At 39.3% G+C, this 137,874-nt stretch overlaps 1 protein-coding gene across 7 annotated transcripts; it reads left to right on the top strand.

Moving 5' to 3' along the window:
- Positions 51,928-121,577, top strand: RAB3IP (RAB3A interacting protein). 7 transcript variants are annotated; one of them, XR_001918056.1, is made up of 11 exons: positions 51,928-52,116; positions 83,999-84,274; positions 85,109-85,367; positions 100,078-100,173; positions 106,409-106,486; positions 107,327-107,530; positions 110,901-111,029; positions 112,482-112,594; positions 112,705-112,825; positions 116,919-117,018; positions 121,223-121,577. XR_001918056.1 is itself a non-coding variant. In XM_018047949.1 (11 exons), the coding sequence occupies exons 2-11, from the start codon at positions 84,024-84,026 to the stop codon at positions 121,303-121,305; spliced, it is 1,383 nt and encodes a 460-aa protein (XP_017903438.1). In that variant the 5' UTR covers positions 51,933-52,116; positions 83,999-84,023; the 3' UTR covers positions 121,306-121,577. The 7 variants fall into 7 exon arrangements, 4 of the variants coding, with proteins under 4 accessions (XP_017903441.1, XP_017903438.1, XP_017903439.1 ...); XR_001918057.1 differs by lacking the exon at positions 121,223-121,577 and adding an exon at positions 117,104-117,173 and having other exon boundaries at positions 51,929-52,116; positions 112,705-112,816; XR_001918055.1 differs by lacking the exon at positions 121,223-121,577 and adding an exon at positions 117,104-117,173 and having other exon boundaries at positions 51,929-52,116.

Below are 137,874 nucleotides of genomic sequence, written 5' to 3'. Positions count from 1 at the left end.
GAAACTGACGACACACTGATTCACTACATGTGCTATCCTTCCGTGGGGGCTTCCCTGGTGGCTCAGATGGTAAAGCCTCTGCCTGCAATGTGGAAGACTCAGGCTCGATCCCTGGGTTGGGATCCCTTGGAATAAGGGAATGGCTATCCACTCTGTATTTTTGCCTGGAGAATCCCATGGACAGAGGAGCCTGGAGGGCTACAGTCCATGGGGTTGCAAAGAATTGAACACAACTGAGCAATCAACACTTCTTTCACTTCATCTGTCTGTGGTCTGCTAGAAACATGTTTTAATTATTCAAAATGCCTTCTCTCAGGTTGATTATGCTTCTATACTTTCCTTCTGGAAAGAGAGTGTTCATCAGCATTCTTTAAATCATGAAATAAATAATTTCAGGGTCAATTCCTGGGAGTTTTCCAATCTTCTAAAGTAACATGTGCACTAAGCATTGTGCCTTAAGCTTAAATAAGATGACTGTAAAAAAAAAAAATGTGTTTTTGTGGAGAAAGATGTAGAAAAAAAGATGCTTACTTTAAAATTTAAAGTAAATACAATTGAAAAATTTCCTACTGTGTTCTCAAGTTTCATTTGCACTCGATTGGTTTCTTTAGCAAACTGTAAATATCTTAGAGCAAAAATAGAGCTGTAAGTGTCTGATTTCTTGCCCCCATCCCTGTACATAGCTCCAGCACAGAGTCCAGTGCATACTGGATTTTGAATATGTATCTGTCGTCTGATTATCACCTTGTCACTCTGATACTACTGTTAGTACATTTGGGGGAGTTTGTGAGCATTTTAAAAGCACAGCTACACTGCTGCACATTTTATATTTGGATTACTGGGAAAAGTGGTTGGATAGACCCGATGTTGCTTTCAAGGCTGATCGTCGTAGAATTTGAGCAAATCTAAACCCAAGTGCTTATGAAATAGAAACATTGGAGCTATTTTTTTATTTTTTTGAATCTCACTCTTGGGTGTCTTACTGGATATTTGGTGGCCCTGAAATGTGGCTTAATTCCCAGCAGTCATGACTGAATAACAGGGGAACTGGCCTCCTCTATGGACCACTGTTGGCTGGTCTTACTTTTAAGCAGGGGAAATTATCTTTCTAATCGGGCTGTTTTCAGGAATGACTAAATAACGGTTGAGTTAGCATTCTAAATGCAAATTAGTCAGTAATGACTGGATTGAATGAACAAACTCCCATTGTTGAGCCCTGAGTCTGGTGGCTGTTTCTAACAGGTACCAAGATGCCATTCAGAAATTAATTCATTAGAGGGGACCGACTCCTACAGCAAATTTCAAACATCTGGCAAACACCAAATTGCAAAGCTAACTATTCATATGACTTAATTTTTTTTTTTTTTTTGGTGTGGACCATTTTTAAAGTCTTTGTTGAGTTTTTTACAACATTGCTTCGGTTTTTTGTTTTGTTTTTTTTTGGCCATGAGGCATGTGGGATCTTAGCTTCCTAACAAGGAATTGAACTCTCACCCCTTGCATTGGAAGGTGAAGTCTTAACCACTGGACCACCAGGGAAGTCCCTATATGAATTTTTCAAGAAACTTTAAAGTTTCTTGTTTAAATAGGCATACTATTTTTCCCCCTCTGGATTCTAAAGTTAACATGTGTATTAAAAATAAAATATAAAACAACATATAAAGAACAGAGTGATACTCTATAATGCCTCCCTAGGGGAGTGGTAATCATTTAGTTATAAAGTTAATCTCTTTAGACTTTTGCAGAAGACACTTTAAATTCTCTAATAAATAGCAAACAATGTGGTAGACACTTTGTGATGTCAGGGCTCTATGAAATAATCATACTAGCCATATTTTCTTTTGACAGCAAGCATCAAGTTTTGCCATCCTGACCACTCTGGTTTTCAGCAGTCCTGATAAATACATTTGTCTTTAATTCCAGTAAACCTCTAGTGACAGGACAATTCATAAAAAAAGAATAACTGATCATTTCTAAGTGATGGAAATGCTGATGTTCATCCATAGATGTCAAGATAAATCATCCTTTATTCCTTAAGGGAACAAAACCCATAAAATTTAAATAGACCACGCCACTTCCTAAAAGGGAACCAGCTATTCATTTTCACTGATGTGAAAAATCTTTTACCAAATTTCTTTTGAGCACTGGGTTGAACATAGTCATATGTATGCGAAACTTTGCATTCAGATATTAACCAAAGGTTAGAAATGGTTGTATTTTGTAATTTTTTATTCTGACTCTAAGATTGTTGAGCATTATTAAATGGGGAATAAGTGAAGTGAAGTAAAGTGAAGTCGCTCAGTCGTGTCTGACTCTTTGCGACCCCATGGGCTGTAGTCTACCAAGATCCTCTGTCCATGGGATTTTCCAGGCAATAGTCCTGGAGTGGATTGCCATTTCCTTCTCCAGGGGATCTTCCCAACCCAGGGATTGAACCCGGGTCTCCTGCATTGTAGACAGACGCTTTACAGTCTGAGCCACCAAGGAATTAGTAAACATTCCTGAACAGGAAAAAGGTCTGACAAAAGTCTATGTTGCAGAAAGATGAGTCTATGAGATGAGAATGTGCTGGATTTGAGTGGGCAGGGACTAAGGAAGGGAATCAGTCTGGAAGTTATTATGGTTGTTCTAGTATTACCTGGGGTGGTGAGTGAGTGGAATGCACAGGAAGGATGGTGAGAGAGAGCCCAGAGCAAACTACAACCGGGGGAGAAAGAAAGGAGGGAGGTGGGGGGAGGGAGCGGAGGAGGAGGAAGAAGTCTGATATGACCCTTGCTTTGTCCTTTGAGCCCGTTTGCACATGAAGAACTGTTCAGGTGACACAGTTCTTTGCAGGGTGCCGTGTAATTTTGACATGTTTTATTTGATCTTGCAAATAGGAACATTTTATCAGAAAAAAAATGGTTGCAAAGTAAAATCACAAGTAGGAACTCATGTGTTTGTAAAAATCAAGTTATTGAATTAAATATAATTGGCTGAGCTTCAGTTTCTGTTACTGCCTCTGGCACTTATTCACTGTGCTATGTGCTGGATCTCTCTAGAAAAAGACAGCAGTTAGCACTAAAGTTGCAAGAAAAATTCATAGAGTAAACTTTCAATTGCAAATAGTCAGACATTACTGTTTCTGTCAGCAGAATACCTGGTTCAGTTGGTCTGAGAATCATTCACAGTGATATTTTTTCCCTAAAGATAAATTTTTATTGGCTTAGTGGAACTGTAAGTTTCTTGAGAACTTATGCCTTACTCTTTCTTGTTTTTTCCTTCCCTGTTTATTGGCTACCATGATGGATGCGATAGTTGTATAACAAATAGCTGACTGGGATAAACCGTGTGTCAATCCAGATGTATGGAGGTTTCTGATACATGGTCTTGGAGTGAACTCTGTCAAAAATCAAACTAAAGTGGATTTGATTTGTTTTTCTTTTCCAATTACTTTTTTTCTCTTTATTCCAGGGAAGAAATAGTGAACTCCGAAGATTCAAAAGATTTATTGAGTTTTATTACAGATGAAGGTCTAAACTCATAAGACTGGCTATTTGAGAAGTCATCATTACCTTCCTTACACAGAGTAATTGCCAACTCAACAGAACAGAAATGCATTAGTTCACATTCTGAAGGCCACAGTTTTTCTAATGGAAGGTATGGAAACTTTGTTCTATTTTAGGGATGAAAGCCTAGAGTCTAGAGAATTATTACTATAGTGCTTCAAGTGTATCCTGTACTCTATAATCAATGATATTTCTCAAATCAATGGTACTGCTTAGCTGAGGCACATTCCAGATGGCTAAAGAAAAAATTGCAACATAGGGCCAATTAAAAATCAGTTTAATTTTATAAGAAAAGGTATGCAAAGCCAAGTATAATGTTTATTCCAAACAGCTGTGAAATTCTGTTACTTCAGTACCTTAATGGTGGAAGATGGCCATTCTGGAAATTATATTACTGTGTAGATAAGGGGAAGACATAGGGCTTCCTAGGTGGCACAGTGGTAAAGAATCCGCTTGGCACTGATACTTCTCTTAAAGCAAGAGATGTGAGTTTGATCCCTGAGTTGGGATGATCCCTTGGAGTAGGCAATGGCAACTCCAGTATTCTTGTCTGAAAAATCCCATGGACAGAGGAGCCTGATGGGCCGTAGTTCGTAGGATTGAAAGAGTAGGAGGTGACTGAGTACATACTCACAAAGGGAAGATACAAATGGAAAAAAAATCTGCATGTGGATCCTAGAACAAGGATTTTTTCTGGATCTTTGAAATGGCAGATTGCATATTCTGAAGTCATTTTTAGTTTCTTAACACATACATGCGGTTGCTGCTGCTAAGTCGCGTCAGTCGTGTCCTACTCTCAGCGACCCCATAGATGGCAGCCTACCAGGCTCCCCTGTCCCTGGGATTTTTCAGGCAAGAGTACTGGAGTGGGTTGCCAGTGCCTTCCCTGAACACGTACATACTAGCTCCTTAGCAATGTTACTACTGAAAAGGGTCGTGGGTTTGGAGTAATACAGTGAAGGAGAAACTCAAACTTTTGCTTCATAAAATTTTGTACTTTTAGAACCACCTTCATATTTTCATATTTAATCATATGCAGTAAAACATCTTACATGATGCTTCTTCCAAGTTTATACCTCCAGCCTCGATTTTCACCCAACTCCAGAGCTAGTCTTGATAATTTCCTAAATATCTTGAGCCCAACATGCTCCAAACTGAACTCCTGGTCTTTCCCCTAAAACATGCTCCTCCTGCCACCTTTCATCTCAACTGGGGAAAATTCCTTTCTTCCAAAAGCCTTGGAGTTGTTCTCAGCTCTCCCCTTTCTCTCATATCACAGTCCAGTCTTTGAGCAAATCCTGTTGGCTCCACCTGCAGATCTGCTCAGAGTCTGTCAGCTCACTGTCTCATCTCCATCCCTGTCTCAGCTCCTCCCACCTCATCAGAGCCCCCTCATCTTTCTCCCAGCTTATTCTAACAGGAGGTTGCCCCGCTTCTCTACTTGCTCCCTCCAGTCTCCTCTGCCAAAAAGGTGGTGTGGAAGGCAAGCCAGGTGTGTCATGCCATTCTTCTGCTAAAACCCCTCACTGGCTTCTTTCATCTCTTAGAGTTAAAGCCCAAGTTATCTTTTTAAAAAATGTATTATTTATTTGTATACAGTAGTTCCTTGTTGGTTGTCTGTTTTAAATATAGAAGTGTATACATGTCAATCCCAAATGCCCAATCTATCCTGTCCCCCCAACACTTCCCCCCATAACCATAAGTTCATTTTCTAAGTCTGTGAGTCTATTTCTATTTTGTAAACAAGGTCATGTGCGTCATTATTTTTAGATTCCCGTGTATAAGTGATATCACATGACATTTGTCTTTCTCCATCTGACTTACTTCACTTAGTATGATAACCTCTAGGTCCACCCATGTTGTCGCAAATGGCATTTCATCCTTTTTAATGACTGAGTAATATTTCACCTCCGGATACGCCAGCAACAAAACGGCAACGAACAACATTCCACCGTATCTATGTACCGCATCTTCTTTATCGGTTCATCTGTCAGTGGACATTTGTGTATTTATTTATTTATTTAAGACAGTTTTGCATTTATTTCAAAAATTTTGCATACAAGGAGAGATGTTGATTCATTTAAATTAGTGAAAGAAAATTCTGCAGAGTACCCACTTCAACTACAATCCCAAGTACTTTTTTCCTTCTGTCATCACAATCATTTGAAAATTATAGAAGTCTCAGCACCAAAGTTTGCAAACTCAAGAAATAGAGCATTTTCAAGGCTACATGCTTTAAAAATAGAAACAAACATCCCTTTAAGCCACTTCATTTTACAGATACTACAGATGGACCAAATATATTATTCAGAATTGATTTTATGATAATAACGAACACATGTTGTGCCACAATGCTATCCCTGATAAGTTACTTTCTAATAATAAGAAATTGCTTTATACATAAATATGTTTAGAATTGGTTCTGCTGAACCTGCCAGAGGACACAAACTCTGTTCTTCCCCCATAGACTTGCATTGTTCAATAAGGTAACCATATGTGCATATTTAAATTTAAATTAAATTAAAAATGTGGTTAGTGGCTACCTTTTTTTCTGGCGTTTTTTGTTTATTTTTATTTATATTTATTTATTATTTTTTTTAATTTTTATTTTTACTTTATTTTGCTTTACAATACTGTATTGGTTTTGCCATACTTTGACATGAATCAGCCACGGGTGTACGTGAGTTCCCAATCCTGAACCCCTCTCCCACCTCCCACCCCATATCATCTCTCTGGATCATCCCCGTGCACCAGCCCCAAGCATCCTGTATCCTGTATCGAACATAGACTGGTGATTCGTTTCTTACATGATAGTATACATGTTTCAATGCCATTCTCCCAAATCATCCCACCATCTCCCTCTCCCACAGAGTCCAAAAGACTATTCTATACATCTGTGTCTCTTTTGCTGTCTCACATACATATATTTATTTGTTTATTTGTAGTTCCAGCTCGCAGGATCTTCCATCTTCATTGTAGCATGTCAGATTTTTAGCTGAAGCATGAGAACTCTTAGTTGGGGCATGTGGAATCTAGTTCCCTGACTAGGGATCGAACTCAGGCCTGCAGGATTGGGAGCACTGAGTCTTAGCCTTTGCACCACCAGGGAAGTCCCGTAATGAACATTTAGGTTGCTTCCATGTCTTGCCTACTATAAACAGTGTTTCAATGAACACCGGGATGCATGTATCCTTTTGAACGTTGTCCTTAAACAGTCCAAGGTCTGTCACAGTTTGCTCCCATTTCTTCTCATTTCCTCTTACTGTCACCTCTCCTGCGGACCCTCTCCAGCCACACTTGCCTCCTCTCCTTCCTTGAACACATCAGGTCCCATCTTAAAGCCTGCGCGATGGCTCATCTTTCTGCAGGTATCTGAGGGACTGTCACCCTCACCTTTCACGTCTTTGCTCAAACATCTTCTCAGTGAGCTGACTGCCCTACTTAAAGTTGCCTGCTGACTCTGCACACCTCCCTCCCCTTGGCACACCTGATCCCCCTTCTTACCCTGCCTGATTTTTGCCTTTTATCCACACCACTTATCTCCCTTGACTCTACCATATAATTCACACATTTATTGTGTTTATTGTTTATCTACCCCTACTAAACTGGAGATTTCATGACGGCACGAATCTCTCTGTTTTGTTTACTGAAGAAAACAAAATGCCACCAGGAATCCTATTTCATTTAATATTTTTTGAACGAATAAATTTTAAAAGACGCTAGACAGGATTCCACTTTTTCTCACAATTGTAAATATCATGAGATCGGTTTCCATGACTATTTTAAAAAATGTTTTAATTGAAGTATAATTAATTCACAGTGTTGTGTTAGTTTCTGATGTATAATCAAGTGGCTCAGTTTTATTTCCCACTATGTTTTATTACAGGATATTGAATATAGTTCCTTGTGGTATACAGTATGGTTGTCTATTTTATATACAACCTGTTTTTACCTGCTAATCCCAAGCTCCTAATTTATCCCTTTCCCACTCCTTTTCCGCTTTGGTAACTATTAGTTTGTTTTCTATATCTATGAGCCTGTTTCTGTTTTGTAAATAAGTTCATTTGTATCATACTGTAGACTCCATATATAAGTGATATCATGTGGTATTTATCCTATTATTTCTGACTGACTTCACGTAATATGATAATCTCTAGGTCCATCCATGTTGCTTCAAATGGCATTATTTCATTCTTTTTAATGGATGAGTAATATTCCATTGAATATATATATACCCATGGCAACCCACTCCAGCATTCTTGTCTGGAAAATCCCATGGACGGAGGAGCCTGATAGGCTACAGTCCATGGGGTTGCAAAGAGTCGGACACGACTGAGCGAATTCACTTCACTTCATATCTTCTTTATCCATTCATCTGTCGATGGACATTTAGGTTGCTTCCATGTCTTGCCTACTCTAAATAACACTGCTTTGAACATTGGGGCGCATGTATTTTTCAGTTTATTAAAGAAACTCCATACTGTTTTTCATAGTGGCTATGCCAATTTACATTCCCACAGAAGTGTAAGAGGGCTCCTTTTTGTTCACACCCTGTCCAGCATTTACTCTTTGTTGATTTTTAAATGATGGCCATTCTGCTCAGTGTGCCTTCCCTCATGGCTCAGTGGTAAAGAATCTGCCTGCCAATGCAGGACCCACAAGAGACACAGGTTCAATCCCTGCATTGGGAAGATCCCCTGGAGGAGGACATGGCAACCCACTTGAGTATTCTTGCCTGGATAATCCTATGGACAGAGGAGCCTGGTGGGCTACAGTCCATGGGGCCACAGAGTCAGACACGACTGAGTGACCAAGCATACACGCACATTCTGCTTGGTTTGAGGTGACACCTTATTGTCGTTCAGTTTCCATTTTTCTAATAATTAGCAATGTTGAGCATTTTTTCATTTTCCTGTTGGCCATCTGTATGTCTTCTTTGTAGAAATATCTATTCAATTCTTCTGCCCATTTTTTGATTAGTTAGTTTTTCTTGTTGTTATGCAGTTGTTCCAGCTGTTTGTATATTTTGAAAACAAATATTTTCTCCCAGTCCATAGGTTGCCATGATTCTTTGTTAACTGCTTTAGATCCAGTACCCAGAAAAGTGTCTGCCGTCTAGTAGGCACTCAATAAATATTTGTGGAGTAAATAAGTGAACATATATTTTTTATTCAGATATTTAGATCATATTTTTCATATACATGGTTTTTATAGAGTTTTTTTAAAAGATAGTTTTTCCTGCAGAGGTATAGGCTTTACAGTACTCCAGAAAGCTAAAGTCAGATATCATTCAGGACCCCTGAGAACTGACTTCGCATTCTCTGTACTGTGGAATGCTACCTCTCTGCATTCCTGTCTCCTGAGTTTCTGTATCCTTAGCCAACTAATCACAGAGTATGGGTGTCAATGGTGTCTTCCAGGCAACCCATCTGGAACAGTGCCTCTCAGCTTCTTTTTTCCAAACTGACCTCAAGGAGATTCAGTTGAAAATACCACCGCACATTAAAGAGCTATAAGGGTAGAGGCAGCAATAAATTGATTCCTTTACTTCTTTTGACTACTTCGTAGCATCATTTGGTCCAGGCATGGACTGAATGCTCACTTGGCTAGTGGCAAATGCATTGAACACCCCTTAAGATAACACTAGAATGAAAGGATGACTACAGTGAGTGTTCTCTGGTGATAATCTAGGTGGTGGTGACGTCATTCTTGTGGCTCTTGAGGTTCTTGATCTTGAAGGCCTTTCTGGACTGGGAGGTATGATTCTTGGTAAAGATTAAACTGCAGAAGTCCCTTAGTAGAATTTTAATGACTAAATCCCAATGGCAGAGTAATAGTATATGAGAGATGTGGCTATTCAGATCCACTGTTAAAGTGGTATCTCAGAACTCATTCCGATATATTTCAATATTTCTGTGACTTGAAAATTGAAGTAAACTGAGAATTGAGTGTATCTTCTCTTTTTACTCCTTACCACTCCTACATACCCTGATAATTTTGGAATGATTCATGATTCTTCTAATCCTGTTTTTCACACAGAGTGAAAATTAAATTAAATTAAAAACACAAAAATGAGTTGCATAAAAGCATACTCAGGACTCAGCTTCTACTAGACCTCATGGAATTCTATAAAAATGTAAATCCTAACCTTAGGGAAATGAGGTATGTTTGTGTGCTAACAAGACTATTTTCCCTTAGCATAGAATTATCTTATAAGACAAGATTGACTGGAAAATCACATGGACAGAGGAGCCTGGCAGGCTGCAGTCCATAGGGTTGCAAAGAGTTGGACATGACTGAGCAAATGAGCGTGCACACAAGATTATCTTTAAAAAGTAACTTTTATACAAGTTTTCTTTTTCTCATGATAAACAGTTAGCTGAGTTTTTTCTTCCTCTTGAGCTTCAATCCTTGTATTTATCATTAAACTATTTAAGAGAAACAGTATTGTTCCTTGCTAACTTCATTCATGTCTAACAAAAATACATTCAAACTTACCTTTTGAGCCAGCAATCCCATTTCCACATGAAGTATGAAGAATCTACCCTAAGGAATGCCTCTAGTAATATGAAAATACATACGTACCAAGTTATTGAATGCAGAATTCTTTTTATATGAAAAATGTTGGAAAAAACCTAAATGCCCATGTTTAGGCAACTGGTTGAATATACTATGGTAATTCACAAAATTCACCTACTGTGCAGGTGCAAAAAGAATATGAACAATCTTTGCGAATTGATATGAAATGATTTCCAGCATGTACTGGGTGAAAAAAAAAAACATATCTATAGCAAATTAAGCACCTGGAACATCATTAGTCATTAGTCATTAGGAAAATGCAAATCAAAACCACAATGAGATACCACATTACACCCACTAGGGCGAGTATAATTTAAAAACAAACACACACAATAACAAATGCTGGTGAGCATGTGGAGAACGTAGAACCCTCATATGCTGCTGGTGGGATGTAAAGTGATGCAGCTGCTGTGGAAAATATTGTAGTGGTTCCTCAAAAAGTTAAAAATACCATGTAATCCAGAAATTCTACTCCTAGGCCTGTATTCTGACATATTAAATATATATTAAAGTACTTGTACATAAATATTCACAGCACCACTATTCACAATAGCCAAAAGATGATAACAGCCCAAATGTCCTCAACTGATGGACAGATAAAGAAAATGTGGTATATCTAAACAATGGAATATTATTCAGCCATAAAAAGAGATGAAATGCTGATATATGCTACAATGTGGATGGGCATAAAAATGTAACGCTGTGTGAAAGAAGCCAGATACCAAAGTTCACACATATTGTGATTCCATTTATAGTAAATATTCAGAATAGGTAAATCCATAGTGATGGAAAACAGATTAGTCATTGCAGGGGCTAGAGGGAGGGGAAAATGAGAAGTAACTTTTCAGTGGTATGGGGATTCCTTTCAGGGTGGTGGAAATGTCGTGGAATAAAAGAGAGATGGTGGTTTTATGACGTGTGAATATACTAAACACCAGTGAATTTCATGCTTTAAAATGATTTATGTCACCATTTCCTTCTCCAGAGGATCTTCCCAACCCAGAGATGGAACCCAGGTCTACCACATTTTAGGCAAACATTTTACCGTCTGAGCCACCAGGGAGGCCCTTCATATTATGTGAATTGTACCTAAATAACAACAACAAAAAAAGAGTTGCTATAGTGTGCCTCCTTTCATGGAAGACACAAGAAGAGGTAACAAAGTATAAAGTTAAAAATACCATATTTGTTCATTTGTGCAAAAGAAACATAAGAAGAGTTAAACCTAATGAGACTGGTTACTGAGGCATGGGATGGGAGTGCAGTGGAAAGAGTGAGGAAGTGGGAATGGGCTAGCAGGGGTGGGGGAGGGACATTTACCTGCTATTCTTTTTTATGAATGGCTCTCACGCTTAGAACCAAAATACCCCCAAAATAAATAATTAAAATCAACCAGAATGTGGGGGGAGCCCAAATTAGAATACAAAGAATAACAAATAGGTGCAATTATACTATGAATGAATATCATGACCATATGAAAGAAGTTGGGGAAAAATTAACTAAATTTGAAAAACAATATTTTGACCATACGATGTCAGATTAAAGACACAACTGTGCAAAAACATTAGACTCTGATTAGTAAAAACTTTTCCCTCAGCGGTATGGGTCAGGGGGCTTCCCTGGTAGCCTAGATGGTAAAGAATCTGCCTGCAATGCAAGAGGCTCAGGTTCGATCTGTGGGTTGGGAATATCCCTGGGAGGAGGGCATGGCAATCCACTCCAGTATTCTTGTCGGGAGAATTCTATGGACAGAGGAGCCTGGCAGGCTACAGTCCATGGGGTCACAAAGAGTCAGACAGGACTGAATGACTAACACATACAATGGGTCAGGAATTCTGAAACTACATGTATACTAGGACCAGACAAATAATTAATGGGCTTCTTGCAGAAATGATTGATTCCAAGGAAAATATAAGTTGAGCCTGGAGCATCTTATGGTGTCCAAAGGCCAGGAAGTACTAAAAAATTAGGAGGTATGTAAATATGATACAAGAAACAATTTGAAGGAACTCCTGATAAGATTATGGCCTTCAGGGGCAGGATACGAACAGCCCATGGTAACCAAGCAGGAAATCCAGGTGAACAAATGGTCCATTCTTACTCCCTTTCTGCTTTCCAAGCTCATGCCAGGGCCTCCCACTGGCTGCACTCAACCCAGAAGCTAGAAGTCAAGGGAGCCCAGTGATGAGGTTTGAGCATATCCACCTCTGGGACCAAGACCAGAGTGGAGAAGTTTGGAGAATGGGAGGAAAAAAGGACAAGTATTGAACTCAAAATCAGCTAGTCTATCCCTTTCATTTTAGAGATGAGAAAAATAAGCCTCAGTGAGGGAAAAGATTTATCCAAGGTCACAATAAAGGCAGTGTCATAGAGCCCAAATCCCTTTAGTCAGCATTCTGGAAGACCTAGGTTCTAGTCTTGACTTGGCCACTGCACTGAACTGCAGTTTCCATACCTATGAATAAATGAAGTAGACTAAAGCAATGGCCTTCAGGCTGGGCTACACATACCCCTGAGCACACATGAGTTTCCAGGAGGTAAGGGGTCATGGATAGTTTTAAGCGAATCATTCTCCAGACTCAGTTTCCTAATGTATATTCTCTCCTAAAATTATCTGCTTTCCCTTTCATAACTTCTTACTTGACAGAAGAAAAGTCTTCTCACCCATCTCAAATATTACTATGGTGCATTACTCCAGAATGTGAAAATCTGGGGTCACCAAATGTAGGAAAGTTTTGAAAATACATAGCTTTTGAGGCAGATTCCTATGACAGCAAACCAGAGAGGTTCAATGAAGACACACTGAAGGGGCAGCCCTAACTTTTGGCAAATGTAAGCCCTTAACTGCGCATGGTCTTTCCAAGAAGGGTTTGAATCTCATAAATGAATGTTTCACATTTGAAACATAAGGTTGAAAGTACATCATTGTCCACTAAAGAGGAAAGAAGGTTCTAGTCTGACTCAGATGATGAGAAGCTTGAGATTTTCCAGGAACTGGTCATGCCACATACTGGACTGACTGGCTCAGCCACATGTAATAATAGCAATTGCATAAAAATATGCAATTACCTCTGCCTCTTGCACATGTCATCTTGCACACGTCTTATTCCTGTACGGAGCTCTTACATCTTCACAGAAAAACCAGTTCACGGTGAGCTAGATGAAGATAGGACCTTCTAAGACCACTTGTCATTTTCTTTAAACTCTGCCTAAATTTGGACAGATTGCCTGGAGAAGGGCATGGCAATCCACTCCAGTAGTCTTGCTTGGAGAATCCCATGGACAGAGGAGCCTGGTGGGTTACAGTCCATGGGGTCACATAGAATTGGAACACGCAAACTTGGACATAGTAATTGCCACACAGCGTCAGCCTTACAATTTATCTTACTCTGCTGTCTACTTGGCACAGATCAGTGATCTTTTTGATGCCATCTTTAAGGTTAACAATTTCTGACTTTCTGTTAGTTGCCTATTGTGATTCTGTCTCTCTTACATTTCTCTAAATAAGCCCTCTAATTCCAGAAAACACTACTATTGTTAAGTAGACAATGTGCTCAATATAAAAATTCAAATAATTCAGAGTGTATAAAGAAGGACAAGAACATCCTAAGTTCCACTAATCAACAATATCTATTAACACTTGGTTTTCCAGAATCATTCTATGTCTCGATACACATGCTTTTTTTTTTTTTTTTTGGCTGCACCTTTGGCTTGTGAGATCTTAGTTCCCTGACCAGAGATTAATGAAAGCACCGAGTCCTAAATTCTGGACCACCAAGGAATTCCCCACGCATGCATATCATTTTTCAAAAGTGAGACCACATGATATGTGCTGTGTGGTAATCAACTCTTTACTGAACATACATGCTGCATATCACACATGTTTTATGTAGGTGCTTGACCCCCTTTATTGAAGTCCATTTAGATAGCTTCCAGTTTTCACTTTCAAACAATGCTGTGATGAACATCCTTGGGCATATTTCTTTTCATATTTCTACAAGTTGTTCTTTGCATTAACAATCTGTGTGTTTTAGATTGTAGATACCTTTGAGAATCTAACAAGAGCTGTGCATCACCTCCCTTGCAAAATGCACATTCATATACCTAATTTTGACTTTGATTTTGTGTGTGTGGTGCATAGACATGTCCTCTGAAGTCCATGCCTGGCCTTGCTAAGGCTCCATGGACCCCAAATTAAGAATACCTACTTAAGGGTTAATTCTAAGATGTGTATTTTTAATAGCTTTTATTTATTTTTTTTGATTTTTTTTTTAAATTTTAAAATCTTTAATTCTTACATGCGTTCCCAAACATGAACCCCCCTCCCCCCTCCCTCCCCACAACATCTCTCTGGGTCATCTCCATGCACCAGCCCCAAGCATGCTGCACCCTACGTCAGACATGGACTGGCGATTCAATTCTTACATGATAGTATACATGTTAGAATTCCCATTCTCCCAAATCATCCCACCCTCTCCCTCTCCCTCTCCCTCTGAGTCCAAAAGTCCATTATACACATCTGTGTCTTTTTTCCTGTCTTGTATACAGGGTCGTCATTGCCATCTTCCTAAATTCCATATATATGTGTTAGTATACTGTATTGGTGTTTTTCTTTCTGGCTTACTTCACTCTGTATAATCGGCTCCAGTTTCATCCATCTCATCAGAACTGATTCAAATGAATTCTTTTTAACGGCTGAGTAATACTCCATTGTGTATATGTACCACAGCTTTCTTATCCATTCATCTGCTGATGGACATCTAGGTTGTTTCCATGTCCTGGCTATTATTAATAGCTTTTAAATTTATTTATATTAATGTATCACACACCGTGCAAAGTACTTGTATGTCCCTCTGTCTCTTTTAACTGGGTTTGCTCTCCAGTCTGTGTCCAATTCTGGAGGTTTGGAGACATTATAAATAATCAGATCACATAAATTTCCATTGACTTCCATATAGACTGAAGGGATTTGGAGCACAAACCAATGCATTTCACCTTATTTTGTAGGCTTTAAAAAGTCTCATAAATAATAATGTTTCAAAGGGGAAAATGTATTTGAGCATTTGATTCCTTTATTTAACAAATAAATATTGAGTAGCAGTCATGCACCAAGCTTGGTGCTAGGAGCTAGGAGTGCAAAGATGCATAAGACTCCATCTCTGCCTTCAAGAAATTCACTGTCTAGATGGGGAGACAGACATACAGACAAGCCAGTCAGGCAGGGGGAGATTACATTCTGTATATGCATACGTGCTCAGTCGTGCCATACTCTTTGAACTCCATCACTATAGCCCACCAGGCTCCTCTGTCCATGGGATTTCCCAGGCAAGAATACTGGAGTGGGTAGCCACTTGCTTCTCCAGGGGATCTCCCTGACCCAAGGATCAAACCCACAACTCCTGCACTGCAGGCAGATTCTTTACTGCTGAGCCACTGGGGAAGGCCCATTCTACATATACAAAAGTGTGAGATAGTACAGACCCAGGGAATTTGGGGGGTCAGTGTTCAGAGGGTCTTGTCAGAGAAAAGATTCATCCTTTCTGAGGTGTATTAGCAAACCTGATCCCTTCCCATGGCCCATTCTCCATCCCCATCCCTCTGAATCTTTTCCCCTTCTTTCCACCCAATATTTATTTCACTTTTCAGGGAGGCTCAATACTAATTTGAAACTCAGGGAGCTCCAGGATGGCTGAAATGAATCTAGGAGGCTAAACTATACAAGAAATACTCAGGTCACATCCAGGCTGTTCGATAACAACATTCACTTCTGCAAATCTGCAAACATAGATGTCCTAGTGATTAAACCACGCCACAGATGAAAAATGGGAGAAACCCCAGGTCAAGTTTATATATATAGATAAGTCAATTGCTTGCAGTCCAGTAGAGTGTGTACTTATGGTAAACACAAAGCAACAGGCTACCTAAGAGGCTTATTTTTGTAATTTTCTCCATACATTATACCTCTCAGCTCAGACTTAACAGTTCAGTACTCTTAGAAATAAACTATTTCGTTTATCTTCTCCACAGCCCACGGATCTCTTTGACAGCCTGCTTTTCTTTTGAGATAGGCGAAATTTACCTGTCTGTTGGCTTTCATACCACTTTAGTCCTCTATCTGTGTCCATTCCCCTTGTTTTCCCTCATGTCTGTATTTTCCATTTTTCCTTGCTGACTACCATCTCCTTTTTCTCTAGGCATCTCACATGTGGATTGCCACTCACTGACAAATCATTCAAGGTCTCCATATTTGCAGCCATCTCCAATCCCTGCCTGCTTGTCCCCCTGAGTCAGGCTGGAGTTCCTAGGACCCAGTGGGAGACCATCCCTTGGTAAGGTCTTCCCCTACGTTTGGGAAGTAGGAGAAAGAAGACAAGAGTAACTGTTTTCCTTAATGTTGTATTTCCTAAGGACAGCACTCATAAAAATATTGAAGTTATATTGACTTTCCCTAGGGTTTTGGTGTATGGTTGTTCTCAGGATAAAGATTGATTTGTTAAAAAAAAAAAAAGTGTTTTCATTCAAAATGAAAGTGTATGTTGATGCACAAAATATGCATCTCATACATTTATTATTTACAAATATGAGTCATAGGCAACAGAAACGAAGCACTTAAGCCTATTGAGAACAGAGACAAGTGGTATTTAAACAGCACAAAGGAGGAGACCGTCAGCATCTGTCCACATCCCCGTCAGTCCTCTAAGGTTAGTGATGAGGATTTTTTTCTTTTTCTTCCAGAGCTTCATGGTAAAAAGAGAACTATTTAAAACTCTACAATATTTCTTGCCCACTCAATTCTGACAAAAAAGCTTTATATGCTAGTGTCTAATGTTACTTAATTTTGTTTCCGACGCAAAATATAACTTACTTCCCTTAACTGTTTGTATTTTGTTGATGTGGAAACACATTGTATTGTTTGTTTCCAAATCTGCTTCATCCATACAGTCAGGGATCCTTTTAAAATTTGAATAAAGCCTTACATTTTGCTTTCATAATTTGTGTAAAGTCTCTGTTTTCTTATCAGTAAAAAGGGGATCACAGTTGTCATGGGTCACAGGGTTATAATGAGTTTAAATGAGTTAATACATGTAACGACAGCAACAAGTATCATTACGCAAATATTTGCCATGTGCCAGGCAGACTTGAAGTGCTCTACATGTAATATGTCATCTACTCCTCCTTAAAACTCTGTGTGGCAATTACTGTTATCATCACCTTCCTATTTTTCATTTTTGTTTTTCAACATATGAGGAAATGGAGAGCACTGAGCATCTGAGTAATGTTCCCAGGCTGCAAGGTGGCAAATGGCAAAGCTGGGATTAAAACACAGACATGGGTTTCCGAGCCTGCACTCTTACTCACTGCGCTGTGCTACCTTTCATGTAAAACAGTGCCTAAGAGAATGAAGTTGAAGCAGGCAGGGCTTTTTACAAAAATTGAAACTGTGATGTAGAGCAAATGAGTACTTTTGTTACTGCTGCTCAATGTAGCCTGGCTAAGGAATCTCTAACACATCGTAGCTGCTATTTTAATAAATTTTGGGGGTCCTCTGCTTCCTCATTTTCCTGAATGCTTTTAAACATCTGACTTTAGGTAAAAGGCACTTTAATGGAAAGAACACGAGATTTTTGAATCAGAAAGGGTTTGACTCCTTACCAGCTGTGTGATCTTGAGCTGCTTACATGTCTGTCTGAACTCCTGTTTTCATATCTGTAAAGAGGACAATAACACCTGCTTCAGCTTCTACTATGGGAGACATAAAGGATTAAACGTTCAAGCACAGAGGAGGTCAGGAAACGAAGGAGACTATGAACACAGAGTACGGCACACTGAGCAGGGCCTCCTTGGCTCAGAGATTTGTCAGTTCTTGATGAGGATGGAAATTAATATCAACATCTCACTGAATTTCACAGTTTTGTTGCTTAAATGAAGTGAAGTGAAGTCACTCAGTCGTGTCCGACTCTTTGCGACCCCATGGACTGTAGCCTATCAGGCTCCTCCGTCCATGGGATTTTCCAGGCAAGAGTACTGGAGTGGGTTGCCATTTCCTTCTCCAGGGGATCTTCTCTACCCAGGGATCAAACCCGGGTCTCCCGCATTGTGGGCAGACGCTGTATCCGCTAAGCCACCAGGGAAGCCTCAATATGCTTAAATACTTATGTTTAAATTCTTCTCTGTAGAAAATTGTGTTATTCTCATTCCATAATCCATGTAATAATTCTTTTTAAAAAAATGTATTGAAGTATACTTGTGTTACAATGTTATGTTAGTTTCAGGGATATAGCAAAGCAAATCAGTTATACATATAATAATTCTTAGTGGATCTGTTACTTTTATTGTCTGAACATAAAGAACTTTTTAAGGTATGCTATACGTATTTCTAGTTTGTGATTTTAGTAAAAATTCTGGTGAGCAAATGATGCAACCAAACAATTCATAGGATAGAATATACAATTAGTTAGCCAGGATATGAGAGAGAGCTAAGCCTCTCTAGAAAAAAAAAAAAATACAAAGCAAAAAACATAGATTATGTTTTACATATAAAATTATTCTGTGCTGCTAAGGGTCATAATCATTGTTGAATATGGATAAAAATTTGTAAACTGGATAAAAACCTGATAGACAGCTTTTGTAATATGCAACAAGAATCTTAAATATGTTCATATGTTTTAAGATAATTTCAGTTTCTAGAATCTAGCTTCAAGAAATGACATGAAGTACAGAGAAAACTTTTAGTAGAAAGTTATGGCATTATTTATAAGATGAAGTTCAGTTCAATCACTCAGTCATGTCCAACTCTTTGTAACCCCATGGACAGTAGCATGCCAGGCTTCCCTGTCCATCACCATTTCCCGGAGCTTGCTCTAACTCATGTTCATCGAGTCTGTGATGCCATCCAACCATCTGATCGTCTGTCTTCCCCATCTCCTCCTGGCTTCAACCTTTCCCAGCATCAGGGTCTTTTCAAATGAGTCAGTTCTTCGCATCAGGTGGTGCTGCAGCTTCAGGATCTGTTCTTCCTTCTTCCAATGAATATTCAGGGTTGATTTTCTTCAGGATTGACTGGTTTTGATTTCCTTGCAGTCCAAGGGACTCTCAAGAGTCTTCTCCAACACCACAGTTCAAAACATCAATTCTTCGGTGCTCAGCTTTCCCTATAGTCCCACTCTCACATCCATACATGACTACAGGAAAAACCATAGCTTTGACTAGATGGACCTTTGTTGGCAAAGTAATGTCTTTGCTTTTTAATATGCTGCCTAGGTTGGTCATCGCTTTTCTTCCAAGAAGCAAGTGTCTTTTAATTTCATGGCAGCAGTCACCATCTGCAGTGAGTTTGGAGCCCAAGAAAATAAAGTCACTGTTTCCATTGTTTCCCCATCTATTTGCCATGAGGTGATGGGACCGGATGCCGTGGTCTTTGTTTTTTGAATGAAGAAGTAGTTGAGAAGTAGTTGAAAGAAGTAGTTGTAAACAACCTAAATGCCAGACAATCTGGGAATAGTTAAAGAAACAAGATGTTCTCCACATAGCAGTTTACTTACGTAAAGTTACGATTATATGGGCTTCGCTGGTGGCTCAGACCGTAAGGAATCTGCCTGCAATGCAGGAGACCCGGGTTTGATCCCTTGGTTGGGAAGATCTCCTGGAGAAGGGAATGGCTACCCACTCCAGTATTCTTGCCTGGATAATTCCATGGACAGAGGATTCTTGTGGGCTACAGTCTACAGGGTTGAAAAGAGTCAGATATGACTGAGTGACACACACACGGGCTTATAAGTAATTTATAATGACACCAGATACAAGGAATAATATTTAAGTGAAAGGCAGGGTACATTTTATATGTACTATGATTATAAATAAGTAAAAAAAGTTGTATAGATATAAATACTTGGAATTAAATATTCCAGAAGTAATAATAGTTACTTGAGAGGTGGTAATTGTGGGTGATTTGTTTTTCTGCTTTGAACTTGACTATATTAAAATTTTTTCACAATGAATGTATATTATTTTACAATATTAAAACACAAAACAAATTCTGTATGAGTAAGGATTTTGTTGCTAGGGTGGATCTGATCCAGGACTAGGCTTTGACAAGGCAGACTCCTAGTAGATATGATCCATATGATGCTGCTTCACAGCATCTGTTTGGGATTTAAATATTCTGCTGCAATGAACTGGATGGTCCTGATTACCACCCAGTAGGAAGATATTGTCAGTTCAGTTCAGTCGCTCAGTCATGTCTGACTCTTTGCGACCCCATGAATCGCCACATGCCAGGCCTCCCTGTCCATCACCAACTCCCGGAGTTCACTTATGATTCACGTCCATCGAGTCAGTGATGCCATCCAGCCATCTCATCCTCGGTCGTCCCCTTCTCCTCCTGCCCCCAATCCCTCCCAGCATCAGAGTCTTTTCCAATGAGTCAACTCTTCGCATGAGGTGGACAAAGTACTGGAGCTTCAGCTTTAGCATCATTCCTTCCAAAGAAATCGCAGGGCTGATTTCCTTCAGAATGGACTGGTTGGATCTCCTTGCAGTCCAAGGCACTCTAAACAGTCTTCTCCAACACCACAGTTCAAAAGCATCAATTCTTCGGTGCTCAGCCTTCTTCACAATCCAACTCTCACATCCATATTTGACTACTGGAAAAACCATAGCCTTGACTAGACGGACCTTAGTCGGCAAAGTAATGTCTCTGCTTTTGAATATACTGTCTAGGTTGATCATAACTTTTCTTCCAAGGAGTAAGTGTCTTTTAATTTCATGGCTGCGATCACCATCTGCAGTGATTTTGGAGCCCAAAAAAATAAAGTCTGACCCTGTTTCCACTGTTTCCCCATCTATTTCCCATGAAGTGATGGGACCAGATGCCATGATCTTCATTTTCTGAATGTTGAGCTTTAAGCCAACTTTTTCACTCTCCTCTTTCACTTTCATCAAGAGGCTTTTTAGTTCCTCTTCACTTTCTGCCATAAGGGTGGTGTCATCTGCACATCTGAGGTTATTGATATTTCTCCCAGCAATCTTGATTCCAGCTTGTGTTTCTTCCAGTCCAGCGTTTCTCATGAGGTACTCTGCATAGAAGTTAAATAAGCAGGGTGACAATAACAGCCTTGACATACTCCTTTTCCTATTTGGAACCAGTCTGTTGTTCCATGTCCAGTTCTAACTGTTGCTTCCTGACCTGCATACAGATTTCTCAAGAGGCAGGTCAGGTGGTCTGATATTCCCATCTCTTTCAGAATTTTCCACAGTTTATTGTGATCCACACAGTCAAAGGCTTTGGCATAGTCAATAAAGCAGAAATAGATGTTTTCTGGAATTCTCTTGCTTTTTCCATGATATAGCGGATGTTGGCAATTTGATCTCTGGTTCCTCTGCCTTTTCTAAAACCAGCTTGAACATCTGCAAGTTCACGGTTCATGTATTGCTGAAGCCTGGCTTGGAGAATTTTGAGCATGACTTTACTAGCATGTGAGATGAGTGCAATTGTGTGGTAGCTTGAGCATTCCTTGGCATTGCCTTTCTTTGGGATTGGAATGAAAACTGACCTTTTCCAGTCCTGTGGCCACTGCTGAGTTTCCCAAATTTGCTGGCATACTGAGTGCAGCACTTTCACAGCATCATCTTTCAGGATTTGAAAGAGCTCCACTGGAATTCCATCACCTCCACTAGCTTTGTTTGTAATGATGCTTTCTAAGGCCCACTTGACTTCACATTCCAAGATGTCTGGCTCTAGATGACTGATCACACCATCGTGATTATCTTGGTCATGAAGATCTTTTTTGTACAGTTCTTCTGTGTATTCTTGCCACCTCTTCTTAATATCTTCTGCTTCTGTTAGGTCCATACCATTTCTGTCCTTTATCAAGCCCATCTTTGCATGAAATGTTCCCTTGGTATCTCTAATTTTCTTGAAGAGATCTCTAGTCTTTCCCATTCTGTTGTTTTCCTCTATTTCTTTGCATTGATCGCTGAAGAAGGCTTTCTCATCTCTCCTTGCTATTCTTTGGAACTCTGCATTCAGATGCTTATATCTTTCCTTTTCTCCTTTGCCTTTCACTTCTCTTCTTTTCACAGCTACTTGTAAGGCCTCCGCAGACAGCCATTTTGCTTGTTTGCATTTCTTTTCCATGGGGATGGTCTTGATCCCTGTCTCCTGTACAATGCCATGAACCTCAGTCCATAGTTCATTAGGCACTCTATCTATCAGATCTAGGCCCTTAAATCGATTTCTCACTTCCACTGTATAGTCATAAGGGATTTGATTTAGGTCATACCTGAATGGTCTAGCGGTTTTCCCTACTTTCTTCAATTTGAGTCTGAATTTGGTAATAAGGAGTTCATGATCTGAGCCACAGTCAGTTCCTGGTCTTGTTTTTGTTGATTGTATAGAGCTTCTCTATCTTTGGCTGCAAAGAATATAATCAATCTGATTTCGGTGTTGACCATCTGGTGACCTCCATGTGTAGAGTCTTCTCTTGTGTTGTTGGAAGAGGGTGTTTGCTATGACCAGTGCATTTTCTTGGCAAAACTCTATTAGCCTTTGCCCTGCTTCATTCCGCATTCCAAGGCCAAATTTGCCTGTTACTCCAGGTGTTTCTTGACTTCCTACTTTTGCATTCCAGTCCCCTGTAATGAAAAGGACATCTTTTTAGGTGTTAGTTCTAAAAGGTCTTGTACGTCTTCATAGAACCGTTCAACTTCAGCTCCTTCAGCTTTACTGGTTGGGGCATAGACTTGGATTACCGTGAGATTGAATGGTTTGCCTTGGAGATGAACGAGATCATTCTGTCATTTTTGAAGCTATTATAAAAAATTTAAACTTTACAATCTTAAGTAAGAAGTGAGAAGGTGCATCATGAAAGGAGTATTTTTACATTTACAAAGAATTCACAAGTTTCCTTAACATGGAAATCCCATGAACAGAGGAGCTATAATCCATGGGGTTGCACATAGTCGGACATGACTGAGCACACTCATGCACTTGACTTGCTAGCTTTCCTATGCATCATACAGCATGCAGCTTCTCAGGAATATTTTCTTTTTTGTGTGACATAAAATACATTTATAGGTACTTGTATCTTTATCAGAAACAGACCAAGAAAGAAGAACAAATGTTAATTCAGTCAGTTGTTTTTTTTTTTAAGTTTTCTCCTTTTATTGGGAGGTGATGAATAGGGTCCTGTTCTACACAAGTGGTCCTGAGATAATTATTAATCTGTTGTGTCCTCTTTTTCTCTCCAAATTGCTCTGATCCATACAATAAGTTATATGGTCACTCCAGCAATATTGGATGTGGGGAGGAGGTAGGGAAGAATGATAATGTCTGGATGCTGATGCTTGGAGTGGAGGGGTGTGGGGCAGAGGGGCAGATGTTTCCTGGAGCCAGAAGCAGTACTCAAAGGGACAGAAAGGAGCCCAGTTGCCAATAAACACAGGCTGTGTTACTTAGTGTAACTACTCATATATCTGTTACTTGATACTGATTCTGACAGCATTACTTTTACCTGAAGGCAGAACAGAAAATCTGTCTAGTTGATTTAAGATAGCAAAGATATGTGCCTTAGAATTTTTCCCGTCACCCCACTCTGGTGCCTAGCATTTCTGCCATTAGAGTTGTGATGAAATGTTATCAAAATAAGTCAAATTTTCGTCTGGAGAGAACAGCATGAAGGAGTGTGAAAGCAGTAGGGGTAAGGGGTTGGAGATTCCCAAGCAACTCTGCTCTTCCCAGCTGAACGACCCTGGGCTCTGAGTCTCTCCAGGGTAGAAGGAGGGAAGTAAAACCTGCCCTGCCTATCTCTGGGGGTAACAGCATGAACCAAAGGGTGACCATACATGAAAATGCTCTGTTAATACAACAGCACTCTGCAAATATCAGAGACCCTTAGTATTATGAAGTTATTAAAATAAGGTAACACATGAGCTTGAGCTAATAGCACCGCTGTGGAATGCAGTGAGCATATTTGTGGGAAAAGACACAAATTCGGTAAATTTTCCTGGGTGGTTAGAAGGAGGAAAGAGAGAACTGAAGCAGGCTGGCTGATCATCGGAACCATCTGGAGAGTATTTTAGAAACAAAACGAAACAGCAATAGATTAGCAGGCTGTATCTCAAGACCTCCTGAGATACAGTGGACCAGACTCATCACCCTGAGTAGGTAGTTATGGAGGCCGCAGTGTGGAAGCTGCGAAGCATGGTGCAAAACAGGCCAGACAGTGGGGAGGAAACAGCAGAACCTTGCTGCTTTGACAAGTTTTTTCAGAGCTAGCCTTGCTAGGACATTAAGGACTAAAATGAATTTCTGAAATTTTTGGTTGCTGTCCCTCCCAACCCATCCCCTCCAATTCTGGAACATACACTCCACGTGGGTGGGGATTTTTGTCTCTTTGCCTCATTACTGAATCTCAAGCACTTAGAACATTTCCTGGCACATTGTACTAGGATAATAAAAATTGCATAAATGAATATCATTTGTCTGTGTCAACTGTTTTTCCCACCCATGTCTGTAATTTAAAGTTGGCTAAGTTTTGTTATTGCATTTTGGAAGCTGCTAAAGGCAAGGGTTGACAGACTGGGTTTAGGTGAGGGCCTTGATCTAGATCATGAAATGATAGCTCTTACTGGGTGATGACTGCTTCCACCACCCACCTTAACCCTTGGTTGGTGCCTTGTTGCATTCTGTTGACTTATCCTGTTTGTACTCTTCAAATACTATGATTACCCTGCCCAAAACAGAACTCTTTTACGAGCTGTTTTTAATTGGTTATATCTAGAAATAACATGGAAACAGGAGTGTGATCTTTTAATACTCACTGTGATTTGCTGCTATCCTTTATTGTTATTTTTTAACTTTTTTCTTATATTGGAATATAACCAACTAGCAATGTTGAGATGGTTTCTGGTGGACAGCAAAAGGACTCAGCCATACCTATACATGTATCCATTCTCCCCCAAACTCCCTTCCCATCCAGGCTGCCACATGACATTGAGCTGAGTTTATTGAGCAGAGTGCTATATAGCAGTCCTTGTTGTTTATCCATTTTAAATTTTGCTGCTATCATTTAGACAGAGCTATATGATATGATTTAAATAATGCAGTTTTTGTTATTGTTAACTTTACTGATAGGCTTAAGCTTTTTGGATGAGAAGTGATTGAGATTTTATTTTGTGTACCTTACCTTCTCTTTATTTTATAGCCTCCCACTGGATGTGTAATATGCAAACTACAGATTAAGATGAATGGGACTTGTTAGTTCAATTCAAGAAATGTTTGTTGACCTCCTACACTGTGTAGGTACCATGTTAGGAGCTGAGGACATGAAGGTAAAGAAGACAAATATTAACTCTTATGACACCATGTATTTCATGGTAATATGTATATTATTATATGTGTAAAGTCAGATACACACACACATGCATGCATATGTAAACAACCCCCCAGAATGGTTTTAAGGCAACCAACAGAATATCCAATTAAAAGTTTCTTAAACAGTGAGCACATTTATTATCTCACAAACCAAGAATTTTGAGGGTAGGAGTCTTCACTGTTGCTTAATACACAGCCTTCAAGATATCACGGCATTGGTCTTCTTTTCTGGACTTTTTTGGCTTGTCTCTCGTGTTCCCAAGGTGACAAGGGAACAACTGTGACACAGTTAAAAAATTTTAAGAATATTGTAAACTGATTTTGCCTGAGAAATACAATAATATATTGCCTGGAGTAAAGGAGTGAATCATGTGCTAGGCTTGGTAACATGGCATGACTTTATGGTACTGACTTATTGTTTAGATCAATATATAAAAGTAATACATGTTAAAAATGTAAGCATCAACAGCTAACCACTGCTTAATCTGAAGGGTCTCCTTCTCACATGCCTATGAATTTACAAGCAAAGGGTTATTTCTATGAAAGTCTGATACCTTCACTACAAATTTACATAGAGCCTTAATATCTAGTTTGCTTGTGGTTTTGGCCTGGGCCTTCTAGCCTGGAGAGGCAGAAGCAAGGGTTAACCTGTGTCCACTTTACTTGGCAAATGCACACTGAAGTGGGTGAAGGTGAGGAAACCACGGAAGTGGGGTAAGAAAGATGCAAAGCAATGTGATGTGGTGTGTCACTGCTCTGGCCACATTTCACAACAGGCCTGGCAGAGACATAGCAGGTGAGCAGAAGATATGCTGCAAAGGCTGCAAGAAGCAATCACACTTCAGAGTGGTCCGCTACAAGGAGCAAGGGGAGGGCATTGTTCTGTTCATATGCCTCCTGGCTCTCACTTTCCATTGGCCGAATTTCACCTCATATGGGACTGCGCGTGTGTGCATGCTAATTTTCTTTAGTTGTGTCTGACTCTGTGCAACTCTATGGACTGTGGCCCACCAGGCTCCTCTGTCCATGGGATTCTCCAGGCAAGAATAATGGAGTAGGTTGCCATGCCCTCCTCCAGGGGATCTTCCCGACCCAGGAATCGAACCCGCGTCTCTTATGTTCTCCTGCATTAGTAGGCAGGCTCTTTACCACTAGCACCACCTGGGAAGCCCCCATACTAGGGGTAACTCTCCATATTTTCAGCCCTTGGCAGCCACTCAGGAATAAAATTCCTTCATGTAACAGTCTGGTATTTCAAGCGATGACTTGATATCAATAGGATTCAGTGTATGGGAAGCAAGAGCTATGCAGGCCCAAGGTTTCATTGAACTCCAGCCGTCTCAGGGAGTTCAGTGAAGGCAATGGTCATGGTCAAGATGTAATAGAGGTGTTGAGGTTATCTTCAAATAAAAGAGACAGTAGAGGAAATCTGAGAAGGTGCACAGAGATTGCATCTAATACACTTGCTTTACAAAATGGAAATGTTGCCAAAAAAAAAAAATTGCAAAATTAGAATCATATACACATTGTTCTGATACCTGTTTTTTTTTTGTTTTGTTTTAAATAGCCATTTTCCCTTTCAGGATTTTGAGATCAAACTCATTCTTTTAAGCAGATGCCCAAGTTCCAGAGAGTGGATATGTCATGACTGATTTTGTCATTTCCGTATGTCCTGTGGATGGACGTTCAAGCTGTCCCAGTTTTCCACATTACAGTAATTTCCCTTAAGGAACATACACAGTCTTTCTGGAGGACAGGTCTAAAGTGCTAAAAATAATTTGAAAAGAAAGATCTTACTTGAAATCAGTCTCTACACTTGGCTGGAGCTTTACTGATCTCATCCTTCTGGCTGCATTATAGGTTCCATTGCATTTTGCAAAGGGCTTTGCTGTCCTGGGCTTATGGCCCTGACTGAAATCCACTGGCTTTTCAAATGGAGGTCTCAGTGCAGGTCAGTTCAGACGCTCAGTCATGTCTGACTCTTTGCGACCCCATGAATCTCAGCACGCCAGGCCTCCCTGTCCATCACCATCTCCCGGAGTTCACTCAGACTCACATCCATCGAGTCCGTGATGCCATCCAGCCATCTCATCCTGGATTGTCCCCTTCTCCCCCTGCCCCCAATCCCTCCCAGCATCAGAGTCTTCTCCAACGAGTCAACTCTTCTCATGAGGTGGCCAAAGTACTGGAGCTTCAGCTTTAGCATCATTCCTTCCAAAGAAATCCCAGGGTTGATCTCCTTCAGAATGGAGTGGTTGGATCTCCTTGCAGTCCAAGGGAACTTTAAGAGTCTTCTCCAACAACACAGTTCAAAAGCATCAATTCTTCGGCGCTCAGCCTTCTTCACAGTCCAACTGTCACATCCATACATGACCACTGGAAAAACCATAGCCTTGAGTAGGCGGACCTTAGTCGGCAAAGTAATGTCTCTGCTTTTGAATATGCCATCTAGGTTGGTCATCATTTTTCTTCCAAGGAATAAGTGTCTTTTAATTTCATGGCTGCAGTCACCATCTGCAGTGATTTTGGAGCCCAAAAAAATAAAGTCTGACACTGTTTCCACTGTTTCCCCATCTATTTCCCATGAAGTGATGGGACCATGTGCCATGATCTTCGTTTTCTGAATGTTGAGCTTTAAGCCAACTTTTTCACTCTTCTCTTTCACTTTCATCAAAAGGCTTTTTAGTTCCTCTTCACTTTCTGCCATAAGGGTGGTGTCATCTGCATATCTGAGGTTATTGATATTTCTCCCGGCAATCTTGATTCCACCTTGTGCTTCTTCCAGCCTAGCATTTCTCATGATGTACTCCGCATAGAAGTTAAATAAGCAGGGTGACAATATACAGCCTTGACATATTCCTTTTCCTATTTGGAAACAGTCTGTTGTTCCATGTCCAGTTCTAACTGTTGCTTCCTCACCTGCATACAGATTTCTCAAGAGGCAGGTCAGGTGGTCTGGTATTCCCAGCTCTTTCAGAATTTTCCACAGTTTATTGTGATCCACACAGTCAAAGGCTTTGGCATAGTCAATAAAGCAGAAATAGATGTTTTCCTGGAACTCTCTTGCTTTTTCCATGATCCAGCGGATGTTGGCAATTTGAACTCTGGTTCCTCTGCCTTTTCTAAAACCAGCTTGAACATCAGGGAGTTCACGGTTCACATATTGCTGAAGCCTGGCTTGGAGAATTTTGAGCATGACTTTACTAGCATGTGAGATGAGTGCAATTGTGCGGTAGTTTGAGCATTCTTTGTCATTGCCTTTCTTTGGGATTAGAATGAAAACTGACCTTTTCCAGTCCTGTGGCCACTGCTGAGTTTCCCAAACTTGCTGGCATATTGAGTGCAGCACTTTCACAGCATCATCTTTCAGGATTTGAAAGAGCTCCACTGGAATGCCATCACCTCCACTAGCTTTGTTTGTAGTGATGCTTTCTAAAGCCCACTTGACTTCACATTCCAAGATGTCTGGCTCTAGATTAGTGATCACATCATCATGATTATCTGGGTAGTGAAGATCTTTTTTGTACAGTTCTTCTGTGTATTCTTGCCACCTCTTCTTAATATCTTCTGCTTCTGTTAGGTCCATACCATTTCTGTCCTTTATCAAGCCCATCTTTGCATGAAATGTTCCCTTGGTATCTCTAATTTTATTGAAGAGATCTCTAGTCTTTCCCATTCTGTTGTTTTCCTCTATTTCTTTGCATTGATCGCTGAAGAAGTCTTTCTTATCTCTTCTTGCTATTTTTTGGAACTCTGCATTCAGATGCTTATATCTTTCCTTTTCTCCTTTGCTTTTTGCCTCTCTTCTTTTCACAGCTATTTGTAAGGCCTCCCCAGACAGCCATTTCGCAGGTCATTAGGTGCCCAATATGCTACTGGAGATCAGTGGAGAAATAACTCCAGAAAGAATGAAGGGATGGAGCCAAAGCAAAAACAATACCCATTTGTGGATGTGACTGGTGATAGAAGCAAGATCCGATGCTGTAAAGAGCAATATTGCATAGGAACCTGGAATGTCAGGTCCATGAATTAAGGCAAATTGGAAGTGGTCAAACAAGAGATGGCAAGGGTGAACGTCGACATTCTAGGAATCAGCGAACTAAAATGGACTGGAATGGGTGAATTTAACTCAGATGACCATTACATCAACTACTGCAGGCAGGAATCCCTCAGAAGAAATGGAGTAGCCATCATGGTCAACAAAAGAGTCTGAAATGCAGTACTTGGATGCAATCTCAAAAACGACAGAGTGATCTCTGTTCTTCTCCAAGGCAAACCATTCAATATCACAGTTATCCAAGTCTATGCCCCAACCAGTAAAGCTGAAGAAACTGAAGTTGAATGGTTTTATGAAGACCTACAAGATCTTTTAGAACTAACACCCAAAAAAGATGTCCTTTTCATTATAGGGGAGAGGAATGCAAAAGTAGGAAGTCAAACACCTGGAGTAACAGGCAAATTTGGCCTTGGAATGCGGAATGAAGCAGGGCAAAGACTAATAGAGTTTTGCCAAGAAAATGCACTGGTCATGGCAAACACCCTCTTCCAACAACACAAGAGAAGACTCTACACATGGACATCACCAGATGGTCAACACCGAAATCAGATTGATTATATTCTTTGCAGCCAAAGATGGAGAAGCTCTATATAGTCAGCGTAAACAAGACCAGGAACTGACTGTGGCTCAGATCATGAGCTCCTTATTACCAAATTCAGACTCAAATTGAAGAAAGTAGGGAAAACCGCTAGACCATTCAGGTATGACCTAAATCAAATCCCTTATGATTATACAATGGAAGTGAGAAATCGATTTAAGGGCCTAGATCTGATAGACAGAGTGCCTGATGAACTATGAACTGAGGTTCGTGACATTGTCCAGGAGACAGGGATCAAGACCATCCCCATGGAAATGGAGGTCTGCAACACTGACAAGGAACAATTCTCTCCAGGAGCTCCCTCCCCTGAGCGGAGATCACTTTCCATTTTTGCATATGCCCGAAGCCTTTCCATTTGAGTTACCTTGTCAGTGAATAAGTGTCTTGAATAAATACAAAAATGAAATTCTATGTATTCTGACTTTGCCCAGCCTGAGTTTCCCTACCTCTGTAATTTAGGCAGATAGAACTAGTCAGGCAGTGGCCTAGGGGTAAGAACTTGAGCAGGATACTGTGCATTTCCTGAGACTGGTCGGGCTCAGAGGTGGGGGCGGGGGGGGGGGTTTGAAGTGTTCATTAATAAGAAAAGTATCACCTCATGGGAAATTTTACATATCCTACATCAAAAACTACCTCTATTTTTTAGAGGAAAATTCTTTTACCTTATGGTTGTGGTTTTTTTTCCCTTAATCTTATTAATGCTTTGACATCTTGACAGGTTTGAAGGTAATGACCCCTATAGGAAGCAATAGGGACTCCATCTGCTTTTCCTCTTTTCTTGGGCAGCCTGTCTCGCTCCCTTCCCAGCCACTGCTCTGATCACTCTGGTACCCTTCCCCCACTTTCCTAAAACGGTTAACTAAGGCATTTCGGAAATCTGCAATTTTCTTGACTTAATAGATCCATTTTAAGAGTTAACTAACCCCATTAAAGCCTATTTATTGTATTACAGAACACAAAATATTCTTCCTTCTTCAGCTCTTTGGATTTCTTTCTCAGAAAATCTTAATAACAGACCTGCTGTAGAATAAAAATCAAAATATGCATGAAACCATGTAAAATACTGATCAGACCAAAAGGAAAGACAAAATCATTATTTTAAAATATTTATTATCTTTTTAAATTATGTATAGTTATTTATAATATGATATTAGTTTCTGGTATACAGCATACTGATTCAGTATTTTTATAGATTATATTCTATCAAAGGTTATTACACAGTAATGGCTATAATTCCTTGTGTTGTACAATATATCTTTGTGGTTTATCTATTTTATTCACAGTAGTTTATTTCTCTTAACCCCATACCCCTAATGTGCTTCTCCTCCCTTCCTTCTCCCCACTGGTAACCACTAGTTTGTTTTCTATATTCTGGGTCTGTTTCTGTTTTGTCAAATACATTTGTTTGTATTATTTTAATTTTTTAGATTCTACATGTTAAGTGATGTCGTTTTCTCTGTCTGACTTATTTCACTAAGCATAATGTTCTGTAGGTTCATTCACATTGCTACAAATGGCAGAATTTCATTCTTTTTTTATGGCTGAGTACTACTCCATTATATACATGTAACACACCTTCTTTATCGGTTCTGATGGACACTTGGGTTGATTCCATACCTTCCGTTCAGTTCCGTTCAGTTCAGTCGCTCAGTTGTGTCCGACTCTTTGTGACCCCATGAATTGCAGCACTCCAGGCCTCCCTGTCCATCACCAACTCCCGGAGTTCACTCAGACTCACGGCCATCAAGTGGGTGATGCCATCCAGCCACCTCATCCTCTGTTGTCCCCTTCTCCTCCTGCCCCCAATCCCTCCCAGCATCAGAGTCTTTTCCAATGAGTCAACTCTTCACATGAGGTGGCCAAAGTACTGGAGTTTCAGCTTTAGCATCATTCCTTCCAAAGAACACCCAGGGCTGATTTCCTTCAGAATGGACTGGTTGGATCTCCTTGCAGTCCAAGGGACTCTCAAGAGTCTTCTCCAACACCACAGTTCAAAAGCATCAATTCTTCGGCGCTCAGCTTTCTTCACAGTCCACTCTCACATCCATACATGACCACTGGAAAAACCATAGCCTTGACTAGACGGAGCTTTGCTGGCAAAGTAGCATCTATGCTATCAAGGTTGGCCATAACTTTTCTTCCAAGGAGTAAGCGTTTTTTAATTTCATGGCTGCAGTCACCATCTGCAGTGATTTTGGAGCCCCCCAAAAATAAAGTCTGACACTGTTTCCACTGTTGCCCCATCTATTTGCCACGAAGTGATAAGACCAGATGCCATGATCTTCATTTTCTGAATGCTGAGCTTTAAGCCAACTTTTTCACTCTCCTCTTTCACTTTCATCAAGAGGCTTTTTAGTTCCTCTTCACTTTCTGCCATAAGGGCGGTGTCATCTGCATATCTGAGGTTATTGATATTTCTCCTGGCAATCTTGATTCCAGATTGTGCTTCTTTCAGCAATACATGAATCGTGAACTTCCAGATGTTCAAGCTGGTTTTAGAAAAGGCAGAGGAACCAGAGATCAAATTGCAAACATCCGCTGGATCATGGAAAAAGCAAAAGAGTTCCAGAAAAACATCTATTTCTGCTTTCTTGACTATGCCAAAGCCTTTGACTGTGTGGATCACAATCAACTGTGGAAAATTCTGAAAGAGATGGGAATACCAGACCACCTGACCTGCCTCTTGAGAAACCTATATGCAGGTCAGGAAGCAACAGTTAGAACTGGACATGGAACAACAGACTGGTTCCAAATAGGAAAAGGAGTACATCAAGGCTGTATTCCATACCTTGACTATTGTCAAATAGTGTTGCAATTAACACTGAAGTGTTCCATCTTTTCAAATTAGTGTTTTCATTTGTTTTTTTTTTTTCCAGATATACACTCAGGAATAGAGTTGTTGGATCATATGGTAGTTCTACTTTAGTTTTGTTTTTTCCTCTCTTAATATTTATTTATTTGGCTGCATCAAGTGTTAGCGGTGGCATGCAGGATCTTTTGTTGTGACGCATGGGCTTCTCTCTACTTGTGGTGTGCAGATTCAGTAGTTGTAATACATGGGCTTATTTGCCCTGTGTCATGTGGATCTTAGTCCTCCAACCAGGGATCAAACCTGCTTTCCCTGTATTGGAAGGTGGGCCAGACATTGCTTTGCTACCAGAGAAGTCTCTACTTTTAGTTTTTCGAGGAATATCCATCCTATTTTCCATAGTGGTTGCATTAATTTACATTCCTATCAACAGTGTATAAGGGGTCCCTTTTCTCCACATCATAGCCAACATTTGTTATTTGTAAACTTTTTGATGATAGCCATTCTTACAGGTGTGAAGTAATGTCTCATTGCTGTTTTAATTTGTATTTCTCTAACAGTTGGTGATGTTGAATATCTTTCCACATGTCTGTTAACCTCTATATGTCTTCTTTGGAATACGTCTGTTCAAGTCTTTCGACCATTTTTTGATGGGCTTTTTTTAATTGTATAAACAGTTGTATGAACTGTTTACATATTAATATTTTGGATATTAACCCCTTGTTGGTCCTATCATTTGCAAATATTTTCTCCCATTCAGTAGGTTGTCTTTTCATTTTGTTGATGGTTTCCATTGATGTACAAAAGCTTTTAAGTTTAATTAGGTCCAATTTGTTTATTTTTGCTTTTACTTTTTTTTTTTTTTGTCTTAGGAGACAGATCCAAAACAATATTGTTATCATTTATGTCAGAGTGTTCTGCTTGTTTTCTTCTGGGAGTTTTACGGTTTGGGGTCTCACATTTAGGTCTTTAATCCAGTTTTAGTTTATTTTTGTATATTGTGTGAGGAAATGTTATTTTTACATTTTTATTTATTTTTAGCTGTGCTGGGTCTTCGCTGCTTTGCATGGGCTTACTCTAGTTGTGGTGAGTAGGCTACTCTTTGTCGTGGTGCACGGCCTTCTCATGGTGGTGGCTTCTCTTGTTGCGGAGCACAGGCTCTAGTCACACAGGCTTCAGTAGTTGCAGCAGAGCTTGTGGCTCGCAAGCTCTAGAGTGTGGCCGCAGCAGCTGTGGTGCGTGGGCTTAGTTGCTCTGCAGCATCTTTGTGGACCAGAGATCCAACCCATGTCTCCTGCATTGGCAAGCAGACTCTTATCAACTGCACTACCAAGGAAGTCCCCAAAAATGTTCTAATCTCCTTCTTTTACATGTAGGTGTCCAGCTTTCCCAGCAGTACTTATTGAAGAGACTGTCTTTTTTGCCAGTGTATATTCTTTCTCTGTTTATTATTAATATATTAATTCAACTTAGCAAATGGATTTATTTCTGGGCTCTACTTTGTGCCATTGATCTATGTGTCTGTTTTTGTACCAGTACCATTCTGTTAGGATTACTGCGGCTTTGCAGTATAGTCTGAAGTCAGGAAGGGTGATACTGTCAGCTTTGTTCACTTTTTTCTCAAGATTTCTTTAGCAATTCAGGGTCTTTTGTGGGTCCATATAAACTTTAGGATTATTTGTTCCCATTCTGTGACCAAAGTCATGGGTATATTGATAGGGATTGCATTAAATCTATAAATTACTTTGGGTAGTATGGCTATAATGATATCAATTCTTTAAATCCAAGAGCATGGAATAGCTTTCCACTTCTTTGTATCCTCTTCAGTTTCCTTCATCAGGCTTTATAGTTTTCAGGATATAATCCTTACACCTCCTTGGTTAAGTTTATTCCTAAGTATTCTATTCTTTTGAACGTAATTTTAAATGGATTCTTTTTGCTTTCTCTTTCTGATAGCTCATTTTTAGTGTATACAAAACAACAGATTTCTGTATACTAATATTGTATCCTGCAACTTTAATGAATTCATTTATTAGTTCTAATAGTTATTTGGTGGAGACTAGAATTTTCTATGTGTAGTGTTATGTTACCTGCATACAGGGACAGTTTTACTTAATTTGTTAAAATACCCCTAGATTATTCCTCAGGACAAGACCAAAGATCATCCCCTGCAGATAATTAAGAACTATGTACAGACCTTTATAGGGCCCCAGTGGCTCAGCAGGTAAAGAATTCATTTGCAGTGCAGGAGCCACAGGAGACATGGGCTTGAGCCCTGGGTCGGGAAGATCCCCTAGAAGGAGAAATGGCAACCCTCTCCAGTATTCTTGCCTGAAAAATCCCTTGAACAGAGGAGCCTGGCAGGCTGTAGTCCAAAGGGTTGCAAAGAGTTGGCCATGATTGAGGACACAACCCACAGAACTCCACAGAACAGAGGACAATACTTCAGCTGAAACCTACCAGCTGACCAGAGAAGGGTGTTCTGAGTGGACTCAGCAAAGGAAAGAAAGTCAGGCCGAGAAGGGAAGGTGTCCATTTGAATCCACTTCAACTGCCATCAGAGGAAGTCCTGCGATGGTCACAGACTGGAGGTGCTGGAAGATTCAAGTACAGCACTGGGGTTCCATGTGTCTTTATGGCTACATCCCAGGCTGAAAGTGGTATTAGGTCAATGTCTCTCAAATTCCTGGCCAGCCATACTCTGGCAGCAAAGAGTTCCAAACTGAGGATCAAGTTCCTCTGGAAGTCATTCCTATTGGTGGTGAAGCAGGAGATGCCCCGAAGATGATCTCCCACCTTGTCTGAATCCCAGGAGGTTCCTGTGTTGAGCCCTGGTGGTCACACTGACACCAGTGGAAGCCAGAGCAGTGCCTCTACTTTCTTATGTTTTCTTTTTGCATCTCTGTGGTATTGGCTGCTCCTTCTCCTGTTTCGTTTCTCATTCTGTTTATTGGTGAAAGTGAAAGTGGAGTTGCTCAGTCGTGTCTGCCTCTTTGCGACCTGGTGGACTGAAGCCCGCCAGGCTCCTCCGTCCATGGGATTCTCCAGGGAAGAATACTGGAATGGGTTGCCATTTCCTTCTCCTGGCTAAAGGTTTATCAATTTTGTTTATCTTTGAAAAAAAAAAAAAACAGCTCTTTGTTTCATGGATCTTTTCTATTGTTTTTTAGGCCTCTATTTCATTTATTTCTTCTCTGATGTTTATGATTTCCTTCCTTCTTCAGGCTTTGGGCTTTGTTTATTCTTCTTTTTCTAATTCTTTCATGTGGTAGGTTAAGTTGTTTATTTTAGGTTTTTCTTATTTCTTGCGGAAGGTGTGTATTGCTATAAATCTCCCTCTTAGAACTGCTTTTAATGCATTCCATAGGCTTTGGAAAGTTGTGTGTAGTTTCATTTATTGCAACGTGTTTTTTAAATTCCTCTTTGATTTTAATTCCTTCTTTGATTTCTTTCATCGACCAACTGGTAGAATGTTGTTTGGTTTCCATATCTTTGTACTTTCCTCATTTTTCTTTCTGTAGTTGATTTAGTTTTATATTGTGAAAAAATGCCTGATATAATTTCTATCCTTTTAAATTTCTTGTGACTTATTTTGTGGCCTACTATGTGATGTATCCTGGAGAACATTCCAGGAGCACTGCTTAAATAAATGTGTATTCTGCTTGTTTTAGATGTAATGTCCTGTAGATATCTAGTAAGTTCAACTGGTCTATTGTATCATCTAATACCACTGTTGCCTTATTGATTTTCTGTCTGGATGATCTAGTCCACTGATGTAAGTGGGGAGTTAAATTCCCCTACTGCTGCTGCTGCTGCTAAGTCGCTCATGTCCGACTCTGTGCGACCCCATAGATGGCAGCCCGCCAGCCTCCCCTGTCCCTGGGATTCTCCAGGCAAGAACCCTGGAGTGGGTTGCCATTTCCTTCTCCAATGCAGGAAAGTGAAAGCATTGTATAATTATCAACTTCTTCCTTTATGTCTATTAATATTTACTTTATATATTTTAAGGAATTTTTCAGGCTAGAATACTGGAATGGGTAGCTGTCCCCTTTTCCAGGGGATCTTCCCAACCCAGGGACTGAACCAAGGTCACATCGCAGGAAGATTCTTCACCAGCTGAGCCACCTGGGAAGCTCCTGTATTTGGTGCACATGTGTTAATAAGTGTAACATCCTCTTCTTGTGTTGATGTCTTTATCATTATATAATGGCCTTCTTTGTCTTTTGATATAGCTTTTGTTTTAAAAGTCTATTTTGTGTGATATGAGTATTGTTACCCTGCTTTCTTTCCCCATCCTTTCACTTTCAGTCTGTAGGTATCTTTATCTCTGAAGGGAGTATCCTGTAGGCAGCATATAGATGGGTCCTGTTTTTTTTAATCCAATCAACCATTCTGTCCTTTGATGGGAACAATTAGTCCATTGACAGGATCAATTAGTCCATTGACATTTAAAATAATTATTGATAGTTATGCACTTATTTGCCACTTTATTACTTGTTTTCTAGTTGCTTTTGTAGTTCTTCTCTGTTTATTTCTTCCCTTTTCCTGTTGTGAACTGATGATTTTCTTTTGCAATATGCTTGAGTAATTTTCTTTTTGGTTTTTGTGCATCTGTTGTTGGTTCTCACCACAAGTCCTTTATAATTCTTTAGAATAATGATGTTCATATTTTATGGGTAATGAGGAATTCATATGAGTGTGGCCTGAATTCTCTCCTGATGGTATTCAAAATTATCGATTTTTAAGGATAATACAGAAAGAATCTTTCAAAATTAGTCAACTATTAATAAAAATGCACATATAGCCTATTAAAACTAGAGATGACTCACTTTTGGCTAGGCTTACTCAAAGCCACATAATTATAATATGCTGGGAATTTCAAGACACCAAGAGATAGACTAATTAAGAATTTGTATTGTTCATTTATTCTTTATAAAATATCATGCTAAGCAATATTCAGATATTTCCCACACTGCTTCCTCAAGGTCAGATTCTACAATTATCTGAATCATCTGGGCCTTGAGCTAGCATTGCTGGCTCAGGCAATTGGTGACAGATGCCCATTCCCTGAAGCCAAAAGTGTCTGCCTGTCTGGCAAGATACATCTCACATGGGAATGATGTCAGAGTATTTCCAGTCCTGAAAAATATTTACCTAAAGCAAAACTCGTTGATTAATCTTGATTATGTCAGTGACAATGTCATTATGTATGTAACTGAACAATTCTTGAGATGTCAGACAGTATTTAATCAGTGTATCCTGAATTTCTACTCCATATTTGTGTTACTGATTGTTGTTATCAGCCTAGGTTTCAGTAGTTTCATTAAAAGGAGCCAGGTGGACAGAAATTTAGGACAATTTTGTGACTCATACGCCACTTCTCAAATTATAATTGTGTCTTTTTTGATAGCACAGTTTCCTTTTGGATCTGTGAAATTAAATCTCTTTTATAACCAAGCTGCATAGATAGGAGAGATACTTGATAATTCAAACACATCTTGAGGTTTGCACACTAAAAGCAGTGGCAGAAAGCTAAAGTATGGTTCATATTCATTAAAATATGTGTCTTCTGAAATTTGGACTTTATTTCTACCAAAATAGTACAGCAGCTCCTCAAATCTATAATTCCATTAAGTTCAGAGAAGTTGCCATGAGCTCAATTTACATGGCTGCTTAGAGCCTGAGATCTTTACTTCCTGAAACAGAAGCCCTTCCTTTCCCTTGTGGTTTTAAGCTCAGTATATTCAGATGTTTCATCAGACCAACGAGAAAGCACAATCTCTTGGGCCCCTGAACGTTGAGCAAGTTGGGCCTCTGAGAGTCCTTTCATTCCCCGAAGTCCTTGACCTCTAAACATCTCTTTACCAGGTTCCCATAACCTAGCCTTCTGACTTCATTAAAATAAACCCAAACTGCATACACTGCTTTGTCCTTGTCCAATCTGGTGATGGTTAAGAACATAGACACAAAAAATGTTAACAACCACGATAGCTTCCATTCTTCCACCAGGAAAAGAATCTTTCTTATGTGGCTCCAGTCACAAATTTGCCTGACTAATGATGCAAGGAGCATCAGACTTCTCCTTTGTCATGAATTAGAATTGGAGCATTCCTACTCCCTCTTTCACTACAAGTACCCTACCTATAAAAAAGATCCATATTTATACCAAACTTCTCAAATTCCTTACTGGCAGAGATGGCCTTTGAAAATGTCTCTGTTGTAATCAGGTCACTTAGGTCATTTACTTTAGAGCATTCCAGTCCACACATTGGGAACATGGACTGTACATTCTAAATTTAAAATTAAATATTTTTACATTGTTGTTTAAGTGTGTGTGTCACAGTGGTTTTCAAACTTTTTTTTTTTTAATACATCTGGAAGTTCAATATGTAAAGGAAATAAAAGAGAAGCCAGTTGTACTAAAAGGGAGCTGAGACACAAAATTCTCAGGACTGTTGAAAGCCCATCTGGATGCATATCCAATTTTTCTGACTAGTCCATGGATAAATGAAGAGAAGATACATTCTTATTCACATATATTTATACCTTTATATAAAATATATAAATACATATGTGTATATGTATGCATATAAACCTCATTAAATATGTTACTTAGGTCTTCTCTATCCTTACTCATTTTGCTGTTTTTTATGACATGATTAGCCATGGTTTCTGTTGATTTCTTCTTGAATTTCTGCAGTTCTTGCTTTATGAATTTGAATCTGGTAATGTTTACCTTATTTCTTTTTTCTTTCATCATCTGTTGGTTGTTTTATTGCTGTATTGTCAGGATTTTAAAAATATACTCTCTTCTATGACCATAATTCTCACAATTTGCTTTAGACTTAATTCTACAGATAAATGGATTCAAGGATCACTGCCAGCTTTTAAATTCTTTTCTAAATTCATGGTTGGCTAAAGTTCATCCTCTACTAATGTCGTATAAAAAGGCCGATGAAAACCCTATTGCTTGCATTTTAAAAAATCTTGCCTATTACATTTGTACTTGAGTAAGTTGCTCTGGTATTGAATTCTTGGATATAAAATCCTTTGATTCAGATTTTGATTTTTCCCCCCAATAGAGATCTTGATCATTTTTATCTCTCTATCCAAAAGATTTTTATCAGCTTTGAAATCTATTAGCTTTACTAGATTATGTCTTAGAGAAGGCAGTGGCACTCCACTCCAGTACTCTTGCCTGGAAAATCCCATGGACGGAGGAGCCTGGTGGGCTGCAGTCCATGGGGTCGCTAAGAGTCGGACACGACTTAGCGACTTCACTTTCACTTTTCACTTTCATGCATTGGAGAAGGAAATGACAACCCACTCCAGTGTTCTTGCCTGGACAATCCCAGGGACGGGGGAGCCTGATGGGCTGCCGACTATGGGGTCGCATAGAGTCAGACACGACTGAAGCGACTTAACGGCAGCAGCAGCAGCAGCAGCAGCAGCAGCAGCAGCAGCAGCAGCAGCAGCAGCAGCAGCAGCAGCAGCAGCAGCAGCAGCAGCAGTAGCAGCAGCAGCAGATTATGTTTTAGACTATTCTATGTCATTTTTGTTTGTTTGGGCTACTATATGACCCTTCTATCTACAGATTTAGGTCTTCTTATGTTTCTGGAAAGTCTTTCAAATATTTATGTAAGCTTTCTTTCCTGTCTCAGTATCTCAATATCTATATTATTTTCTCGGTTTTCTTTCCTATTTATGCATATATTGAATTTCTTTGGTCTCTCTGGTATCTACATAATTTTCGCTCTAATCTTTTTAAACAGTTCATTTATTTCTATTTCATCTTACCTGCTTTTCTCAATCTGGTATTCCATGATACTTAAAAAATATTTTATTTCTGTTGTTTTCCTTAATAAGAGTTTATTCTTCTTTGTGCTATTTCCAAGCCTGCCTTCATTTTTGAGGTAGTTTAACTTTGTTTCCTTCCACTTCTTTCAATTAATATTTGAATTCTTTTTGTGATTTTGTTTTATTTTCAAAAATTTCAAGTGAAGAGAGGAAAGTTGAGTTAATCATACTTGTTAGTGCTTGCTGCATTAACATAGGTGACTCATACAAGGCTAGTCTTATTTATTTCTTCCTTTTTGTTCATATTCCTATCCCCTGTAGGCAATCATTCACGCAAACCTATGTTAAATGTATATCATTTAATGTGTTTTTTGTTAAATATGCATTGTTTATATGTATATACTTTTTAATGAACATACATGGTAATGATCATATATCTTTTTCTTTTTTTCACTTAGCATCACATTTTTAAGATCAATCCATATTGCTTTGTTCTAACCAGTTAGATCTAATCTGTTGCTTAGTTCTAACCAGTTGCTTCCAATGTGGCATACATCTGCATGCTATGCATTTACTAGTTTTTACTTATTCACTCTCCTGGTGATCATTACCAGAGTGCTTCCAACTCCTCACCACCACAAATAACCCTGGCTTTCTTAACCCTTTCGGGTCACTATAACAAAATGCCATACACTGGGTAGCTTATAAACAACAGAAATTCATTGCAAAGATCCTCTTCCAAGTTGCACCCTTAGCTTTTTAAATCTATAGCTATACATTTCCATCTAGTCAAAGCTATGGTTGTTTCAGTAGTTATGTACGTATGTGAGAGCTAGACATAAAGAAGGCTGAACACTGAGGAATTGACGCTTTTGAATTCTGGTGTTGGAGAAAACTCTGGAGAGTCCCTTGGACTGCAAGGAGATCAAACCAGTCTCAGCGGACTCAGAAAAAAATATATATGTATCCATTCTCCCCCAAACTCCCCTCCTATCCAGGATGCCACAGAACATTGAGCAGAATTCCATGGGTCTTTGTCGGTTATCCATTTTGAATACAGCAGTGTGTACAGGTCCATCCCAAACTCCCTAAATATCCCTTACCCCCATTTTTCACCACTGGCAACTGTAAGTTCATTCTCTGTGAGTTTATTTTTGTTTTGTAAATAAATTCATTTGTTCCATTTCTTTTTAGATTCCACATATAAGGGATATCATATTATATTTCTCCTTCTCTGTCTGACTTATTTCACTCAATATGACAATCTCTAGGTCCATCCATTAACGGCAACATTTCTTTTAATGAGAATTTTAATTTGCCATAATGTCTTATTTCTTTCTCTTTTTTTCTTATAGTATCTTTGCATCCTGGTTCCTTTTTGATTGGCTACTTGTCTCTGAAAGAAAAGTTTTCCAACATATGCAACTTACAAAAGGTTTGTGCTGAGGACAGCCCCGCTCAACCATGTTCCAGCCCAACAGGAATTCTCATGACACAAAGGTTATGTGGATGGGTTCCTTCAACTTCTGCATCTAAGAGGAACTGGTGGTTGCAGGTCTGCTCACATTTCAGAATCCATCTTTTCCATCTTGCCTCAGAAACAGAGTGCTTCCTGCATGTATGGCATGTCTGAATTATTCCTCTTCCGACTGTGCCTTCACCTACGTCTCTTTCACAGTAGATCAGGCTGAGGGGAGGCATTGCTGCCAATACGCATCCTTTATCCTCTTGTTTCAAATGGAAGAGTCTTGGTTTTTCCCCTGAGTTAATAGTCCACGTGTATTTTGTTGATGTTTTCTGAGGTCGGTAGCCATCTGACTTTTTTTTTTAATCAGTCTTCCTGCCCTTCACTGTACCTCCGCATATATTGTAGTTCAGGGTTTCAGGCGTCTCCTGTTTTCAGTGGAAATGGATTTTGCATTCTTGTGTGTCATTAGCTTTGCTGTGGGATACTTTCTTAGAGTAGAAGAAATAGTAGAAGATGCTATATTTACTCTTCCAGTTTATTTCTGGAAATTCCTCCATAGCACATTTTAAAGTCACTGTTTTATGTATATATTTTATTATCTCAACTAGATTGTAGGGCCCTTTTGGTATCCTTTTACTTTCCTCATAACATTCACTGTTGATTCTTAAAGTTTAGCATTGCAAGAATTGTTCTCAGTGTTTGTATAAACGTTAGCAGTTAGTCTCAGTCCTCAAAGATTCTAAGTCATCAAGCTGCGCTAAACAAACACCTCAGGTGATTCTGATGCTGGTGGTTCAATAATCACACCTTGTAGATGGCTGCTCAGTACTATTAGCTGACTGGTTTATAAAGGCATGGGCATTTACATGAGAACTCTTGATATGTGTAACAGAAAAGATATTGTTTTTGTAAATAAGATTGGCTGAGATAACATATGTAGCAACAGAGAAGAACTGAGGAGGAATAGTTCCCTTAGCGAATGGAGAGACATCTGTGATCCATTCAACTGAGTGGTATTTACCACACTGATAATATGCAGTAAATATCGATGAATGGCAACATCAAAACAGGGCCTAGTTTCATAGACAGATAGCTTCAGACCCCCAAAATTGACTCAAGGAATACAAGTTATCTACAATTTATGTGACCAACCATGCAAGAACTCCAATAGGGTCAACTTAACCATATGGTGAATTATTGTTAATTTGTGGACGTGTTAGATACAGTGCATACGACTTCTCTTCCTTCCCCCTGAGTATTCTTTGTGGCAGACTGCTAATTCTCTATTTTTCCTGGGCAGATGACTTTCAAAGTAAAGACTACACTTTCCAACCTTCCTTTACAGCCATGTTTGGCCATGTGACCAAGTTCTCATGAAGTAATGAGTCCTTTTCTTAACAGCATGCCTCATTACTTAACATGCTGTTATATATCTATTCCTGTACTGGCTGTCTTCTCCACTAGAATGTAAGCAACAAAGGCCAGGTCACTGTCTTATTCTTATTGTCATATTCCCAACATCTAAATCAGAATTTGGCATGTAAGGAACACTCAGTAAATAAGGGAATGAATGCTTAAAGAATTATTGCAAAGACACAGGGTTTATTAGATATTAGAGGACATATGGTTTTCCAGAATTCCTATAATGAAGATGACAAATAGGCCTCATGGGAGGAGCTACCCCACGTCCAAGGTAAGAAGCAGCAGCTGCACTTTGCTGGAGAAGCTGTGAAGAGATACCCCATGTCCAAGGTAAGAGAAAACCAAGTAAGATGATAGGCACTGAGAGAGGGCATCAGAGGGCAGACTGAAACCACAATCACAGACAACAGGCAAATCTGATCACATGGACCACAGCCTTGTTTAACTCAGTGAAACTAAGCCATGCCATGTGGGGCTACCCAAGACGGGCAGGTCATGGTCAAGAGGTCTGACAGAATGTGGTCCACTGGAGAAGGGAATGGCAAACCACTTCAGTATTCCTACCTTGAGAACCCCATGAACAGTATGAAAAGGCAAAAAATAGGACACTGAAAGATGAACTCCCCACGTTGGTAGGGGCCCAATATGCTACTGGAGATCAGTGGAGAAATAACTCCAGAAAGAATGAAGGGATGGAGTCAAAGCAAAAACAACACCCAGTTGTGGATGGGACTGGCGATAGAAGCAAGGTTCGATGCTGTAAAGAGCAATATTGCAAAGGAACCTGGAATGCCAGGTCCATGAATCAAGGCAAATTGGATGTGGTCAAACTGGAGATGACAAGAGTGAACATAGACATTCTAGGAATCAGCAAACTAAGATGGACTGGAATGGGTGAATTTAACTCAGATGACCATTATATCTACTACTGTGGGCAGGAATCCCTTAGAAGAAATGGAGTAACCATCATAGTCAGCAAAAGAGTCTGAAATGCAGTACTTGGATGCAATCTCAAAAACGACAGAGTGATCTCTGTTTGTTTCCAAGGCAAACCATTCAATATCATGGTAATCCAGGTCTATGCCCCAATCAGTAATGCTGAAGAAGTGAAGTTGAACAGTTATATGAAGACCTACAAGACCTTCTAGAACTAACACCCAAAAAAGATATCCTTTTCATTATAGGGGACTGGAATGCTAGAGTAGGAAATCAAGAAACATCTGGAGTAACAGGCAAATTTGGCCTTTGATTACAGAATGAAGCCGGGCAAAGGCTAATAGAGTTCTGCCAAGAGAACACACTGGTCATAGCAAACACTCTCTTCCAACAACACAAGAGTAGACTCTACACATGGACATCATCAGATGACTGACTCCGAAATCAGACTGACTACGTTCTTTGCAGCCAAAGATGGAGAAGCTCTATACAGTTAGCAAAAACAAGACCAGGAGCTGACTGTGGCTCAGATCATGAACTCTTTATTGCCAAATTCAAACTGAAATTGAAGAAAGTGGAGAAAACCACTAGACCATTCTGGTATGACCTAAATCAAATCCCTTATGACTATACAGTGGAAGTGAGAAATAGATTTAAGGGACTAGATCTGATCGATAGACTGCCTAATGAACTATGGAAGGAGGTTCGTGACACTGTACAGGAAAGAGGGATCAAGAATATCCCCAAGAAAAAGAAATGCAAAAAAGCTAAATGGCTGTCTGAGGAGGCCTTACAAATAGCTGTTGAAAGAAGGGAAGCTGTGAAAAGCAAAGGGGAAAGGGAAAGATATACCCATTTGAATGCAGAGTTCCAAAGAATACCAAGGAGAGATAAGAAAGCCTTCCTCAGTGATCAATGCAAAGAAACAGAGGAAAACAACAGAATGGGAAAGACTAGAGATCTCTTCAATAAAATTAGAGATACCAAGGGAACATTTTATGCAAAATGGGCTCAATAAAGGACAGAAATGGTAGGGACCTAACAGAAGCAGAAGAGATTAAGAAGAGGTGGCAAGAATACACAGAAGAACTGTACAAAAAGATCATCACAACCCAGGTAATCACGATGGTGTGTTCCCTCACCTAGAGACAGACATCCTGAAATGTAAAGTCAAGTGGGTTTTAGGAAGCATCACTATGAACAAAGCTAGTGGAGGTGATTCCACTGAGCTAGTAGAGGTGAATTCCAGCTGAGCTATTTCAAATCCTGAAAGATGATGCTGTGAAAGTGCTGCACTCAATATGCCAGCAAATTGGAAAAAACTCAGCAGTGGCAGCAGGACTGGAAAAGGTCAGTTTTCATTCCAATCCCAAAGAAAGGCAATGCCAAAGAATGCTCAAACTACCACACGATTGCACTCATCTCACACACTAGTAATGCTTAAAATTCTCCAAGCCAGGCTTCAGCAGTCCATGAACTGTGAACTTGCAGATGTTCAAGCTGGTTTTAGAAAAGGCACAGGAACCAGAGATCAAATTGCCAACATCTGATGGATCACGGAAAAAGGAAGAGAGTTCCAGAAAAACATCTATTTCTGCTTTACTGACTATGCCAAAGCCTTTGACTGTGTGGATCAAAATAAACTGTGGAAAATTCTGATAGAGATGGGAATACCAGACCACCTGACCTGCCTCTTGAGAAATCTGTATGCAGGTCAGGAAGCAACAGTTAGAACTGGACATGGAACAACAGACTGGTTCCAAATAGGAAAAGGAGTATGTCAAGGCTGTTTATTGTCACTCTGCTTATTTAACTTCTATGCAGAGTACATCATGAGAAACACTGGGCTGGAAGAAGCACAAGCTAGAATCAAGATTGCTGGGAGAAATATCAATAACCTCAGATATGCAAATGACACCACCCTTATGGCAGAAAGTGAAGAAGAACTAAAAAGCCTCTTGATGCAAATGAAAGAGGAGAGTGAAAAAGTTAGCCTAAAGCTCAACATTCAGAAAACTAAGATCACGGCACCCGGTTCCATCACTTCATGGCAAATAGATGGGGAAACAGTGGAAACAGTGTTAGACTTTATTTTTGGGGGGCTCCAAAATCACTGCAGATGGTGATTGCAGCCATGAAATTAAAGGACGCTTACTCCTTGGAAGGAAAGTTACGACCAACCTAGACAGCATATTAAAAAGCAAAGATATTACTTTGCCAACAAGGTCCGTCTAGTTAAGGCTATGCTTTTTCCAGTAGTCATGTATAGATACGAGAGTTGGACTATAAAGAAAGCTGAGCACTGAAGAATTGATGCTTTTGAACTGTGGTGTTGGGGAAGACTCTTGAGAGTCCCTTGGACTGCAAAGAGATCCAACCAGTCCATCTTAAAGGAGATCAGTCCTGGGTGTTCATTGGAAGGACTGATGCTGAAGCTGAAACTCCAATACCTTGGCAACCTGATGCGAAGAGCTGACTCATTTGAAAAGATCCTGATGCTGGGAAAGATTGAGGGCAGGAGGAGAAGGGGATGACAGAGGAGGAGATGGTTGGATGGATTAACCGACTCGATGGACTCCGGGAGTTGGTGATGGAGAGGGAGGCCTGGCGTGCTGCAGTTCATGGGGTCGCAGAATCAGACACAACTGAGCAACTGAACTGAATAGGCTTCATAAGGGATAGTTTATTCTGCTCTGGGTTACCAGTTGAGCTTGAATAATCACTCTCCCCACGTATACTTATTAAAAATGCTGTTGAAGGTCTACCTTCCTCGTATCCAATCAAAACACACAGGGCTGATTTTGGCTCAGGCAACTACACAGGTCCGGTATTAATGGTCAACAAAGCATGGTTGATTTATCTTAATTGTATAATGGCGTGAGTCACAGCAACCTTGTGCAGAAAGACCATCTACCCTCACAAGAATGTGGTGAATATTGTCAGCACCCCCAGGCTTTCAAAATGAGTATTATTCTTTCAAAACAGTTGCTTCATGGGAACTGGGAACATTACTTCATTAGTAGTACATGTGTTTCAGATGTATTGGAAAGCATTTTTTAGATGTCCTGTTTTGAAGTGTCAGAATGATACAATGACTAGTAGACTAGTATTCCAAAAATATATAGACTAGTATCCAAAGACCTGGGTTTAAGACCAGCATATATTAGCTCTGTGTCTTTGCATAAATCTCATCTCTCTGAGTCTCAGTTTCCTTGTTTGTGAAAACAGGTCGGGAGGTGAGATGAATTAATATTCTCCTCCAGCTCCCATGTTTCATAACTCTAAATACTTTCAGAGGTTTCATAGTATTGTGAACATTCCCAGCTATATCGAACATCTTCTCTTTGAATGTAGTTTTGGTTTTTTGGAACAGATAAAACTTATTAGAGCTAGGTCTTTTAATACTATGTATGACAAAGGTAGACAGTACCCTTTTAAGGCTTGAAATTATCATGCTTGCCTTTGTTTCTGTATATTCATTTGCATGTGGCAGAAAACACAATACAAGTTGGCTTAAGCAAAGAGAAAATTACTGGCTCATATAACTGAAAAGTTCAGGGTCTCCAGCTTCAGTCACAGCTTGACCTAGGAAGTGAAATAATGTCATCAGGACCCACTCTTGCTTTTCTCATCTCTCAGTTCTGCCTTTTCCCCATTAGTTCCATTCTCAAGCATGTTCTCCATTGGGTGGCAAGATCACTGCCTGTAGCCCCAGGCTTACATTTAATGGTCTCAGCAATTCTCATAGATTCAGAATTGACTTTTTATCAGCCCTGCTTGAGTCATTTGCTTATCATGAGCTAATCACAGAGATCAGGAAGATTCTCTGACTGGTGAAGCCTGGGTCACATACTCACCCTGGAAGCAGGGGTGGGGAATTCAATTTTACATGGGTCACTTGGACTGAACATGGTGGAAGGATACTTTCCCAAATAAAATCATTGTGCTAATCTCAAATAGGTAGAATGATTCTGACCTTTAGAGAGGGAGGAGGAGAGAGGGAGGGTGAGAGAGAGAGAGAGGACATCTACTCAGTTGTTGCATTTGACAAACTCATTCTTTGAAATTCATCCTTTCCTGTTTTTACTGCAGTATAGGCACTTACTATCTCATAATAGTTTCTGTCTATTTTCCTTGCCTCTCATCATCTCCCTCACCCCTACCAAGTACATTCCAGGTATTGCCACCACGTTACTCTTCCTAAAGCACTGGTTTGATCATTTCACTCTCCAGCTCAACATCTTTCAGAAACCCTTTTCTGACTACTGAACCAGATTCTATATTCTTCAGTCTGCACTTGTCCCAGGTACAGTGTTCATCACATCATGTTTTCTTTATGATGCCTTTGCTCTATTCATATGTTCCCCCAACACCATTTCTCTCGTCCCAAGTCTGATATGGAACGATGAACCAGATATTGCTAACTGTCTCCAATATCTGTTCTCCTGTTTTCTTTAGTACTAGAACCACTGATTTCTAGCTGGGCACATGCCCACTCAATAGAAACTGTATGTTTCAACATCACTTATAGTTGAGTGCTGACCAGTAAGGTGTAAGTACAGTGATGTACACAACTTCTGCAAGTGTTTTCAAGTAGAGGGGTGTTCTTTTTAGCTTCTGTTGCTTTTCCGCTGCTTGGAATAAGGAAGTGATGGCTGGAGCTTGAGCAGCCTACTTGATGGTAGAAGCTTCAGGATTGTGAAGCCATGTGATAGAAGAAGCCTGTGTCCATGTTGATCAGAGAGCCACCATATCAACTCTGCACTGAGTAAATCTACATGAGAGAAATACATTTGAAGTTTGTTATTTTGAAAATTTTCTCTTTATTTATTTTTAAATTTATTAGTTTTTAACTGCAACAGAAAGTAGCCTATCATTTCCTTGTCTAGCAAAATATTTACTTGTGGGCCAGTACTTGTATCACATAAAAACTTGGCTTTCACAACTCATGTATAAAACAGTTGTCTCTAATGTATCTCTCATGGAATCGGTTATGGACAACTCTGTATTTCACATCCTTTTTCTGATGTTGGAATAGGCATCTGAAAAAATCAGAGAGCTGAAAGGGCTGATAAAAGTCTAAAAGGACTTAGACTGTAAACTGTATAATCCCTTGCAAAAGAGTCACTTTAACATGTTACCTACTTATAAGGAAATGTTTTGAGAATTGGCTTTGGCTCCAGTTTATTTCCGGAGAAGGCAATGGCACCCCACTCCAGTAATCTTGCCTGGAAAATCCCATGGACGGAGGAGCCTGGAAGGCTGTAGTCCATGGGGTCGCTGAGGGTCAGACACGACTGAGTGACTTCACTTTCACTTTTCACTTTCATGCATTGGAGAAGGACATGGCAACCCACTCCAGTGTTCTTGCCTGGAGAATCCCAGGGACAGGGGAGCCTGGTGGGCTGCTGTCTATGGTGTCGCACAGAGTCGGACACGACTGAAGTGACTTAGCAGCAGCCAGTTTATTTCTCAGTTACATAAATTGCCAGCCACTAAACAAATATTTATTTATTGCTTCTCTATACCAGGTACATAAATAATCTGCAGTAAGAGGGAAGAGAAAGAGAGATGAGACACAATGAGGGGACCTCCTAGCTTTTCCACAACATTTCAGTCCCAGTTTTCAGACTATTCCCAAGCCTTCTTTCACTCCTACCCATGGATTCTGAAAGCAATCTTTATATCCTTAAAGTAATTCCTCCCATTCTGCTTATACATTGAATGGATTTCGTTATTGGCCACCAGAAAAATTTCTTAAATAACACATTTTCATGGAAAGACTACTTTCTGTTGCAGTTATTTATTTCACTTAGTTATTATTGACATATTTGTTTTCTTCACTATGTTTGAGTCCTTGGATGATGGAGATTGTGTGTAATGGTTTCTCTCTTCCCAAGTCTAGTAGTAGGTACACAGATTGAACACAATAAACTTTTGAAAAATGAATTACATGGTGTAAGGGAGAGCAGTGGAGTCAGGGAGAACAGACCTCCCTCATGAGGGAGATCATGTCTAGTCCCAGTAGATAAGAGATGGGGTAGATTTAAGAATTGTTTCTGAATTAGAATAGGTAAGACTTGATATATTGGAGATGGAGTACAAAAGGGTAAATAATGACTTTCAAGGTTTGTTTTTATTATAGGTGGATGATAACAGTAATAATGTTATTAATAGATAATATTCATTACACACCCTTCTAGCTCAGTTGGTAAAGAATCCACTTGCAATGCAGGAGACCCTGGTTCAATCCCTGGGTTGGGAAGATCCCCTGGAGAAGGAAATGGCAACCCGCTCCAGTATTCTTGCCTGGAAAATCCCATGGACAGAGGAGCCTGGCAGGCTACAATCTATGGAGTCTCAAGAGTCTGACACGACTTAGCTACTTAGACAAATATACAATATTCATTAGGCACTGTGTCATGAAGTACATTAAGTATTTTACATATATTAAGCCATTTAATTTCTTAATGACTTATTGAGGTGGGTAGTCTTATTATCCCCATTTACTGGGGCTATTAGAGATCAACTAGCTCAAGGTCACTGACAACAGCTAGAAGGTGCCAGCCTCAAAGCTGATTCCTCAATCCTGATTCCTATAAGCCATACCCATAACCTACTCTTCTTTATTACCGCTAATAGATGGCATCAATACACAGAATGGGGTCCTACTCAATATACATATTGCATAAACTGCCCGTATCTCTTTGACTAAACATAGAGACGCATATTTGATGCGACTGCTTCTTTTTGATCAGATTTTCGGAAACATGGTTTGTAGTTTCACGTTTCCTCTCTGGAGGACCTAAAGTGGGGTGGAAGTTTGATAAAAGTTGACAAGAAAGATGAAAGAAGGTAGGTACAGACACGACATTCTCGAATGCTCTAACAGTTGCTGGAATGCCGGGATCTAGGTTCTTCTATCAGACTCCCCTTCCTCTCATCCATGCCCCCAGAGACTCACGCACGCCCACACACAAACAGACACACGTTGGAAGGTACATATGCGTGCCGAGTCTCAGGTTGGATATAGTGGTCCTCAACTCACATCGAAGGTTCATCTTCCGACTCCTGGAGAGACCAACAAATTCGACGTGAACCGGAGACCTTCTGTTAAGCCCAGGGCAACAAGGCTCAGCGCCAGTTCGCCCTGGTTCCCAAGGAAACCACCCGCGAAGACACCTGGGGCCCGCGCCCAACACCTGCGAAAGCCCCGCCTGGCGCCAGGGGGCGCGGGAGCGCGTCGGCCCCTCCGGCCCCACGCCCGCCCCGCCCCCTCCCCGCCCCCTCCCCGCCCCTAACCCCGCCTTCCCTCCGCGGGGCCGTACGGCTCCAGGCTCGGGGCCCGGCTCCCGGCGCAGGCGCAGTCCCGCGCTCCCTCGGCGGCTCCTCCGGCCGTGCACTCGCCGCGTTAGAGTGTAGCGGCGTCGGCCAGCCGTCCGCCTCCGCCTCAGAGTGCTTCGGCGTGCGCGGTGTGCAGCTCTGCGAGCGCCCCTAAGCGCGGGCCGCGGCGGTGGTAGCTTAGTCAGGTGAGCGCGGCGGCGGGAGGGAGAGGCCCAGGACGCGGAACACCGCCCCCCTCAGTGCGCGCGCGCCCGCCTCCCGCGAGCGGGCCTGGAGGGGCGGCCGCGGCAGGTGCAGGTGAGGGCGCGGCGCGCGCGGCCCCGGCCCGGCTGTCCTGGCCCCGGCGAGCGCGCTCCTCTGGGCTCGCGGACGCCGGCGGTGGCGGAGGCTCGGCGCCTGGGGGGCATGTAGGCGCCCCTTGGGGCCGCTGGTGGGCGTCGGGCGGCGGCGGCTCCTCCCCCGTCCCTCGGGCGCGTTACTCATTAACCGCGCTGTCCTGAGCGCCCGAGGCGTGGAGCCAGACCCAGCTTACCTGTCGGCGGGGCGCGCGCGGCCGGAGCTGAGGGCCCGGGCTTGCGGAGCGGGTTGTAAAGAGACTTCGCCAACAAGTCTGGAGGCCGCCGCCGCGCGGGAGCTGGACCCGGCGAGGCAGTAGGCATGGACCGAGGGTCTTAGGAGACGGCGAGCCGGGCACGGCGCCAAGGCGTAGAGGTCACCCTTGGGAGATTTCGGCGAAACGTGGTGGGCAAGAACCGGCGCCTTAGGAGACAGCTCCGTGCAGCCTGACTTTTGTTTCGGGGAGTTGAGGCGAGCTGTTCAGACATAATTGTAATTACACTACCCTTCCAGCGTGGATAGCTCGTTCTGATCGCCAGGGAAAAAGAGAGTTTAATGGACTCTGGAAGTGATGGTGTTAGATGAAATCTGCAGCGCGTGAAGAGTTGCCAGTTGTTATGGGATTTAAAGAAGAAAAAGAAAAAAGTCTGTAATGGCTAATGGGTAAAGTCTTGAAAATTAAGAGCGCTCAGGTAATGGTGATTCCGAAGATGCAGCCAGTTTAGTTTCGCGGAAATGTAGCAAATTCCGAGGCTACCTGTTTCCCACTTCTGTTTCCCCCTCCAGCTTCATTTCAGGGTCGGGAAAGACTTCCTTGTAAGCTTTTGCCGTGAAATGATTACATAATTGCAGCAGAGGCCAATAAGAGGATTAGAACAAAACTGTTGTATTGTAAATCTGTTGCAAGACCCGGTTTCTGTTCATTATCCTTATTTTGTTGTTCATGCCATTTTAAGGGGAAAAAAATGGTGAATGACATATCAAGGAGAAAGGCAGAGTGGAGAAAACAGTCAGAGTAGATTTGTAACCAGTCAGAGTAAATATTTGCTAGTGTTAAAAGATTTCACCACTTTGATGGGGCCTTGTTGTGTTAACGCTTGCTGTTTTATTTGCTAGTGTGGTGCGTTTTGATAGGACTTTGCATGTTTGGACAGATACGTACCCCAAGTATGGTTTGTGTGATAGAATCCTATCCTTGTGGAATATGTAGAAATAAGCTTAGCGGTTATATAATGTTACTACAATAGTATATTTCTTACTATTAGGGAAAAAGAAAAAAGCTTTTCTTTTTTTTTTCTATTTCCACTATTTCGAGAACCAAAGGGCATGTATAGACTGCAACTCTTCTGGTATATTTGGCAAACGACTCATCGGTGGTATTGAATACCGCTAACTTTTCACCAGGATGAATATTTGATGTTCAGCTGCTTTGTAAATTTTCTAATTAGTGGCGTTTCTAATTAGATCCAGTTGTAGGTTTTGAATTGGTGTAGTTGATGCTTTCTTTAATATTATTTTCCTATAATTTTCACTGAACCCTCAACTTCTACAGCCGTGTAGACACTCTGTGTGTGGGTGTGTGTCTGTGTGTGTGTGTGTTGACTGTCTTCAGTGCAGCCTGTTGAACTTCCCTGACCTGGGATGGACCCGTGCCCCCTGCTGAGGAAGTGTGGAATTGTAACCACTGGACCACCAGAGAAGTCCGCTGCAAATAGTTTTTAAGACTGAAAGATTCATAGAAATCTACGTCATCATCTTGGTTTTTTAATATGGCAAAACAAGAACTTGCAGGTTACAGTAGTTATACACGTATACCCTTCCCCCCTCCCTTTCTGAGCAGGACTCACTGAACCAATTTTAATAAAAAGTTACCTTTTTTAAGTTTTAGCTCCGTCAGTTAAATCGTGCGTATGACCTTAAGTAAATCATTTAAATGAGGGTAGTGTTAGGCTTTCATGCATTGGAGAAGGACATGGCAACCCACTCCAGTGTTCTTGCCTGGAGAATCCCAGGAACGGGGGAGCCTGGTGGGCTGCCGTCTATGGGGTCGAACAGAGTCGGACACGACTGAAGCAACTTAGCAGCAGCAGCAGTGTTAGGTTGAACGGTTTGGGGTTTGTCAGTATTCAGCTGTTTTTAATATGGCTCAATCTAATATGAGCTTCATAATGGTGGGATGAGAATTAGATGAGATACTCCATGTAGGGAGTGGAGGAGGGGAACAGATAGAGCTCAACAGTGTGCCATGCACTGTGCTTGTTGCTTCAAGTACCTTGACTCTCTAGTTCTTGGGACATTTCCTCGCATATAGGTGGTGGTATTGCATTTTACAGATCATAAAATTGAGGGTCAGAGAGGTGAACAACTTGCCTCTAGTTACTTGGTTGTCTGTAGTCCTATAGCTGACTAATGGCAGAGCCAGGATTAAACACTGAGTGTGCCTGCCCAAAATGGAAATCCGACCAGCCTTGCTCTTTCCGTGCCTGAACTGCACCTTCTGTAAAAAGAGCCTTGTGACTAAGAAGACCGGTTAAAATATAAACAGGGTTTCTGATGATGTGATACGAGCCCTGCTGCTGCTACTACAGAGTCTAGCCTTTAGGCTGTATCGGGTTCTGGTCTGAGCATTATGCCAACTCATTTGCTCTCACATTGACCTAGGAGTTAGGTAATACTTTATCCATTTAATAGTTGAGAAGATTGAGGCACTGAGAGGTTATGGAGCTTGTTCAAGGTCACAAAAGCTAATTAATGAGGGGACTAGATTAGGAGTTGGGCAGTTTTTCTTTGATGTCCATGCTCGTAACCAGGCTACTTCTTCCTGTGTAGATTATAATGCTAAAGAATTGGGTTTAATTTAGCTTTTATGAGGCACTTGATATTAGTGTAATAAGTAATTCTTAGTGTATCACCAGTGATTTTTAAATCAGACATTATGAGTGTCTACTCTGCAAGTCACAGTGGGGGTTAAAGGAAAGACTTTATAAGAAGTCTGGAAGGTAGACCATGTAATCATTGCCATATCTTTTTGTAAGTTTATCAAAATTTAGAAGGTACCTTCACGTGCATATGGTGTTGTAATTTTAATGAGTGTCAGGTAAGACAAAATGCTTAAGTAGTTGGAGAGCAGGGAAGAAAGGAGTAGTAGTTGGTAGTGATATTTGTGTGTTGAGGGAAAGCTTTGAGGGTAATCTGAGGGAGTACACCCTTTCACACCAAACCTTTGCCCTGTAGAGTGCGAGTCAAGATGTAGTTCAATGAAGAGTGGTAAATTGGTTACTAAATTACTTAAATACATGATATCCTGAAAACAAAGTGTCTGAAGAAATTTAAAGACTCCTTTCTAGCTATCCCTGATAGCTCAGTTGGTAAAGAATCTGCCTGCAGTGCAGCAGACTCTGGTTTGATCCCTGGGTTGAGAAGATCCCCTGGAAGGGAAAGGCTACCCACTCCAGGATTCTGGCCTGGAGAATTCCATGGACTGTATGGTCCGTGGGGTTGAAAAGAGTTGGACACGACTGAGTGACTTTAACTTCACTTCTAGCTATTTATAGTTTCTCTTTTTCTGTTCTGCTGTCCTTACCTTTGCCACATTCAGTTCAGTTCAGTCGCTCAGTCGTGTCCGACTCTTTGCGACCCCATGAATCACAGCACGCCAGTGCTCTCTGTCCATCACCAACTCCCAGAGTTCACTTAGACTCACATCCATCGAGTCAGTGATGCCATCCAGCCATCTCATCCTCTGTTGTCCCCTTTCCCCCCTGCCCCCAATCACTCCCAGCATCAGTCTTTTCCAATGAGTCAACTTTTCGCATGAGGTGGCCAAAATACTGGAATTTGAGCTTCAGCATCATTCCCTCCAAAGAAATCCCAGGGCTGATCTCCTTCAGAATGGACTAGTTGGATCTCCTTGCAGTCTAAGGGACTCTCAAGAGTCTTCTCCAACACCACAAAAGCATCAATTCTTCGGTGTTCAGCCGTCTTTACAGTCCAACTCTCACATCCATACATGACCACTGGAAAAACCATAGCCTTGACTAGACGGACCTTTGTTGGCAAAGTAGTGTCTCTGCTTTTGAATATGCTATCTAGGTTGGTCATAACTTTTCTTCCAAGGAGTAAGCGTCTTTTAATTTCATGGCTGCAATCACCATCTGCAGTGATTTTGGAGCCCAAAAATATAAAGTCTGACACCATTTCCACTGTTTCCCCATCTATTTGCCATGAAGTGATGGGACCAGATGCCATGATCTTAGTTTTCTGAATGTTGAGCTTTAAGCCAACTTCTTCACTCTCCACTTTCACTTTCCTCAAGAGGCTTTTTAGTTCCTCTTCACTTTCTGCCATAAGGGTGATGTCATCTGCATATCTACTTATTTATTTTTTTTTATATTTCCAAAGCACAGAGCACATGCCTCTATTTTGGTATCATTTTGACATTTACATCATATTTGTAAATGTTTGTTGACAGTGAGGTCTCTTCTAGTAAACACATGCTTTGAGGGCAGGGCTTTAATGCATCTTACCCCACCATATAGCCTTAGTTTTGGGCCTGGAACCTAGTAGGTACTGTGCTGTTTGGTGATGGATGGTTAGCAAAAGAAATGTTAAAATGTGTTGAAACTAGTCTAGCAGTAGAAATGAAAGTGAATGTTCAGAGTAGGGATTGAAGGGCCTAAGGGAAGAAGAGGTTACTTAACAAGAGATATCATTAATTTGCTATCTCTGTGTTTCCCTTCTGCTTTCCCTTTCAACTTAAAGCTAAATGAGGTGGTTTCATAAGCTTCAGTTGTATATAGAAAAGTGAAGAAGTAATCTTGATTTATCTTAGGATATCAGCAACACGAAATTAAATTGCTTTAACCATAAGCAAAGATTACTTAGATCAGAGGAAAAAGAATGGAAATTATTGAAATAGTTCAAGTTAGAGAAGTTTGTTGCTTATAGTTGACGACTGTTGTAAGTATAAGCATAATGGAAGTTGGATAAACTCTACATAATAAAGTTTATGACTTGACATTCTAGTGGAAGGAAACTCCATGCAAGAATGTGAGAGTAGCTTTGACTCACACAGAAACATACTGATGATAGCCTGCGTGTGTGTGCACTCAGTCGTGTCTAGCTCTTGCAACCCCATGGAATGTAGCCTGCCAGGCTCCTCTGTCTGGGATTTTCCAGGCAGGAGTACTGGAGTGGATTGCCATTTCCTCCTCCAAGGGGTCTTTCCAACCCAGGGATTGAACCCATGTCTCCTGCATTGGCAGGCAGATTCTTTACCACTGAGCCACCAGGGAAGCCCCTTAGAGCCATTTAAATAAGTGAATTGTCATTTGATGTGTCCAGATAATAGTTTGAGTATTTGTTTGTGGGCATCTGATTGACAGATCAAGATGAAGTATAAAAGAACAACTAAAGGAGATTTGAAGAACGGTACGTAAATGTACATTAATTAATTTCTTGTTGGGAAGAGAGTTAATTTGAACTCTGTACCTCAGAATGGCTTGTTTTTCCCTTCCTTCTTCTTTATCAAGGATAACTAAGGTTCCCTTCTGGTTTGTAAGACAAACCGCTTTGTAGACTCTTATTATTTACCCCCTCATTTATTCTTTTTTAGATCTTTATAGATATCATTCATCTGTGTTGTGCTTTACAGTCTTCAGGACATTTTTACATTGACAGATAAGCCACTTGATTTTCTCAAATGTAGGCAGGGGCGATAATACCACTACCATTATAGATATTAAAACTGACACTCAGAGAAATTAAGTGACATACCTTAGTTCACACAGCCAGTTAATAACAAAATCTGAATTAGAAAGGTTTTCTGAAGCTTGTTTGATCAAATGTTCAGTTTCCCCCAAACTTTAAAAACAGTTTCTCCAATCTTGCTGCGGTACTTACTATTTTATCTCCAATTTGTAAAGGTGGCCTGGAATCTCTGTCTCTGCTCTTCACTGCTCTGCTATTTATTACTTCCCTAAATAATCTTATTGCTTGTTTATCCAATCAACATATACTTCAGTGCCTATTGAATATTTGTATTCTTACATATACAAAATAAAGAGGCTTCCATTTTTAAGAGAAGGAAACTTGGAAAACAATTGTTTTTTTATATTTTTGTTCCAAAAATTTGTAATACAGTGCCTGCCAATGCAGGAGACCCAGGTTTGATCCTTGGCTCGGGAAGATCCCCTGGAGAAGGGAATGGCAACCCACTCCAGTATTCTTGCCTGGAAAATTCCATGGACGGAGGAGCCTGGTAGGCTACAGTCCATGGGGTCACAAAGAGTCGGACACGACTGAGGAGCTAACACTGTTCACAGTGTTAGTAACCCAGGAAGTTCTGAGATATAATGGTCATCTGAGTTAAATTCACCCATTCCAGTCCATTTTAGTTCGCTGATTCCTAGAATGTCGACGTTCACTCTTGCCATCTCTTGTTTGACCACTTCCAATTTCCCTTGATTCATGGACGTGACATTCCAGGTTCCTATGCAATATTGCTCTTTACAGCATCAGACCTTGCTTCTATCACCAGTCACATCCACAACTGGGTATTGTTTTTGCTTTGGCTCCATCCCTTCATTCTTTCTGGAGTTATTTCTCCACTGATTTCCAGTAGCATATTGGGCACCTACTGACCTGGGGAGTTCCTCGTTCAGTATCCTATCATTTTGCCTTTTCATACTGTTCATGGGGTTCTCAAGGCAAGAATACTGAAGTGGTTTGCCATTCCCTTCTCCAGTGGACCACATTCTGTCAGACCTCTCCACCATGAGCTGCCCGTCTTGGTTTGCCCCATGGGCATGGCTTGGTTTCATTGAGTTAGACAAGGCTGGAAAAGGTCAGTTTTCATTCCAATCCCAAAGAAAGGCAATGCCAAAGAATGCTCAAACTACCGCACAATTGCACTCATCTCACATGCTAGTAAAGTAATGCTCAAAATTCTCCAAGCCAGGCTTCAGCAATACGTGAACCGTGAACTCCCTGATGTTCAAGCTGGTTTTAGAAAAGGCAGAGGAACCAGAGATCAAATTGCCAACATCCGCTGGATCATGGAAAAAGCAAGAGAATTCCAGAAAAACATCTATTTCTGCTTTATTGACTATGCCAAAGCCTTTGACTATGTGGATCACAATAAACTGTGGAAAATTTTGAAAGAGATGGGAATATCAGACCACCTGACCTGCCTCTTGAGAAATCTGTATGCAGGTCAGGAAGCAACAGTCAGAACTGGACATGGAACAACAGACTGTTTCCAAATAGGAAAAGGAGTATGTCAAGGCTGTTTATTGTCACCCTGCTTATTTAACTTATATGCAGAGTACATCATGAGAAATGCTGGACTGGAAGAAACACAAGCTGAAATCAAGATTGCCGGGAGAAATATCAATAACCTCAGATATGCAGATGACACCACCCTTATGGCAGAAAGTGAAGAGGAACTAAAGAGCCTCTTGATGAAAGTGAAAGAGGAGAGTGAAAAAGTTTACTTAAAGCTCAACATTCAGAAAACGGAGGTCATGATATCCGGTCCCATCATTTCATGGGAAATAGATGGGGAAACAGTGGAAACAGTGTCAGACTTTAATTTTGGGGGGCTCCAAAATCACTGAAGATGGTGATTGCAGCCATGAAATTAAAAGACACTCCTTGGAAGAAAAGTTATGACCAACCTAGATAGTATTTTCAAAAGCAGAGACATCACTTTGCTGACTAAGGTCCATCTAGTCAAGGCTATAGTTTTTCCAGTGGTCATGTATGGATGTGAGAGTTGGACTGTGAAGAAAGCTGAGCGCTGAAGAATTAATGCTTTTGAACTGTGTTGTTGGAGAAGACTCTTGAAGGTCCCTTGGACTGCAAGGAGATCCAACCATTCCATTCTGAAGGAGATCAGCCCTGATTGTTCTTTGGAAGGACTGATGCTAAAGCTGAAGCTCTAGTACTTTGGTCACCTCATGTGAAGAGTTGACTCATTGGAAAAGACTCTGATGCTGGGAGGGATTGGGGGCAGGAGGAGAAGGGGATGACCCAGGATGAGATGGCTGGATGGCATCACTGACTCAATGGACGTGAGTCTGGGTGAACTCCGGGAGTTGGTGATGGACAGGGAGGCCTGGCGTGCTGCGATTCATGGGGTTGCAAAGAGTCGGACATGACTGAGCACTGAACTGAACTGAACTGAAGTTCTGAGAATTTCTGAAAACCTTTAATAATCTGCAGTAATGAACATTTTGCAATATGTTGGATTGTACATTTAATCCTGTGGTATTAGTAAATGGAAATTAATTTGTGGTCTATTTTAATTAGTGGGAAGATTGTGTAGGTTGACTGACCATCTGACTAATTTTTCCTTTGAGTTAGTAATTAATTTCACACTTATAAACATAGACTGCTTCCTAAAATGTAAACGTGAATTGTTTTTTGTTACAACCAAATATTAGTTTGGAAAACCAACTTTATAATTTTAGGGAAAGTTAATGAGAAAATTATTTTTTATACACCGTTTTGTTTTGTTTTTCTTCCTTTATATAGCATTTGGATAAATCTCAAAAATTTCTAATTATGGAGAATTGAAAACAAAATACATAGATGCAAATATCTAACGAACTTCAAATTTCCCATCATCTAGCCCATCAACTATTGACAATCCTGCCCCATCTACCCCCTGTACTAGTCCCTCTCCTGTATTATTTTGAGAAAATTCCAGGCATTGTATAATTTTATCTGTAAATATATCATTATGTATTTCTAAAAGGTAAAGGCAGTTAGCTATAATACAGTTTCACACTTAAAAAAATTAACACTAAAAATTTTTTTTAGGTAAGGATTACTAATTACAAACATGCACACTTTTTTTGATTATATCATAAGGCCATTATATTAAAATCAGGTTTCTGTTGATTTATATGCTATTCCTACCCTCCGACAACAAACTATAAGGGGCTGAATAATTACTTATTTTAAATCCAAGCATAGCAGCAAAATAAGTAAGGAAATGATGAGAGCCAAGAGAATGTAGGGAAAAAATAGAAAGGATGGCAAAGTAACAGCAAATGCTCATTTCAATAGCAGTGCATTAGAGAAACTTCAGTTTTTTCTTTCTGAAAGTAAAACAGTTGTTCATAGATTAAATAGGATTCTTCTGTTTGGATTGTTCTCTTCTTAAAATTGGCTGGGTAAGACTGCCTTAGAGATCCTCTGTCTTCATTTAACCTTTGTCTTGAGTCTTACCTTTTAAGATGTAGTGGAGTCAGACGCAGGTGCTGGAGTCAGACACACCAGGCTTTGAATCCTCCCTCTGTTACTGACCGTTTCACCTTAACAAAATTAATTAACCTCTCTGATCCTCAGTTTCTGAATCTATAAAATAGAGGTAAGAACCATTTCAAAGGGATGCTAAGAGGAATGACTAGAATAATGTACAAAATGTATATATGTATATGTCACAATAAACAAGGTAATAAGGTAATGATATATGTGTATACGGAGAAATATAATTGAAGCTATTCTGAATGCTTTCCTATATAGATGTTAAATATATGTGCCTTCATCCCCTCATTTGCAGTGTGTGACCTTCATGCTCTCTTGTGTAGTCTGTTGCAGTAGCCTCTTAACTAATTGCCTCTAGTCTCTTGTCTCTAGTTAAAGTCCTTGGGAGTCATTTTTCTAAAGACATCACAATTCATCTGTACTTCCTAAAATGTAGATCTGAGCACCTCTTCAGGATGAAACTCCAAGTAACATTTTCCATGTTAAGTGAAGCTTTTAATTATCTGTCTCATATCTGCTTCTCCAGGTTGATTTTCTGTCCTCTTTTTTGTTTGGTTAGTTTCATTAGTGCCAAACCCTTGTTCCTTGACTATGCTATATTATTTCCTTGCTTAGCTCATCTACAGACTCTTATTCGGCATTTAAAAATCTAAGTTATATTTTTACTTCTCCTTGAAACATTGTCTTCCTCCTCCTCTCTCTTCAGGATTATCATTTAGTGGCCCATAATAGGCTTTAAGTAAGTAAGTAAAGTCACTCAGTCATGTCCGACTCTTTGTGACCCCGTGGACTGCAGCCCACCAGGCTCCTCAGGTAGGCAACCCACCTACTGGAGTGGGTTGCCATTTCCTTCTCCAGGGGATCTTCCTGACCCAGGGATCGAACCTGGGTCTCCCGTGTTGGAGGCAGATGCTTTAACCTCTGAGCCACCTTCTTTTTAGCTCATTTTCATATCTGTATTCTTAAAACTTAGTACCAGGATTTTCCCTGAGGAGTTGAAGCTGACAATCATCCTTCCAGTTCATTTCAGTTCAGTCACTCAGTCGTGTCTGACTCTTTGCGACCCCATGAATCACAGCACGCCAGGCTTCCCTGTCCATCACCATCTCCCGGAGTTCACTCAGACTCATGTCCATAGAGTCCGTGATGCCATCCAGCCATCTCATCCTTGGTCGTCCCCTTCTCCTCCTGCCCCCAATCTCTCCCAGCATCAGAGTCCATTCAACTGGAATAAAAAGAATTGATAAAATTATTAATTATACTTATACTAAAATAATATAGGTATGAAATATATTTAATAACTATAAACCATTAAGATTTTTCTAGGCATTCATTGAAATGATACATGTGAAATTCTTAGTTAACTGACGCATAGTTAACTTTCAGTATTGGCTGCTGTTTTTGCTGTGATAATGCTGACTTCTGGAAAGAAGAAATAAGATATAATGAATACTATGAATCAGAAGCAAATTGTTTTGATCAACTTTTTAAATTGGAGATCAGCTTTATTACTTAAAACTGAGTGATAATAAGGCCACTGAAGCTGTTAGTAATTCACCCATAAAAATTGAACGCTATCATCCTTTTCACTCATTTGTAGTGATCTCTGACAAGTTTAGTTTATGAACTGGGATAACTGCACTTGAAATTGAGTTATTGAATTACTTACTACTTAATGCTGAGAGTAGGGCTTCCTAGGTGGCGCTGGTGGTCAAGAATCCACCTGCCAATGCAGGAGTCATGTGTTGGATCCCTGGGTTGAGAAGATCCCCTGGAGAAAGAAATGGAGCCTGGTGGGCTACCATCACTTGGGGTTGCAGAGTCAGACTCGACTGAGCAACTGCACACATACACACAATACAGAGAGTACTGCTGCTTAAAAGTAGCAGTTTATTTTATTCGTATAAGAACTTTGAATGCAAAACAAATCTTAATGCTTCCATTTGAAAGAGCAAAAGATTTTTAGATCATTGTGATTGGCAGGTCATTACCAGATAAGTTACACATTTTATGGAAATTTCGCATGCTTGGGAAAGGGACTACATTTAATCTTCAAATAATCTCCTTTTCAGGAGTGACTGGAATTTAAACAGTGTTTTAATGTATCCCCCAGAATGAAAACATGGTACATAAAGGCAGTGCTCTGAGGTACTCTACTGAATGATACTTGAATTTTTCTTCTAATTCACAACCTGTGAGGAAGCAAACCAAGCTAGATTTCCAGATAAGAGAAGCTAGGCACACACTGGCCTAGTAATTTGATAGAAAAGTGAAAGTGTTAGTTGCTCAGTCGTACCCTACTGTTTGGGAGCCCATGAACTGTAGCCCACCAGGCTCCTCTGTCTATGGGATATTATAGGCAAGGATACTGCAGTGGTTTGGCATTTCTTTCTCCAGGGGATCTTCCTGATCCAGGGATTGGACCTGGGTTTCCTGCACAGCAGACAGGTTCTTTACTAACTGAACTACCAGGGTTCAGACCTGCCTCTCCTTGAGGTTTGGATCCTATGTTCCTAGTCTGTGCTCCAGTTTATGGAACATTTTCCACAAATGCTTTACTTTTACACCTTAGACATGCCTGAAAAGTCCTGCCAAGGGCTTTATCTTCCTCATTATTTCCTATTTCTTTGGGTCTTCTCTTTGGCTTTACTTTTCCTGGGAGTCTTTTCCTTCTGATTTATTTGGCCTTCTTGTGTGGTCTCTTAGTAGCCTTTGCTTATTCTGTGGTGTTTATCACACTGTTCATTGCCTCTAATTGTCATTGTCTCCTGCTGTATTGATACTGTTTGGGAGCAGAGATGATTTACCATCTTCTTTCCCCAGAGCCTGGCACATAGTAGACTGTCCGTGAAAACTCATTGAAAGAACAGTTGAATGTTTATAGGAAAAATAGAGTGGGTGTTGCAGGGATGTGAAGTGAACTGACTCGGTTGTGTATGACTCTCTGCCACCCCATTTACTGTAGCCTACCAGGCTCCTCTGTCCATGGAATTTTCCAGGCAAGAATACTGGAGTGGGTTGCCATTTCCTTCTCCAGGGGATCGTCCCAACCCAGGGATTGAACCCGGGTCTCCCGCATTGCAGGCAGACACGTTACCGTCTGAGCCACCTAATGGATTTTAATTCAGTTTAAGGAGAAACATTTTTACATGAACCATCTAACAGTGGAAAGGCAAAGCAGTTCTAGTGGTGATAGTGTGGTGTGGTTAAGAGCTAGGACTCTGAAGTCTCAGCAGCCAGAGATTTTAATCCTGGTTGCCTTAAGCTGCAGCTTCCTCAGCTATACATGTACTGGCAACTATACCTGCTATTTAGTAAGTGCTCAACGACTTAGCAGCAGCAGCAGCAGTAAATAGATGGCATCGCCGACTTGATGAACATGAGTTTGAGCACCCTCTGGGAGTTGGTGATGGACAGGGAAGCCTGGGGTGCTGCAGCCCATGGGGTCGCAAAAAGTCGGACATGACTGAGTGACTGAACTGAACTGAAGGGAGAAACAGCTCTGTAATCCTGTGAGATTGGTACGGGTAGTTAGATGACTTAGCTCCCCAGACCGTCCTTCTCCCCTGGATTATTTTGAAGCAAATCCAAGGAATTTTATTTCTTCTATATTTCTGTGATATCCCTAAAGGATACTTTTTTTTTTCACATAACCATCATACCATTATTATCTCTAAAAACTGACAATAATTCATAGTAATATCAGTAATATCCAGTGTTCAGGTTCCATTGATTTTTTCATAATGTTTTTATAGTTGGTTAATTCAGATAATTCAAGCAAGGCCCCCACATTATATTTGTTTATGTCTCGAGTCTCTTTATAAATTCCTTCCCCCCCCATTTTTATTTATTGAAAAAACCAGGTGATTTATCCAGTAGAGTTTCCAAAGTCTGGGTTTTGCTGTTTTTGTCTGTATGGTGCTATTTTTAATATGTTCTTTTACCCTCTATTGGGCTTCCCAGGTGGCGCAGTGGTAAAGGTTTGCCAATGCAGGATACACAGGAGACTCAGGTTTGATCCCTAGCTTGGGAAGATCCTTGGCATAGGAAATGGCAACCCACTCCAGTATTCTTGTCTGGAAAATTCCATGGACAGAGGAGCCTGGTGGACTGCAGTTCCTGGCATTGCAGAGAGTCGGACATGACTGAGCCCACATACACTGTGCTCTATATTTCCTACAAACTGATAATCACCTAGAGGGTTAATTGAATTGACGTCATTTTCTTTTTATTAGGGGAGAGGGTCAAGAATACTGTATGAATGGTGGTAGTGTTTCTTCCCTGTTTTACCACATAATTCTCATAATTTATGATTTTCTCCCTTTTCGTGATATTAAGTCATCAGTGAGTTCAAGTACTGTCATTTTGATCCATTAATTATAAAGTCTCCCAGATTTTACCGAAGGGTTTTAATAGTTATTAATAATTGTTACCTAGACTCATTGTTTCATTAAGATTGCAAAGTTATTAAGTGGGACTCTTTGAAAAGAAGGACTTTTCCTCATAAACGCTTAGTTCTCTGATATATTGGAAAGTCAGGATAAATACTGGATTCTTTATTTTACTAGTTTTCAAAATAGCGTTTTAGTTACACGGCACTGATCAAAAGGAGTCAGTGAGATTTATTTTTGTTTATTTTTAGTATAATCATGAAACCTTGAGCCTAAAACTGGGTTTTTTTGTTCTTTTTTTTAATATAAATTTATTTATTTTAATTGGAGGTTAATTACTTTACATTATTGTGTTGGTTTTGTCATACATCAACATGAATCTGCCACAGGTATACACGTGTTCCCCATCCTGAACCCCCCCCCCCAATCCCTGTACCGTCCCTCCGGGTCGTCTCAGTGCACCAGCCCCAAGCATCCAGTATCATGCATCGAACCTGGACTGGTGATTCGTTTCTTATATGATATTATACATGTTCCAATGCCACTGTCCCAAATTACCCCACCCTCTCCCTCTCCCACAGAGTCCTTAAGACTGTTCTATACATCTGTGTCTCTTTTGCTGTCTCGCATACAGGGTTATCCTTACCATCTTTCTAAATTCCATATATATGCATTAGTATACTGTATTGGTGTTTTTCTTTCTGGCTTACTTCACTCTATATAATAGGCTCCAGTTTCATCCACCTCATTAGAACCTATTCAAATGTATTCTTTTTAATGGCTGAGTAAAACTCCATTGTGTAGATGTACCACAGCTTTCTTATCCATTCATCTGCTGATGGACATCTAGGTTGCTTCCATGTCCTGGCTATTATAAACAGTGCTGCGATGAACATTGGGGTACACGTGTCTCTTGCAATTCTGGTTTCCTCGGTGTGTATGCCCAGCAGTGGGATTGCTGGGTCATAAGGCAGCTCTATTTCCAGTTTTTTAAGGAATCTCCACACTGTTCTCCACAGTGGCTGTACTAGTTTGCATTCCCACCAACAGTGTAAAAGAGTTCCCTCTTCTCCACACCCTCTCCAGCATTTATTGCTTGTAGACTTTTGGATCGCAGCCATTCTGACTGGCGTGAAATGGTACCTCATTGTGGTTTTGATTTGCATTTCTCTGATAATGAATGATGTTGAGCATCTTTTCATGTGTTTGTTAGCCATCTGTATGTCTTCTTTGGAGAAATGTCTGTTTAGTTCTCTGGCCCATTTTTTGATTGGGTTTATTTTTCTGGCTTGTATATTTTTGAGATCAGTTGTTTGTCAGTTGTTTCATTTGCTATTATTTTCTCCCATTCCGAAGCCTGTCTTTTCACCTTGCTTATAGTTTCCTTTGTTGTGCAGAAGCTTTTAAGTTTAATTAGGTCCCATTTGTTTACTTTTGCTTTTATTTCCAATATTCTGAGAGGTGGCTCATAGAGGATCCTGCTGTGATGTATGTTGGAGAGTGTTTTGCCTATGTTCTCCCCTAGGAGTTTTATAGTTTCTGGTGTCTTATGTTTAGATCTTTAATCCATTTTGAGTTTATTTTTGTATATGGTGTTAGAAAGTGGTCTAGTTTCATTCTTTTACAAGTGGTTGACCAGTTTTCCCAGCACCACTTGTTAAAGAGATTGTCTTTTCTCCATTGTATATTCTTGCCTCCTTTGTCAAAGATAAGGTGTCCATATGTGTGTGGATTTATCTCTGGGAAATTATTTGTTCTAGCTCTGTGAAAAATACCATTGGTAGCTTGATAGGGATTGCATTGAATCTGTAGATTGCTTTGGATAGTATATTCATTTTCACTATATTGATTCTTCCGATCCATGAACATGGTATATTTCTCCATCTATTAGTGTCCTCTTTGATTTCTTTCACCAGTGTTTTATAGTTTCCTATATATAGGTCTTTAGTTTCTTTAGGTAGATATTTTCCTAAGTATTTTATTCTTTTTGTTGCAATGGTGAATGGAATTGTTTCCTTAATTTCTCTATTTTCTCATTATTAGTGTATAGGAATGCAAGGGATTTCTGTGTGTTGACTTTATATCCTGCAACTTTGCTATATTCATTGATTAGCTCTAGCAATTTTCTGGTGGCATCTTTAGGGTTTTCTATGTAGAGGATCATGTCATCTGCAAACAGAGTTTTACTTCTTCTTTTCCAATTTGGATTCCTTTTATTTCTTTTTCTGCTCTGATTGCTGTGGCCAAAACTTCCAAAACTATGTTGAATAGTAGTGGTGAAAGTGGGCACCCTTGTCTTGTTCCTGAATTTAGGGGAAATGCTTTCAATTTTTCACCATTGAGGATAATGTTTTGTTTTGTTTTGTTTTTTAATTTTTTAAATTTTAAAATCTTTAATTCTTACATGCGTTCCCAAACATGAACCCCCCTCCCACCTCCCTCCCCACAACATCTCTCTGGGTCATCCCCATGCACCAGCCCCAAGCAAGCTGCACCCTACGTCAGACATGGACTGGCGATTCAATTCTTACATGACAGTATACATGTTAGAATTCCCATTCTCCCAAATCATCCCACCCTCTCCCTCTCCCTCTGAGTCCAAAAGTCCGTTATACACATCTGTGTCTGTTTTCCTGTCTTGCATACAGGGTCGTCATTGCCATCTTCCTAAATTCCATATATATGTGTTAGTATACTGTATTGGTGTTTTTCTTTCTGGCTTACTTCACTCTGTATAATTGGCTCCAGTTTCATCCATCTCATCAGAACTGATTCAAATGAATTCTTTTTAACGGCTGAGTAATACTCCATTGTGTATATGTACCACAGCTTTCTTATCCATTCATCTGCTGATGGACATCTAGGTTGTTTCCATGTCCTGGCTATTATAAACAGTGCTGCGATGAACATTGGGGTACATGTGTCTCTTTCAATTCTGGTTTCCTCGGTGTGTATGCCCAGAAGTGGGATTGCTGGGTCATAAGGTAGTTCTATTTGCAATTTTTTAAGGAATCTCCACACTGTTCTCCATAGTGGCTGTACTAGTTTGCATTCCCACCAACAGTGTAGGAGGGTTCCCTTTTCTCCACACCCTCTCCAGCATTTATTGCTTGTAGATTTTTGGATCGCAGCCATTCTGACTGGTGTGAAGTGGTACCTCATTGTGGTTTTGATTTGCATTTCTCTAATAATGAGTGATGTTGAGCATCTTTTCATGTGTTTGTTAGCCATCCGTATGTCTTCTTTGGAGAAATGTCTATTTAGTTCTTTGGCCCATTTTTTGATTGGGTCGTTTATTTTTCTGGAATTGAGCTGCAGAAGTTGCTTGTGTATTTTTGAGATTAGTTGTTTGTCAGTTGCTTCATTTGCTATTATTTTCTCCCATTCAGAAGGCTGTCTTTTCACCTTGCTTATATTTTCCTTTGTTGTGCAGAAGCTTTTAATTTTAATTAGATCCCATTTGTTTATTTTTGCTTTTATTTCCAGAATTCTGGGAGGTGGATCATAGAGGATCCTGCTGTGATTTATGTCTGAGAGTGTTTTGCCTATGTTCTCCTCTAGGAGTTTTATAGTTTCTGATCTTACATTTAGATCTTTAATCCATTTTGAGTTTATTTTTGTGTACGGTGTTAGAAAGTGATCTAGTTTCATTCTTTTACAAGTGGTTGACCAGTTTTCCCAGCACCACTTGTTAAAGAGATTGTCTTTACTCCATTGTATATTCTTGCCTCCTTTGCCAAAGATAAGGTGTCCATATGTGTGTGGATTTATCTCTGGGCTTTCTGTTTTGTTCCATTGATCTATATGTCTGTCTTTGTGCCAGTACCATACTGTCTTGATGACTGTGGCTTTGTAGTAGAGCCTGAAGTCAGGCAAGTTGATTCCTCCAGTTCCATTCTTCTTTCTCAAGATTGCTTTGGCTATTCGAGGTTTTTTTGTATTTCCATACAAATCTTGAAATTATTTGTTCTAGTTCTGTGAAAAATGTGGCCGGTAGCTTGACAGGGATTGCATTGAATTTGTAAATTGCTTTGGGTAGTATACTCATTTTCACTATATTGATCCTTCCGATCCATGAACATGGTATATTTCTCCATCTATTAGTGTCCTCTTTGATTTCTTTCATCAGTGTTTTATAGTTTTCTATATATAGGTCTTTAGTTTCTTTAGGTAGATATATTCCTAAGTATTTTATTCTTTTTGTTGCAATGGTGAATGGAATTGTTTCCTTAATTTCTTTTTCTACTTTCTCATTATTAGTGTATAGGAATGCAAGGGATTTCTGTGTGTTGATTTTATATCCTGCAACTTTACTATATTCATTGATTAGCTCTAGTAATTTTCTGGTGGAGTCTTTAGGGTTTTCCATGTAGAGGATCATGTCATCTGCAAACAGTGAGAGTTTTACTTCTTCTTTTCCAATTTGGATTCCTTTTATTTCTTTTTCTGTTCTGATTGCTGTGGCCAAAACTTCCAAAACTATGTTGAATAGTAGCGGTGAAAGTGGACACCCTTGTCTTGTTCCTCACTTTAGGGGAAATGCTTTCAATTTTTCACCATTGAGGGTAATGTTTGCTGTGGGTTTGTCATATATAGCTTTTATTATGTTGAGGTATGTTCCTTTTATTCCTGCTTTCTGGAGAGTTTTTATCATTCTCTGCATCTATTGAAATAATCATATGGCTTTTATTTTTCAATTAGTTTTGTGGTGTATTACATTGATTGATTTGCAGATATTAAAAAATCCTTGCATCCCTGGGATAAAGCCCACTTGGTCATGGTGTATGATCTTTTTAATGTGTTGTTGGATTCTGATTGCTAGAATTTTGTTAAGGATATTTGCATCTATGTTCATGAGTGATACTGGCCTGTAGTTTTCTTTTTTTTTTTGTGGCATCTTTGTGAGGTTTTGGTATTAGGGTGATGGTGGCCTCATAGAATTAGTTTGGAAGTTTGCCTTCCTCTGCAATTTTCTGGAAGAGTTTGAGTAGGATAGGTGTTAGCTCTTCTCTCAATTTTTGGTAGAATTCAGCTGGCAAGCCATCTGGACCTGGGCATTTGTTTGCTGGAAGATTTCTGATTACAGTTTCAATTTCCGTGCTTGTGATGGGTCTGTTAAGATTTTCTATTTCTTCCTAGTTCAGTTTTGGGTAGTTGAACTTTTCTAAGAATTTGTCCATTTCTTCCATGTTGTCCATTTTATTGGCATATAATTGCTGATAGTAGTCTTTTATGATCCTTTGTATTTCTGTGTTGTCTGTTGTGATCTCTCCATTTTCATTTCTAATTTTATTGATTTGATTTTTCTCCCTTTGTTTCTTGATGAGTCTGGCTAATGGTTTGTCAATTTTATTTATCCTTTCAAAGAACCAGCTTTTGGCTTTGTTGATTTTTGCTATGGTCTCTTTTGTTTCTTTTACATTTATTTCTGCCCTAATTTTTAAGATTTCTTTCCTCCTACTAACCCTGGGGTTCTCCATTTCTTCCTTTTCTAGTTGCTTTAGGTGTAGAATTAGGTTATTTTATTTGACTTTTTCCTTATTTCTTGAGGTATGCCTGTATTGCTATGAACTTTCCTCTTAGCACTGCTTTTATAGTGTCCCACAGGTTTTGGGTTGTTGTGTTTTCATTTTCATTCATTTCTATGCTTATTTTGATTTCTCTTTTGATTTCTTCTGTGCTTTGTTGATTATTCAGCAGCGTGTTGTTCAGCCTCCATATGGTGGAATTTTAATAGTTTTTCTCCTGTAATTGAGAGCTAATCTTAATGCATTACGGTCAGAAAAGATGCTTGGAATGATTTCAATTTTTTTGAATTTACCAAGGCTAGATTTATGGCCCAGGATGTGATCTATCCTGGAGAAGGTTCCGTGAGAACTTGAGAAAAAGGTGAAATTCATTGTTTTGGGGTGAAATGTCGTATAGATATCAGTTAGGTCTAACTGGTCTATGGCATCATTTAAAGTTTGTGTTTCCTTGTTAATTTTCTGTTTAGTTGATCTATCCATAGGTGTGAGTGGGGTATTAAAGTCTCCCACTATTATTGTGTTATTGTTAATTTCCCCTTTCATACTTTTTAGCATTTGTCTTACATATTGTGGTGCTCCTATGTTGGGTGCATATATATTTATAATTGTTATATCTTCTTCTTGGATTGATCCTTTGATCATTATGTAGTGTCCTTCTTTGTCTCTTTTCACAGCCTTTGTTTTAAAGTCTATTTTATCTGATATGAGTATTTCTATTCCTGCTTTCTTTTGGTCTCTATTTGCATGGAATATCTTTTTCCAGCGCTTTGCTTTCAGTCTGTATGTGTCCCCTATTTTGAGGTGGGTCTCTTGTAGACAGCATATATAGGGGTCTTGTTTTTGTATCCATTCAGCCAGTCTTTGTCTTTTGATTGGGGCATTCAACCCATTTACATTTAAGGTAATTATTGATAAGTATGATCCCGTTGCCATTTACTTTATTGTTTCTGGTTCGGATTTATACCCCCTTTTTGTGTTTCCTGTCTAGAGAATATCCTTTAACATTTGTTGGAGAGCTGGTTTGGTGGTGCTGAATTCTGTCAGCTTTTGCTTGTCCATAAAGCTTTTGATTTCTCCTTCATATTTGAATGAGATCCTTGCTGGATACAGTAATCTGAGCTGTAGCTTATTCTCTTTCATCTCTTTAAGTATGTCCTGCCATTCCCTCCTGGCCTGAAGAGTTTCTATTGAAAGATCTGCAGTTATCCTTATGGGAATCCCCTTGTGTGTTATTTGTTGTTTTCCCCTTGCTGCTTTTAATATTTGTTCTTTATGTTTGATCTTTGTTAATTTGATTAATATGTGTCTTGGAGTGTTTTGCCTTGGGTTTATCCTATTTGGGACTCTCTGGGTTTCTTGGACTTGGGTGATTATTTCCTTCCCCATTTTAGGGAAGTTTTCCACTGTTATATCCTCAAGTATTTTCTCATGGTCTTTCTTTTTGTCTTCTTCTGGGACTCCTATGATTCGAATGTTGGGGCCTTTAACATTGGTCTCTGAGATTGTCCTCATTTCTTTCAATTTGTTTTTCTTTTTTCCTCTCTGATTCATTTATTTCTACCATTCTATCTTCTAATTCACTATTCCTATCTTCTGCTTCTGTTATTCTACTATTTGTTGCCTCCAGAGTGTTTTTGTATCTCATTTATTGCATTATTAATTATATATTGACTCTTTTTTATTTTTTCTAGGTCCTTGTTAAACCTTTCTTGCATCTTCTCAGTCCTTGAATCCAGGCTATTTATCTATCATTCCATTTTGATTACAAGATTTTGGATCATTTTCACTATCATTATTTGGAGTTCTTTATCAGGTAGGTTCCCTATATCTTCCTCTTTGGTTTGGTGGGCATTTATCCTGTTCCTTTACCTGCTGGGTATTCCTCTGCCTCTTCATCTTGTTTATATTGCTGCGTTTGGGGTGTCCTTTTTGTATTCTGGCTGTTTGTGGCATTCTCTTTGTTGTGGAGATTCCTCGCTGTGGGTGCGGTTGTATCAGTGGCTTGTCAAGGTTTCCTGGTTAGAGAAGCTTGTGTCGGTGTTCTGGTGGGTGGAGCTGGATTTCTCCTCTCTGGAGTGCAGTGAAGTGTCCTGTAATGAGTTATGAGATGTCAGTGGTTTTGGAGTAACTTTGGGCAGCCTGTATATTGAAGCTCAGGGCTGTGTTCCTGTGTTCCTGGAGAATTTGCGTGGTATGTCTTCTTCTGGAACTTGTTGGCCCTTGGTTTCAGTGTAGGTATGGAGGCGTTTGATGAGCTCCTGTCAATTAATGTTCCCTGGAGTCAGGAGTTCTCTGGTGTTCTCAGGGTTTGGACTTAAGCCTCCTGCTTCTGGTTTTCAGTCTTATTTTTACAGTAGTCTCAAGACTTCTTCTGTACAGCACTGATGATAAAACATCTAGGTTAAAGATGAAAAGTTTCTCCACAGTGAGGGACACTAGAGAGGTTCACAGAGTTACATGGAGAGGAGAAGAGGGAGGAGGGAGTTAGAGGTGACCCGAATGAGATGCAGTGGAATCAATAGAGGAGAGAGCATGCTAGCCAGTAATCACTTCCTTATGTACACTCCACAACTGGACCTCTCAGAGATGTTCATGGAGTTATACAGAGAAGAGAAGAGGGAGGAAGGAGACAGAGGTGGCTAGGGGGATAAAAGGGGGGAATCAAAAGGAGAGAGACAGATCCAGCCAGTAATCAGTTCCCTAAGTGTTCTCCACTGTCTGGAACACACAGAGATTCACAGAGCTGGGTAGAGAAGAGAGAGGGTAGGGAGGAGATGCAGGTGACCTGGTGGAGAAAAAGGAGAGTCCAAAGGGGGAGAGAGCAGTCAAGCCAGTAATCTCACTCCCAAGTAAAAATGGGTACTGAAGATTGGGTTCTTAAAGGTACTAATTGATAACAAGTACCAAAAAGCAAAGATTAAAAATCTAGAGTTCAGTTCAGTTGCTCAGTCGTGTCCGACTCTGCGACCCCATGAGTCGTAGCACGCCAGGCCTCCCTGTCCATCACCAACTCCCGGAGTTCACTCAGACTCACATCCATCGAGTCTGTGATGCCATCCAGCCATCTCATCCTCTGTTGTCCCCTTCTCCTCCTGCCTCCAATCCCTCCCAGCATCAGAGTCTTTTCCAGTGAGTCAACTCTTTGCATGAGGTGGCCAAAGTACTGGAGCTTCAGCTTTAGCATCATTCCTTCCAAAGTTTGGAATTTCAAAAATACAATATTAAAGAAAAGAAGAAAAAAAGAGAAAAGGAAAAAAAAAAACAAAGTCACAAAAATTATAAAATATATACATATGAAGTTTGCTTTTAAAAAATAGGGTCTTTTTTTTTGCAAAGTAATAGTAGGTTATAAAAGTTAAAATTGAAGGAGTAATAGAGGACTTAAAATTTAAAAAAAAGAATGATCGTAAAAATAGTAAAAATATATCTAAGACTTTCTCTGGTGGTGTTGTTGGTATTGTGGGGTCAGTTCATTTTTGGATAGTTCCTTGGTCTGGCTTATATTTCTCAAGATCTATAGGCCCCTTCCTATGTAGTCAGTACTAATGACAGGGGTTTAATCTATTGCACCTGTGACTTCCAAGGCGGGTCCCTCTGTTTTAGCATCTTCTGTTTGCTGGTCTCTTCAGTGTCTGATTTCCGCCCTGACACAAAGGGGGCGGTGGTGGACACATTTTTAGGCTCACTTGTTCAGTTGCGCTGTGGGGAGGGAGGGACGCTGCTAACAAATAACACTGGCATGTGCTCGCAGTGCCTCAGCCACGCTGGGCCTGCCCCCGCTCACGGTGTGTGTACCCTCCCTGCCCACACTGCTCAGGCTCTAGGTTGCTCCGCCAGGAACCGTCCAAGGCCGGCCCTGGGCTGCATACATCTCCCAGGTCTAAGCCGCTCAGGTTCAGGCGCTCGCATAGTCCTCAGAGGCGCAGACTCGGTTGGGTCTGCGTTTTGTGCCCTTCCCAGGTCTGAGCAGCTCAGGTGATGGGGTGTTTGGTGAGCGCGGTCGCTGCAACTTATCGCCTCCCCCATCCCTGCCGCTTGGTTTTCTGGGTGTACAACTGGTGCACCTTCTCAGGTGGATGTTGACTGTCCAGAACCCCCAAAAGTCTTAGTTAACAAAGAAGCCTGTTTGCAGTTTGGTAGATAATGTCTCTCTGGGGCTGTGATTGCCCCCTTCCAGCTCTGGCTGCCTGTCACTGGAGGGGGATGGTCTGCAGCCGGCTAGTTCTGTTCAGTCCTTTGTTCTGTGCTCCGGGCCTGGCGGTGTCTTTGGGCTTTTCGCATGGTAGCTGTCCCACAGTCTGGTTTGCTAGCCCAAGTTAGTTTGCTCAGATTGCCCTCGGGACATTCAGGCCAGATCCTTACTCTAAGCAATGCAGCCCACGCCTCCCTGCCCAGCCCCCGCTTGCTAGTGGCATGCGCAGGCGTCTGCGCTGCTTCTCTGCTGGGGGAGTTACCGTTGGGCTCGTGATCTGTGGGTTTTAATTAATTATTTATTTTTCCTCCCTGTTATGTTGCCTTCTGTGCTTCCAAGGCTCGCCACAGACTCGGCAGTGAGAGTGTTTCCTGGTGTTTGGAAACTTCGCTGTTTTTAAGACTCCCTTCCCGGGACGGAGCTCTGTCCCTACCTCTTTTGTCTTTTATATATTTTCCTACCCCCTTTCGAAGACAATGCGCGCTTTTCTGAGTGCCTGATGTCCTCTGCCGGCGTTCAGAAGTTGTTTTGTGGAATTTACTCAGCGTTTAAATGTTCTTTTGATGCATTTGTGGGGGAGGAAGTGGTCCCCCCGTCCTATTCCTCCAACATCTTGTTTTCTCTCCCCTTTGTTTGTTTGTTCTTAACAGAGATTGTCCTTTTTGATGTTCAGGTTGTCCCATCTTTGGTTAGTCGGAGTCCTTTTGATACCTCTCCAGTAGTCTTTGATAGCTTTCTTGCTTCTTGGTAAAACAACATGTTCCAAGATCCTTTTGTATATTACTGCCCCAGGCCTGAGTGAGTGAGTGAAGTCACTCAGTCATGTCCGACTCTTTGCAACCCCATGGACTGTAGCCTACCAGGCTCCTCCCTCCATGGGATTCTCCAGGCAAGAGTACTGGAGTGGGTTGCCATTTCCTTCTCCAGGGGATATTCCCGACCCAGGGATCGAACCCTGGTCTCCTGCATTCCAGGCAGACGCTTTAACCTCTGAGCCACCAGGGAAGTCCTCAGAGTTGCCATTGCTCTTTTTTTGGTAGGATATGATACTGCTTTGGGCATAAGAGGTACACATTGCTCCTGACTTGGTTACTGCTCTTATACCTTTTCAGTGGATAAAGGTAGGCATTTCTATAAATAGAAGAGATGTTCCTGGTATTTCTCATTCAAATTTAGGACTTCAGAGTTTTAAATTCTTTGATTTTGTATTTGTGTTTCTTTTCTCATATGCTGAAAATTTTAGTTCTGAATGATAGTTTAATCTTATACAATAGTTTCAGAATAGCAGTATCAACATTACTAATACGATTACGGAGAATAGTGTATTTTTTTTTTAAATTTCCTTTTGTTCTTAGAATATATGCCACTGGGATATACAGTTTTTTTACTGTGTTTTAAAGTCATTTGAAATAGTTAAGTACCAAAGGGAGCTAGATTCATCTTCTATTTTTAAAGATTTAAAAAAAATCTAATTTTGCCTTATGTACATGGTTCCAAGTTCAAATTCATATCTACAAAGTAGGGTACATTTGGAAAAGTCTAGGTTTTATGCCTGTCTCCTCTTCCTGTTCTTGCCCTTTTCCTAAAGATAACTTTTTTAAAAATTAATTTTTGGAATATCCTTCTATTTCTAAAATATAAGTACATAGAAATATATATAATTATATACATATAAATTTGTACATTTCCTTTCTTATATAAAAGGTAGCTTATTATATACTGCTTGTTTTTTAATGTCAGTGTATTCTCAGGTTTCCTTCGTAGCAGTATGTAGGTATCACGCATTTATTTTTGTAGCTATATAGTGCTTCATGATGAGGATGTACCTGTGTTGGTTCATTCAGTCAGTCTTTTGCTAGTGCCATTGGCCTTATGAATGTATCTTCTTTTTTATTTTGCCCGTTTATATTGGGATAAAGCCCTGTCAAGTGGGCATGCTGAGTCATAGATTCAGTGACTGTGTCATTTTGTGGATATTGTCAAATTTTCCTCCATAGTGTTTGTGCCATTTTACATTTCCAGAAAAGCAAATGCATTCCCACAATGATTCAGTGAACCTCTCATGTATGCAGAGGTGAATTAGGAGTACATGAGATCAAAGAAAAAGTATCATGGTTCCTGATAAAATGTCAGTGTTTAATGAAAACCTCATTTCTCATGTCGAGTGAATTGACTGATAAACTATATTCACGTGAAAAAGAAATATTCAGGTTTAGATGTTTGCTTTGCTGTATGTGTGTGTATTATGAACAAAGAATGAAAAATACTATTTTAGGGAAAGGTAATAAATTAAAATTGAATGTTAAATACTTTAAAGGCCTTGTTGATGTGATCTTCCTTTTGGCATAGTGAATATTTTGGGTAAATGAGCAAAGTTTAGTTTCATTTTAAGGACTGAAATTACTGTTTACTACAATAAAGAAAACATTCATTGGATTTGAAATTTGGTATTTGCAGATTTAATAGTGAGAGTTTTGATTGTCCATATACAGTTGTCCCTGAATACCACCCACAGGGCGTTGGTTTAAAGACTCACTCCCACCCCATATCAGAATTCCCGGGTGCTCAAGTCCCTTATATAAAATAACACGGTATCAACATGTATCCTATGCACATCCTCCCATATACTTAAAATCATTGTTTATAATCCTATAATAACTAATACAGTGTAAATTCTGTGTAAATAGTTGCCAGTGTGTGGCAAATTCAAGTTTATTTTTTGGAACTTTCTGGAATCTTTATTCTGAATTTTTTCTACCTGAGGGTGTGGAATCCCTGGATATGGAGGGCTGACTGTATGTCTTTGAAGGCCTGATTACAGATTACATGTAATTTTGAGAGTGTATAAATATTTTGTGAAAAAGTTGGCTTAAAGTTCAACATTCAGAAAACGAAGATCATGGCATCTGGTCCCATCACTTCATGGGAAATAGATGGGGAAGCAGTGGAAACAGTGTCAGACTTTATCTTTTTGGGCTCCAAAATCACTGTAGGTGGTGACTGCAGCCATGAAAATAAAAGATGCTTACTCCTTGGAAGAAAACTTATGACCAACCTAGATAACATATTGAAAAGCAGAGACATTACTTTGCCAACAAAGGTCCGTTTAGTCAAGGTTATGGTTTTTCCTGTGGTCATGTATGGATGTGAGAGTGGACTGTGAAGAAAGCTGAGCGCCGAAGAATTGATGCTTTTGAACTGTGGTGTTGGAGAAGACTCTTGAAAGTCTCTTGGACTGCAAGGAGATCCAACCAGTCCATCCTAAAGGAGATCAGTTCTGGGTGTTCATTGGAAGGACTGTTGTTGAAGCTGAAACTCCAATATTTTGGCCACCTGATGTGGAGAGCTAACTCATTTGAAAGGATCCTGAAGTTGGGTAAGATTGAAGGCAGGAGAAGGGGATGACAGAGGATGAGATGGTTGGATGGCATCACCGACTCAATGGACATGAGTTTAGGTAAACTCCGGGAGATGGTGATGGACAGGGAGGCCTGGCGTGCTACAGTTGATGGGGTCACAAAGAGTTGGATGCGACTGAGCTTCTGAACTGAACTGACTGAAATATTTTGTCAGTTCCCTTCCTTCCCAGCTTTACTGTGGCCTTGTTGTTCCCTACTTGTCTTATTTTTTTAACACTTTTTTATTAAGAATATGAGAGAGTAAAATTTTTCAGTTTAATAATTTTTTTTTTGTATTTTATTATGAAATTATGTGCTATAGTAGTGCTTGTGTTTGGGATTTTTTCGAGTTTGGGGAAGGTGTTAGTCATGATTATCAAAGTACTGTTGTAATAAAGAAACAATTGAGAAGAGAGATTGAGGTGACGTAGAAGACCTTGATTTTCAGAATAACAAGTTCAGAATTTGTTCTTTAGACAGTGGGAAATCAATAAAAGTTTATAAGATTTCTTTATATTTTTCAAGTGAAAAACTTGAGTGGTACACTTTTTAGTTTTCATGTAAATTTTGTTATATAGTTGTGTAGTTTATGAAATATTTTTTACATATGGAGAAACTGAAGCATGCATATTACTGTTAATGGCTGACTGATAACATATTTATTAAGTTGTACTCTGTGCCAGATGCATAGTACATTACTAAATACTTTATGTGGGTTTTCTTCCTCAATCCTCACTGCAGCCTAATGAAGGGAGTATTATTTTCCTTATTCTCATCCCATTAGAGAGATAATTTAAGGCTTCAATTCAGTTCAGTCACTCAGTTGTGTCACTCTGACTCTTTGCCACCCCATGAATCGCAACACGCCAGGCCTCCCTGTCCATCACCATCTCCCGGAGTTCACTCAAACTCACGTCCATCGAGTCAGTGATGCCATGCAGCCATTTCATCCTCTGTCATCCCCTTCTCCTCCTGCCCCCAATCCCTCCCAGCATCAGAGTCTTTTCCAATGAGTCAGCTCTTCGCATGAGGTGGCCAAAGTACTGGAGTTTCAGCTTTAGCATCATTCCTTCCAAAGAACACCCAGGGCTGATCTCCTTTAGAATGGACTGGTTGGATCTTCCTGCAGTCCAAGGGCCTCCCAAGAGTCTTCTCCAACACCGCAGTTCAAAAGCATCAATTCTTCGGCACTCAGCTTTCTTCACAGTCCAACTCTCACATCCATACATGACTACTGGAAACCATAGCCCGGACTAGACGGACCTTAGTCGGCAGAGTAATGTCTCTGCTTCTCAATATGCTGTCTAGGTTGGTCATAACTTTTCTTCCAAGGAGTAAGCTTTTAATTTCATGGCTGCAGTCACCATCTGCAGTGATTTTGAAGCACAAAAAGATAAAAGTCTGACACTGCTTCCACTGTTTCCAAATCTATTTCCCATGAAGTGATGGGACCAGGTGCCATGATCTTCATTTTTTGAATGTTGAGCCTTAAGCCAACTTTTATCTCTCCTCTTTCACTTTCATCAAGAGGCTCTTTAGTTCCTCTTCACTTTCTGCCATAAGGGTGGTGTCATCTGCATATCTGAGGTTATTGATATTTCTCCCAGCAGTCTTGATTCCAGCTTATGCTTCTTCCAGCCCAGCGTTTCTCATCATGTACTCTGCATATAAGTTAAATAAGTGGGATGACAATATACAGCCTTGACATACTCCTTTTCCTATTTGAAACTAGTCTGTTGTTCCATGTCCAGTTCTGACTGTTGCTTCCTGACCTGCATACAGGATTCTCAAGAGGCAGGTCAGATGGTCTGGTATTCTCATCTCTTTCAGAATTTTCCACAGTTTATTGTGATCCACACAGTCAAAGGCTTTGGCATAGTCAATAAAGCAGAGATAGATGTTTTTCTGGAACTCTCTTCCTTTTTCCATGATCCATCAGATGTTGGCAATTTGATCTCTGGTTCCTCTGTCTTTTCTAAAACCAGCTTGAACATCAGGAAGTTCACGGTTCACGTACTGCTGAAGCCTGGCTTGGAGAACTTTAAGCATTACTTTACTAACATGTGAAATGAGTGCCATTGTGCAGTAGTTTGAGCATTCTTTGGCATTGCCTTTCTTTGGGATTGGAATGAAAACTGACCTTTTCCGGTCCTGCTGCCACTGCTGAGTTTTCCAAATTTGCTGGCATACTGAGTGCAGCACTTTCACAGTATTATCTTTCAGGATTTGAAATAACTCAACTGGGATTCCATCACCTCCACTAGCTTTGTTCGTAGTGATGCTTTCTAAGGCCCACTTGACTTCACATGCCAGGATGTCTGGCTCTAGGCGAGTGATCACACCATCGTGATTATCTTGGTCATGAAGATCTTTTTTGTACAGTTCTTCTGTGTATTCTTGCCATCTCTTCTTAATATCTTCTGCTTCTGTTCAGTCCTTACCATTTCTGTCCTTTGTCGAGCCCATCTTTGCATGAAATATTCCCTTGGTATGTCTGATTTTTTTGAAGAGATCTCTAGTGTTTCCCATTCTGTTGTTTTCCTCTATTTCTTTGCATTGATTGCTGATGAAGGCTTTCTTATCTTTTCTTGCTATTCTTTGGAACTCTGCATTCAGATGCTTATGTCTTTCCTTTTCTCCTTTGCTTTTCACTTCTCTTCTTTTCACAGCTATTTGTAAGGCCTCCTCAGAGAGCCATTTTGCTTTTTTGCATTTCTTTTTCTTGGAGATGGTCTTGATCCTTCTCTCCTGTACAATGTCACGAACCTCAGTCCATAGTTCATCAGGCACTCTGTCTATCAGATCTAGTCCCTGAAATCTATTTCTCACTTCCACTGTATAGTCATAAGGGATTTGATTTAGGTCATACCTGAATGGTTTAGTGGTTTTCCCTACTTTCGTCAATTTAAGTCTGAATTTGTCCATAAGGAGTTCATGTGCTGAGCCACAGTCAGCCCCTTGTCTTGTTTTTGCTGACTATATAGAGCTTCTCCATCTTTGGCTGCAAAGAATATAATCAATCTGATTTCGGTGTTGACCGTCTGGTGATGTCCACATGTAGAGTCTTCTCTTGTGTTGTTGGAAGAGGGTGTTTGCTATGACCAGTGCATTCTCTTGGCAAAATTCTATTAGCCTTTGCCCTGCTTCATTCTATATTCCAAGGTCAAATTTGCCTGTTACTCCAGGTGTTTCTTGACTTCCTACTTTTGCATTCTACTCCCTTACAATGAATAGGACATCTTTTGTGGGTGTTAGTTCTAAAAGGTCTTGTAGGTCTTCATAGAACCATTCAACTTCAGCTTCTTCAGCATTACTGGTTGGGGCATAGACTTGGATTCCTGTGATATTGAATGGTTTGCCTTGGAAATGAACAGAGATCATTCGTTTTTGAGATTGTATCCAAGTACTGCATTTCAGACTCTTTTGTGGGCCATGATGGCTACTCCATTTCTTCTAAGGGATTCCTGCCCACAGTAGTAGATATAATGGTCATCTGAGTTAAATTCACCCATTCCAGTCCATTTTAGTTCGCTGATTCCTAGAATGTTTATGTTCACTCTTGCCATCTCCTGTTTGACCACTTCCAGTTTGCCTTGATTCATGGACCTAACATTCCAGGTTCCTATGCAATATTGCTCTTTACAGCATCAGACCCTGCTTCTATCACCAGTCACATCCACAGCTGGGTATTGTTGCTTTTTACAGCATCAGACCTTGCTTCTATCACCAGTCACATCCACAGCTAGGTATTGTTTTTTCTTTGGCTCCATCCCTTCATTCTTTCTGGAGTTATTTCTCCATTTGTCTCCAGCAGCATATTGGGGACCTGCTGACCTGGGGAGTTCCTCTTTCATTATTGTATCATTTTGCCTTTTCATACTGTTCATGGAGTTCTCAAGGCAAGAATACTGAAGTGGTTTGCCTTTCTTTTCTCCAGTGGACCACATTCTCAGACCTCTGCACCATGACCTGCCCGTTGGGTGGCCCCACAGGGCATGGCTTAGTTTCATTGATTTTGACAAGGCTGTGGTCCTAGTGTGATTAGATTAACTAGTTTTCTGTGAGTGTGGTTTCAGTGTGTCTGCCCTCTGATGCCCTCTTGCAACACCTACCGTCTTACTTGGGTTTCTCTTATCTTGGATGAGGGGTATCTCCTCACCGCCACCCCTCCTGACCTTGAACGTGGAGTATCTCCTCTCGGCCCTCAGATTTAAGGCTTAGAGAAATGTAATGCATTATCCTGGGCCTATTGGGAACATTATTAAGATAATCAGTGAACTTTGATTGGGGCCTGTTGTTTAGATGGTAATAGTGATCAGTGTTAATGACATCTTGATTTTGGTGATGTGTTACTTAGGATATAGACACTGAGATGTTAAGAGGTAATGCTTATCATGTGTAAAATCTATTCTCAAATGGTTCTAAAATGTTAACAGTTTCATAATGTGGGTGAAATATATATATATAATATATATATATATCTGCAACTTTTTGTAAATCTGAAATTATTTCAAAATAAGAGAAAACACTGAGTCATCCAGTCACGTGTGACTTTCTTTGAAGCGGAACAGAATAGTTCATTGAACCTAGTCTCTCTTACTCTGAGTGTGTGTATCTGTCTGTCTTTACTGCTGCTTCTTTTTCTAACCAAAGACACATATGATAGCAAAGTTAATATCAAGCAAATTTTTATTCATTCCTCATTGTTACTTATTAATTACTTACTGTAACAGTGTTATCCATCACTTTCAAGTTTATTTTGAATCAGATGATTTTCCTTTTATACTATTTATACTCTGAGGTCATTCATTAAATTTTAAATGACTGTAGTTTTTTTCCTGTTTAATTTTATATTTTATAATGGATTGTTAAACACATTCTATAAATATACATCTTACTTTAATTTTAAATGTCAGTATCTCAAAATATTTTTCTGCTTTTTAATGTAGGTTGTTCTATGATGAGGCTTTTGCTATGGCTAATGACCCCTTGGAAGGCTTCCATGAAGTGAACCTTGCTTCACCTACTTCTCCAGACCTCCTTGCTGTGTATGAACCAGGAACTCAAGAGCAGACTACCTCACCTAGCGTCATCTACCGGCCACATCCTTCAGCTTTGTGCTCCACCCCTATCCAGGCTAATGCCTTAGATGTTTCTGACCTTCCTACACAACCTGTGTATTCCTCCCCAAGACGTTTAAATTGTGCGGAAATATCCAGTGGCAGGTAGGAGAGAATCAAGATGCTTGTTTTAGAGCATTGTATTAAACAAATGAATTTTGCTTGGTTAACTTATTTTAAGTTTTATTATTTTAGAAAATTTGAATAATATAAGGTTGTTTATGAAGAGTAATACATGTTAATGATTAAGAGCAGGGGTCGCAGACTTTTTATGTAAAGGGCCAAATAGCAAATATTTTAGGCTTTGTGGGCTACACAGTCTCTGTTTTGACTGCTGGACATGACTACTAAGATGTAAAAGTAGTCATAAAAGTGAAGTCGCTCAGTCGTGTCCGATTCTTTGAAACCTTGTGGACTGTAGCCTGCCAGGCTCCTCCAACCATGGGATTCTCCAGGCAGGAATACTGGAGTGGGTTGCCATTTCCTTCTCCAAAAGTAGTCATAGGCAGTATGTAAATGGATAAGCGCCAGTAAAACTTTGTATGTGAACCTTGAATTTTGGATTTTATATAATTTTCTTGAGCCACAAAATATTACTGTTTTGATTATTTTCAACCATTTGAAAATGTAAAAATCAATTTTGGCTTGTGGGCCTTCAGGGAACAGGTGGCAGGCTGGATTGATTCTACATTTAGTTTGCAGACCCCTGTTCTAGAGTTTCACTATCGAATAGAACTTTCTGGCATGATGAAAATATTCTCTGTGGCTATGATGGCTATGATGGCTGTGAAGGACTTGAAATGTTGTTGCTTTGGCTCTGGACATACTATTAATTAGTTCTGGTGGTGAACAAATTGGATAATGCAGTTATAGGCATGTGTGTTTATGCCAGTTAATACTTGAGCACTTGCTGATGTTTGTTTGAACTCTCCTTTACAGCGTCCATGGTACAGATCCAGCACCTTGTTCTACCTCTGGAGTCACAGCTGGGTTACTTAAACTAACTACAAGAAAGGACAACTGTAGTGCAGAGAGGGAGTTTTTACAGGGTGCTACTATAACAGAAGCTTGTGATGGCAGTGATGATATTTTTGGGTTGAGTACTGATAGTCTGTCCCGCTTACGAAGCCCATCTGTTTTGGAAGTTAGAGAAAAGGGCTATGAAAGATTAAAAGAAGAACTTGCAAAAGCTCAGAGGGTAAGCAAAAATATATTTTATTCTTCTATATGTTACATTGAAAATGAATATTTGTCCGTGGGGGCAACTCAAGTGAAATTATAGTTCTACACTTTTCCTTTGCATATGCGCAGTCTCAGTTACTGTTGGGCAGCATTTAGGAATCTGGGAATTGGTCTCAATAGTAAAGAAGCTCATCCAAGAATACGAACGGAAGAAAAGAGACTCTAATTCTTTTTTCCCCCTTTCCTTCTCTTGCATTTTCTGTAGTGCAGATTTGGGGAGCTACATTCTGTGTGTGGATTTTTTTCCTCTCTACACGTGGTTGATTTTGTGATTATTTACTTGAAGCCATTAGATCCAAGTCATTATATTTTGAGGAATAGTTTTAGTAATAATGCTGTGCTGTTCAGCTAAATTTGAATGTTTTCTGTATCTTAACTTGGAGATTTGTCTTTTTTCATAATTTGTTCTATTTCTCACTTGCTCATCTTTTACATTTCTGATATTCCCAAATTTGTGACTAAATTTCTTTCTTTTTCTGAGTCTGTAATTAAACTTTAAAGGGACATTTGTAGCACTAAGTATTTATACATTAGAGAAAAGGAAAAGTTTCAAATCAACAATCTAGTCTGCCACTTCAAGAAACTAGAAAAAGATGAGCAAAATAAAACCAGAAGCAAGCAGAAGGAAGAAAATAATAAAAAGCAGAAACAAAGAAATTGGTAACATAAAAAGTAGAGAAAATGAACAAAACAAAGGCTGGTTCTTTAAAAAGATCAATAAAATTGACAAGCCTCTAACAAGACCAAAAAAAAACAAGAATAGAAGACACAATAGCAAGAATGAAATAGGGGATATCACTACAGACCCTGCAGATGTTAAAAGTAGTAAAGAAATAATACAAGCAGCTCTACGTATATAGATTTCACACTAAGGTGAAATGGACCAATTCACATTTAGAAAGTTGAGAAGATAGGGAAATCATTCTATAACATAATTTCCACATATTATGACATTTTACAAATATATATTCCCATTTTCTCCCCCAACAGACTTGTTTCTCAGGAGTATAACACTGATTTTGGTATCCCTGGTGCCTAGCATAATAAGGTACAATGCCTGGTGTGTGTATGTCTCTATAAATGCTTCAGTGGATGGCTGATGGTTAAGCAGCCATAAAGAGACATTAAAACATTTTGGTTGACTATATCAGAAAGAAAAATCAATATTATTTTAAACTTTTCCCTAAAGGTAGGGGGTGTTGTGAGATGTAGTTATATTTGGCCTATGTCATCTGGCTCAGACTCTTTTGTCTTAGCACAGAATATTAAGTGAAGTCACAATTTATATAGAGGTGAACTATTGGGCATATATATCCATGTTTGAGAATACATTGTGGTTACTTATTCATCAGGATATATTGCCAGTTTCTTAGCTCAGATTGAAAATTTGTTAGTTTGTTGTATTTAGAAGTACTGTTGACATAATTGAAATGATAATGATGTGTGAATACATGCAAATGGTGAATTCTGTTATGAAGAATACAAGATAGTATTGATATTTAGAGCTTAAGACTTGTAAAGGACTGTTGAATATGAAAATATTTCCTGGATTATAGCAATATGTGAATCAAAATTATGTCAGTAGTCATTCTTTTTATTTTGATGATTAAGAGTGGTTAAACAGTTCCCATTTTTCCATCCTTTTACTTTTAATCTGTTTTTGTCTCCCTGTTTAAAGTGGGTTTTCTTGTAGGCAGCACGCCATTAGATCTTTTTTTTAATCCTGTCTAATAATCTCTGCCTTTTAATTGGTGTGCTTATGTTAGACTATTCACATTTAATGTGATATAGTTTGGTTTAAATCTGCCAATTTGTTTTCTGTTTGTCTCTTATGTTTCTTTCTCCCCTTTCCCTTTTATGCCTTTTGGATTAATTCTGTATATTTTGTGATTTCATCTTTGCTCTGTTGGCTTATCAGTTATATGTTTTTGCTAATTTCATGATTGCTTTAGGGTTTATTGTATGCATCTTTAATCAGTCTCTACTTTCTAGTGATATTATACTACTTCATATATAAGAACTTACAAAAATATATTTGACCCTTGGACAATGTGGATTCAGGGGCACTGACCCCTGTTGTTGAAAATCTGCATATGAATTTCCAGTCAGCCCTTTATATATATAGTTCCACACCCTTGGAGTCAATCAGTCATGGATTGTGTGGTACTGTAGTTTGTATTTATTGAAAAAATAATCCACATTTAAATGGACATGTGCAGTTCAAACCCGTGTTGTTCAGAGGTCAAGTGTACTTTTATTTCCCCCTTTCAGTTTTTATGCTATGATTACCATATATTTTACTTCTTCATATATTTTAAATTTCAGGATACATTTAGCTTATTTTTTCATTAAACAATTGGTTATTTTTAAAGGGATTTAAAAACCCATATGCATGCTATGCATGCTAAGTCACTTTAGTTGTGTCTGACTCTCTGCGACCCTACAGACTATAGCCCACCAGGCTCGTCTGTCCATGAGATTCTCCAGGCAAGAATACTGGAGTGGGTTGCCATGCCCTCCTCCAGGGGATCTTCCCAACTCAGGGACTGAACCTGTGTCTCTTTTGTCTACCTGCATTTGCAGGCAGACTAGTGCCACCTGGGAAGCCCGTTTAAATTGTCAGAATCCTTATATTTACCCATGTAGTTACCATTTATAGTGCTTTTCATTCCTTTATGTGGATCCAGAATTTCCATCTCATAACATTTTCCTTCTACTTGAAGGGCATCCTTTTAACATTTTTTGTTGTATGCTGCTGATAAATTTTTTTTAGCTATTGTGTATCTTGAAAGATCTTTTTTTCATCTTTGTTTTTGAAATGTATTTTCACCAGCTAAAGCATATCAGGTTGATAATTTTTTTCTACCAGTATCATTATTTTGAAGGTATTGTTCCATCGTGGTCTAGCTTGTACTGTTTCTCATGAGACGCCAACTGTTATCCTTACTTTTGTTTCTCTGTACAGTGATGTGATAGTTCTCTCTATCATTAGCTGCAGATGATTTGATTATGGTGTGTCTTGTTGTAGTCCTCTTCAGGTTTCTTGAGCTTGGAATTTCTTGATCTTCTTAAGTGTGTAGGATGCTTGTTTTTTTCATAGAAATTGGGAAATTTGGCCATTACTTCTTCAAAGCGTTTACATACCTCCTCTATCTCTCCTCTCCTTTGGGACTCCGGTTACATGCACATTCAGTTCAGTTCAGTCGCTCAGTCTTGTCTGACTCTTTCTGACCCCATGAATCGCAGCATGCCAAGCCTCTCTGTCCATCACCAACTCCCGGAGTTCACCCAAACTCATGTCCATCGAGTCGGTGATGCCATCCAGCCATTTCATCCTCTGTCGTCCCCTTCTCCTCCTGCCCCCAATCCCTCCCAGCATCAGAGTCTTTTCCAGTGAGTCAACTCTTCTCATGAGGTGGCCAAAGTATTGGAGTTTCAGCTTCAGCATTAGTCCTTCCAATGAATACCCAGGACTGATCTCCTTTAGAATGGACTGGTTGGATCTCCCTGCAGTCCAAGGGACTCTCAAGAGTCTTCTCCAACACCACAGTTCAAAGCATCAATTCTTCGGCGCTCAGCTTTCTTTACAGTCCAACTCTCACATCCATACATGACCACAGGAAAAACCATAGCCTTGACTAGACGGACCTCTGTTGACAAAGTAATGTCTCTGCTTTTGAATATGCTATCTGGGTTGGTCATAACTTTTCTTCTAAGGAGTAAGTGTCTTTTAGCTTCATGGCTGCAATCACCATCTGCAGTGATTTTGGAGCCCCCCCAAATAAAGTCTGACAGTTTCCACTGTTTCCCAATCTATTTCCCATGAAGTGATGGGACCAGAAGCCATGATCTTTGTTTTCTGAATGCTGAGCTTTAAGCCAACTTTTTCACTCTCCTCTTTCACTTTCATCAAGAGGCTTTTTAGTTCCTCTTCACTTTCTGCCATAAGGGTGGTGTCATCTGCATATCTGAGGTTATTGATATTTCTCCTGGCCGTCTGATTCCAGCTTGTACTTCTTCCAGCCCAGCATTTCTCATGATGTACTCTGCATATAAGTTAAATAAGCAGGGTGACAATATACAACCTTGACGTACTCCTTTTCCTATTTGGAACTGGTCTGTTGTTCGATGTCCAGTTCTAACTGTTGCTTCCTGACCGGCCCACAGGTTTCTCAAGAGGCAGGTCAGGTGGTCTGGTATTCCCATCTCTTTCAGAATTTTCCGCAGTTTATTGTGATCCACACAGTCAAAGGCTTTGGCATAGTCAATAAAGCAGAAATAGATGTTTTTCTGAAACTCTTTTGCTTTTTTGATGACCCAGCAGATGTTTGCAATTTGATCTCTGATTCCTCTGCCTTTTCTAAAACCAGCTTGAACATCAGGGAGTTCACGGTTCACGTACTGCTGAAGCCTGGCTTGGAGAATTTTGAGCATGACTTTACTAGCGTGTGAGATGAGTGCAATTGTGCGGTAGTTTGAGCATTCTTTGGCATTGCCTTTCTTTGGGATTGGAATGAAAACTGACCTTTTCCAGTGCTGTGGCCACTGCTGAGTTTTCCAAATTTGCTGGCATATTGAGTGCAGCACTTTCACAGCATCATCTTTCAGGATTTGAAAGAGCTCAACTGGAATTGCATCACCTCCACTAGCTTTGTTCATAGTGATGCTTTCTAAGGCCCACTTGCCTTCACATTCCAGGATGTCTGGCTCTAGGTGAGTGATCACACCATCGTGATTATCTTGGTCATGAAGATCTTTTTTGTACAGTTCTTCTGTGTATTCTTGCCAGCTCTTCTTAATATTGTCTGCTTCTGTTAGATGCATACCATTTCTGTCCTTTATGGAGCCCTTCTGCATGAAATGTTCCCTTGGTATCTCTAATTTTCTTGAAGAGATCTAGTCTTTTCCATTCTGTTGTTTCCCTCTATTTCTTTGCATTGATCACTGAGGAAGGCTTTCTTGTCTCTTCTTGCTATTCTTTGGAACTCTGCATTCAGATGCTTATATCTTTCCTTTCCTCCTTTGCTTTTCACTTCTCTTCTTTTCACAGCTATTTGTAGGCCTCCTCAGACAGCCATTTTGCTTTTTTGCATTTCTTTTCCATGGGAATGGTCTTGATCCCTATCTCCTGGACAATGTCACGAATCTCCGTCCATAGTTCATCAGGCACTCTGTCTATCAGATCTAGTCCCTGAAATCTGTTTCTCACTTCCACTGTATAATCATAAGGGATTTGATTTATGTCATAACTGAATGATCTAGTGGTTTCCCCCACTTTATTCAATTTAAGTCTGGATTTGGTAATTAGGAGTTCATGATCTGAGCCACAGTCACCTACAGGTCTTGTTTTTGCTGACTGTATTGAGCTTCTCCATCTTTGGCTGCAAAGAATATAATCAATCTGATTTCGGTGTTGACCATCTGGTGATGTCCATGTGTAGAGTCTTCTCTTGTGTTGTTGGAAGAGGGTGTTTGCTATGACCAGTGCATTCTTTTTGCAAAACTCTATTAGTCTTTGCCCTGCTTCATTCCACATTCCAAGGCCAAATTTGCCTGTTCTCCAGGTGTTTCTTGACTTCCTACTTTTACATTCCAGTCCTCTATAATGAAAACGACATCTTTTGTGGGTGTTAGTTCTAAAAGGTCTTGTAGGTCTTCATAGAACCATTCAACTTCAGCTTCTTCAGCATTACTGGTTGGGGCATAGACTTGGATTCCTGTGATATTGAATGGTTTGCCTTGGAGACGAACAGAGATCATTCTGTCGTTTTTGAGATTGCATCCAAGTACTGCATTTTGGACTCTTTTGTTGACCATGATGGCTGCTCCATTTCTTCTAAGGGATTCCTGCCCACAGTAGTAGATATAATGGTCATCTGAGTTAAATTCACCCATTCCAGTCCATTTTAGTTCACTGACTCCTAGAATGTCAACGTTCACTCTTGCCATCTCCTGTTTGACCACTTCCAATTTGCCTTGATTCATGGACCTAACATTCCAGGTTCCTATGCAATATTGCTCTTTACAACATCAGACCTTGCTTCTATCACCAGTCACATCCACAGCTCAGTATTGTTTTTTCTTTGGCTCCATCCCTTCATTCTTTCTGGAGTTATTTCTCCACTGATCTCCAGTAGCATGTTGGGCGCCTACTGACCTGGGGAGTTCCTCTTTCGGTATCCTGTCATTTTCCCTTTCATACATGCACATTAGACTGCTTTAAGTTGTCCCATAAGTCACTGGTAATGTATTCATTCTTTTTTTAATCTTTTTTCTGTTTAATTGTGATTGATTTCTATTGCTGTGTGTTCAGTATCACTATTTTTTCCTCATCTGTTGCATCTAATATGTTAATTCTATACAGTGAATTTTTTTTTTTTTTTAATCACAGATGTGGTAGTCTTCATCACTGAAAGTTTGACTGGATCTTTTAAGTATTTTACTTAACATGCTTTGTCTTAGCTTCTTAAACATATGCAATACAGTTTAATAACATGTAATCCCTATGTACTAATGCTTTTATCTCTTCAGGTGAGAAGCTGGAACAACTGATAGGCTTCACTATATTATTTCGCATTTCTAGAGGATCACTTTTTTTTTTGCCTGCATCCAGTGTCTTAAAAATCTTTTCATATGTTTTTTTCCAGTTTTTTAGTTGTTTCAGGCAGGTTGGTTAATATGATCCCTGCTATTCTATCTTGATTAAGAGTGAAAGTTCTATTTGTTTGTTTGTATCAATTGCTCTGCTCCATCCTAGTTAACTGCAACGTTGATGTCTATACTTACACTTCAGTAATTTTGAGCTTCACAAGGATTGGGATTATATGTGTTTTTGCTCATGGTTATATCTTGAGCACATAAAAGGTTCTCAACACATCTGTTGATTAAGCGAATATATGCATGCATCACACTGTTGTGTAAGTAGACACATACAGAATATATTAGTTAGGAATGTGCTAGCTCCTTGTGTTCAGTCGCTCAGTCATGTCTGACTCTTTGTGACCCCATGAATTGCAGCACGCCAGGCCTCCCTGCTTCTTGTGAGGTACCCCTAAATTTTAGTGACTTACCATGGTAGAAGTTCATTTTTATTCACTTAGCACTTTTAAGCAGATGTTCATAGTTCATAGGCAGTTCTTTGTGAAATAATTCAGGAATCTGTGTTTCTTCTATCTTGGATCTTTGTGATCTTTTAGGGTTTTATTATCTGTATCTAACCAGTGAGATGAAGGGTAAAGAAGAGTTGGAGAAAGCACGCCTGCTTCTAAAAAACTTGAACTTAGAAGTGATACACCTAACTTTTATTCATATTTCTTTGGTGTGAGCCAGTTTCATGCTGACACTTAAATGTGTGATGGACTGGGAAATGTAGTCATTGGTGGGGCAACAGCTTCCCAGCACAAACCCGTACTGTACACAGGGAGACCAAACGTGTGGTGATTGAGTTTCAAGTGCAGAGATGCACTTGAGATAGTGATGTAGTCCTTCACTTCTTGTGATGTAGGCCAGTCTTTTCTTCTGGCCTTCTAAGATCATTGCTGAAGAACAGCCCTTGGTGGAATCCTGAGGCAGAAGTTGGGTTTTAGTACATGCTTTTTAAAATTTAGATTCCGGAGTCGACCCCAGATTCTGTTGAAAAAGAATTATTGTATTGAGGCTGGAGGATATGCATGTTCAATAAACTATCCTGTTGACTCTTTTTTTTTTTTTCTTTTTCAGTTGAAGTATAGTTGATTCACAGTGTTTCTATTAGTTTCTGGTATACATATTCTTTCTTTGATTCTTATATTCTTTTGATTCTTCTATTCACTAAGGTGTGAGACCTACTGGTATAAGGTGTTACTTTCAACTTTTAATTATTCTTCCTTAAAAGAAAATGAAAATGACTTAGGAAATAAAATTCAGTGGAATATTATAGCTTGCAGTCAGAGAAAGTCATTCGAAACACATACTTCTACAAATCCATGTTTGTCATGGCCCTGCTAACTGTGACCAGGATTGTTTGTAAACATTTACTGTGTTCTTTAATGAAAAAAACATTTCTTGAGTAACCAGTGTACTTAAAGGTTTATGAGGGCCTGTAGAGGGAAAAATAAATCAAGACTTTACTCGTAAAGATGTTTACTAGTTGGGGAAAAAAGGTATATATATGTGGTAATGTTTCATTGATTCTGAATTGTACGTTTTCCTTTATTTTAACATCTGTGAAGTCAGTATGAGTTTTAAAATTGCTCCCAGCTAGGCAACAGTCATGACAATTGTCATTGTCTGCTTGTGCGTGAACTTGCTTATAGCTGTTCATGTTGTTATTAAATCAGTGGAATTTATGCGAGTTTAGTGCTGTATTTGATACTGTGAATTACTGGGTTAAAAATCTTAAAAGGATCTCACTATGATATGACATCAAAACAAAGAGAAAGGTACAAAAGAGAATGACATATGATAAAAATTTGTGTCTCCATCAGTTTAAAAGACTTCTTCCTGTAAAGTATAAAACGAAAATTCTAACTGAAAAAAAAAAAATACCTCATCAGATGATAGTTTCATTGCCAGAATTTTTTTCTCTTGATGTATAAAATTTTTATCTTAAGAATAGTGTTAAATTTGACAGCATATACTTAGAGTCCTGATTTTCTGTTTTAAATGTCTCTTAAGTTTCTTTTCTCTAATACTGCTACTCTAAGTTTGTGTCTTGTCTGTTGCCTAAAATATTGCAGTAATTAACTGTTTTCCCTGTCTTAATTTTTTTTTAATCTAGCACATTGTTCAAGTTACTGTTTTGAATTGCAATCTGATTGTCACTATTATGTTTAAAATCCTTCAGTGACTTTCCATCGCCCTGGAGATGATATTCTCTTTTCTTTAAAGTTCTACTTTCTTAGCCAAGGTTTTTTAGGACTCACCATAAACCACATTTTCTGGCATTATCTAAGTATGGCATCCACCCTTCCCTGTCTTTAGCTACCATAGCTTACACTGTTTTAGTCTTTACATTTGGCAAGCTCCTACTTTTTCTAGTATGTGCATATCATTATGATAGTCCTTATCAGGACTTTTCCTTGTGAATCTGTTTAAATATTTGTTTCCTGTTTCTTTTTCCTTGTGAATCTATTTAGGTATTTGCCACTGTTAGTAGGCTATGGCTTTGTGAAAAGCATGAAGCAGGCCTCCTTCCTTTCATCTTTCCAGACCCTTGATGAATACCTGATGAATTGTTAACACAAAATTAGTGTTTGTTGAAGGAGTTAATTTCATATAGCTGTATTACAGTACAAGGTACTGATAATGAAAAGTACAAGTGACCTTTTAAAAAGTATTCACATGAAATACAAACTTGAGTTCATACAGGTAGCTTGAGTTGGATCTAGAAGCATAAAGAGTTGAACGTTTATGGCAGTCCAGATGGGTGAGATCAAATTGGGAAACGAAACAGGAACAAATCAGAAGAGTTTAACTCTAGTTTTAGAGTGTGGATCAAGTGTAATAACTCTGAGAAGGGAAAGTGAGCACATGTTGTAGAGGGTCTTTAGTATCAGGGTGAGGTTTACTGTGGTAGATGGTAGGGAACGACTCAAGAATATGCCATTGTGAATGATATATGTATTGCTCTAAGGATTGGAAGCTTCTCAAAGAACAGTGCCTTACTTGGTTTTGGTATCCTGAAGGGTTACCATATAGTAGGAAATGTTGAATGGATTGACTCAGTTTCATATATAATTATAAAATTGTGAAATTTTAGAGTTCAGAAGGACTTGGTAGTAAATTTATGCATTTACAGATTTATAAACTCAGGGAGAATTGGGATCTTTAGGATGACTTCCTGCTTTCTCTTCAGTAACATAATGTCTTTTTTCCTATTTATTTAGATCTACTTTTGTATTTTGTATTTGAGAGTATTTTTAAGTTTTCATTTTGTGTTGTTGTCTTTAGCATTATGAAGTTTCTTTTATCTTCTTTAATGACTTCTGCCCTGTGTCTGATATCAGTATTGAGGTCTCTATTTTGTTTTTATTTGTCTTATATTTTTTAGTACACTTCTAACCAGCCTTTTATTTTTAACCTGTCTGAATTACTTATTTTAGGTGTATCTCTTGTATAGAGACTGGAGATGGATTTTGCTCTTTTAGCTAGTCTGAAAATAATTTTCTTTTAATAAGTGAGTTATACACATATATGTTTATTGGAAAAAAATGCTGTATTTAGGCTTGTTTCTGTCACATAGCTTTCAGATGTCTAATCTGTGTGTATATAGATCTTTTCACTATGTGTACTGTTTTCTTTGGGTTCTCTTCCTTTTTTTAATGTTTTCCTTTTTTGTATTTTGGAAGGTTTGATTTCTAGTCTAGTTGTTATCTTTAATCAAAGAATTTCTCTTAGCCTTTCTTTAGATACTGACTTTGTTCCCTACTGTAAGTAGCACTGTAAAATTTTCTAGTAACTGTTTCTTTGCTTTGCCTCTATCATTTAATTCTAGTTTAATTTCTATGGGGTTAAATATGTTCAGATTTATACTAATTGATTTATGAGCTTCAAATTGTATCCCTTTATTCCCAGTTAATATTTAAGAAGTTAGTGAATTTGATTTTTTTCTCCTATTCTGCTGGGGTTTTATGTGTGTATTTTTACATTTCTAAGGCTTATAATATTTATGTAACTTTTCTCAACTTGCAGTTCAGTTCAGTCGCTCAGTCGTGTCTGACTCTTTGCGACCCCATGAATCGCAGCACGCCAGGCCTCCCTGTCCATCACCAACTCCCGGAGTTCAGTCAAACTCATGTCCATCGAGTTGGTGATGCCATCCAACCATCTCATCCTCTTTCGTCCCCTTCTCCTCCTGCCCCAAATCGCTCCCAGCATCAGAGTCTTTTCCAATGAGTCAACTCTTCTCATGAGGTGGCCAAAGTACGGGAGTTTCAGCCTCAGCATCATTCCTTCCAAAGAACACCCAGGGCTGATCTCCTCTAGAATGGACTGGTTCTCCAACACCAAAGTTCAAAAGCATCAATTCTTCGGCGCTCAGCTTTCTTCACATTCCAACTCTCACATCCATACATGACTACTGGAAAAACCATAGCCTTGACTAGACGGACCTTTGTTGGCAAAGTAATGTCTCTGCTTTTGAATATGCTGTCTAGGTTGGTCATAACTTTCCTTCCAAGGAGTAAACATCTTTTAATTTCATGGCTGCAATCACCATCTGCAGCCAAATTCTCAACTTTATTCCCCTTTAAAAAAAACAGACTTTTTAAAGATCAGTTTTAGGTTCATAGGAGAATTGAGAGGAACGTACAGAGCTGCCATAAGTTCCCTTTCCTCACATATGCATAGCCACTCCCATTATGAACATCTTGCCCCAGAATGATACATTCATTAAAATTGGTAAACCTAAATTGACATGTGATTACCCCCCCATTTACATTAGTGTTTACATTAGGATTCACTTTTGGTGTTGTACTTTCTGTGGGTTTTGACTAAAATATAATGATGTATATCTGTCATTATAGTATATGAATAGTTTCACTGTCCTAAAAATCCTCTGTGGTGATAGTGTATTCATGAAGTCATGCCTGACTCTTGCAACCCCATGGACTGTACCCTGTCAGGTTATTCTGTCCGTAGGATTCTCCAGGCAAGAATACTGGAGTGGGTTGCCATTTCCTTCTCCAGGTAATCTTCCCAACCCAGGAATCAAACCCAGGTCTCCTGCATTGCAAAAATCCTCTATGTTCTACCTATTCATCCCTCCCTACTTCTTAGTCCCTGGCAGCCCACTGATCTTTTATCATCTCCATAGTTTTCCCTGTTTCAGAATGTCAAAGAGCATGCAGCCTTTTAAGACTTGATTCTTTTATTTAGTCATGCACTTCTTTTCCTCCATATCTTTTCATGGCTTGATAGCTCATTTCCATTTAATGCTGAGTAATGGTTTGTTGTTTGGATATACCACAGTTTAATTATTCATCCACTTAACTGAAGCATATTTGGTTGCTTCCAAGTTTGGCAGTTATGACTGTATACACATCTGTGTGCAGGCTTTTGTGTGGATATGTTTTCAGTTCCTCTGGGTAATACCAAAGAGTATGATTACTGGATCATGTGGTAAGAATATGTTTGGTTTTGCAAAAAAAAAATTGCTGAAAGTCTTCCAAAGTGGCTGCACCATTTTATATTCCCACAAGCAGTGTATGAGAATTCCTGTTGTCCCCCATCCTTGTCAGTATATATTGTTGCAGTTCTGCTTTTTGGTCATTCTAATAGGTGTATGGTAGAATCATGTTGCTGTAGTTGGCGTTTCCCTGATGACATATAATATGGAACATCTTTTTATGTGCTCATTTGACATCTCTATAACTTTGGCAAGGTGTCTTTTCAGATCCTTTGCACACTTTTTAATCAAATTGTTTTCTTACTGTTGAGTTTTAAGATTTCTTTGTATATTTTGGTTAACAGTCCTTTATCAGATGTCTTCTGCAAATATTTTCTCCCAGTCTGTGTCTTGTCTTTTCATTTTTGTGTATCCTCATCTTTTATTTGTAGTTCTACAGTTAAATACATTTGTTTCTCATTCCCTGTCCTTAATGTTAAAGCTTCTCCTTTTTTTTGCTTGATTGTGTGAAACTCATTCACTGCTTGATTAGTCTGGAAAGCTCATGGGAGATATAGTTTCTAAAGTGTGACAAGTTTGTAACTTTTAATCTCTGGTCTTACATTTGAAGGATACTTTGACTGGATATAAAATTCTCAACTCACATTTTTTTCCCTTGAGTATCTTAAAAATGTGACTCCATTGTTAGCATAAAATGCTGTTGAAATTTGATACCTATCTGATTTTCTTTACCTTGTAGCTGACTTGGCTTTCTATTTAACTTTTTTATAATGGTAACTTCACGTATCTTTTTTTTTCTCTTTCATGTTTAAATGAATTGGATTTTCCAAGAGTTTGTGCCCCCACATCAGGCACTTCAACCCCTGGGATCTGCAGTGGAGAGATAAACCCCAAAGCATTTGGCTTTGAAAATCATTGGGACTTATGTCCAGGAGACCCAAAAGCTCTAGGGAACTGAGATTCCAATCTGAAAGACTCACATGCAGACTCACCCTGAGACCCAGCACAAAAGCAACAGTTTGAAAATTACCTAGACCATAAGTGAGGGAGATTCACTTATAATCTTAAAACCTCCACCAGAGGGCTGGGGGGATATTGGGACTCTGTGGGAATGGAAGTGCTTTCACTTCGGGTGCTCCCTTCCACATAACTGCTGATCTGTGGTCTAGGCACTGTATCCACATTTTCTCAGGGTCTAAGATTTGTGGAGATTCCCTTTTACTTAGTTTTGTTGAAGATGTAGTCATTGGGGTCTTCTGATATCCCAGTTGATATATTTGGTTTTTAGGAGTTGTTGTTCAGTCACCAAGTCATGTCTAACTCTTCGTGACCCCATGGACTGCAGCACACCAGGCTTCCCTGTCCTTCACCATCTCTTGGAGTTTGCCCAAGTTCATGTGCATTGAATCGGTGATGCCATCCCACCATCTCATCCTCTGTTGCCTTCTTCTTCTGTTTCAGTCTTTCCAGCATCAGGGTCTTTGCCAATGAGTTAGCTGTTCGCATCAGGTGACCAAAGTATTAGAATTTCAGTTTCAGCACCAGTCCTTCCAAAGAGTATTCAGGGTTTCTTTCCCTTAAGGTTAACTGTGCAAGGGACTTTCAAGAGTCTTCTCCAGTACCACAGTTCTAAAGCATCAATTCTTTGGTGCTCTGCCTTCTTTATGGTCCAGCTTTCACATCTGTACATGCCTACTGGAAAGACCATAGCCTTGACTATAGGAACCTTTGTTGGCAAAGTGATGTCTTTGCTTTTTAACACACTGTGTAGGTTTGTTATAGCTTTCATGCCGAGAAGCAATCATCTTCTAACTTCGTGACTGCAGTCACCATCTGCAGTGATTTTAGGAGTTGTTGGAGGATTCAAAAACTGTGCTGCCACCACAATTACATACAGCACAACTTTGAAAGATAAATTTACATATAAAATTTTTTTAATTGCATATTTTGACATCTTAATAAAGAAACTTTTTTAGCATCTATTTATTACCTGTTGAGGAGTTATGCATATACAGGATTTTTGTCATTAACATTCTTCTTGATTTTAAATGTAATATACATTGCTTGCCTCTGGTTGCAGTGTTAAATGGGTATAGTCTCCTAATGGACATTTTAGACTAATTGCAGTATGGTACATGAAATTATCTATAGGTCAACAATTGTTATGGTAAACATGAAACAACTTCACTAAACATTTCTTGAAATGAACCTGCGTTAAGTGAAGAAATTCCTTGCTTGATGGAAACAAATATGTTCAGAGCAAAGTTAAGGAAAAAACATGAAGTTCTTTAATTGTTTATTTTCACAGGTAATGAATAATTATACTTAATCTTTGGATATTTTATGAAAATTTAATATGTGAGTTGGAATTATTTGTAATTTTAGATTTGCCTGGTTGTTTCCACATAGCAAGTGCTAAATAAAAACTTCCAGTGTGAAATTTGTAGGAGGGGGCAGTATTAATATTTTATAATTTTATTAGTAAAGATTATAAAGTCTTCTGAGTCTAACATCAAACTTTGGAAATTAAAAAAAAAATAAAATGATCAATTTCTCATAGGAACTGAAGTTAAAAGATGAAGAGTGTGAGAGGCTTTCTAAAGTGCGAGATCAACTTGGACAGGAGTTGGAGGAACTCACAGCTAGTCTATTTGAGGTTGGTCTATTTATGTCTTGGTCAAGAGCAATGTCTTAATTTTTATATATTGATAGAATTATTTTTTGAGGGAATCTTGAAAAAGATATGCTTAGCTTCATGCATATTTGTAAGTCCTCTAAAAAAAATATTTAAGAAATATAGAGGCTACAACTTAAAATGATGTAAAAAACTATGGGCTACTAGAATCGGGTGGTTTAAAAATGTGAATGAAAAGAGAGGAAGTAAATTTTAATTTTGATTTTACCAACTATTTAGGGGCTGCTTTCAAGTAACTTTATATGATTCCATAACACAGATGGAAAACCTTTGAGGTAGTTTTCTGAAAGGGGGTAATTTGAGGAACATTATGTCCAGCCTGCCACAGGATCAGAATGTCTACCCAATTCAAGCCGTGTTTCTCAGTAGGGGTGCCATTGACATTATAGGACATTACATTAGCATCCTTGCTGTATTAATCAGGGTTTTCCAGGAAACAGAACCAATAGGATGCATGTCTGTACATACATATATCTATATACATGTAGAAAGAGGCTTATGTAAGGAGGTTGGCAAGTCCAAAACCTGGACGATGAGTTGGTAGACTAGAGACCCTGGAGAGACTGTGGTGTAGTTCCAGTCTCAGTCCAGAGAACCAGGAGAGCTGATCATGTGGTTCTAGTTTATAGTTCAAAGGCTGTTAGGCTTGAGACCCAGGAAGAGCTGGTGTTTCAACTTGAGTCTGAAAACAGAAAGAATTCTCTTTTACTTTTGGGGGATGAGCCTTTTTGTTCTAACAGGCCTTCAGCGGATTGGATGAGCAGCACCCACATTGTGGAGAGCAATCTGCTTTACTCACTTTACCAATTCACATATTAGCTCATCCAGAAGCATCTTCACAGAAACATCCAGAACGTCTGCCTTAAATGCCTGGGTACCTGGGGCCCAGTCAGGTTGCCACACAGAATTAACTATCACACTTGACGTTGTTCCCAGTAATCTAGTAATACTCCCTCATCATTTTGACAACTTTCAAGTACCCCTGTGGGGGGTGGGGAGAGGATATCATTTTCTAGCTTAAGAACCACTCCCTAGCGCATTTCCTTTAGGTTATAAGACCTTTGGCCTCAGAGGTTCCTTATCACACACACTGATGTGTTACTAGAGTGGCTAGTGTCGTCATCACTCTACCATATTTTCTTTTTTCCTCTGAAAATTTGTTCTTAAAATTTTTAACGTAAAAATGGATTTTAGGGGAAAAGTTTCTTCACCTTTGTTATTTTTGTGTATGCAGAATCTTTTTTAGTTTTAGATATGCATATTTGCTTCCATAGTTGTAATCCTCATATATTTTGTACTTTAAATAACATCTTTTCATGTTACTATATAGTCAGTGTAATGAAAATCATAATCTATCCAGTGTATATTCCACAGTTTTTATTGTTGTAAGTAATATTGCAGAGGATATTTTCAGAAGTGTGGGCTTTCCATGCCCCGCTCTGCTCACACCCCTTTGCTCTCTCACCTGTCTTTTTTGGGGTGATTTTCTTTCATGAATGTTTAAAAACTAACTTTTTTTTTGTTCAGTTAGCTAGTTATCAGAGATAATAGGACTTTAAATTTAAGCTTAGAAATAGTGGGAAATTGAAGATCTGGAGGGCTTCCTTGGTGACTCAGATGGCAAAGAATCCGCCTGCATTTCCAAAGACCCGGGTTTGATCCCTTGGTCAGAAAGATTCTCTGGAGAAGGGAATGGCAACCCACTCCAGTATTCTTGCCTGGGAAATCCCGTGGACAGAGAAGCCTGGTGGGCTATAGTCCATGGGGTCTCAGTCGGACGTGACTGAGCTACTAACAAAGATCTGGAACAGGAGTTATGTAATGTTACATTTTTATATGTAGAAGGAGTGTACAGAAACATAAGGCATTTCTTTCAGTAATGTCTGGCTAGAAGAAAATTTTACAATATAGTGTTAGTAGATAAGAAAGCAAATACATTATGCTGCTCATGTTAATGTTGGTTTCCTGCCAGCCTGCCCTTAATCTTAGCCCCCACTTAGTTCCCCCCAGCTGCATGTACATGTCATTTTGTTAGATGAAGCAGGAGAACAGACAGAAACCTTTCCCTGTCTCTAGCAGGATGTGAAGTACCAGAAGTGCAGTTTGTGCAATGAACGAAAAAGTTATCTAAAAAGCATAATTTTGGGATCCCTAATTTATCTCTGACCGAACAGTGACTAATAACCTTAACTGTGTGTACTTTCTGGGAAAGAAATTACACTGATTAAAGATGATTTCAGTAATGAAGAAAATTGTATTCAAACCAACTGCTTACTGAGTTTAGAAAAAAAGTAGAGAAAATTTTTCTGTGGTCTCAGTTGTGCCTTCATGATCTCAGTTTACCATTGTTTTATGAAAAAATGTTTTTGCTTACATTTTATGTATATGTGTAAATAGTTTTTTTTTAAGAATTGAAGATTATTCTGAATAAACTCAATTTATATAATTTTGGTAAGCTTGTAAACTCAGATTAGGAATTTATATATGATGAATGATCTTGAATATAGTTATACTTTTGTATTTAGCAAAAAATACAAGATTATGAAGTTGTATATGTATGTGTATATATATTTTTTCTTATAGTATTATGGATTTTCAGGTAATGCAAAATATAAAGTGAAATCGGTTAAAAGAATGCTTTACAAAGTAGTCTACATTTAACATGGAAAAAAAGATATGTAGTCTTAAGGTTTTTTCAGCCAATTTTAGTAAATGTCTATGATATGCTTAGTTTGTCTCAACAATGCTGTAAGCACATATAGTACAAATTATTTTGTCTGTGAAGAAAATCATAAGTAGAGTTAAGAAGAATGCTGGGACTCAAATTCATGACCTTGATCTTGCTTTTAAGTATGGTGAAAGTCATAAATGGCACTTCCTTTTCTTTCAAGCCACAGAGACAAATTTGAGCGTGAACCCTCATGATGAAGATATTAAGAATTCCCTATGCACGAGTCACTGTTCTAGACATATGTACTTAAATTATGAACATATACTAACACACATCATGTTACATACATACACAACACAAAAGTTTTAAAAAAGTGAAATAAAAATACTTAAATTTTTTATAATATAGAAGTATTCTCATTAAAATACATTGTATATATGTATATTTATTTCGTGAGAGCATTGTGATTGAATATGTTATCTTGTTTTTGAAACCTTGTTTTAAATTTATGATCCAGAAGATAGTGATTGTGAAGTCGCTCAGTCGTGTCCGACTCTCTGCAACCCTTTGGACTATAGCCTGCCAGGCTCCTCTGTCCATGGGATTTTCCAGGCAAGAGTACTGGAGTGGGTTGCCGTTTCCTTCTCCAATGATGATATGGTCTGAATTCCATTTTTAAAATTTAGATTTAATGTTATTGATAACTCACAGATATACTCATCTGAAAGGAACAAGTACATCTTTTCCTGTAATAAGTCATGATAATGAATTTTCAGTCCCATTGCTAGTTATGTGAAAGTTTTTCTGTAACATTCTCTAGCGAATTTTTGTCTTTAATGCCAACGAATTGTTTTTTAAAACTAATCAGAAGATGGTGAATAAACATTATTTTTTAAAAAGAAAAAAAAAAGATCAACTAAATTTGAATCACTGCTAACCAGAGAGGAAAAAAATTCTGTGTTTGTAAATATATGGACATGAATGTTTGTATAGATCACAGGTGTACAAACTATAGCCTGCAGACCAAAACTGGCCTATATCTACTTTTGTGCAGCCTAACGAGCTGAGGTTGGTTTTTACATTTTCAAATGATAAGAGGAGGAAAAAGAATCAAAAGAGGAATATTTTGTGACATATGAAAACTCTATGAAACTCATATTTCAGTGCCCATGAATTTTTATTGGAATGGCTATATTCATTGATTGTTTTATTGTCTGTGGCTGCCTTCACACTATAGCAGCAGAGCTGAGTAGTTACAAAACAGACCATATGGCTTAGAAGCCTGAACTACTTACTATCTGGCCTTTCTAGAAAGTTTACTGACTTTCCTGTGCAGATGATACTTAAGTAATTTTTCAGTTTCAGAATGACAGTAATAGAAAAGTTTTCAAGCTCATATGTCTTTTGATGTCTTTTGTCAATTTTTAAAATCCTATGAATTATCATTTTAGATACTCCTCTTGCCTCATTCTAGCTCTTTTTTCTTTCCTTTCTGGACTCCAGTTACATTTATTTTATACCTTTCCAGTATATCCCTATATCTCTAAGGGGACAAATCACCCCAAGTTTCAGCTCACTTTCCTCAGTTTACTTCTTCTGGATCTTGGGCCTCTGATTCTTCACTATTTTGTTGCTCTCTAATGCCTTCAAAAACGTTTTTAAAACATTTGTGCAGCTTTTAAAAACTGTTCTCTGTAGGATGTTTGTTCTGAGTTGCATGGTCCGCCATTAATGAAAGCAGAATCCAATTCTAAACATTAAACAAATATTCTCTCCATAGCACATATTACTTCTGGATTCATAGTTAAAATGTCACTTATTTTGAAGGATCAGATTAGATATACTTATTATTTGGGAACTACCTGTCAAGTAGTATTTTAATGACAGTCACTTGTTAAAATTCAGCACTTATTCAGCACATCTGAAATACTTGTTATTTTTAAAAGAAGAATGCTTATCTCATTATTAAATTTGATAGCTCCTACAGGCTTTGACTCAAGATAGCCAGCATAATGGTGCATGGAATATTCTCACAGTTAATCTCATTTAATTATAAGCATTCATAGTGAAGCTTTTCTTATTTAAAACAATATCTGTAAATTTATTATAATACAAGGGCACATACAAGGTGTAATGTCATTACATACTCTTAAGAGCAAATGAATAAATGGGAGTGCCACCGTGGAACTGTGGCGTGGAGAACTTCCACTCTCCCCTGAACAGCCGACAGACCTCGTGAGGGTTCGCTTGTCAAATTGTTAAACATCTTTGAAGCTGATTTCCTTCCTTCTGCCTTCCATCACTCTCTTCCTCGTGAACAGTAAATTGAAGTTCTAAGATCTAAGCTCTTACATCCTGGGGGATTATTGCAAGCACCCTGTATACTGTTCCAGTCCACCCTTATATTTTATTAGGATTATTCCATACAGCAGAGTAAGCTTTTTAAAATACAAACAACAAAATGTCATTCTCTTTCTTAAAAGGCCACAAGGCTTCATAATGGATTTAGAATAAAATCCAGAATTTGTACTCATATTTTACTTGATTATTAGAATGTCTTCAGAGTGTAAGGTCCTTAAGAGTTATCAGCACCTGGAACGGTAGCTGAGGAAGCTGCTGCTGCTAAGTTGCTTCAGTCGTGTCTGACTCTGTGCGACCCCACAGACGGCAGCCCACCAGGCTCCCCCGTCCCTGGGATTCTCCAGGCAAGAACACTGGAGTGGATTGCCATTTCCTTCTCCAATGCATGAAAGTAAAAAGTGAAAGTGAAGTCGCTCAGTCGTGTCTGACTCTTAGCGACCCCATGGACTGCAGCCTACCAGGCTCCTCCATCCATGGGATTTTCCAGGCAAGAGTGCTGGAGTGGGGTGCCATTGCCTTCTCCAAGCTGAGGAAGAGATGTTATGAATAAGTGTTTGATGAATAAATGTTGTATGAATGAAAGGGAATTAAATATCTAGAGTTTCGTATATTTGGTACTAAAAAATTAAGATCTTATGAAAGGATAAACTCAACCTTTCGATTGCTCTGCACAAAATCAAGATTTAGTATCGATTTGTGAGTTTTTATTGGGAGCTCTAAGGCTTCTCAGCTGTTACTCCTATAAACTGCAGCATTACTGATATGTTAATATTTTTGCTTGTTTCTCCTGTATGTCTTTGCTGTGCATAGTAATATGAATATAAATTATAAAAACCTAACTGCAAGGATGTTGGGTTTGACATGTGGATCATGACTTTTCCTTCTTTAACATTTGCAGTCTTTACACAAGTATTGATTAGAATGATCAAACTAACCTTGCCTGCCTCTGTGGTAATAGATACTAAAAGAAGGTACCTACTCTTTATTCCTAATAATTGATCTGCCTGATGACAGTTGCTGCTTCAGCTGTTGACACTGAATACTTAATTTTAGGCAAAATTTTGTTAGTGTATCTTTGTTTCAATCATAGACACCTGTTGAAAGATTTTTGAAAACAAATGACAAATACTTTGTTTCCAAAATATGAGATGTTAACTTTTTTAGGAAGCTCATAAGATGGTGAGAGAAGCAAATGTCAAGCAGGCAACAGCAGAAAAACAGCTAAAAGAAGCACAAGGAAAAGTAAGTTTTTGCTGCTTTTAATAGGATAAAATATAAAGAAACTAGTAATTACAGTTTGAAAAATACCTTGATGTTTATTGGATTTGTTCTGATTATAAAAGTACTGCTTACTTTAGAAGATTTTTAAAACTACAAGACACTATAAAGAAGAAAATAGCTACTACATAGATATAATTAATAGTGAACATTTGGTATACATTTATATTAGAAGCAAATGATTTAAAGCTTTGTGAATCACACATATTATCAAAAGGATTATATAATTACACTTTAAAGTCAATTATTTTTTAATTCACTAAAAAAGCCGCTGAAATGTTACTAGATTTTGCTGTTTTAGAAACGAACTGCGCCTAATCATAAACTATTTTTAAATATGAAGATTCTGAAAATTTGCATCTGTTCAGTCGCTCAGTCGTGTCCGACTCTTTGTGACCCCATGGACTGCAGCACGCCAGGCTTCCCTGTCCATCACCAACTCCTGGAGCTTGCTCAAACTCATGTCCATTGAGTTGGTGATGTCTACAGCCATACCACCCTGAATGCACCCAATCTCATCTGAAAATCCACATAGTGAAATGTTAAACATTTTGATAATTTTAAAATTTTCATCTGACATTGTGAATAGCAACTTAATCCAGATTGTATGGGAACATCAAAAAACTGATTAAAAATAAAAAGTCCTCCCAAAAAACCCATTTAGTTTACTTTCCTTTTATTACTCCACAGGAAATACACATTAAACTTATGTTTCTTCTCTGAAAGTTACCAAATTGTTAACATTTAGCTGCATCTGTCAGAAAACATATTCAGTACATGTGACTGTGTTGATTTCTTTTCAAGATTGATGTACTCCAAGCTGAAGTAGCTGCATTGAAGACACTTGTATTGTCCAGTTCTCCAACGTCACCTACGCAAGAGCCTCTGCCAGGTGGAAAGGCACATTTTAAAAAGGGGCATACAAGAAATAAAAGTACAAGCAGTGCTATGAGTGGCAGTCATCAGGACCTCAGTGTGATACAGCCAATTGTAAAAGACTGCAAAGAGGTAACTCGTCCAGGACTGTCCCTTCTGACTCTGTTGATACTTAGTAATTCTCATCACTGAGCTGTTGGTTATGATTTTTGCCAGGAAAACTTTTAGTACAAAATATTCAGTATTAAGATGGGGGAGGCTTTGTCTAGAGCTGGCTGCTTTCAGGGATTCTTCAGTTCCCTTCTCTTCCTGGCTGACCTTGGAGTACCTGCTGGAAACTTGGTAAGTTTCTTAATCTCAATGTTTCATTTAGGGAGCAAACTGTCGTGTATTATATAAAGGAGAGTGGGTGACTTTAATGATCTGGCTAGTCAAAATTTATTGCTTGCATGCTCCAGCAAAATATGAACATAAGAAATATATGAAAATATTAGGTGATTTTCTTGAAGAACAGTGCGTTATTTTTACTTAAATTCTGGGAGAAACAATTTTATATCAGTAAGGTAGTCCTGGAGTTAATTCAGATAATTAAGCAACAACAATAGAACTGATGGTAAGCTCTAATTTTATAAGGTATGTTATGAGGATAGCTGAGATAATGTGCTGATATTTTGAGCTGTTTTGAGTAAAAATTGTGTAATTGTAAAATAGTTTTTACTTACATGTGATGAGAAAGCATGTCCAAGGGGATTGATCACTAATTAACAAGCAGCCTTCTCCCATTTTTTTTCTTGAAAGTTGTATTTTACATTGTCGAATTCAAGTCTCTCGTTAATCTTTAAGAAGCTGTGCTTGTTTAGATTTTTACATAGAAGCCAGGAGTTTATTTAATTGAATAGCCAGGGTTGTTGCTCATTTTAATTGAATTGTATATTGTTTAGTTATTCATAAGAAAGAACGATGCTGGTGAGAGAGAAGTTCAGTACTTCGTTAAATCTGAATGTGATGAAATTAAAATTCACACTGGTTTCTGTTAAATATTTAAGAAATGTTTTTAGTCATAACTTTAATTCTGATTTCTTTCAGTATTGATAGCATTTTTAATTGCTTGGTACAACTTGTATTTTTGCTGTGATTTCTCAGTGTGTGTAATTATGTACCCTTTTCTCCCTGTTTTTTACACTAAGAAAATTTGGATGTTTCTCATGGAACATTTTAAAGTTTTGTATTTATGAAATTCCTTAAAATATGTCTATAGGCAGCATATAACCTTCTGCTTTCTGGCTATATCTTGTATTGTAATATTTTGTGAAAAACTTGTCAAAATGTTTTATTAGACAAAGGAAACACATAAATTTGACCTGTGTAAATCTTAGATACAGTTGGACAGAAAATGGGATATGTCCATGTTTCTTCAGAAAATGTGATGGGGGCACTCAGTCATGACTTTACAGTGTTTCTTCTGAAAGCAGTGAGGACACAGGTGCATGCATGCACACACAGTCAGGCAAGGCTCTGAGGTCAAGTCTCTCAAATGGGAACTTTTACTGGTTTCTTGCTTGGTAACCTTGGTCAAGTTATTTTCTCTCTCTAAACTCTAGTTTTCTTATCTATAAATGGAGGTTATAATATTTATCTTGCCCAGCTTTGAGGATTAAATGTTTGTGAAGTGCTTATTACTGTAGTTCCTGACAGAGTCAGCTCTTAATAAGTAGTTTAAATTATTGCCTTTCAACTAGAATCTTTTCTCAGAACACTACTTACCCAGTTTGGGTTTTATATCCATCAAAGGGTAGATTTTACAAAGAAAATTAATTTGAAAATGTATTACTTATCTGCTAATATTTTTATCCTTTTGCCTTTAGCTTTGATTCAAGGAATTTATGGATTGGGATGAAAAAAATTCACATTGAGATTGCCATTATACACCTTAGAGGAAAGTCTCTAGGAAAGCTGGGGTACAGCCGGTCTTTTGTTACTTTCACATAGACTACATGCACATCTGATTGAGCTGTCCTGGAGGCCGTAGATGCAGTCAGTGTTTCATTTACAGGGTATCTAGTGCTTCTGGACAAGAGGGGCTTAAAGTTGCGGGTGGATGAGGGACACTGCTCTGTGTTTGGGTGGCTGGGGGCTGGGTGGATCTTTATATGCTGATGGGCAGTATTGAGCTGGGCTGGGGGAATCCAAAGAGAAGAATACTTGGGAAAAATTATTAAATTGGAAGGAAAGAGAAGAGACAACTGGAAGAGTGAATAGGAAGGCCAGTGCCAGCTGGATTATTGGTAATTCAAATGGTAGATACTAGATGTTGAAATGGCAAAAAAATCTAAATGAATGTTACATATTTGAGATAGTCAGTTTAGGAGGCTGTGTGTGTGTGCTGCTTTTAGTTTTGCAGCTTGTAGAGTAAAAATTTTGAAAATTCTGGAAATGCCTTAAATAGCTGAACAGTTGGTGTCACTTTTGACCCCAAAATAGATTTCACAGTTTGGTCAGCCTCTATTAAACACTTGTTTTAATTAACTTGGCTCCAGATTGTTTTCAGAAGACTTTTGTATTCAGAACAGTGTGCACCTGTGTCTTAAGAAGAACTCCAACATTAGTGTTACATTTTTTTTGGTGGGTAGGTAATGGTAGTGATCTTTGACACCGTAGTGATTACATTGAAAAGCACCCGCTAGTTATTTGGGAGTTTAGATTGTTTTTTAAAAAGAATGAAATATTGCCATTTGTAGCAACATAAATGGACCTAGAGAGTATCATACTTTTTGAAGATGTCAGAAAGAAAAACACAAATATGATCACTTATATGTGAAATCCTAAAAAAGGTACAAATGAACTTATTTACAAAACAGAAACAGACTCACAGACATAGAAAGGGATCTTATGGTTGCCAAAGGGGAAAGGCTGAGAGAGGGATAAGTTAGAAGTATGAGATTAACAGATATACACCACTGTATATAAAATAAGCCAAGAATTTACTGTATAGTACAGGGAACCATGGGATTCCCTAGTGGCTCAGTGGGGAAGATCTTGCCTGCCAGTGCAGGAGAGGCAGGTTCAATCCCTGGGTGGGGAAGATCCCCGGAGAAGGAAATGGCAATCCACTCCAGTATTCTTGCCTGGGAAAATCTCGTGGACAGAGGAGCTGGCAAGCTACACTCCAGGGGGTTACTAAAGAGTTGGACATGACTTAGCAGCTAAAACAACAACAGGGAACTATATTCAATACCTTATAATAATCTATAATGGAAAGAATTTGAAAAAAAAAGTTTAATTGAATCACTTTGCTATATACCTGAAACAAACAATATTGTAAATCAGCTATACTTCAATTAAAAAATTGCTATCCTGTATTATATCTAGTCAAGAATGGTTCAATTGTTATTTTAAATAAAGAATATTTGTTTTTTGGTAATATATTAATTAGGTTTTGGTTTTATAAAGTGATTTTCTGTTTGTACTTATTTAAAAGTTATTTTATGTTTTCTTTTGTCAGGCTGACTTATCCCTGTATAATGAATTCAGATCTTGGAAGGATGAGCCCACAATGGACAGAACCTGTCCTTTCTTAGACAAAGTCTATCAGGAAGATATCTTTCCTTGTTTAACCTTCTCAAAAAGTGAGGTAATTTTTTAAAAACTTTAATAGAAATGCATTAGAGTTGTTCCTATACCTTTTACTTAGACATGTTACATATTTTACTATCTCTTACATAGATAATTTATAAAATGTCATGTTTCACCATTTTCTCCATTCCATATTAGGGTCATAATAATTTCTTGGCATTCACTTACTGAACCTTCTTCCTTATTTGAGCAGAGGATCACTCACACTGCAGTATGTTTTGCACTGGAGTGAAGTATTAAATATGTTAAGGGGGTAGGGCTTATTAACTTTTAGTCCAAGAGTCAGTGTAAAGGAATTTCTGTATACTTCAAGCTGTTTGTTCGGTTTATCCATATGTGATTTTAAAACTCCTGTTTAGTTCCTTCATCGTTAAAACAGGGGGAAAAATGCCTTCCTTGCCCATGTCTCAGGTTTGTTAAGACAAAACGAAGTCAATTAAGTAGATAGAAAAACTTCCCTGGTGGCTCAGACGGTAAAGCATCTGCCTGCAGTATAGGAGACCCAAGTTCTATCCCTAGATTGGGAAGAACCCTTAGAAAAGAGAAGGCTACCCACTCCAGTATTCTTGCCTGGAGAACTCCATGGACAGAGGAACCTGGTGGGCTATAGTCCATGGAGCTTCAAAGAGTCGGACATGACTGTGTGACTAACATTTTGACACTTTCAAGTAGACAGAAAACCTTAAAATGCTGTGCAAATGTAAGGTCATAATTTTAATTTGTTCTTACATGCGGGAGGTTTGTCTGCAAATATCCAGTCAATAAGTGTTTTAAGAAAGTTAATCCTAAGAGTCTTTAGAGAATTTAATTACAACACTACTTGTAAGGAGAAGTTAAGAGGAAGACTAAAATGCTTTTGATATATAGCTGTTAGTCATTATGGCTCTGGCCCTAATTTTAGGTAGATTGCTACAAAAAGTAATCTTGCCAGTATAAAGTAGTTTGCCCATTTCATCAATTGTCTATCAGTTACTACCGTCTCCATCTGGGCATTTAATATTTGATAATTCATTTAATTCTTTTGTATATTCTTGTGCACATAAACACGAGATCATTAAATATATAGCTCTGCTTAATATATATTGCTCTGTTATGATGACCAGTATTAAAAAATAATGCATAAATTTGGCAAAATCAAGCATTAGGATATTCATTTTGAAGTGACTTTAATAGTGGATGTTAATTCTGGATAAGGGGTGATCTGGAATTAATGTCTTTAATTTCCTTCCAGAAAATGAGAAAAGTTATTTAGCTATAACTGAATCACTTTTCATAACAATATTGGAGTTAGGAAAGAATTCAAACCAAGCTTATGTGGTTTCTTTCTTTTTCATTAGCTAAGGCAAATCTAGGGGAACTTGGGGAAAAATAACTTTTAAACATCAGTTTACTGTGAACTAGAATTTTCCATTTTCCTGTCAGCATCTAATGTTTTTTGTGTTCTGTGAAGTTGGCTTCAGCTGTTCTGGAAGCTGTGGAGAACAACACTTTAAGCATTGAACCAGTGGGATTACAACCTGTTCGATTCGTGAAAGCATCTGCAGTTGAATGCGGAGGACCAAAGTATGTTTTCAAAATCATGTCTTGTGGAAGAATACTGAGTCTTAAAAATTTTATGTGTTGCAGTTACTTTAATTTTTTCTGGTTTTAAATATGGTTAAATCTCTCGTCAGTTTTCTGTTTAGAGTCTGTGCAGCCCAGAGACCAACCCGCAGGCAGTGTGGGGATTTCAGATGTATCGTCAGTGGAGAGCTCTTTAATTACAGACCTGTACGTGGGATCCAGGTAGATCAGGTGTCAGAAACTTTTTTTTTGTAAACCACATATTGTAATCCATTACCTGATTATGAAATCTCTTTTATGGGTCATAAGCAGATTTTTTTGGTTATACTTTTCATGTTCTGGGCTTTTTGTATAAAATATTTCTTCTTGAAGTTTGCTGTCAAAAATAATTTGAAAAAACAGTGAATTAGACCAGGTCTTGCCAAGCATGAAAACAGGGCACCAAAAGACTTGGCTAGTCCTCTCCTTCAGTACTCTCATTGTAAAGCTTTCTCACTTTGGTAAAGAAACATTTCTGTCGTCATGTGTAAGAAATATTTGACAGTTGTGTACCTTCAGGGGTGACTCCACATTTCATAGCAGAACAAGCCTTTTTCCAACCAGTTCTGGAAAAGATTGAAACCAGCAGTACCTAAAACCTTTGGCACAGCTGTTTAAAAGGTGACTTTGAAAGATTTCGGGGAAGCTGCTTAGTTGGTTAAAAACTAGATCAGTATAAGGGGACTGAAGAGCCTAGGAGAGCTCATGTGCGTGCATGCTAAGTCGCTCAGTTGTGTCCGATTCTGGACAACATACTGGAGTATGTTGTCATACCTCATCCAGGGGATCTTCCCCACCCAGGGATCGAACCCACGTCTCTTATGTCTCCTGCATTGGCAGGCAGGTTCTTTACCGCTAGCATCACCTGGGAGGCCCAAAAGAGCTCCTAGCTAGCAACAATTGAATCCTGTCAGGCAGGCTATTTGAAGGCAAAAGAAGAAGCGGCTGGTTGAGATTAACTGCTGCTGCTGCTGCTGCTGCTGCTGTTGCTAAGTCGCTTCAGTTGTGTCCGACTCTGTGTGATCCCATAGACAGCAGCCCACCAGGCTCCCCCGTCCCTGGGATTCTCCAGGCAGGAACACTGGAGTGGGTTGCCATTTCCTTCTCTATTGCATCAAAGTGAAAAGTGAAAGTGAAGTCGTGTCTGACTGCAGCCCACCAGGCTCCTCCGTCTATGGGATTTTCCAGGCAAGAGTACTGGAGTGCCATTGAGAGATTAACTGCTAGGTCTGTTAAAACCGGATGTGGGAGTTGTGTCGTTCTTCCTGTTTCCTGTTATGCACATTGCACTCTCAGCAGGATCAGTCAGTGCTGGTATTTGGGTAACTTATTTTTTTAGTCCTGTGTTTGTTCGTGAGCCACAAGTCACGAACCACACCTAGAGTTGTGTCCTGTTTTATGCTCCCCATGCACTTGTAGTATGGTGGCCTCTGAATTTTGGGGAAGAGATTTACATTTCTAAATTCTACCCATCAACAAACTCCTGGGTATTTTTATCCTGATTGTTAATGATAGCAGTTTTTGTACTTGAAGTTCTGTGTTATATCTTATTTTACAATAGCAGTTTTTATTGTAGGATTTTAAATTTATGGTTGCATTGTATCCATCCCACATATTAAATGTGTAATATCATCAAATGAAATCTCAGTTACAGTAGATTTTTACAATATTTTAGTAAAATAATTATACTGAATGAAAGTGAAAGTCACTCAATCATGTCCACCTCTTTGTGACCCCATGGACTATGCAGTCCATGGAATTCTCCAGGCCAGGATAGTCTAGTGGGTAGCCTTTCCCTTCTCCAGGGGATCTTTCCAACCCAGGGATCAAATCCAGGTCTCCTGCATTGCAGGTGGATTCTTTACCAGCTGAGCCACAAGGGAAGCCCAAGAATTCTGGAGTGGGTAGCCTGTCCCTTCTCCAGCGGATCTTTCCAACCCAGGAATCAAAGGGGGTTTCCTGCATTGCAGGTGGATTCTTTACCAACTGAGCTATTTAGGGAACAATTAACATAGTTAAGGGTATTATTGTGCTTGTGGAAATGGGGCCGGAAGCCAAGATGTTTGCAGTGCATATTGTGTGGAGAAAACCAAAGGAAAATGGTGTCCTTTTTTTTTTTTTTTTTCTAAAATGAAACGTGAAGTATGGCCCTGGCTAAGGCTCTTGTGGATGAGATTGTCACTAAGTGAATGGCATAGTGCTCTGGGAATTTTGTGGAAGGCGAAGTCACTCCACTGGTGGTGATCAGAACAATTATTGGAGGGGCTTTGGTTTGATCTGGGTTTTAGAAGCATGAGTGGAATTTGGATAACAAAGACTGAAGAAGGGAACAAGGAAACTGCGTTCAAAGGATGATGAGCGTATGGGGAGGAAAGATGTGTAAAGAAAGAGTTAGAGGTGACTGGATGGGGGATGTGAATTTTTGGAAGTTAATAGGGCTCTGGTTTACAAGATGATAGATGCGGACTTAGACACGCTGACATTCTTGAGTGAAAATGGCAAGCAAGGATTTGAAATCTTGGGACTAGGGCTATTGAGATACTGAGGTAGTGTAGTATGTTTTTTTTTTTTTAATTGGAATTAGAGGTCAGAAGACTTAGCGTTGAATTCTAGCTCAAATAAAAATATATTAGCCTCAGAAATGAGATAACTTAAACACTTTATTATTTTAAAAGTTGATACTTAAAACCATTTTACCTGAGTCATTTGAAAGTTAGAAAAATAGTAGACAGACAGATATGTCTGCTTCCAGAAGAGCATTGTAAAGGTGATTTTAATCAGTTTGATGGTACTTTTTTCTCTTGTGTAAATTATACTTAAAATAGTATAGTTCCAAGGACTTTTAACACTTGTGCCTTAAATTTCTTGATTGTCCATCCTCCTCAAGCTAGTAGTAGTGCTTTTAAATATTATTATAGATCATTAAAGGTGTTTTCTAATAAAGGAACAGTGAGGTGAAATCTCTTGAAAAGGTAAGAATTCTTTTGTGATTTGAATGGCCAAAATTATTCTCTTTTAAGTAACCATTTGTTGTGTGTTTGCTTAATATGGAGCCACATACATTTCATATTTCTCGTAAGTATAGCTGAAAATTCAATGTCTAGTTAATACATTTTTCTTTATAACTTATAATGTCCTATAAAATGCTATTGGCCACTTTACTTTACTTTAGAGCTACACTAAGTTTGCATTGACAAGGAGTGGTAGCTGTCTTTAGTCAAGCTTCTATTTAGCAGGGTGACAGCTGGGCTTCTGTGAGTCCAACCTGATCTTGTTGAGCAAGTAGAGTGACAGGTGGCCTGTCACTTAACCAGCAACCACTGAATGTCTGCTCTCTGCCAGGCGGATACTTACTGTCAGGCATTTCAAGATGAATACAGTACATTCCCTGCTCTCAAGAGGCTTCCATCCTATTGTAGCCTGAAAACCCTCATACATGTTGTAGTATGCAAAGAGGAAGGTCGGTATGTCTAAATGGAGTATGTACTGTTTGTGTAATTGTAATTGTTAAGATGCAGTGTGTTTGTAAGGTTTCTTATTCCTTTGTATTTCTCAGGCCTAGGTGCCACATTAAATGCATATACACCAACCCAACACACCAAAAAGTATCCCATCTGGAAACTGTTGTCCTGCAGGCTATCAGTAGCATGTTTTGAGACTTGAACAGTCACTTTTAACTTTTTTTCAACTAAGACAGAAGTTGAAGTCCCAGTGGAAAGCTGTGGCCTGCCCTGCAGCTGATTACTTATTTGTAATTTTGTTCCTGGTTAGGACATATATTGGAGAAGGAAATGGCAACCTACTCCAGTACTCTTGCCTGGAAAATCCCATGGACAGAGGAGCCTGGTAGGCTACAGTTCATGGGGTCGCAAAGAATCGGATACGACTGAGCGACTTCTTCACTCACTTCATACTTTATCACTGAAGAAGGAAACGGGAACCCACTCCAGAATTCTTGCCTGGAGAATCCCCTGGACAAGGGATCCTGGCAGGCCGTGGTCCATGGGGTCGCAGAGAGTCGGACACGACTGAAGTGACTGAGCAAGGACATATATTAAAACATCTAGCTTTTATTTCTAGAACCATACTGAATGCTATGCTTGTAAACTTCTACTAGAATGTAAGCCCTAGAAGGTAGGGTTTTTGTCTTTGTCATCTTCACAGAGTACCTGATACAGGGTAGGTTGTCAAATATATGTTGTCTGAATAAATGTGCAACTTGTTCAGAAGGTAGGGGCAAAATGCTTTCAATTTTTTAAAACTAAAATTTATCCTTATTTTACAGAAAATGTGCTCTCACAGGTCAGAGCAAGTCCTGTAAACACAGAATTAAACTAGGGGACTCAAGCAACTACTACTATATTTCTCCTTTTTGCAGATACAGGGTAAGTAATATAACCATTAACTTTAATAAAGCTCTCTTTGACAAGAAACATTTGACTGGTTAACATTCTTTTCTTTTTGGCCCAGATCACTTCTGTCTGTAACTTTTTCACATACATTCGGTACATTCAGCAGGGACTTGTGAAACAGCAAGATGGTGAGTGTCAATTCATGATAAAATATTTGCATAAAAGTTTGGTAAAAAGTATAGGACATAATAGTAATGCTCAAATAAACATTATTGGTACATTATCTTGAATCTCTTTAATAGGTGTAATAAAATGTGTGAATAATTTGGGAACAAAAGCATCTTTTAAAACATATTGTATTTAATCCTTAGATTGGCCACATTTTACTCTTGAATTTGAAGCAGGATCAGTTTTAACATCTAAGGAATACATGATAAACCAGGTGGTAAATGTGAGAGGAGCATAAAGCCTGTTGAACATACTCCTTAAGAAATAAAACTGAGCAAGCTCTAAATGTGGTCAGGCTTATTTTAATTAGTGGAGCCCACAAGGCACTAAGCTTTTTTCTGTATTTTCTCCTTTCACGTGTGAGTTAACAAAGTAGTCATGAGGGTAATTCCGAGTGGAGTAAAGATCACTGTCTTCTACATCAACAGAAGCGTGAAGATGATATATCCAGAGACCTAACCTAGTGCCAGGGTGGCAGCATTTTTAATTGTAGTCTTTCATGATTAGTTATGGTTTTTATAGTCAGATGTCTTAAATACCAGCCATAGAAACTAACATGACCTGACAGCTCCAAAATCTATATTTTTTAATACATCAGTTCAGTTCAGTCACTCAGTCGTGTCCAACTCTTTGCAACCCCATGAATTGCAGCACGCCAGGCCTCCATGTCCATCACCAACTCCTAGAGTCCACTCAAACTCATGTCCATCAAGTAGGTGATGCCATCCAGCCATTTCATCCTCTGTCGTCCCCTTCTCCTCATGCCCCCAATCCCTCCCAGCATCAGAGTCTTTTCCAGTGAGTCAACTGTTTGCATGAGGTGGCCAAAGTACTGGAGTTTCAGCTTTAGCATCATTCCTTCCAAAGAACACCCAGGACTGATCTCCTTTAGAATGGACTGGTTGGATCTCCTTGCATATGGTTGTTTTAAAACAGAAATAGCAGATACTGAGCTAGGGACAAGTCCATACCAGTTTTGTATTTGAAGTTGTGGAGAATTATCTTGTTTATCTTTTTCCAGACCCTGAAAATTTTCTTATACTGAAAAACTGGTAAAATCCTACTGTGTTTTAGTAATGTAAACCAGTGAATGTTAATCCTTTCGAACAATTAGTTGTGTTGGTAAACTTAGTTTAGCATTTTCAAACTCTGGTGTATTAGTCATTTGTTTATAATCACATGTAATTAGGGGTTTGGGGTTTTTTTTTTTGGTAATTAGGTTATAATACCTAAAAGAATAGGGGTGAAACTTGTCTCTAATCAATATTGAATTTAAAAAGGCTACAGAGCATACAAGCAGTCTTTAAACTGTATAGTACTTTTTATGACTTTGATAAAAATGCAAAATCAGGTGGGCCTTAGGGAAGCATCACTACGAACAAAGCTAGTGGAAGTGATGGAATTCTAGTTGAGCTATTTCAAATCCTAAAAATGATGCTATTAAAGTGCTGCACTCAATATGCCAGCTAATTTGGAAAACTCAGCAGTGGCCACAGGACTGGAAAAGGTCAGTTTTCATTCCAATCCCAAAGAAAGGCAATGCCAAAAAATGCTCAAACTACCGCACAATTGCACTCATCTCACATGCTAGCAAAATTCTCCAAGCTAGGCTTCAACAGTACATGAACCATGAACTTCCAGATTGTCAAGCTGTATTTAGAAAAGGCAGAGGAACCAGAGATCAAATTGTGAACATCCACTGGATCATTGAGAAAGCAAGAGAGTTCCAGAAAAACAGCTACTTCTGCTTTATTGACTATGTCAAAACCTTTGACTGTGTGAATCACAACCTGTGGAAAATTCTTCATGAAGTGGGAATACCAGAGCACCTTACCTGTCTCCTGAGAAATCTGTATGCAGGTCAGGAAGCAACAGTTAGAACTGGACATGGAACAACAGACTTGCTTCCAAATTGGAAAAGTCATACATCAAGGCTGTGTATTGTCATCCTGCTTATTTAACTTATATGCAGAGTACATCATGCAAAATGCCAGGCTGAATGAAGCATTCAGTTGGAATCAAGCTGGAGTCAAGATTGCTGGGAGAAATATCAATAAACCTCAGACACGCAGATGACACCACCCTTATGGCAGAAAGCGAAGAAGAACTAAAGAGCCTTTTGTTGAAGGTGAAAGAGGAGAGTGAAAAATTTGGCTTAAAACTCAACATTCAAAAAACTAAGATCCTGGCAGTCCCATCACTTCATGGCATATAGATGGGGAAACAGTGGAACCAGTGACAGACTTTATTTTGGGGAGCTCCAGAATCACTGCGGATGGTGATTGCAGCCATGAATTTAAAAGGCGCTTGCTCCTTGGAAGAAAAGCTATGACCAACCTAGACAGCATATTAAAAAGCAGAGACATTACTTTACTGACAAAGGTCCATATAGTCAAAGTATGGTTTTTTCAGTAATTATGTATGGATGTGAGTGTTAGAGTATAAAGAAAGCTGAGCACTGAAGAATTGATGCTTTTGAACTGTGGTGTTGGAGAAGACTCTTGAGAGTCCCTTGGACTGCAAGGAGATCCAACCAGTCCATCCTAAAGGAAATCAGTCCTGAATGTTCATTGGAAGGACTGATGTTGAAGCTGAAACTCCAATACTTTGGCCACCTGATGTGAAGAACTACCTTATTAGAAGACCCTGATTCTGGGCAAGATTGAAGGCAAGAGGAGAAGGGGATGACAGAGGATGAGATGGTTGGATAGCATCACTGATTCGATGGACATGAGTCTGAGCAAGCTCCAGGAGTTGGTGATGGACAGTGAAGCCTGGCATGCTCTAGTCCATGGGGTTGCAGAGAATTGGGCACACCTGAGCGACTGAACTGACTTTTTCTGACTTTAATAAAATGGAAATCTTTAAAATTATATATTGGTAGGTAATACTATTTAAGCTTAAGAACAGATGATTTGTGCCAAGTTGTCAAGTGTATTTTTTCTCCTTGTTAAAAAAGAGTTTTTATAGGGACACGTGAAAAGTACTCTACTTTATGAAAACAGGAAGAAAGAGTCATAAGTGGTGGGGGTTGACAGTGATGAAAGTGATGTCTTCTCTGGCTTCTCTTACTCCTTTATTTCACAGTCTTTAGTACACATTTATATTGAGTAGGTTTGTAGTAAATTATTATTGATTTTACATTCTGTTTATTATCTATGCCTTGTGCTGAAAAGGATTTAAGGCAGCTAAATATAAAGCAGGGTGGCTCAGCCTTGGTACTATTACTCTTTTAAGCCAGGTAATTCTTTATTGAGAGAGGCTGTCCTGTGCATTGTAGGATGTTTTAGTAGCATCCCTGGGCTTTACTCACTAGGTGCGAATAATGAAAAACATTTACAGACGTTACTGTATGCACACTGGGGGGCAGAATCTCCCTGGTTAAGAACCACTGATCTAAATCAGTCTAATCTGATCATATGTCAGAGGGAGACCTTTTATAATCTAAAACAGAGCCAACTTTCCCCCACTTAATAGAGGGACTTACAGAAGCAGAGATAATAGAAATTTACAGTGTATCCTCTGAATTTAGTTTTGTTTCTAATTGAGCCATACACAGAATCTTTCCTTGTCGTTACAGAGAATGTTATTAAGTTCTCTGGACTGTCTCATGTTTTCCTTTTTTCCTGTTTACTCTGTTAGTTTTAATGAAAAGTGAAAAATGGCCAAGATATAGCAAATTAGAGCAAGAAGATCCATAAGTGAGAAGGCAGCAACATTGCCAGTTACTCAGGACACTGAAATGTCTACCTTCTTTCAGACTAAAATGGTAGTCATTGATAATATCTAACAAATTGTGATTGCAAAATCAGTAAATGTATTTATTAATAAAACTGGGATGCTCAGAAGTAAATGGAAAAGTTAGTGTGAAACAATGATAGGATGTTAAGCATTAGGTACATCATTAGAAATGTCCAGTTGGCATTTCAGCTACCTAAATTCTCATTGAAACAAAAATAATTAAGATGATATTTTATGATTTATGTGTCCCTCTTTTCTCTTTGTGTAGTTGACCAAATGTTTTGGGAAGTTATGCAGTTGAGAAAAGAGATGTCATTGGCAAAGCTGGGCTATTTCAAAGAGGAACTCTGATGTTCTGCCTGGGACCATCCATGAACCTCCTTGAAGACTTGGAAAATGGCTGAATATTTTTACGGTTACTTGATATTTATTTCCAAGGAGCGGGTCCAAGACTTTTTCCCTCTTTTGCAGATTATACTAAGAAGTACTGTGATTTCTTTTTAAACTGACCTATGCTGTGTTTGCTTATTCTTTAGTTGAACACACTATAAAGAATTACAGGTGTACTAGTGATTGTAATTTATAGTTGCAAAAAATAGCTAAATAAATAAATGTTAAATTGAGTGCGCTTTTGCTTTCTTTTGTAGCTCTGACATGGTGCATAGGGTCAGTTGGATTTGAACTGTAATTTTCAAACTGTGCAGCAGCCTGTGAAGGACAAGGAAGAAGGTTAAGTGGACAGGATCGCCTTCCTCCCCCTACGCCCACTAGCATGACTCGATTTTTGTCTGTTTTATACATTAGGATTAAAAGAAAAGACTTTATTTAAAGAAAGACTTCTTCTGAAAAGAAAGTTATCTGTTTTAATCATTCGGTTCTAATTTAAAGAATCCCATTGTTGTGGTGATTACTTTAAATATATCAGGTAGAAGACAGTCACATTTTATCCTAGAGATGCATTCTTTGGCATCTTGATGTAATATGTCTATACTTCATATTCGTTGAGCACTTCGTATTCATTGAAAGGACATAAAGATAAATTGATATGATGTGTCCTCCAGGGCGTTGTAAGGAATGTGGATTGAAAGAGTGATACCTACAAAGGATTGATCATAGAACTTCTTGATTTATAAATTTCAAATTATAAAACAGAAATTATATGGAGAAACTAAGAGTAAATAGTTTCATGATGCATGCATGCATGCTAAGTCACTTTAGTCGTGTCTGACTCCTTGTGACTCCACAGACCATAGTCTACCAGGCTCCTCTATCCATGGAGTTCTCCAGGCAAGAATACTGGAGTTTCCTTGCCCTCCTCCAGGGGGTGTTCCTGACCCAAGGATCAAACATGCATCTCTTACATTTCCTGCATATAGTAAGCACAGAAAAGCAAAAGGAAACAAGAAACTACTTTAGTGTCTCCATCTAGTGAAAGCTACTCCATATTTTGGAAGAATAGATTTTCAGATATTTTCTACATATATACATTTCTGAAACAAAAAGTGGACTTTTTTTTTTTTTTTTACTTAAATATTCTACAGAGCTTAATCACTGTAAGGTTTTGATTTTAGGATGTTAGCATAGTTTAATTAATCGTGTTTGGAGATTACTATTCCCAGCTCAAGAATATGAAATTGAAAATGAAATTTGAAACTAGAATTTCATGTCTTGATAGTTGCTCTAATGTGAAGACATAATAAACGTTCTCTCAGACTTTCGAAGCTTCAGAAGATTTTTCCACCCAAAGATGCAAATTAAAAACACTTTTGAAGAAAATACTAAAAAGAGAAACAAATCCAGGAGATGCTTGAGATTTGAGATGAAAAGTGATAGCTTATTGATAACTTAAAAAGAATTAAAAAATAAAGGTAAAGAAAAACATTAAATTTCAAGTATATTCATAACAATTTAGAACCAAATTCTTCACAGTATCAACACAGAATGGGAGATGACCAAAGAATATGAGAATATATTAAAGTTCTCATGTTGTTAGATGAAAGATGGAATTACCAGTTAAAAGTGAAAGGCCAAAAAAAGACCAAGTAGAGAACCAAATAGTATGATATGGAAATAAAAGGTAAGATGAGATAAACCCACTAGTAAGAAGATAATCAAATTGGATTAAAATATACTAAACAAAACATAAGGACATGGAAAAGTTAGAATAAAAGAATGGGAAAGTGTAATCAGGAAAATACTAAAAGAAAGCTAGTGTGATTATACAGGCAAAACAGATGCCATTAAGACAAAAGCATTATTATAAATAGAGGTTCTAGATAAAGCTAAAAATTTAGTGCACTGAGAAGACTTAATGAGAAAATAGAAATGATAGAAATTTAAAAATACTAAGAGCTAACTAATAATATCAGAACCTACAAGGATGCAGAGAAAGGCTTCAAGGAAAAGTTTGTAGCTTTAAATCTTTACTTACATTTTAAAAATGAGCTAGGTGTCCTGTTAAAGAAACTATTCAAGAATAGGATGAAGGAGATAAGAGCAGAAATAGAATGCAATAGAGGATCATCTAAGCCACTGAGTCTTTGAAAAGATGAACAAAACAAATTTCTAGCAATATCCTGAAGGAAAAAAAAAAGAGAGAAAATGCCAAATAACCCATAAAGGGAATGAAAAGGTGTATGTCACTACAGACACTAAAAGTGGAAATAAGTAGGTACTGGACGCTGTTATTTTAGTTGCCGAGTCATGTCTGACTCTTTGCAACCCCATGAACTGTAGCTCGCCAAGCTCCTCTGTCCATGGGATTTCCCAGGCAGGAATACCAGAGTAGGTTGTCATTTCCTTCTCTAGGAGATACTCTGACCCAGGGATCAAACCCATGTCTCCTGTGTTGCAGACAGGTTCTTTACTACTGAGCCACCGGGGAAGCCTATACTGGATATACAAGTCTAAATTCAGTGGTAAGGTCAGATCAGGAGATAAGTTTGGGTGTAGTTAGCCATGAGAGCTTTGGGGATACTTGGAAGTCAGAGAAATATGGTGCTGAGCCCTGAGTTACTATGACAGGGAGAGGAAAAGCCTGGAAGAAGACTGACTACAGAGGAGCTAATTGGAATAAAAGGCAGAGGAGAGGGAAGATTAGGGTGCTGATCAGTGACCTAGGTTCATGAGAGTATTTCTACCCAGAATTTAATTGCCCTGATTACCAATTCTGAAAAAAGATTTTTTTGATAAGTTCAGAGCTGGGGAGAGAGCCTAGCCCAGTGAAGAGAACTCTGGATTGGGAGTTGCTCAGAAGACCTACATTCTGGTCCAGGCTTGGGTCTGCAAAAACTGAAAGTTAGGCAGGTGGCCACTCCTCTCTGGCCTCCTCTGTAAAGCTGGATCGGCCGTTGTCCAAGGTTTCTCCCAGCTCTAACAGCCCACAGCCTTTAACTAAACATCTACACTGAAAGAATAAAGATTTTGTTCTGTCCTGAAAAGAACTTGCAACCACCTACTTACCCACTTCCACCACCACCACCTTGTGAATCCTGTATGTTTTTTTTCATGCACCCAGAGTCTAAAATGGGTCTGATTTTGTTCAGCTTTTATTTTCAAAGATTTTCTTCATTGGATTTTTCCCTACATAGATTCTTCCCCCCATATGACACAACGTTTAAAACAAAGAGAGCTGATTCACTTTTCTGTACAGTAGAAACTAACACAATGTTGTAAAGCAACTATACTCCAATAAAAATTAATTTAAAAACCAGAGTCCAAAGCAGTATGAATTTGTGCTAGAAAATGATTTTTTATTTTCCTCATGGGATGCCATACACCTTAATAGCTGATTTTCTTGTCTTTGTTGTGTGGACAAAGACCTAGTAGTGTCTATAACTGTGTGTAGAACTGCTAGAAAGAGAATTCCTCCACACGTTGGTTCATTCATTCATCCACACATCTCTGAGAGTCTTGTATGTATCAGAAGCTGCTGTAGGTGTGGCAGGTACCGCAGTGAGCAAGACAGACAAGGTCTCAGTTCTCATGGAGCTTTCAGTAGTAAGAAATGGACAAAAAGACAAATGTTCAAAGATTGGACACGTCCCCTATAATTAAAATGGGATAATGGCTAGAGGGAATGGATGACCACTTCATATTAGGTGGTGTGGAAAGGCCACATTTAGGACTTGGCATTTTTAGGTGAGGCTGTGAGGAGATCCAGTCTTGAGAAGGGAAGAGAGTAGGGAGAGTGTTTTAAAGCTGGTGTTAACCCCTGAGGAAGAAATGAAAAAACAGCAAGGAGAGCTAGTGTGCAGTTGGTGGTAGGAAGAGCGGTGAGAGAGAAGAGGAGTGGGCAGTCAGACCATGCAGATCTTTGTAAGTAAGTCATGGTTGGAAATTGGGAGTTTTCTGTGACAGCTCTGGTCAGGCTCTAGCTGGCCCCTTTTCAACTCAGCTTTTAAATACTGGAATCCTCAGATTTTTGTGCTGGGCCCCTTTCTCCTTATCTGAATGTTCTTTGGATCATCTCATTTAGGCTCATGGTTTTAAAAGCTTTATATAACCATTGCTCATAACTGCATCCCCAGCCCTGGCGTTACCCCTTTCCTTGCTCCAGACTCTTGTATCCATTTGCCTACTCAGCCACTCCACTTGGATTTCAAATGGGCATCTCAAATCTAACACGGCTGAACACTTCCCAGCTGCTTAAGCAACAATCTAGGTCTTCTTGATTTCTCCTTTTCTGTCACCACTACTTCAGTCCATCAGCAAGTCCTATCAAGTCTCAGAAACATATCCTGGCAACATCCATTCCTCTCAATGTTCACTGTTTCCACTCTGTCCAAGCCACTGTCATCTTTCACCTGAATTCCTGCAATCTCTTCCTTGGTATCCTGGCTTCCACTCCTGCCCCTCTATAATTCCTGACAGCAGCCAACATGATCATTTTAAAAACAAAAATCAAAATGTCCTTTCATAGCTTCTTAGAAAAATAAATCCAAACTCAATAGGAAATCATCAAGTTTCCACAGTGGTTATTGTTAACAGAGGAAAAAAAAACGAAAAGTCAGGTTGAAAACAATTGATGAATCTTTTTAAAATGAAAAAGAAAAAAAAAGAAGAGGAGCAAGCTTGTTAAAGAATAGAAACACCAAAGGCATCTGTCCCAGAAGTACAAGCCCATGAACACTCTGACTTCAAGAGGAGGACTGGTATGAATACAAGAACTCCGGAGCTATGGGTCTCAAGGACAGCCTTTTAAAAAATAATTTGGGTTTCTCTGGTGGCTCAGTGGTAAAGAACCCACCTGCCAATGCAGGAGATGTGAGAGACGAGGGTTCGATCCCTAGGTCGGGAGGATCCCCTGGAGAAGGAACGGCAACCCATTCCAGATCCTTGCCTGGGAAATCCCATGGACAAAGGAACCTGATGGGCCTCAGTCCATGAGGCCTCAAAGAGTCAGACAGCTGAGCACAGCACAACATGTGCTGCCACTCAAGAATGTGGACTTAGGGTTCCCTCCTTATGCTCCCTCCTTGGACCTCCCTCCCCTCTCCCCCCGTCTCACCCCTCTAGGTTGTCACAGAGCACTAGGGTGAGCTTCCTACACACAGCAACTTCCCACCAGCTATCTATTTTACATATGGTAATGCGTATATTTCAATACTCTCAATTAGTCCCACCTCCGCTGTGTACATATGTCTGTTCTCTGTCTGTGTCTCTATTTCTGCCCCTGCAGAGAGGTTCGTCAGTACCATTTTTCTAGATTCCATATATATAGACTAATATACAATATTTGTTTTTCTCTTTCTGACTTGCTTCACTCTGTATAACAGGCTCTGGGGTCACTCACCAAGGACAGTCTTAAGAGAGACAAGTTTCCCATCACTACATGCCCAGATTTAACCACAGCAGCTCAGCTCTGATCATTTATCTACTGGTGTTAGGAAATGTTAATACCAAACAAATCCAAGGGACAGCTACATTAGATTGCTACTCAAGATAATGAATCTCCATTAAATGTGTGCAAGATGGGATGCCTAGTAGAACTGGAAAATCTTAGGCAATTGGAGACGTAAAGCTCAGAACTGAGGCAAAATATAGGTAATATTTATTATTCACTGTGAGGGAGAAACTTCCACTTGAATTCCAGTTGCTACCAGTTGTATTGTGCTCAGCTGTCTGCTCATTCATCAATACAGATATATTTTCTAGCCCTGCCAAAATCTTTTTCTGAATTCTTTTGAGGCTTTCCTCAAACCCTGTTGGTTATGATTTAGCCTCCAACCCAGACGTTGCCACCTGAAGGCTGAATTGTGCTTTCACACATGCATTATTAAGGGGCTTCTCTGGTGGCTCAGACAGTAAAGTGTCTGCCTGCAATGCGGGAGACCCGGGTTCGATCCCTGGGTTGGGAGATCCTCTAGAGAAGGAAATGGCAACCCACTCCAATACTCTTGCCTGGAAAATCTCATGGATGGAGCCTGGTACAGTCCGTGGGGTCGCAAAGAGTCGGACACGACTGAGCGACTTCACTTCCTTCCTTCACGTGTTGTCTGTCTTTGACAGTGTCTGTTTTATTTTGTTTCTAATGAAACATTTACAAATGTGATTTAAAACTGCGTTACCAGCTCCTCTTTTCAAGTTGACCGTTTCAAGAACCCTAAGTGCACATTCTTGAGAGGCAGCACGTGAAGGAAGTTGAGTGCCTCTACCTGCTGGCAGCTCCACCCTGAGGGTGTGTCCTCTCTGGTTTGCTCTCTGCCCCACCACCCATAATTGTCTCCTGGACACCACGGCTAAGGGTCAGTTGTCGGTTATCAGTATGCTTGCATGGTTGTTTTTGCTTATTTTGACCCATTTTACTCACTTATCTGCCTGGTCCTATAATTGAGCTTAGGACTCCAAGTCTAACCTTTGTCTCTCAGCTTGTGAAATGAAACCTGATTTGTTTCCTATCACTCATTACTCTCTGCTGACTATGTCAAGTCTCTGGGTGAACTGTTGCATAGAATCCTGAATCATCATTTGGTAGAGGATGCACTGTGCTGACTTAATTTCCAATGGCCTTCAGGAAACTTGGCTGGGAGCTTGCTTTGGAGTCTAGATTTAGCCATAGGCTACATGTTTTAGGTGGTTCCCTGGTGGCGGAGATGGTAAAGAATCCACCTGCAATGTGGGAGACCTGGGTTCATTCCCAGGGTTGGGAAGATCCCCTGCAACCCACTCCAGTATACTTGCCTGGAGAATCCCCATGGACAGAGGAGCCTGGCCTGTTAAAGTCCACGAGTTGCAAAGAGTCAGACACGACTGAGTGAACTAATTACAGCACACAGCACAGTGGTAAAGAACCCGCCTGCCAGTGCAGGAGACGTGAGAAACAAGGGTTTGTTCCCTGGGTTGGGAAGATCCCCTGGAGAAGGGAATGGCAACCCACTCCAGCGCTCTTGCCTGGAGAATTCCACAGACCGAGGAGCCTGGCAGGCTGTAGTCCATGGGATTAGCAACTTAGCATGCACGCACACATTTTAGACATTTAAATTCTTACTGCACCTAAAGGTAAAGAAATCCTTTTGAGAAGTCACATCTGATTTCCCCTTACTCCCCGCATCCAATCAACAGCCACCTCTTCCTGGTTCTCGAGCATCTTGAGGCTTTGTTACTGCCTATCTGGATTCTGCAGTAGCATCTCAGCTGCTATAAGTTTAGTTACTGCCCCAATCAGCACACTCTAACACAGCTTCTTTCTAAATTAGATTTAACTATATCATGTACCACACACTATCCAAATATAAAACATCAGTAGATATACTTAGAATGAATATGCATAGAATCAAATTTAGATTTAGCCAAACATTCAAAATCTATCCAAACCCTTCTTCAGCCTACTTTCCTTTTTTTTTTTTTTTCTTTTCTCACTCTACCACGCATCCATGGTGACTCTAGTCTCAGTTCATGGGCTTTCTCCCCTCCAAGTCACTGCTCAAGTGTTTAAAGACATATCCATTGTTTAAGTCTCTTCAAATTCTAGGTCTTTATGACACTTTTACAAGTCCCTTCAGATGAAATTAATCTGTCCTGCCTGTGTTCTCTTGGGATGTTTTCCGCTGCTCTTATCAGACTCTACCTTGAATTACACAGTTCCTTGTATTTTTCTCATGCCCTGCATTTGAGCCTAGGGAGGCAGGGACCATAATTTACACATCTTTTTATTTTCTGCACCTAACAGAGAGTTTAGCACAAGTTTTCTATTTGTTTCAAATAGAAAATCTATTTCTTGAAGAACTTGATGACTTGTCCTTAAAGATATGTCCTTAAGATATCCTTAAAGATACATGATTCTAGGCCTCATTTTCTTTCTCCAGGATAAAATTAATTCTTTTGTTTTAACAGTTTATATGTGTGAAGTTTTAAAATACTTATTAAGAATCATACTCCTTACCCATACCAATTCTTACAAAAATGAAATAATATGACAAATTCAAAATGTGGGACATTCTATCAGACAATACACCAGGACTGTTAAACAAGTGTCAGTCTTATAAAAACCAACCAATAAAAATGACAAGGAGAGTGTTCTATATTTTAAGAAATGCATAACCAAAGGTAATGTAGAACCTTCCTTGGATCCTCGATAAGACAAAAAATCATAAAAGATAGTTTTGGCACAATCATGGGAATTATATACGAAATATTAGTATTAAATTACTATGACATTTCTTGGGTACAATAATAATAGTAATAATATCATGATTTATGTGGGAAAATATCCTTGTTAGGAGACATATACAGTTATTTCTGAATGAAATACCAATGTCAGCAACTTATTTTCAAATGGCTCAGCCATAAAAAGTGTATGTGTGTATATATATGTGTGTGTGTGTGTGTATACGAGAGAGAGAGAGAGAGAGAGATAGCAAGATATATATATATATATATATATATATATATATATATATATAGCAAGAGAGAGAAAGCAAAAGTGGGAAAAATGTTGTTTTTGTTTGGCCACTCAGTCATGTCTGACTCTTTGCAACCCCATGGACTGCAGCACGCCAGCTTCCCTGTCATTCACTATTTCCTTGAGTTTGCTCAAACTCATGTCCATTGAAACAGTGATACCATCCAATCAGCTCATCCTCTGTCATCCCCTTCTCCTCCTGCCTTCAATTTTGCCCAGCATCATGGTCTTTTCCAATGAGCTGGCTCTTTGCATCAGGTGGCCGAAGTATTGGAGCTTCAGCTTCAGCATCAGTCTTTCCAATGTGTCTTCAGGACAGATTTCCTTTTGGATTGACTGGTTTGAACTCCATGCTGTCCAAAGGACTCTCAAGAGTCTTCTCCAACACCACAGTTCAAAAGCATCAATTCTTTGGCACTCAGCTTTCTGTATGGTCCAACTCTCACACTGATACATGACTACTGGAAAAATCATAGCTTTGACTAGACGGACCTTTGTTGGCAAAGTGATGTCTCTACTTTTTAATATGTGTCTAACTTTGTCATAGCTTTTCTTCCAAGGAGCAAACGTCTTAATTTCATGGCTGCAGTCACAATCTGCAGGGATTTTGGAGCCCAAGAAAATAAAGTCTGTCACTGTTTCCATTGTTTTCCCATCTATTTGCCATGAAGTGATGGGACTGGATGCCATGATCTTCGTTTTTTGAATGTTCAGTTTTAAGCCAGCTTTTTCACACTCCTCTTTTACTTTCATCAAGAGGCTCTTTAGTTCCTCTTTGCTTTTTTGCCATAAGGGAGGTGTCATCTGTATAACTGAGGTTATTGATATTTCTCGCTGCAGTCTTGATTCCAGCTTGTGCTTCATCCAGCCTGGTACTTCACATGATGTATCCTGCATATAAGTTAAATAACCAGGATGACAATACACAGCCTTCAGTTCAGTTCAGTCGCTTAATCATGTCCGACTCTGTGACCCTATGGACTGCAGCATGCAAGGCCTCCCTGTCCATCATCAACTCCCGGAGTTTACTCAAATGCCTGTCCATTGAGTTGATGATGCCATCCAACCAACTCATCCTCTGGCATCTCCTTCTCCTACCGCCTCTATCTTTCCCAACATCAGAGTCTTTTTGATGAGTCAGTTCTTCGCATCAGGTGGCCAAAATATTGGAGTTTCACCTTCAATATCAGTCCTTCCAGTGAATATTTGGGATTGATTTCCTTTAAGATGGACTGGTTGGATCTCCTTGCAGTCAAAGGGACTGTCAAGAGTCTTCTCCAACACTACAGTTCAAGAGTGTCAATTCTTCAGTACTCAGCTTTCTTTATAGTCCAACTCTCACATCCATACATGACTACTGGAAAAACCATAGCTTTGACTGGACGGACCTTTGCTGGCAAAGTAATGTCTGTGCTTTTATTTTGCTGACTATGTTGGTCATAACTTTTCTTCCAAAGAGTAAAAGTCTTTTAACTTCATAACTGCAGTCTCCATCTGCAGTGATTTTGGAGCCCCCCAAAATACAGTCTGTCACTGTTTCCACTGTTTCCCAGTCTATTTGCCATGAAGTGATGGGACCCGATGCTATGATCTTAGTTTTCTGAATGTAGAACTTTAAGCCAACTTTTTCACTCTCCTCTTTCACTTTCATCAAGAGGCTCTTTAGTTTTTCGCTTTCTGCCATAAGTGTGGTGTTATCTGCATGTCTGTGGTTATTGATATTTCTCCTGGTAATCTTGATTCCAGCTTGTGCTTCATCCAGCCTGGCATTTTGCATGATGTACTCTGCATATAAATTAAATACGCAGGGTGACAATATACAGCCTTGACGTACTCCTTTCCCTATTTGGAAGCAGTCTATGGTCCAATGTCCAGTTCTAACTGTTGCTTCCTGACCTGCATATAAATTTCTCAATAGGCAGATCAAGTGGTCTGGTTTTCCTGTCTCAGAAGTTTCCATAGTTTGTGGTGATCCACACAGTCAGAGGCTTTGGCATAGTCAATAAAGCAGAAATAGATGTTTTTCTGAAACTCTCTTACTTTTTTGATAATCCAGTGGATATTGGCAATTTGATCTCTGGTTCCTCTGCCTTTTCTAAAACCAGCTTGAACATGTGGAAGTTCCCGGTTCATGTATTGCTGAAGCCTGGCTTGGAGAATTTTGAGCATTTCTTTACTAGTGTGTGAGAAGAGTGCCATTGTGCAGTAGTTTGAGCATTCTTTGGCATTGCCTTTCTTTGGGATTGGAATGAAAACTGACCTTTTCCAGCCCTGTGGCCACTGCTGAGTTTTCCAAATTTGCAGCCATATTGTGTGCAACACTTTCACAGCATCATCTTTCAGGATTTGAAATAGTTCAACTGGAATTCCATCACCTCCACTAGCTTTGTTTGTAGTGATGTTTCCTAAGGCCCGCTTGACTTCACATTCCAGGATGTCTGGCTCTAGGTGAGTGATCATACCATCATGATTATCTGGGTCATGAAGTTCTTTTTGGTATAGTTCTTCTGTGTATTCTTCCTACCTCTTCTTAATATCTTCTGCTTCTGTTAAATCAATACTATTTCTGTCCTTTATTGTGCCCATCTTTGCATGAAATGTTCCCTTGGTATCTCTAATTTTCTTGAAGAGATCTCTAGTCTTTCCCATTCTATTGTTTTCCTCTATTTCTTTGCACTGATCACTGAGGATGGCTTTCTTATTTCTCCTTGCTATTCTTTGGAACTCTGCTTTCAAATGGGTATATCTTTCCTTTTCTCCTTTGCTTTTCACTTCTCTTCTTTTCACAGCTATTTGTAAGGCCTCCTCAGACAGCCATTTTGCTTTTTTGCATTTTGGGGGGATGGTCTTGATCCCTGCCTCCTGTACAATGTCACGAACCTCTGTCTGTAGTTCATCAGGCACTCTGTCTATCAGATCTAATCCCTTGAATCTATTTCTCACTTCCGCTGTATAATCGTAAGAGATTTGATTTAGGTCATACCTGAATAGTCTAGTGGTTTTCCCTACTTTCTTCAATTTACGTCTGAATTTGGCAATAAGGAGTTCATGATCTGAGCCACAGTCTGCTCCCAGTGTTATTTTTGCTGACTGTATAGAGCTCCTCCATCATTGACTGCCAAGAATATAATCAATCTGATTTTGCTATTTACCATCTAGTGATGTCCATGTGTAGAGTCTTCTCTTGTGTTGCTGGAAGAGGGTGTTTGCTATGACCAGTGGGTTCTCTTGGCAAAACTCTATGAGCTTTTGCCCTGCTTCATTCTGTACTCCAAGGCCAAATTTGCCTGTTACTCCAGGTGTTTCTTGACTTCCTACTTTTGCGTTCCAGTCCCCTATCTTTTTTGGTGTTAGTTCTAGAAGGTCTTGCAGGTCTTCACAGAACCTGCAGCTTCAGCTTCAGCTTCTTCAGTGTTACTGGTCAGGGAATAGACTTGGATTACCATGATATTGAATGGTTTGCCTTAGAAATGAACAGAGATCATTCTGTCGTTTTTGAGATTGCATCCAAGTACTGCATTTTGGACTCTTTTGTTGACTGTGATGGCTACTCCATTTCTTCTAAGGGATTCTTGCCCACAATAGTAGATATAATGGTCATCTGAGTTAACTTCACCCGTTCCAGTCCATTTTAGTTTGCTGATTCCTAGAATGTCAATGTTCACTCTTGCCATCTCTTGTTTGACCACTTCCAATTTGCCTCGATTCATGGACCTGACAGTCCAGGTTCCTTTGCAATATTGCTCTTTACAGCATCAGCGCTTGCTTCTATCACCATTCACATCCACAACTGGCATTGTTTTTGCTTTGGCTCTGTCTCTTCATTCTTTCTGGAGTTATTTCTCCACTGATCTCCAGTAGCATATTGGGCACCTGCCGACCTGGGGAGTTCATCTTTCAGTGTCCTATCTTTTTGCCTTTTCATACCGTCCATGGGGTTCTCAAGGGAAGAATACTGAAGTGGTTTGCCCTTCCCTTCTCCAGTGGACCACATTGTCAGAACTCTCCACCATGACCCATTCATCTTGGGTGACCCTACATTGTGTGGCTCGTAGTTTCATTGAGTTAGACAAGGCTGTGGTCCATGTGATCAGATGGGTTAGTTTTCTATATACAGCCTTAAGGTACTCCTTTTCCAATTTGGAACCAGTCTGTTTTTCAATGTCCGGTTCTAACTGTTGCTTCTTGACCTGCATACAGATTTCTCAGGAGGCAGGTAAGGTGGTCTGGTATTCCCATCTCTTTAAGAATTTTCCAGTTTGTTGTGATCCACACAGTGAAATGTTTTAGTGTAGTTAATGAAGCAGAAATAACTGTTTTCTGAATTCCCTTGATTTTTTTTTTTTTATGATCCAACAGATGTTGGCTGTTTGATCTCTGTTTCCTCTGCCTTTTCTAAATCCAGCTTATACATCTGGAAGTTCTTTATTCACATACTGTTGAAAGTTAGCTTGAAGGATTTTGAGCATTATCTTGCTAGCATGTGAAATGAGTGCAAATTGTGCAATAGTTTGGACATTCTTTGCCATTGCCCTTCTTTGGGATTAGAATGAAAACGGACCTTTTCCAGTCCTGTGGCCATTGGTGTGGTTTTCAAATTTGTTGGCATATTGAGTACAACACTTTAACAGCATCATCTTTTAGGATTTGAAATAGCTCAGCTGGAACTCCATCACCTCCACCAGCTTTGTTCATAATAATGCTTCCTAAGGCCCACTTGATTTCACACTCTAGGATATCTGGCTCTAGGTGAGTGATCACACCATTGTGGTTATCCAGGTCAGTAAGACTTTTTTTTCTGTGTAATTCTGTGTATTTCTGTCAGTTCTTATTAATATCTTCTGCTTCTGTTAGGTACATATCATCTCTGTCCTTTTACCCATCTTTGCATGAAATGTTCCCTTGGTATCTCTGATTTTCTTGAATCGATCTCTAGTCTTTCCCATTCTATCGTTTTCCTCTGTTTCTTTGCATTGTTCACTTATGAGGCCTTTCTTAAGTGAACAATAAGGGAAAATATTAGTAATTACTAAATATAGCTGAAGAATATAGGGTATTTCATTGTACTATTCTTTCAGTTTCTCTATAGGTTAGAAACTTTCAAAATAAACTTAGGGAAAAAGGAAGAAGCCGAAAGACCTGGTTTAATTTCCTAACTATGTTCTTTTTTATCTAATAATAGATAAGTTAATAGCTAAGCAATGAAAACAAAACAGTTATTTGGGTATAACTTTATATTTAGGAATATAACCAGCTAACAGTCAGTCATGTCGTTAGCTGTAAGAGTTACAGAATCAGAAATAAAGTTCTATTGCTCATTAGAGAGACTTCTCATATTTTATGGCTTATACTTTCTAAGGAAATAAGCTGGAGGAAATAGACTAGGTGTGTATTAAGGAATTTAAGTTTATACTTAAGATGTCTACTATGCATAGATATGGAAATATTTAACAAACCCTAACTTTTCTTTTTTACAAGTCTTCATGTCTATGAAAGTGATTATATTGATTTGTCCCCTTTTTCTAGGTAAAAAGAAAAAATCAACTGTATCTTTGCTTAGTTGTAGCTAAATTGATCTGGTTGATAGAGGCAGAGATATAAATATATTGGTGTAAAAGGACACATAGGAGATAAGACTATGTATTTATTGCCCATTTATGTAATTACATGTGTCACCGAGGACAAAGGTCTTTAAAACAAAGACAAAAGGCAGAGTAGAAGCAGTTCTGTATAGTAAGATAGATGGACTTGCTACCACTTCCCTCTTCATGAATTTTCCTTCTGCGTGCTTTCATATCCTTCTGGCTTTATAATCACATTTGAAAACTTGACCATCTTTTTGGGCACAGTTCAATGGCTGAAGAGATGCTTCACTCCAATAAAAAGAAAAGGAAAAATTTTCAAGAGCATTCATAGGCTTCGAGCCAAGAGGAGAGCACTTCATTCCTGAGATCTGGTAGTTGTTCCACGAGGAAGTAACAGCCGAGACCAAGTACCATGGATGTGGTAGGCGAAAACGAGGCCCTGCAACAGTTCTTTGAAGGTAAGAGGCCTGTTTTCAACACCTGGGAGGTGACATTGCTTGCAATCACTGTTTCACCTTTTTGGAATTCACTTAAACTTGGCTTTCAAAGAAATAAAATTGTACTAACTGTTCTAAAGTCAGAAGTTCAGGTTTGTTGTGTTTGTAGCAAAAAAATCAGTGGTGTAGATAGTGATATTTTTAAAATTCAGGATTTCCATCTTATAGCTTGGTTATTAAAAGAATCAAGATGTCAGCATTCCTATGTTACTAGAATTTGTCCTTGTCCTATGCTAGGTTTTTTTCCAATCCCTATGTTTCATAAAGCTAGAAAGATACTTACTACTTACTTCTAAATAAGATACTACTTTTCTTACTTCTAAAATTATTGAATATAGCACAACGAAAATGTCAACATTTACTAAAGACTATTTTTCTCTTGGTATAATTAAATACAAAACAGCCTAACAGCAAAGAAGCACCTCTTTCCCCATTTCCATCTGTGTTTTTCAAAATATGTGCTTAAAAAATATGTAACTATTGAATGATGGTTTGTATTTGAGGGTAAGTATCTTTTTCCCCGAGGGGAGGCTTACTATATGACATGGTTTCACAGATTTTCTTTTTTCTAAAAGCCTGAAATGGCGGTAGCACTTCTCATATTTAGTTAGGTTGATATTCTCATGATGGGTCCACTGAAAATGTCAGCAAAGCCTTGCCTTCTTGTGACATCTTTTAGGGAGCCACTGGGAGCCGCACACTAGTGCAGCTAGAGCTCCTTATAAGTTAGCCATGCTCAGACTTCCATGGGACAGGAAATGTGGCCAAAGCTTTTGCGCATTTGCAGGTATTTCCCAGGAGAGAGTATGAGAATAATTGAGGGCAGACCTGCTCGCTCACAGAATCCCAAGTGCAGTTAGCAGCATATTGAGAAAGAGCTTTTGGCATTTCTTGTGATTAGTAAAGTGCCTGACAAATACTAGACGTTTAAAAGTTGAATGACCATATTGTGTCAAACACTAAAGAGTGTTTCTACCAAAGAAACAGTGAGATTCTAGATCGCTATCAGAAGGCATTAGCACAGTACAGTAGGTCCAATGGCTTGAATTTTGCCAGATGGGGCAAGCAAAATATAGGACCTAGAGAAGTATTGTGTTATTCTATATCTATAGTCTATCTCATTATATTCTATCTCCGACAGTGTCCAAGTCAATGTGTCCACTTGGGTCACACAGTAGGTACAATAATGTGGCTCAATTGTTGTCATCTGATTTTATATCCTATGCAATTTTTATATGAATAGAGTAGCAAGCTCTGAGCTACAGTTATATCTGCTTTATTTTAGAGAAGCCATTCATTTTATAAAAGCGCAAACCCTACCTACTTTCATTCCAGAGCTGGAGAAGACCTGAAAAGTTCATCTGGTCTACCTTCTGGTTTTTGGTAGTGCTGTCATACCTATAGGGTCACTATGTTGTCCTTGTTCATGCTATTTTCTGAAGTCTTTGGAGATATAGTTTCCACAAATCCTCTCTATAGCTGGTTACAAAAATTCGATTATTATTATTGTATCTTTCTTAGCCTGAACTAAACTTGGGCTCCTTTTGGAGACTTTTTAACTGGGGAGGAGTAATTTCTCCATGGAAAGAGAATAAACTTGTCAGTGTTTTCTTACATTATCTTTGAATGAATAGATTGAAAAGATGGTGAACTTTGAAATAAAAAATAGAAGTAGTAATTTAAGTGATTCCCCTCCCCTTGAAAATCACAGGGCTGGTTGTTAATTTTTTATTACCTATTCAGCAAATATCTATCACTGACTGTATGCCAAGTCCAACTTGAAAGCCTCTTTGAAATCACCTCTTTGAAAGCCTGTAGGGCTTTGAAGAATTTCCCTTAGATTAAGATTTCCTTTCTCAAATATTCCTTAGAATGAGGAGAGCAAAATTGGATATGCTATTCTCATGAGGAGGGCCAGTTATATGTTGTTCTCCTG

This window comes from Capra hircus, chromosome 5 (genome assembly GCF_001704415.2).
Source record: "Capra hircus breed San Clemente chromosome 5, ASM170441v1, whole genome shotgun sequence".
Classification (NCBI taxonomy): domain Eukaryota; kingdom Metazoa; phylum Chordata; class Mammalia; order Artiodactyla; family Bovidae; genus Capra; species Capra hircus.
The sequence above is the reverse complement of the archived record's forward strand: the minus strand, read 5'-3'. Positions and strand labels throughout refer to the sequence as shown.

Bases quoted from the DNA above. Each gene is read 5' to 3' on its own strand.
- RAB3IP (XM_018047949.1), top strand. From the start codon at position 84,024: ATGGCTAATGACCCCTTGGAAGGCTTCCATGAAGTGAACCTTGCTTCA. The intron at 85,368-100,077 runs GTAAGCAAAAAT...AATTTCTCATAG, and splicing joins AACTTGCAAAAGCTCAGAGG to GAACTGAAGTTAAAAGATGA. The intron at 117,019-117,103 runs GTAAGTAATATA...TTTTTGGCCCAG, and splicing joins CTCCTTTTTGCAGATACAGG to ATCACTTCTGTCTGTAACTT.